At 37.0% G+C, this 144179-nt stretch overlaps 1 protein-coding gene across 1 annotated transcript; it reads left to right on the top strand.

The window, feature by feature from the left end:
• The first annotated feature begins 26319 nt into the window (after positions 1-26319).
• On the top strand, positions 26320-136913 carry ACYP2 (acylphosphatase 2). The gene is made up of 4 exons (XM_033124232.1): positions 26320-26642; positions 34726-34742; positions 36204-36313; positions 136111-136913. Exons 1-4 carry the CDS (start codon positions 26501-26503, stop codon positions 136223-136225), a joined length of 384 nt encoding a protein of 127 aa, XP_032980123.1. The 5' UTR covers positions 26320-26500; the 3' UTR covers positions 136226-136913.
• Positions 136914-144179: the final 7266 nt, after the last annotated feature.

Here is a 144179-nt window from a genome sequence, read left to right as displayed (position 1 = left end):
ATCCCAGGACCTCAGCCCCAATCCCAGGACCTCAGCCCCAATCACAGGACCTCAGCCCCAATCCCAGGACCTCAGCCCCAATCCCAGGACCTCAGCCCCAATCCCAGGACTTCAGCCCCAATCCCAGGACCTCAGCCCCAATCCCAGGACCTCAGCCCCAATCCTAGGACCTCAGCCCCAATCCTAGGACCTCAGCCCCCTCACCACAGGGGGGGATTGTGATTTAATCTGGAAAACTGGTTTTGCCAGTCCTGAGCAGAGGCAAATGGAGACAAAGGATGCTGATGGTGCTGAGTTTTCTTATTGGTGACTTCTAGAGGGATTGTCTATGATTATACCAGGCTGGGTCCTTTGTTGGACATAATAGAAACCACTCTGATTAGCTTCAGCAGGAAAGGGATTTATTGGGACCATATTTATTGGGAATTCATGAAATGTATGAGAAGATTTTAGACTCAGGCTCAGAAAATAGCCAGTTACCAAGTGTATTAGTTTCCTACTGTTGCTGTAACAAATTACCACAAAGGTAGTGGTTTAAAACAAAACACATTTATTTTCTTACAGTTCTGGATGTTAGAAGTGTAAAATCAAGATCAGTGCTTTCTGGCAGCTTCAGGGAAAAATCTGTTTCCTTGCCTTTTTTCAGTTTCTAGAAGTTGCCCCATTCCTCTCAGTCTTCCAACCTCTTGCTTTCATCGACGCCTCTTTCTCTCTGATCTCCTCCCTCCCTTTTATGAGGACTCATGTGATGACCTTAGGCCCATCTGGATAATCCTGGATAATCTCTCCATCTCAGAGTCTTAATTTGATCACAACTTCAAAATTCCTTTTACCATGTAAGGTAACGCATTCACAGGTTCCAGGGATTGGGACACTGTTCAGCCCAGCACTCCAAGGAAGGCCAGCCAAGGGCATGCTGATTACCACACAGCACACTCCGAAACCCTCCATGGCACCAACATTGAAAGTGCACAAACCATGCTGTCAGCTGAGACCCCTGAGCTGCCCTGGTTTTCCCACATCCCAAGTGAGGCATTGATTATCAGTGTGTCATCCAATACCCATTCTCTTCTCTAGTAACAGAATTCTCAGCTCATCACATGATCACCCAGAATAACCACCTCCCCAGCCTTCCTGTAGCTCAACAGGAACATGTAACTAAGCTTTGGATGATGACGTATGAGTGGAATTGTTGCGTGTCAGCTTCCGAGAATCTTCTCTTAGAGGATATGGAGATTTGCCTGGTTTTTGTCCTTTTTTGTATTCTGCTCCCTATTTGGGCCACGAGGACCAGGCCGCACCCTAAGTAAGGTGTTTGCAGTGAGCAGAATGAGCCTGGGTCCTGGGGGATTTCGTGGAGCAGAACTGCTACACCAACTCTAGACTTCTTGCTTCCAGGCTGTTTATGTGAGAGAGAATTCAAATTCTCTCATAAACTTTTTTCCCCTTAAGTTAGAAGGATTTTGTTTCTGGGACTGCTGGAAAGAATTGTGACAGCCAAAAGAAGGTTTAGAATGTCACATACTGATAGCATCACAATAATGCTATCATAGTCAGAAAATGGATTACTGAGTCCTCCAGCCCAGCAGTTCTCAACAGAGGAGATACCAGATATCCCTGGCTTCCTTTGAAAAGAGTCATTTTTGGCTTGTCCAAATGAATGGCGATGCTCCGGCATTTAGTGGGCTGGGGCTAGCGATGCTAGATGTTTTGTAATGTACAAGACAAACCCATAGATCGAAACATTGTCTTGTGAATTGAATGCGACTCTTGAATGTCCCACAGGACTTTCATGTAGGTATAAAACTTATTTACAATTATCTGTGTCTAGAACCCAGCTCCGTTTTCTATACAGTTCTAAGTAGTTTTTATATATTTTAAAGATCACTACACTTTCTAGGAATGTAGCTACTATGTGCGCTGAGAGGTTATACATTGTTTGCTGGGGCACATTACCAAGAAGCATTCACTATTTTGAAGACTCATGACCCCGACAACAGCACTGTTCGTGGTGTGTATGTCTCCAGTACATGATCAAATTTGTGGTTGTTGGATTCACACTGATTCTACCCACAGGGCTGAGCCTCTGAGTGCCTAAGAGTTTGCATTCTGGTATATATTACTTTATTATAAGTGCATTTTATTTATTCTTTATTTTATAGTTAGATCACTATATTGGTTTAAAAAATATTTGGGGTAAATTATATTACCTCTGAATTTCATTTCAGGATAGCGGAGGAGGCATTGCAAAATGTTTTCTGTGAAAACGGGGCATTAGGCCTGATAGAGCTCTGGCCAGCAAAAACAAATACAATCCACTAGTGGAAACAACATCTGGGGGATGCTGAATCTGTCTCCCACAAGTCAGCATGAGTTCTTGGGACCTGCGATAGAGCTCAGCCTGAAGGACTCCCTTGATAAGGCTCAGGGGCTTCTCTAAATGTTTCTTATCAGCCCTCAACATTACCTTCACTCTGACCAGCCAGGTCATGGGTTACTCCTGTTTTCCTCTGGTGGATTATTTTGTAACTGACCTTGCACACCAGCCATCTCTATTCAGCCTCCATCCATAGCATTCCCTCTGTGACATTGGAAATCAGTACTTTTAGATGCTGAAACCAGATAAACCTATATAGAACAAATAAATCTGGTTCCACTTTTACTTCCTGTACAGGATATCATTAGCATATTTTCCATATGAATAAGGACTGTTGGGTACCATATGTTATTCACCACATGGCGTTATGCCTATGTCAAGGTATATTTTAACATAACAGAAAGGCGAAAGATTTAAACTGAAATGTTTGCTGTGCATTGTGGTTTAAACTTTCTGGTTATCATGAACACTGAGAACATTAGCTTTCTCTCTATATATATACCCTAAAATGAGCTCTCAATAAATTACCTAGAAAAAATTAACAAAGCAAGAGAAACTTTGGGCAAAATAAAAGTAAGTTATTAGATTTTAGTTCAATCTAGGCAGGGCCTTATATTTTTGGTGATTAGAGGCCATTTTACTAGGTGGACAAAGAAGAAACTAGGAAAGACCCTGTCTGACAAGAAAGTAAGAAGGCATAATTTTTCTATTTTAGTTATTAAATGCTCAGGAATTCGACTATTTAAAGCACAATATTCCATACTAAAGATTCTTTCAATAATTCAAGAAATATTCATTGAGTCCCTTCTTTGTGTCAGTTACTATGCTAGCTCCCATGGAAACAATGGTGAGCAAAGACAGATAACAATCCCTGACCTTAAGAAATGTATAATTTGTGACCTCGAGGAATTTAAAACTATTAATAATACCTTTTAATAACAATGTTAAAAACAACTTACTGTTGTATAGTAAAAATAGAGATAAGTACTGTTAAGGAAAGGAACCTAAAACAAAGGACCTGGACTACACTGGATTTTTTTCATTAGCTTTTCCAGACCCACCCTCCATCTTTCTCGATCTTATGATGTGCTCCGGCAGATTACCTGGGAGACAGGCAACCTGTCCCTCTGTCCTCAGGTTGGGTTTGGCAAATAAGAGGCAGCATCAGGAGGTTAGAGGGTGGGAGCAGAGTGAAATCAGGCCCTTTACTCTCCCCTCTCCCTGCCAGTATAAACTGACTTCTTTGATAAAGTCCACAGCTGTTCTCTCTCAGTTCCAGGAATCCCCAATCCCTAACCTTTGTAGGTAAGAAGTGATAAGGGTTTCTTGCTGTTGCTATCCCAGGATGCTTCACTACAGCTGGTCAGCTTCCTTTAACAGGGCACACATCTTTATAAATGGTCTCCTCATTGATCTTACCCATGAGTGTGCCGTCCTTTTTCTAACAGTACCTGGACTGATATACTAGCCTCGATCAGAGGGTGGACGGGCTGCTGGTGGAGAAGGGAGCATTCTAGGTGAGAGATGAGAGCCCTATAGGGGAAATGTTTGAAGAAAAGACATGTAGTAGGTGGGACATTGAGAGGGAGAGGGTGGCAAAGGCCAAATCATAGGTCACTGGCTATAGTGGATGTTCTCCTTCTTTCTCTTTATTTTGGCTGCTAAACATTTGAAACTGTTTCTTGTTTTGGGGGAATTCCCCACCTTAGGAGTGTTGGTTGGCCTCCCATTATAGAAGCTCAGCTCCAGGTGGCTAGGTGTGGTCATGTGACCGAGCCTCAGTCCATCATGTACCCACCCAGTATGTGGATCTGGAGCCAAAAGAAGAACAGTGACAAATTCTCTTCTCCCCTTGGCAGGTGTGGTAGTGGCTTCTACAGTGGTTTCCAGGGTGCTGGCAGTGCAAGCTGTGACATCCATTTCCTCAGTTTTGCACCCTCTGGGTGGCTCACATCCTTTTAGAAATTTCATTCTTGTCTGAATGGGCCCGAGTCAATTTCTTCCTAGTGGTAGTATCCTTTTAATGAATTTCTTTGCTCTTTAAATCAGCCAGCATCAGTTTTTGTTGTTGGAAACTAAGTACCTTAATAGCTAAATATACCGTGGTCACTAAGAACATTGTGCCTTAATGAGCACACTAAGTGTTTGACCTTTATCATAGGAGCCCAGGGAAGCCATTTAAGGCTTTTAAGCAGCAGGAATGGAGTGGTGGCAGTGGCAGGGTGACGTTACATTTTTGGAGAAATCTCTCAAACTGCATTGAGAGAGGTTAAATGTAGAGAGACCAAGACATAGGTGATGTTGGCTTAGACCAAGAGACAGAGAGAAGTGCTTGGATGTAGGGGCTGTTGAGCAAGTGGGTGACTGGGGCTGGCTAAGGAAAAGAGAGACAGCAAGGCGAGGCCTCAGTTTTCTGCTTCCTGAACTGGGTTGACTACATAAATTCAACTACTTCATTTAAAGCCTTGATTGCTACCAAGGACTTTATGGCTGATCAAAATGATTTTTCCATTCTTCGGTGCGTTATATACATGTATAACCTTGATGGACTTGGATCACAAATTGCACATAAATTGTCTTCAGGTCCAGACTCTGAATTCAGACCATGTTTCAATGCTTGGCTCTCACCAGTGACGTCAAACACAGTTGGTCTCTGGATCACACTGTGGAGCAGTATTCGGTGCTGAGGATTCATCTGCAACCCTCACGTCAACACATCCTTGGGTTCTTATGAGTGGGAGGAGAACCATTTTCGAGAAGCCAGATTTGGGCGGCCATCTGTTGTGCATGGGTTTTGCTTCTTACACGTAACTGGTGAAGAAAACATTGAACAAGCGGCAGCTAGAAAGTGATAGGCAGCCTCTCCATTCGTGAGAAAATTATAAATTTTGTTTTGTGTTTAAGGACATTGTTTTAATGTGCTTATGGGTTTGTTGTTGTAGCCTCCTTTGAATGAATTATCGCCTAACGTCCTCAGTATTTACAGTCCTCAGTATTTACACCATGACCTAATCTCTGACATTGTAACTAATATTTGTTGCTTACTGATGTTTACAGTTTCCTCAATGTGAGTCAAGCCATATTTATACCTTTTCCAAACTTGACTTATTTACAGCTTTCCTCAAAATCATAAAATTTCCATTTATTATGCACTTATTTTGTACTAATTATTTTGCCAACCAGTAATAAATATGTATATTTATACACCCTCACACACCATATATTTATTTAATTCTCACTCTAACCGTGTGAAATAGGTAGTGCTCACCCCCTTTTATGTGACTTGAGGGCCACATTTAGAAATCCTCATTTGAACCCAGATATGTGTTACTGGGCCCATGGTAAACCACCATGTTACAAAATCATCTGACTTATCATTTGTTCCTCTCCTTTATTCTGTGTTTCCTCAACTGGTATCAATCCAGAGTGTATTATACTGTTTTGAACATGAAGACACTGTATTCTGCATTCGCATAGAGAGAGAAGCATGGACAACTAAATTAATGACTAAGTAGTGTAAAGAGTTAAAGAAGTAGTTAAAGAATTGAAATTTTAAGTGGTTAAAAGAAGTCATTAGGATCTCTGATCCATCCAGGAAAAGCTGGTCGAACATTTTTCAAAGGACTCCTCCATATGACTCCTGTATTATAAGTCAGGAGGAGAAAGAGGATCAGAAGCTTTTTTGATTAAGCTCCACTACAATAAAGGGGAACACTAGACCTGGAGTCAAAAGACAGGGTTTAAATCCCAGCTTTGAATCCTAAATTTACTGCCAGTTATATGAATTTGGGCAAATCACTTGACATCTCAGAGCCTCTGTTGCCTCAAATGGTAACACCTTTATTATACATTTGTGAAGATTAAATGAACAACATTTGCAGAAATTATTTATAAATAATAAAACGTTACACAAATACAGATATTATTGTTAACTTACTTGAAGCCCTAATGGTTGAATTTCTGGAACTCAAGGCAAGAAATTGATGTCCGTGTTCCTTCCTATAACCAGAGCAATGTTACTAACAGCAGTACCAGCCATCGTGGAAATTTTTATATTTGCTCAATTTTCATGTTTTGTTTTCTTCTTACGACAGTGCTATAAGGCATCACCATTGTACAAAATTTACAGAACAAGAACCTGGAATAAGAAGTTCTCCAGCATCAGAGAAAGAATCAGAAATAAAATTAGAATTTAATTCCACCTTGCACTGTGCACTTCCCTTCTTTAGAATACTTTTGCTTAACACCATTTATGGAAAAAAAAAGTAACTTAAACATCTTTGGTTAAATTTAGCAGATAATGTTGAAAGATGGGACTAGGAGAATATATTTGGAGAGAACCTACTTACTGTGAATTGTTATCTGCTGGAAAAAGAACTGGATTTTGGGTATTCCTAGAACTCAGTCTAGCAATTATTCATCACTAAGGGGGAAAGTCTGTGAAACTGCACCTAAGATTCTGTTTTTAAACATCTCAAATTTGAATTTGTATCTGAAAGTGATTGATTTTTTTCCCATGCAAGGTGTCCCACACTTACTGATTTGTCCATATAGTGGACAAGCAAACCCTCAGGGGAAAATAAAACTTAACAAAACAACAGATAATTATCAGTTCAGTGATCTTTAAAGTTAACTTTAAATTGTTCGCCTTTCCAAATAGAGTCTGTAAGCACAAATTGATTTATTATTAGCCTAAGTGATTCAGTTGTCTTAAGCAATGAATATTTTTAGCACTGTTTGTATAACCCGGATTTAAGTAAAACACTGAGAAAGGGAGAGTGAACGCACATTGTTTAGTGTGACATTTCATTCGACAAGTATGTGTTGGCATGGAAGTTGTCCAGTTGAATGTGTCATTAAGCCAGTTTCACTTCTTCTTACCCTATAACTGATATTTCTAAGTGGAAGAACATTGATTTAACACTCTCGGGGTTTTCTTTGCTCCTTTAGTTCCTTCATTCCAGGAGAGGAGGGATGACGTATTGTTTTGTTGAATTTGAGAGAGGAACTGAATTTGCATAGTCCTATCCATTTGTAGTTGACACTATATGGTATGTGTTCCTAGCTTACAAAGAACCCCTTGAATACCTCCTTGCTCCCAGGAATGGGGTACAGGTAGCAGGATGACCACCTTGAGCCACAGGTGAAGGTGAGCCAATTCGGGCCAATGAGAGTCTCTCTAGAGATCTGAATAGAGAGAGTCAGTCTGGCCATGATATATATGGGAACTCAGGAGTTTGGGCATGGCCATTGCTTTCCTCCTATACGAACAGAGAAGAGAACTGTTCTGTAGAAAGAGAAGGAAAAACTAAGTTCAAAGAAGACAGTTGCCTAGGTTCTAATGGGTTTTTAGTTCTAACTTCCAATTCTTTCCTGGGGCCTGGTTGAATTCCTGCTTTGAGTGCAATGAGAGGCCCTTGTCCTTATAATAAATCCTGTCTTTTTGTTTTTGCTAAAGGTAGTACTAGTTGTTTTCTGTTACATGTGCCAAAGTATCGGAAGTAAAACATTATTTAGTTGCGATTAATAAAATCTGTAATCTTAAACACGCTGTTTGAAAAAGAGGCTGCTGGTATATGCATTAATTGGTACTGCCGTTTTAGGTGATGGAATGAAAAATTTATTTTAAATATTCTTGTTTGGTTTAATTTATAAAGCATTATTTATAATATGTAAAGAGAGCATAAACATGGCCATGTAGATGGAGCATATTTAAGTAAACTTGGCCAGTTTTGGTAAGTAGGAATATATTTCTAATTAAAAAGGGTGTTGTTATTTTGTTTTGTAGGAGAAAACAATTGAGTTAGTGAGAACAATTAACCAAATTTGATAGATGACATACACTGGGGATCAGGAGTAATCTGTTCAACCTTGTCAGAAATCACTATGAAATACTTAAAATAAGGAAAATAAAAATAAAGAAAGAAATGTTGTATTTAATAGTTTTTTTCCTTAATTATAGCTATGTAATTATGTAAAATTGAAATTCTTATTGAATCAATAATATAATTTCTTTTATGTTATAAACACATAGGTGAACTTAATTAACACAAGTTGTATCTGTCCCGGGAATATAGGAATTGCCAAGATGTAGTCCCTACTCCAGAATCACGTGGAGTTTCAGAATTTGGAAATCAGCTAAATTCTGCTTTGGGATTCCATTTTGCTATATTTGCCTTTGTCAGCCTATAGAATTTCTGATACTAAATGGTCAGCATCAAAATATGCCCAATGGCAGTAATCAGAAGGATGAGGTACACAAATAACCAAAGCGGGAGATAGTGTGATTCAGTTTTGTCATATATGGAAATAATTTTCCTGACATTCCCGACCTCCCCCTTCCCAAGAACTTAATATCTCCTACTGCCCAAATGAAGCAAAGTATGGGATAAATAGGAAGATTCATGTGTTGCTCTCATATTTAGGAGCACGGTTAAGGGTGACCAGTTGATGAATATGCAAGTGGGCTAATAAGTTTTTGAATCTAGCTACATATATGACTAGCATAATTGTAGTTAGCAAGTTATATGTGTTTAAAAACATTGGTCACTAAAACATGTAGATTTTAATAAAAGAGCAGATTGTATTAAGAACAATTAATTTAGAATACTTCTATGGGGTAAGTTAAAGTTCATGATGTTTTACTTCTTAAGGAAAAAAACCCACACATTTGGAATCTGTTTTGCAAGTGTCCAGTCATAACTGACAAAATGTCTTGTAATGAGGATTTCGAAATCCTAATTAAAGCTACATCATTGCAGTGCTTTAAATTGAAGTCAAACATGAGTTAAGTGGTTTCATGAGAATGAAGCTTACACTGAATCAGAGCACACTAGTTGCTGCTCATCTGCATTATACTTCATGCTTCTGAAAACAAGGATCCAATTTTACTTACTTAACTATTTTACGTATCCTCGACGCCAGCATAATTTAACATCTACTATTCCAAAACTGGTGAAGACTGCACCAATTAAGCCCTGTAGATGCCAGAGAAGCCCTTTTTTATAACTCTAGTTTTTATAACTCTAATTGGAAGTGATATTTAAGTGAAAGTAAAATATCAAAACTATAACGAGATACCATTCACACCCACTAGGATGCCTATAATAAAAATGATGGACGGTAACAATTGTTGGCATGGATGTGGAGAAATTGGAACCCTCATACATTGCTGGTGGAAATATGAAATGGTGCAGCCTTCTTCAGAAACAGCCTGGCAGTTCCTTGAAAGTTTAAACATAAAGTTACAATGTGACTCAGCAATTCCACTCCTAGGTATACAGAAGGTCCTCCTAAAAGGTCATTTTATTCAACATCATTTTCTTATAACATTGATAAGATGCTGTAGGAACTTAACTCTTATTTATATCAACTAGTCTATGGTACAATTGGTGTTCTATGTTGTTTTGCTTAAAACTGCAGTTAAGTGAGGACTTACTATATACCCTAAAGAAATGAAAACATATGTCTATACAGAACTTGTATACAAATATTTATAGCAGTGTTAGTCATAATAACCAAAAATTGGAAACAATCCAACTGTCTATCAACTAATGAATGGATAAATAAAATATGACATACCCATCCAATAGAGTATTATTTAGCAATTAAATTCCTTTCACATATCATGCAATATTGATATGTGTATCAACATAAATAAACCTTGAAAACATTATGAAGAGAGAAAGAAGCCAGTAACAAAAGACCACACATGTTGTATGATTCTATTTCGCTAGATTAGTGATTAGTGGTTGCCTAGGACTGGGGAAGGGGAGGGTAAATGGAAGGTGAATGCTAACAGGTAGAGTTTCTTTAAATTTCAAAATGTTCTTAAATTGATTATAGTGATGGTTGCAGAACTCTATGAATACACTAAAAATCATTAAGTTGTTTACTTTAAATGGGTGAATTGTATGATATGTTAATTATATATAAATAAAGCAGAATTTATATACATACATATATAGATATTTATATACATATATACACATGCTGTATATAGGTTTCTCCAAACAGCATGCTGTATTAGGTTTTTCTAAAGAAAGAGAACCAATAGGATTTATTTATTTATTTTAGTTCACATGATTATGGAGTCAGGCAAGTCCAAAATCTATGGAGGGAGGCAGCAGACTGGAGACTCAGGGATGAGCAGACACTGAGGTTCAAGTTTGAAGCCCTCTGCTGCATAATTCCCTCTTGCTAGGAGGAGGTTAGTCTTATTCTATCCAGGCTTTCAACTGATTGGTTGAGGCTCACCCACATTCTGGAGAGTAATCTGCTTTACTCAAAGTACACAGATTTAAATCTTAATCTCATCCAAAAACACCCTCACAGAAACATCCAGAATAATGTTTGACCAGAAGACACTGAGGCCCAGTCAAGTTGACACATAAAATTAACCATCACAAGACCTATTCTTCCCATTTTTTCATTGGTCCCAGAGATTGGATAACTTTAGGAAATGGCATTGTTAATTTGCCTACAGAACAGTTCTAGATATAGCTTTCTGTGCACAATAAAAGTTCAATGGGCAGTGTGTACCTGACAGACTAATTGGGCTATAATTGAGTTAATAATGGGGGTGATGAAAATAATTTCGCATAATAAAATGACGTAATGTCTACCTCTAGAAGTTTCTTTTCTCCTAAACCTTTTACACAACTAAAGGTTTTAAAATGTCATTCATGTTGACATTTCTGCTTTTCATTAACATTTATATTTTGTGTGTTTCTTATAGAAGATATTGTGAGTTTTGCATTTTAAAAAGTGTTTTGATTTTAGATTTAACATAGCTTCTTAAACATTCACTAGGGCCCAGAAATGAAAATGTTCCCATCTGGAAAATAATACATTTGAATGTAAGTTAAGCTCTTGTTACTTTACACAAAGGCTGCTTAGCTTTTTTATATGTAAAGTATGACACTTGGTAGGCAACTTAAGTAAATGCAAAGAAAGAGTTCTGGAGGAAGGTATACCAAGAGAATAATGGGGAGATAAAAAGGGCACTGGGATTGAGAAAACAGGGGAAGTTGAAAGGTGACTTCCAAGTTATCTGCATTATATTAAAAGTTGATATGAAGAATATATGCACTGATAGTTGTATAATTAGCAATGGAAAAATAACATATCTGGTCTGGTTCCCTTATTTTGCAGATTGCAGATTGCAGAATGGTGTCTTAAAGAGGTTGAGAGGTAGATCACACTGCTAGTTAGTGGTAGAGAAAGGACTAGAAGCCAGGTCTCCTGTTAGTCACATGCCCTCTCTAAATAATCTATCCAGGCAGTAATGTACTAAAAAGATCAAAAATGGCTTTTTTTTGCATATATTGAATATAGAACATATTAGCTCGTCTAGGAAGTTAGTAGATTTTTATATAGAAACTCAATTGGAATATCAAATTTTATTTTCCAGAACCAGCAAAAAAAAATTAAAAATACCAAAGTGCCTTGGAGAAGGGACTTTGAAGACCTGGTGGGACTGGAGATGGGTCAGGGAAGGAGAGAATGAGGGTACAGCAGGCCTCTGGCTAGGCCTGGAGTAGAGGTGGTATACAGACCAAGATCTTGTGTGAATTGTCAACTATGGGTCCCACAGAGTTGGAAAAAGATAGCACTTAGCAGTCGCCTATACTGAGTCCTGAATGTTGTCTTAGTAATTTTACCTCTGTGAGCATAAAGACTTAACTATATCTTTAAACTATTTTTATTTCACTCTGAACCTGAACCTAGGTTTTAAGGGTCTTCCAGATAATTGTTATTGGGAAATAAAACAGTATGTAATTTTACTAAGCACACACATACATATATAAATCAGATTTTTAATAATGTGCATTTCTTTATATACAAAGCTAATACAACCTATCCTTTTCGAGTTACTTTTGAATACACTTATATTCTGTATCTTGGTTTTCCTTCTTGTCAAAATTTAAGACACATTTTCACAAACTAGAACAAAGGCAAAGCAGAATAAGAGACTTTTAGAGTTGGAGGAAGTCCTAGATTCACCTAAGCTAACTTAACTCACCTGAGAATTTAAAAGGCGAAAGACCTGAGTTTATGACTCCCCTTTACCATTATAAGCTCCTCGGTGAATCTATCCACTGTTTACTCCACGAGGGCAAACATATTTTTTGCTCAACATTTTATCCCTAACTCTGTGCCTGGCACATAATAGGTGCAATCAATTAATCCAAAGGCTAAATGCAGAGCTAGTAGTGTTGGAGGTTAAACAATTCTTATTGCATGGAATATTGCAGCATGGCCACCAGAGGTGTGCAAATAGTTATTGTAAAGGGCAAAACCAGCCAGTACAAGGGAGAGAGGCTTCTGAGTGGAGGAAGTGGTAACTACACAGAGAAACGGCTTGTGAGGGGAGAGTGACAAGTATCCCAAGGTGTTGGGTAAATTAGTAGCAGGGTTGGGAATCAAAACCAAGTCTTCTGGCTCTGAGACTAATATTCTTTCCATTGTATCACTTTACTTTCTTTATAGACTAAGAGACAAGGTCATGAATGCTAGAGTAGGACAGCGTTCCACACAAATGCCCCTCAGCCTACTCAAGCAGTACCTCTTATGCTTTCTCTCATTTCTAACACGGGGAAGTATGTTGTCCTACAAGAGAACTGTGTCTGGAAAGTAACTACTGCATACTCTTGTCTGCTTCCTATTTATCACCCAGATTAGAAGTGTTCACTGATAACAAACCCTGGTTTAAAGTAAACGTTCAAGTATACACTTGAGGACAATGCCACCATTTACTTTCTTAGTAAGAAGTAATAGCTTCCTTAATATATATAATTACATATATATATATATGAAATTCTTTTAAACTTCTTTAGTTTTATTGTCTATACAACTCATCAGAAGCTATTATGAAATATCTTGCATCATCTCTTCTATTGCCTTCTTGAATAGATACTTGTTTTCGCTATTTAAAATTTTATTTTAATTTCTTACTTAAGACATCTCGACAAGCTTTTTAACCCCTGATGTCAGAAACGGCATTTTATGTCCCACTCCATGACGAAGATGCAGTAGGCGTATGTTAACAAACCCTTCCCAACAATTGACCCCTGCTCTGCCCCCGCCTGAAGCTATTCTCCCTCGTTCCTAATTCTGATTCAACAGGTACATCACTGTCACTAGGTACAGAGATATGACTTGAAAGGATACCTAGTAATGGAGCTAAATTTTAACATGTAAATCTGTTTTCTTTATTCCTATTTTATGACAGAATAGATAATTGTAAACATACACAATTCTTTTTTAGTAAAAGTACTTTCTTATTAAAATAGGATGCTTCCCCCCCAGTCATCAAGTTTTAAACCTAACCTTCTACATTATCATGGCCTTTCATGTCTTTAAGCTTGTTTTATACAGTTTTCAGGCTGAATCTGGATGAAATTTTCTGGTACTGAGAAACTTTCAGTAATTGAGTGATGGGCTAACAATCCTCATCTTGTAGGCAAAACCCAAGTTCATATGTCAGACTGATGAGTAATCATTGTCTTCCCAGGGAAATTATGGAGGGAACTTGAAACTTGCATGCTGTGTTGTCAAGGCAACAACTGCCCATGGCTTCCCAGCAACGGGGTCTGTTCATACGGTTATTGAAGCTATCGCAAATGTTAGTCTGCCGCCACAAGCCAGGGATCAATTTGCGAACGATGTCTCTGTTGAGGACTAATCAATAAGTACATTAGCTTCCCAGACAGAGTCCACAGCAATGGCAAGCCGTGTGAAGCTGATGCATTATCATCCTTTTCCATTATGTTTGAAATTCTGATGGCAGCACACCTGTCTTCCTTTGTTCAGTCATATTTATTTGTGAGCCGTAAAGATTTTAAATCCCACAGCTGACCCAGAATGTTCAACTGGGACACGTCCCAATGGGTTGTTACTTGACTTAGGAGAAATCAAACTCCTAAGTTTACAGAGAACAGCCATTGGTGGAGTGGTCAGAAGTAAATAGAGTGGTAGGAAAGAATAGTGACTCTAGGAGGATGAAGAGAAGCAAACACATGTCATAGTGAATGACTTCCTCCACAAGCATATTAGAAGAGCCTGGCCTGCTGTGAAGAAGCTGACATGAGGCTCCAGGGTCCTGCTGATAATTGTAGACCCCCGACCCTTGCCAAAAAAAGGATACAATCTGAACAGAATATGCTTTCATGCTCTCCTAGATTCTGGGTAAAATCACCTTTAAAAAAAGCACCCCAAAACAAATTCTACATTCTAGTTGAAAGGTGGACCTGATAAATAAGGCTCCCCTACTGCAAAAATACAAGAATGGTTTATATGCCAGCATCCTTAGAGCCTGGAGCATCTATTCAGCAAGGACAGCCTGTCTAAGGTTTAGATCCAAAAATTAGTATTTGGTTTATCTCTTAACCTATAAATAATGCAGGTTTGATTTTCTTTTTATGGGTTTACAAAAAGGACAAGTAAAAATCACAATCATTTAAGCAAGAAGTTTGATTACTCTTAACCATTTAATAAGATTACTTATTAGGAAACGAATACTTTAAGGGTCAGCAAAAATGGGCTCCAGCTTCTAGGGGCTTCATCACAATCAGTTGCTTGCCTTGTGCTGCCCTCTTCCTGCCATCTGAGTCCAACCAGAGGAAGAAAGGACCCGGGAGGCTGGTGTTCAGAGAATCCCTCACTGGGAAAATTTAAATATAGACTCTATATTAGATGGCACTATTAAATTTATGTCAGTGTTCTTAGTTTTATGATTATGTGGATGATGTTCCTATTCTTAAATATGAGGCACGTGGAATTTTTAGGGGTGGAATTTTCTGATGTCTGCAACTTACTTTCATTAAAAACATACAAAGAGAGAGAGATGGGGAGGCAGAGATAAGCAAATGCAGCAAAGTTAATGATTTGATCTCAGTGGAGAATGTAAGTGTGTTAATTGTTCCATTCTTTTCATTTTTGGGAGGATTGGAAGATTTTCAAAATAACATGTTGAGAAAAACACAGATGAAGAAAAATGTAGTCCCTGACTTGTGGTGACTGTAGAAGTTTCTTTGAATCACTTACATATTTTCTGCAAAACTGAAAGGCTGACACACATGAAGGCCTGTGTACCAGGCATCTGGTGGTTCAGGCGTTGTTCCTCTAGAAACTAGAAAGTAAAGGTGCAGGAGAGTCAGCTATGGGAAGGACTTCGGGTTGCAGAGGGAGAACCTGAGAGGACTGTACCATTGGCTCCCTGGTCTCACGGGTGGATTTGGGAGGTGGATGGCTAAGCACAAAGTATTATCCAGAGAACATAAGGGGTTTAGGAGATTAATATATTTGTCTTTTCTATATTTTGCTGAATCACTATCACTTTTGTTTGAGAAACAGATCTGTTTCCTTGTTTCAAAGAGCAAGGAGCAAGAAGTGCCATCCAAGGAGTTTTTGATTGGAGAGACAAGTTGTGCGCTCTCATAAGCAGGCAAATGTATTTGCTAGGCATTTCAAACAGCTGCAGACTGCTACAGAGGAATGGACGAAATCAGTGTTTCCTAAACTGTGCTCTAATTTTTAAAAAATTGAATTTATTGGGGTAACATTGGTTAATAACATTATATAATTTTCAGGTGTACAAGATTATAATCTGACATCTGTATACTCGGTTTTGTGCTCCCTACCTGAAGTTTGGTTTCCATCTGTAACCATATATCTGATCCCCTTTTCCCACTTTGTCTTCCCCTCACCCACGTTCCCCTCTGCTAACCACCATTGTGTGGTCTGTTATCTATGAGTCTGTTTTTGTTTGTTTTGTTAGTTTGTTACTTTTTGTTTTATATTCAACATATGAGTGACATTATATGGTTTTTGTCCTTTTTCATCTGGCTTATTTCACTTGGCATAATAGTCTCAAGATATTTTAAAATCTAACCTCCATGCCATTATTATACCTAATAAAATTAACAGTTTTGTATATCATCTTCTAACAAATTCATCATCAAAATTTCCTGAATGTTTCAAAATTGTTCTAATAAGGATGCCAAACGAAGTCTCCACATTGAATTCAATTGTTTTTTTTTCTCCTAAGTGTCATTGATTCTGTAACTCACTGCCATTGCCATTGAATTGTTAGAGAAACCAGGTCAGTCATCTTGCTGAAAGTCACATATTCTGGATGTGACTGATTGCTTCCTCTTGGTCCTTTTAACTTATTTTTCAGAGGTAATTGCTTTTAACAATTTCTGTTTTCTATATCTGATAACAGCAATACCTGGATTACCTGTGGGTCTGTTTCTATTGTCCATTTTTCTCTTGCTCTTCTGTCTTTCGGTACTATTCCCTGGAATGCCTGGTATTATTTTTAATTCCCCCAAAAGTGTAAACACTCTGGTTGATGTTATCTTCCTGTGAAAAGACTTAACTTTTTTTTTTGTCAGCAATTAGAATGGGACCAGATCATATTGACGTATTCAGGGTGTGAGATAATTTTAGACTGTTATGGGCTTTGTGAGAGTTGGTCTATTTCCATTTGTCCTTACTCCTAGAGTGTCTTAAAGAGTACCCACAGAAGTCTTCAGAGTTTATCAGAGTCCTTCTTCCTTGGTGGGATCCGAACTATAATTTTTCTCTACCCAGAACTATAAATTGCCAAAAGCTCTGCTTATATTTTTTAGCAGACAATTTCTGCTTGGTTTCTTGCCTTCTCACCATTGCAGTTTAGGACTTGGTAAATGTCCGAAGGGCAAATGCCACATCAAATGTGGGCTAGCTCCCTTCTCAAATGCTAGCTGCATTTGTTTTCTTTCTTTCTTTCTTTCTTTCTTTCTTTCTTTCTTTCTTTCTTTCTTTCTTTCTTTCTTTCTTTCTTTTTTATTCTCAAATTTTTAATTTTTATTGGGGAATATGGGGGAACAGTGTTTTTTTTTTCCAGGATCCATCAGCTCCATATCAAGTTGTTGTTTTCAATCTAGTTATGGAGGGAGCAGCTCAGCTCCAGGTCACGCTGTTGCTTTCAATCTAGTTGTGGAGGGTGCAGCTCACTGGCCCATGTGGGAATCGAACCAGTGACCTTAGTGTTATGAGCACTGCGTTCTAACCACTGAGCAAACCGGCCATCCCTGAATTTGTTTTCTTGAAATCCAGTTTTTGTTTTCCTGGATCCAGGGACTGCTCTATTCTACCAATCTGCTACAAGTTAGCAGTAGGTTTTGTGGATTTATTTTCTCCTTGAAGCATTAGTGAAGGTCATCAGTTGAGAGAATAAAGGATATAAAAGAGGTGAGAGAGCTGAGGTGACTGAAGATGTAATAAAACAGTCTTCAGAGAAAGTCAGAGAAGAGCCTTGCTTCAGGTTAGCTTATATCAGACAAACCACCAGCTCAGGACAACTATTAAAACTCGATAAAAACCAAACCAAAACAATACTCTAGGTATCTGAAGACAATGGAAAAGAACTAAAGCAGCCGAAACTTTATGTGCCAACATCTGGGAGAGAAGGGAAATGCACTGAAATGAGCTGAACAGTGTATGCTGATGCCCTCTTTCCCTCTTGCTCCCCCCACCCCGCCGGAAATTTTCTGATATGCAGCACGGAGCATAGAGCCTGAGCATCCTTCACTGGCTTCCCACTGTACCTAGAACCAGGCTCTTTACCACGGCTCACATATCCTGGCACACATGGTTCCTTCTTGCCTGGACTGACAGCCATGTTCAATGCCAGTCACCTTCCCCATTTTTTAATAATGCTTTACACTGGCGTTCTTTCAATTTCTCCTACTTGGAAAGCCCAGGTATTTTCCATGGTATTCTCTTAGCCTGGATTAAATTCTCCCATCTTTCTCTCTGGCTCATTCCTATACATCCTTCAGATATCACTTCCTCAGAGGTCTTCCATGACAATCTATTTCCTATCACACCCCCGTCTCTAAATTAGACACCACCTTCTCCCTAGAACCTACACAAAGGACACAGTAAGCACTCAAGTGATACTTATTGAATGAGTGAATGAAAGACTTCTTGAAGGTAGTGTGGCACAGTGGAAAGAACTCTGAATTTTACATCGGAAGGCCAGGTTCCAGATGGGGTTTGATTCCTGAGTGATCTTGGGCAGTCCCTTAAATGTTTTGAGGCAATTTCCTTGTTCCTAAAACAGAGATGGCACCTGCCCTACTTAGTTCACAGGGTTACTGTAAACATCAAGTGGGAGCTGGTATATAAAAGTGTCTTAATAATCGTAAAATGCTACTGCAGATATAAGTTAGTGTACTATTCATCGACTCCAAAGGAAGTTATATATATATATGTATACATATATATATATGTATATATATATATATGTACACATATATATATAATTCAGTCAGCAAAATATGTTTTAAGTGCTGAATTATTGACACTTTACTACATTCATCATCATCAAACATTTTTACTATCAACCTTTTAAGACAAGATTTTATAAATTGTAGTGAAAATAATTCTAGATGAAGTCTTTCCATTTTGCAAAGTTTTCTATACCGGTAATCATCATCTTATTTATTTAACAGATGACCTTTAAAGAAGGCTAATTTTAAAGAATATAGTGGATGAGTATACTGTAAATTATAATACCTACTATGTAGTAAGAGTTCAACCAACATTTACAGAATGAATTTTCTTTAAGTTTTGCATTTTCTTTTTTTTCTTTTAAGTTTAATGTATTTTAATAGCAAACTTACAGGAACAGCACAGAAGACAGACAACATTAAAAACATGTACTTGCATGTAGGACAACTCAGAAAAGTATAGCGAATGGATGGAATCTACTGTATGATAAAAATGCTACAAACACCATTTAGTTGCCATCAATAAGAAATTTACTTGTGCATTTTCTATAATATCCCTGCCTAATAGGAATTCATGATCGAGGTAATTTCATATTTAATTAATCTGTTGAATGAAGAGCCCTAACAACACTTAAACTGCTTATTATTTAAGGGTTTAGCAGGCACCTAAAAGTATTTTTGAAGTGTGACACTGAAATGAGAGAAAACTTAGGTGGTGCTAACATTCCTGAAAAATTGGGATAGTAATCATATTCACATGACCTGCTGTACCTTGATTATTTGGTAGGGGGCAGCAATAGACAAGAAATTATGGTTCATTTAAACAGGACAATAGAAGGGTTATTTTTAATGCTATTATTTCATCCCCCCCCCAATAAAACACACAGCTTCAAAGCAAGTAAACAATAAAAATAAATAAGAAGGATGTAAGTGATTTACAGAATGTATGTTACCTAAGCCTTTATGTTGTAATCTCTTGACAGCAACTTATTTTTCAAAGCTCTAGACTTAGTTTTATTATAATTTTTAGCTTGTTTTTTCTTACAATCTTTATTTTTTCTCTCTGGAAGCACTGAAAATTTTACTGACAGAAAGGGATAGCATGTGTGAACTTTCATTCTGTTTAAACTTTGATTTACTCTGATTGTGAAAATTTTGACCCCAGGCATGGCCTTGGCTAAGCTTTAGTTACAGAAAAAATAATCCATTCTAGACAGTTTAAACAGAAATGGACACAACATTGGGTATTAAATGGCTTATGGAGATGTTGGGGGGGCTAATGAAAGAGTCTCTGGGTCAGTGGTTCTCAACCTTAGCTTTGTATCCCAGGCATCTGGGTTGCTTTTAAGAATATTGATTCTGGAACCCACTGCAGACATATTGAATCCAAACCTTTAGGTATGTATATGTGTACAGTTAATAAGCTCCCCTGGTAATTCTAATGCGCAGCCAAGGTTGAGAAACACTTCGAGGCTAATGTTTCAGGATCCACTCTCACTGCACACTGGGCCACCAAGGGAGCTACTGATTCTTCTGCAATCAGGAAACTATGTGTTAAAGCTGCTGGCTTTAAATTATGCCTCCCCTGCCACCATCAGGAAGCTGCCATGGTCTGGAAACTGCCACCTCCAGGAAGTCCAAAACTCATCGTACTTGCTGGTATTAACATATTAACTAGTAAAAACGATGTCCTGCATCCTGCCTCTTGGTGCCCAAAAAGCTGCAGTCACTGTGACCTCAATTAACAACGCCACAGGAAAATTAAGCTCCTCTATAACTGAGCTGATCACAAAACCAGCAGCAGATAGCCTCTGCCTTATGCCCTCCCTCCACCTGCACCCGTAGCATGGTACTTCTGATGGTAGAATCTCCGTCACATAAGGAATCCTAATTGCAAGAATGTCTGGGGGGATGTAGCTTTAAACTTTTCAGCCCTGCAGAAGAGGAAAGCAGCTAGAAAGAGATTGGAATGGATGTGTTGTACCAATCCAGTGTTCCACTAAAGGCATCATGAAATGGACACTTTTTTTCCCCTTCCTTATTTTTCAGGGACCAGTGATTGAGCTGAAAACCATTCTTTATAAACATTTAGACTCCCCTAACCAATCAAACCAATCAAGCTTTTTATTTCACCTTCTTCTTCTCTTTTCAGAGGAAGCCTGCTAGTAATTCAGAAGTCACTTTGGTTACAACTCAGCTAATTTAGAATGATTTAACTTTATTCCATTGTACGGCTTCTGCTTTTGCTGTTATCATTCTGGTATTCTACAAGCTAAGTCTTTTTTTTTTTTTTTAAGGAGGGCGCAGCTCACAGTGGCCCCTGCGAGGATGTCACACTAGCCCAGATCTGAGGTGATTCATACCTTTGTGTGTGTGTGTGTGTGTGTGTGTGTGTGTGTGTACGCGCGCGCTAAGAAGGAATCAAAGGGATATCTTCCCCAGAGAAGCTCCTTACTTCCATAGGAAAAGCAAACCTGAGACTAGCTGAAGTCTATGTTTCCGGGGTGTTAGAAAGGGAAAGGCCTGTGTTGCCTACTTTTTGTCTGAGTTGGTGTCTGGCCCTTTTTCCCCTTCTCTATCTTGATGCTACAGTTCAGAGCCTGGGTACACCCTGTTCAAAACATTAATTAAAAAAAATGACTTTGCTATTTGTTGCCTCTATGATGTGTAAAGCAGTGGTATCTGTGGTTGTCCCCTCTTTATTTAATTTTAACTTTATCCTTGCCTTATGACTTACAGATGTCATATTTCATGTTTTCTGAAGCAGTCAGTCCTAAGCATAATGATATTTTTCCATGCTGTTTCCTCACCTCTAGAGTATGGAATATGTTCTCACGCATTTTATATAGTTTCTTCTTCTGGAAATGAACTATGTTTCAGTAACACATTATTTTCATTAAATGAGGTATTATTATATATAATGATCTATTTGTGCTTCTTTATACCAGTTAAGATCTTCTGTAGTGCTTTGGAAGTCAACTCTTTAGTACTTTCTGTGCCTGAGCATGACTACTTAGGAGTCCATTAAAAATGTAAATCATGTGCCCATATACTGAAATAGTTTGAAAATATTGTAAAACTGCTAATGCTGCTCATGCACTGTAGTATGAAGTTATTTTGAAATTTTATAATGAAAATATGTAACACGATATTCAAGTGGACTTTAGAAAAGTAAACTTTATTTTAGAATAGTTTTAGATTAATAAACTTATTATGAAGATTGCACAGCTCCCCCATTATTAATATCTTACATTAGTATGGTGCATTTGTCACAATGAACCAATATTGATACTGTACTATTAACTAAAATCCATAATTTATTTAGATTGCCTCAGTTTTTTCCTAAAGTCCTTTTTCTGTTCCCGAAACCCCATCTAGAAGACACATTACGTTTAGTTATCATGTCTCCTTAGGGCAGCTCTTGGTTATTTCTCTGTTTTACTTTGTTTTTCATGACCATGACAATTTTGATGATTATTCATAACATATTTTTTTAAATTAAAGTTTATTGTGGTGACAATTGTTTATAACATATTTTATAAAATGAAAACGGACTCTTTTAATTTTAAAAATTTACTTGAAAATTTCAAACATGCACCAAATTAGACAATAGTATAAAGAATCCTCATGTATCCAGGACTAAGCTTAGTAACTATCACCAAATCAGAATGTTTATTCTACCTAAACTGTCCTGCCCAAACAACAAGGATTTTAAAGCAAGTCCCAAATATCATATTATAGCACCCTTATAAATTTCAGTATGTAACTCTAACAGATAAGGCCTTTTCAAAAAATACACCCATAATTCTATTATCACATGTAACAAAGTTAAAGATAATTCTGTAATGTTTAACAGTCAACCTGTGTTCAAATTTCCCCAATTGTCTCAAAAATGTCTCCTCAATTTACATATTCAAATCAGGATCCAAACAAGATTTATGCAATATATATTGAATTATGTTGATTTGAAAAATCAGACTTTTGTTTCAGTTTTAGCTGAGACTGAAAACAAAAAAATAATTATACCCAGATTTCAAGTTGAGGTGCTAGTCTACTGATGTCATGCAAAAGGTGTATTTAAAACTGGTTTTAAGATCTTTAGCCCAACACGCACTTCAGGCTGGAGAGGATTTCTTTGGGGAAAGTTATTGGAGATTTGTGGCTTTTCCCTCTTTGCCTGTTTCCCACCATGGGAGAGAGAAACGAGGTGTTTCCCCTTCACTGCATGCCCGGTAATAGGGTCTTTCAAAGAACCACTTTGAGAGCTTGGCATTTACTCCTTGGAGCTGGAAGAGACTGGTATTTGACTCATACCTGTGGAAAGTAGAGAGGCTGTGACTGGAGATACGTGAACACTGCCTGCCAATTCAGAGCAAACTGCGACTTCTATGACTGGTTTAAGGCAGAGACATGAGTCCCCAAAATTAGATGTGACAGGAGGGTGGGATCTGGTCCTGTGGTCATTTTAAAAGGGATCCCATCCACGCATGCTTCTTGCTACAGAAAGAGGTTGGCAGTGTAGCATTCAATTCAGAAGCTGGGAGTGGGGTGTGCGTAAAGGCATTAGCTATCAAGGAAGCAGCAGTCAGGAATTCTTGGTAGGGAAAAGCTGAGTCTACTCCCAAAAAAGGATCCTGCACAAGAACTGATCAGCTTTCAGTATTTGCCAATCCCAGAGAGCCCAACCTGGATTCCAAAAGTAGCTGTTCCTTCCAATTCTCATTCAGGAGAGGGAAACTAAGGCAAAGGGGAGAATCAATCATGCCCTCTCCCCACCCTAGCCTAGGAGTATCAAATTGGGGGAAGGAATAAGCATTAATGTTAATGTACTTATGAGTTTTGAGTATCAAATTGGACTGTGATAAAGAAAAATTAGTTCAAACCTGGGACAGAATCTCCTGGGAAGAAATACGCTTTCCTGATAAAATGCTTAAGCAATTTTCTGATAAACTGTAATAAGATTAAAGCCTCTTCTGGGAAACTAGCTTACTTCCCCAGCTGACTAACAATGGTGCCTAATGATCTTGGATCCAGTTTAGTAATGATTATCTAACCATTTCTTTACCTATAAAGCAGTCTTTCTATGAGGAAATCATTGAATTGGTTTGTTTAGGCTTCTTCAGTTGTGGAAGATAACTATTTGCTCTTTCAACATAATGATTACAAAAATATTTCAGGGGTGAAAATATGTTGATGAATAAAGTAATTTTGGTTGTTTCTGAAATCAGTTATACATTAATATCAAATTTCTAAGGAATCACTTCAGGAATAACTCTCAACTGACACTTTGTAGTGACAAATTAGATTTACAGGTGGTACCTCTTCATTTCAATATGATTTGGACACAGAGACTGTATTGTCTGTACCTGTTTCCTGGGTTCTGGGTCCTGGTCATTTTGTGCATCCATATGATATGGGCAAGATTTTCTTCTCCTGTGTATTTATTATCTTAAACATGGCCTACATAACACACAAGTTATTTTAAAGGGGTTCAAGGAAGGGAATGATTTGACTAAGTTTTAATTTCAACCAGTAGTAACACAAAGCTTAGTTATTTCAAAGCTGTTACTCAGGTTGCAAAATGAAAACTTTTCATCTAATTTAATCATGTATTGTATGTGAAGAGCTTGCTTACATTTGTTTGCATCAGAAGCCAAATAATCATACACTCATACAGTGTTGGTATATTTAAATTAGTACAGCCCTTTGAAAAACAATTTGGCAATATATATCAAGAACAATTCACGCTTATACCCTCTAATTTGGTGTTTCAACTTCTATCCCAAATAATTAAAAAATACGGGAAGGAAGCTACATGCACGAATATTCACATTTTTTTTATGGTGGTTAAAAATTAGAAGCAATCTGAATGTATAACAATGGGCACTTAGTAGGTACATGTATGGTTATACTTACTTAATAGAATATGATGAAATTACTAAAATATTCATTGGAAAGACTAAAGCATGGAAAAAGAATAAAAATTTATACTATGATTTTATTAATAACTACTTAAAATATACATGAAGAGAATACACAAAAATGATAAAGGTTGTGCGAGGGTTATGAATGATTCCTTTCTCTATATTTTTAAAAATTGCTCTAAATTAGTCATGGATGTTTTTGTTATTTAAAAGTAGATTAAATATTAGCAACATTTGCTTACAATTTCTAAAGTCTTAAAATCACATTATTGGCAATCCATGATGAAATGGTACATAAAAATTTCTGTTCACTAATGTTCTGCTATTGGCAGACAGTAAAATTTTCAGCTAAGCAAATGTCAACTGTCTCCATAGCATTTCTAAAATTACAATAAAGCTACATAATAATTGGCATGGGTACTCTTGGGTAAATGTGGAGAAAAGTCAAAGATTAAGAAAAGGAAGATGTCAATCTTGCCAGTCAGTGACAGGATCAGGAGGCACAGTACTAGTGGGTAAGACACTAAATAAGGTGAAATCTGGTAAATACTTGCACAGGTGACTGAACAGGACAGGGCTTCCCCTTTGAGAGTAGGAGGAAGTATTCTAGATAAAGTAGATCCAAGAGCAAAGATTTTTATTTTTATTTTTAAAAGGTCAGGCTGTGTTCACAGAGCAGAATAATTGAAAGTGTCTTGACTGTAGGTTACCTATAACCTATAGGATGTGGATAAACGGGTAATCAGAGGTTACTGGAGGCTGAAGACCTTCAGTTTTATTTAGAATGCAGTGTAGAGACTGAAGACATGTCATTGAAAAGAATGACATAAGAATTATGTTAATTCTAGAGTCTGGAATGAACTGGAAGGGAGATGAGAGGAAGACATAAATTGTGAGGTCTCTGTATTAAAACAGGATCCTCATTACATAAAATTATCTAATTAGTACTTCTAAAATATTTTACTTCAAAATGACTTAACCGCATTCTGAGTTTTAGATGATTTTTGGTGTTCCCTAATAGAATTGGCACATAATATTGAATCAGATTGCAGAGGATTATTTTAACTCTGTGGCCAGATGCAGAGACATATGTAAAGGTATCGAAGCCAACAGATTTGTTGAGAGATGCAAATTCTCACAAGTGAAAGGATTTAGAAGTCTAGAGTGCAGCCAAGTATCAATAGCTGTATCCAGATTCTTTGGAGTAGTGGATTGCTTTAAATTAAGAATTCGTATTAGCTCACCAGGAAGTAAAATTTTCTAAGCATAAACTGCTTTAATCTTCTAGGTAATTGGAATGTTTTTGAATAATAAAAAAACAAAAAAAGCTGTATGAGTGAACAGAAAATAACTTATTTTTTTTGTTTGTTTTCACTAAGAGTTTAGGTTTTAAAAGTTTCTTGACCCAGGATACATCACAATCCACTTACAATATGGACTCAGGCGCAAAGCCTTTCTGACTCAATAAAGAAGAGGATGCAGATAGCACCTTAAGAATTGGCTCAAAATCGCCTGCTAGATTTGGCAGTCGCCTAAGCATTGAATAAAAATTAACTAACAAAATACTCTAACCTCCAAGCTAGCAGGTCTTTCATTTCAAAAGCATTTTTGGGTACCAAACTACTGACTTCTGGGCACAGCATTCAGCTTTTATTTACCAATACTGAGAAATGAGCACTGAGATTTATTAAATCCTAGGGAGCGCATCCTTCCCGGGAAGCCGGTCAGCTTCCACTAGAGAGGAGGGGCAGGGGAGGGAGGCCCGGGGCACCAGGTGCCCAGCGGCCACTGTTTCTGGTGTCCCGGGCTGCCCTTGCTCCCAAGCCCCGCAGTCTCATTTGCCGTCTTCCAACGCGTGACCCCAGCGCGTTCGCGTCCCCGGCCGTTGACAGGCGCGGGGTGCGCCAAGCAGTGCCATGTGCCGCCTTTTTCTCGCGGCCGCTGCAGTCGCCGCGCCCGGAACCCCGCTCCAGCTCCTCCGCAGAGGACTCGCCGCCGCCATGTCTCACGCAGGGCCCCTCAAATCCGTGGACTACGAGGTGTTCGGGAGAGTGCAGGGTAGGGGAGCCCCCACGACGGCGGGAGACCACAGAAGCGTTAGGGGAGGAAAGGGAGAAGGCTGAGAGGAGGGCCTCGCATCTCAAGGAACGCCTCCCCGGTGCGGCCCGACTTCCGCTGGGCCATGACACAGCAGCCGCGGGCGGGAAGGAGGCGAAACGCGCAGGCGCCGGAGAGCTGGAAGGGGCGGGGGCGGGGGCGGGGGCGGGGGCGGGGGCGGGGGCGGGGGCGGGGGCGGGGCGGGGGCGGGGGCGGGGGCGGGGGCGGGGGCGGGGGCGGGGGCGGGGGCGGGGGCGGTAAGAGCGGAGAAGCGGGAGGGAGAAGGGGAGGGGAGGGGACAGAGGGAGAAAGGAGACCGGAGTGCTCTAAGCTGTACGGGGGGGGAAAAGCGAGAGGGAAAAAGGAAGTTGAGTAGGAAAACAGGAGAGGGCCTTTGAACTACTGATCTCTTACTTTCCGCTGAAACTACTGGGCTTGGCACGGGTTTCAGGAAGGACATCTAGATGACATTTGAGGGTTCACTTGTTTGAGATTATACATTTTTTTTTCTTGTGGAGCTCTTAAAATAATTATTGAGTTGCTATCTAATTTTTGTTTCATTATAAGTTTAAATAGTTGCAATAGGTGTAATGTCTGGTTTATTTTAATTATTGTTATTTCTAAATTAATGTTAAATCACTGTGAAATTTATCCAAGGGAATATAAATATGGTAGTGATTTAATATTTGCCATCATTCATTTAAAATAAAGCTTTTTAATAGTGGGAAACTTTACATTATACCTTTTTCTTTTTGAATTTGATTTCCATTCCTCGTCCTCCCGGAGAATTTTATCCCATTGTGTTCCTTGAGTTTCTGATTGATCACCTATTTTCTGCAATATGTATGTACAGTGTGTGTGTGTGTGTGTGTGTGTGTGTATACACACCTATACCTGTAAATGTATTTTCTTGATATCCTTTGACCATAAAGTTCTATTAATCTTTTTTCTTCTGGCTTGAGTTACTATTGGAATTATTATTAGAACAAAATTGACGAAAAGAATATAAATACAGTTAGAACTATGATAAGTATTTAATTAAAAAGATAAATTTGTATTGGAAATTTACTTCATAAGGAGAAAGTTGGTTAAAGAAAGAGTTGAATTATCCTTTATTTTACACTTTGGGGCAATGTACCAGGGTAAGATTAAGGATGGGTGAGACCATGCCTTTTGGGCCTTCCTTTCAAGGAGTGATTTTGAAAAGGGAGGTAGGACAGGAGAAACACAGCAAACCACAGGTGGCTTCTGAGAGGGTTTTAGAAAAGAATACATATGAAAGTTGAGGATCTGGAAATCTATTCCCTTAAAATTATCCATGGCTTTGCACCCTGTAGAAAGTCTTTGGGTACATCCGGGGTACGGTAACTCTGGATTGAAAACTCCCACAGTAAATCACTGAAACACATTACATATAATATGAAATTGGTGGCAAAGATCACCTAACAAAATATTTTGTTTACTAGACAGTGATGGTGGTAGTTGAGTGTGTGTGCGTGCATGTGTGCGCATGCACACACGTGTGACATTTACTGGGGGGGGTGTTCTAATGTCACACACGTGTGACATTTACTGGGGGGGGTGTTCCACGTGCCAAGCATCTATTATTTACTTAATCCTCACAATTTTGTGGCATATATATCTTATTCCTATTTTAACAATGAGAAAACAGGTACAGAGAGGTTCAGTAACTTGGACAAGCACTAAGTTGCCAAATGGGATTTGATTCTGCATCTCTCTGACTCTAAAACCTGTGCTTGTCCTTTATACAATGTTTTCTGTTAATGCATAATGTATTTCTGTTGATTATAACTGTGTCATTGCGTGTTTTGTATATATGATGATCACATGGTACGTGATCTCTCACTTGCTCACACTGTCACTATTTCTGCATATCAGACTGTATATCTCTCTGGGTCTCACGGTTTTCTCTAGGATTACCTAAGAAATAAATACAAATAGACTTTTATCCAATTCATAATGATTATGTAGAAATAATTGACCATAAATAATCAAAAATAAATTTAATTTTAATATAATAAAATGGACAATAATTAAAGGGAACATTGTAAAATTAACTTTTACTTTAAAAGTATGGCATAATAAAATCTTAGTGAAATCGGTGGGTAGAAATAATGGCTGTGGCAGTACATTTACAGTGGAGAAAGCTATAATTGGCAATATTTAATGGACAAAATATTGAGTGATAAAGTTATCATAAAAATATTTAAATGGAAATATCCCCAATGAAAATGGTTTTAATGACATAAAAATGAACATGGACAAAATGGAAAATGACTCAACTGTCCTGTCCTAGAAAATTGATCAATGAATTAAATTGGCTTCATGAAGTTTATGACAAAATATTTTCCAACCAAAAACAAGGTGTGGTGTTGTATTTCCATTTAGAATGCTTGAGTTTAAAACATCCTTGGTGACAGAATGGCACTCAACATGTTCTAAGGGTCAAATGTAACCTGCCTTGTTCTCAAATATACATAGCCAATTTTACAAACAGATTGTATACCAAGAATTAGTTTATAAATTGGTTGTTTGAAATTCAGGAAAATACATTTATAGAAATAATATTACAAATAGTGGATTTGCTTCTCAGGCCCATTTGCAAAGCCTACATATAGAGCCTTAGGTTGCTGCTATTTTCCATTGCTGCTTTTCTTCCTCTACTTTAAAAAAAAAATAAAAAAAATATATAAATATAAATGTATAAATATATATTTATATATTTATAAATATATATAAATATAAATATATTTTAATATATATTAATATGTATTTAATATATTAATATATATTTAATATATTTAATCATATATTATATAAATATATATATATTTATATAATATATAAGTATATATATTTATAAAATATATATATATAAATATAAATATATAAATATATATTTTTTGTATTGGAATAGTTTTAGATTTGTAGAAAAGTTGGAAAGATATTATAGAGAGTTCCTGTATACCCCACATCCAGTTTCCCCAATTGTTAACATCTTATATGAGTATGGTGCGTTTTTCACAATTGATGAGCCAATATTGATACATTATTATTAACTAAAGTGTATACTTTGTTTAGATTTCCTTAGTTTTTACCTAAAGTTCATTTTCTGGCCCAGGATTCTTCCAGGATATCATATTTCATTTAGTCATCTTGTTGCCTTAGGCTGTGATGTTCTCAGACGTGCCTTGTTTCCCATGACCTTGGCAGTTTTGAGAAGTACTTTGAGCTTCAGTACCTTGTAGAATGCTTCCCAATTGGGAGTTGTCTGATATTTTTCTCATGCTAAGACTGGGGTTATGGGTTATTGGGAGGAAGACCACAGAGGTAAAGTGCCACTCTCATCAGACCATATCAAGGGTATGTATTATCAATCTGACTAATGTTGACCTTGATTACCTAAGTGAGATCAAGTTTGTCAGCCTTCTGTACTGTTAAGTTACCCTTTTCTCCCTTCTGTTATATCCTCTACTTGTTAGTCTCCACATTCTCAAGAAGCTCCATGTCTTTTCCTATCAACTTCTGTTGCATTGGGGCCTTTGGGATAAGGGATAGGGGAGCAGGGGACTGGCCTATGTTTTTAGAGCATTTATAACTACGGCATGGCTTAGAATGTTCCTATACATGTTCCATTACAGTTATATCTAGAATAATATAACCTGAAATTTTGAAAGGGAAATTGGGTAAGCTGTGTATAGATTCTTTGATACTTTACCAGCTCTCAGGTAAACACGAATGACACCCATGGAAGTGGATTGTGGCCATCTGCTGGTTTACCTGTGCTTTATAAATTCAGCAGTTTGTTTTTGACAGTTCTAAATTAGTTTTAGAATAGGAGTAGCTTATGGGACTATCAAAATAAATAGCAGTTTTCTTTAAGATTGCTCAAAATGAAAATTGGGATGACTTATTAAATAGATTTTTCAGACACCACATGATTTAGGTGTCTACATTTTTCCTTTTCAGGTCAATGGGAAAAGCTGTTTCAGAGGTTGAAAATTTTAGTACGTTACAGTCCAGAAACATAAATAGGGTTAACTCTAATTCCCTTTCTCATCTTTGTTCCTAAGCATTTCATTTACAGTTCTGTTTTAATCTTTATTTTTACTTTTCTTTAATCCATTCTGCTTTCAGCTAAGTTATTTGTATACTTATATCTGTGTCTCTTATTAGACAATAAGATATTATTTTGAAGGTCAAGCTGGAAGCTTGTTTTTATATCCTTTACAAGCTGTACTTCTAGTGGCTACTTCAAAAGCGTCTCAAAATAAATTAAAATGCTTAGGGATAGTTGGCTTGGAGAGTCAGTTGTGTGATGGGTGTTTCAACTATCTGAAAGATGCCATGGTGTGTGGCTGCAGGGGACAGACCTGGATAGATGGAGAAAAGTGAGTCAGAATTTTATTCCATATAAAGAAGGATTTTCAAACAATTAAAGATGTTTAAAATCATTAAGGACTGCTTTGTAAGGTGGTGACTAGATGACTTCCTGCATTCAGAATTGACACATGCAGTCAGACCCAAGGATGAAGGGGTATATTACAAAAGGAAAATTTGATTTTACATGAAAGGATGGTGCTGTTTAAAATTCATCATATGATTAAATATCAATATTTCGTTGTAGATTTACAGTGTGATTTCCTTTGCAATATCTACCTCAGAGTTTCTCACTGACACATCTTTCCACCAAGTGAGGTACAGTTGCAGCTTATTGAGTCTTGACTGAGCAGTGTATTATGCTTAAGTCTTTCATAACTGAAGGGGCTGATGTCTGTCCCAGTTTCCAGAGCAGTGTGTCTATAAAAAAACCTGCCCGTGTCACATCAGCTTCCCTTCTCTTTAGCAGGCAAAGTGGATGCAGTGTGGAGAGACCACGAAAGCCCATCAAAGCATCTTCTCCAACACAGGCCCTGTCCCATGAGTATTCTGTTCCAGCCAGTGCTGATAAGCTGCAGAAAATCTGTCTCCACATTCACTCTTTTTCTCTATATGTACCTCTGTCTGTTGCACAATGTGCTTCAAACTAGGGATCAGGAGTCTCAGAAAGATTCTGAGAAAATTCCAAGTGGATTATGGGGTTTTGAACGGTTGATTCCTGCATGGTTCACTGCTTCACAAAGTTAATAGGCGGAGGACCTGACACCTCTTGATGCACATTCCTCCTAAGGCTTTAAAATGGGGGTTGTGTTTGAGGGGCTGAATAAATAACACCCCTCTTCATTGTGTGGGTTATTGATTGACAAGTTAAACAAAGAGTAAAGCAGGGTTTTGGGGATGTGGTGTGTATCTTCAGGTAAGTGGACTTGATAATAATCTGTACTGCGGATTAAACACACCCACCCAAGCACAGGCAGGCCTCCCTCGTGGGCAGAGCAGAAGGTATGATCTCTGCGGGTAACTCACTCCCAGGAGAAGGAGGAAGAGGAAGCACTTGGGTATGCACGTTTCTTCTTACAGACTTACGTACATTAGATAAGTCACTGCTTGTCTCAGGTGGTCAGGAACAGGTTATAGAGGGTAGAGAGTGGCCAGGGGTGTCACACTAATGGATATTCCTCCTCAAAGAAGGAACTATCAGGAGAGAGAAGAAGCTTTCTCCTACAGAAATGAGTTGTAAAATCTAGAGGGAGCTCAACTATTTGGTTCTGGATGCAGTACTTCAAGATGATCTTTACTGCAGTCTTTTGGTGTGGAGTGATAGGAAAAGTGAGGGAGGTTGTATGGTGACCAAAATTGGAGAATGACTGCCCTTGTTTCACATGCTGAGGTGGGAAGGACTGTATCAGGCAAGTCATTGATTGAGGCTTTTAGGAAAGCTCTTTGACAGGGGCTGACTCAGCCAGGGATTTTTCCCTGTACCCTTTCTCTTCCTCAGTGTAGGGTGAATATAATGATTGGAGCTACAGTTGCCATCTTGAAACCTTGAGGGAAAGGCCAAGAAAATCAGAGGGCTTGGCCCAACTTCCCTAAGGGACGGGGGAAGTAAGGAGTGGGGAATGACTGCTAAAGGGAAATGTGAGGGAGAGTTTCTTTTTGTGTTGATGGAAATGTTCTGGAATTAGTGGTGATGGTTGCAAAACATTGTTAATATACTAAATAAAACTCACTGTGTATTTAGTATACTTTGAACACTTTAAAAGGGTGAGTTTCATGTTATGTGAATTGTACTTCAATTTTTAAATGTCACCGAAGGGGAAAAAAAGGAAAGGAGAGCAAACACTCTCAGGTGCAGCTGGTGCTGCTGGTCCATGGATCACTCTGAGTAGGAAAGAGCTGACTTTTGAATGGGAAAGAGATGTTGCTAGTTTCTGTTTACTTGAGCTGCATGTGCTTCCTTTTCATAATGTGAACATACAGAGCTGTTCACTGTTTAGGAACTCAGAGGGGAATATGCACAGTGCAGCCTTCACCAAAACCTTCAATTCTGTTTGGTCAGCGTCTTCTGGGATCTCCTCACTCTTAGGATAAAACGACTACACACTTTCCCACCGTTCTGTCTGTTTTCTCTCCTATTTTGTCTTCCTTCTACATGATCTGGTTTAACTGAAGTTTCTTTTGAATTTTCTGCCAATTCCTTGTATATCTGCTAACTGATGTCTTTCCCGCATCTATAGAACAGATTGCCTTTCTGGTCCCCCTTCAGATCAATATTTCCCCCTCATCATTCCTCTACATTTTGTGTGTATCTTTTAAAATATTTCTATAGCCCTACAAAAATTCCATTTGTGATATTATCCTGTCTTTATTGCTTGACTACTCTTTATCTTCATAGTCATTTGGCACCACAATATACTATGATCAGAAAACAAATGTTATCTCTTATTATAAATCCACTTAAAAAATTACATAAAATTAACCTAAGCCACTGGTTCCTTCTTCTGTATTTTCTTAACCAGGCTCAATTGCTGTAGAAAAAATCTCTTTTGACCTCTCTGGAGATTGGTTTGATCTATCCCCCGTGATTTCCCTTTTTTTTTTTTTTTTTCAATTGAGGCATAATTTAAATTCAGTAACATTCATCATTTTTAGTATACAGTTAAATGAATTTTGAAAGCTGCGTAAAGTCATGTAACCAGCACCACAGTTGAGATGTAGAATAGTCTCATCCCCAAAAGTTCCCTCATGCTCCTTTGCGACACTCCCTCCCCCACCTCCCAGCCCTTGGCAACCACTGATTACTTTCCTGTCCCTGTAGTTTTGCCTCTCCAGAATGTGGAATTAAAATAGAAATGTTTTATTACATTTAAACTTAGATTTAGTCCTTGTACTTAAAGAAGAAATTCTAAAAGCCAAGGATAGGTAAATTTTATGCCAAATATAATCAACTGTCCTTGTAATAAGCATTTTTGTCTTATTTAGCATTGTAAAATAGAATAAAAATACAGTTTGGCATTTCATTATGCTTTGAATAAAATATTCAAATGAAATGAAATGAAATATTCAGATTACTTTTTTCCTCCAAAAGTAATGTTTCTTTCTCTTTTTATTTTAAAAGAAAATAATTTAAAAAAATAACTGAATACATTCAGACAAAAGATGAAATACTGCCGATTGCAACAACATGGATGGATCTTGAGCTAATCATGCTAAATAAAATAAGTCAGAAAAAATCGAGAGCCATATGACTCATATGTGGCATATAAAACTGAAAACAATAAATGACCAAGACAAACAAACAAAAACCCATAGACACAGACAACAATTTAGTGGTTACCAGAGGTTAAGGCGTGGGGTGGGGTGGTAGAGGAGATTAAAAGGGTCAAATATATGGTGACAAGAAGGAGAATTGACTTTGGGTGGTGAACACACAATGCAATATATAGATGATGTATTATAGAATTGTACACCTGAAACCTATATAATTTTATTAATAATGACACCACAATAAATTCAACTTAAAAAAAGCTTTGTTCATTTCGTTTACTTAGTATTTAATAAAATAGATGAATGTTGTTAGGAAATACATAATTTTTTTAAAGGTAGACAAACTGACGTTTCTTTTTATTTTTCTTTTATACAGGTGTCTGCTTCAGAATGGTAAGTCAATACAATCTGTTTATTATTTTCCCCTCATGGTTATTTCTGATCACAAGCAGTTTCCCACTTAGTGCTACTCTGCTGCTTATTTCCTGTCCTTGACAGAAAATGAAGATGTATTTGCATTTCTTCAAGTACAAATTACTGGTTGAGATTTTTATTAAAACTGTCTTTAAAACGTAGTCTCTTAGAAACATTAGCTTTCTTAGCTTTAAGTTAATGTTTTCTATGAATTTCAAAAGTAAGTCTCTTTGGGTGATCAAATTAAACACTTTGATTAGGTGTATTAAATACAGAGTATGGGCTCTTCCACTTGTTCTGGATGGAAGAAACCCTCGTATATCTTGAATTGCAAAACGAAAAGTGCTCATGTTGCGTAAGGGAGTGTTTCACAGGTTTTTAGAAGTTAAACCTGCCTTTAGTTTTTTAATTTTGTTAATATACTCCTTGTCTAAAAGTTAAATATGGCTTGTATTTTCACCTACTCTCTGAGCTGGCAGTCACTAGATCAGGTCTCTGTTCCTAACCCACTCTGAGTGTTCTAACACACTCCCACCTGTGTGTTAGATGTCTACGTTTTCATACAGTTTCATCCCCTACAGTTAGTTGAGATTGTCTCCTTTTTCATTATTGCCTGCGAGAGCTTGACTTATGTTCAGAACCAACTCCTACGTCAGCCCTATCTGTAACCATCTTAGCTCTAACCATGTCCGTTTGTGTTGCTTCCTTTAGTTGGGGATGTGGAGTATGGCTATCTTCGTCATCCTGACTTCCAAACAGAAGAGCATTTTAAAAAAGTGTTCTAGTAGACTGGATCCACAAGAATTTTAGTATGATGTAGTTAAAATAATTCAAAATCAAAACGATGCAAGGTTTTCATTTGCTAATAGCATAACTGAATTTGGAACCAGGAAAAGGAATTTTAAAAAATCCTATTAAAAATAATTGGAGAAATACATTTACCAATAGAGAATTATAGCATTTGTGTGACAAGTCCAGAGCCAACAGTAACCATCAGAATGTTTTAATCCAGAACTTTCTATTGATCATAACTGAATATTTTTCCTCAGTGATTGAGAATCTCAGAGTGATCATCATTTGGAACCCAAATTAACGATATAATTTAGCGTCTGCAGGCATGAGGGCAAGGCAGCTAAATTTTATGGATCCCAAACACATTGTGGATACTGTTTTCTGAAGTAATTCCCACTATCAGTTTATTTTCTCATAACTTGCTTGTCATTACTGAAAGTGGGATTTAACAAAAAATTGCATTTGAGTGAAGGCTTTTGTAAATAGAGGTATTACTGCAGTAGATCGCCTACACCATTTTTTGGCATAGACTACATTTTAGGGAAAAAATGATCAGCTTAGTTACATTTTGAATGTTAGAGTCAAGTATGTTATGAATTCAGACTTTTGATGATGGACTTCCTTTCTCTTGTTTTCTCCTAAAACCAGTACACAGAAGGTGAGGCCAAGAAAATAGGAGTGGTTGGCTGGGTGAAGAATACCAGCACAGGCACTGTAACAGGCCAAGTGCAAGGCCCCGAAGAGAAAGTCGATTCCATGTAAGTAGCAAGACTAATAACACACTCATGCAATTTATGAACTTGTTTGAATGTTTCATTGAACAATAAGAGTAGTGTTGATGGACCAAATTCAGTTTATAGATTATTACTAAGCTAACATGCTTTTAGGAAATTCTCAGAATTGGGACTGGAATTTCTGCATTTAAGAATGGATTTCCCCTTGGACAGGCCCTCAGAAAGATCAACAGCACCACTCTCCACTCTGTAGGAATTGTATTCTAAGTCTCCTCTAACAAGGGGGATAATCCAGGGCCAGCATATCTCTCATCTGAAATGGTGGTGACAGAAGTATAGTTCTTTAGGATGGCACTGAAGTTCTTAAAGTAGCCTTCAAGGCAAAAAGACTGCCATCTTCTTTTTATTATTTAAGTAGCTTATTTATCTAATTGTAATTTTATTTTTACTATCAATGAAAGTGTATTTAGTGAGCTATATGGTTATCATAATATGAGTCCTTGTCTTCCAAAGGAAAACAGATTCAGTAATAACAAAACAGGGCCCTATCATTTTCAAAGGCCTTATCTTTTTAGCTTCGTAAATTCCAACAATCTCTGTAGTCTTTTTTTAAAAAAATAAAAGGTAGCTAACATTTATTGAGCATTTGCAAGATGTTAAGCGATATGCTAAACACTTTATATAGGTTATCTCATTTAATCTTTACAACAGGTCTTAAAGGTAGGTACTAATTAATACCCCATTTATTTTATCTTATTGTTTGCAATTAATCTTTGTTTTCACTACTTAATGTTTCCAGATTTCAAAAGCAGTACTTTTCTGTTTATTGTAATAAGTAACTAATAAGATGCAGAAGTATAAAATCAAAGCTAGTAATCTGTCCCTTCCCCTTTACTTTATGTAACCTATGCCATTGGCCTTGTGAATACTTTCCGAAGCTTTCTCTTTTACTTCAAAGTATTTAAGCATATATTTATAATTAGGATTTTGCTTGTTTTGACTGAAATAGAATGCTTTATGACTATTTTTCTATAACTAGTTTTTTCATCTGATGGACGTTCAACAATCAGTAAATATGTAACTTCCAACTCCTTATTTTTTCTAATTTCTTTATGTATAGGTACTTGCAGTTGTGTGTAAAACTGCACTCCAACTTGAAAAGTGTGGTCCCAAAATTCAATTTTATAAATGGTTAATGGAAAACAGTAATTTTCAGTAGGATTGTGACAAAATGCACAAAAGAAAGATTATGATTTATGTTATGTGTGACTAATACTAGCTCAATGGATGAGAAAATGCCAAGTGACTATGAGGTAGATCGAGAATGGAGAATGTGGAGGAGGGACGCTCCTGCCAATCACATATATCCGAATCCATGTTGTAGCAGGCTTTTGATTAATTTCCTTAACATCAATCTAATCATATCATACATTCGGCCCATTTTTTCTTTCCAACCCATGCACACCCTTCTTCCCCCTTATCCCACTGGTAATCTATGTTAGCAACCTGGTGGGTTTCCTTTTGTGTCGCCATGTTCACCTTTCACACAGACACACACACACACACACACACGCACTTGGGTGCACATACAGTTTTGGGTTGTGATCAATGTTCATTTTTTAAAAAATGGGATTATGGTGAACGCACTTCTCTGTATCTCACTTTTATCATTCAAAACTATATCCAGGCAAATTCCTCCACATCAAATGGTTTAGCTCTAATTTATTCTTTTCAATGGCTGCTTAATATTCCAAGTATAGATATACAATGATTTATTACCATATTGCTGGGGACTCGTTTTGTTTCCTGTTTTTGCAATAAGAGCAATGCTGTAATAAATGTTTTATTGATTTTATTTTTATAGGGTAGATTCCCAGGAGTGTAATTTGTTGGTTGAAGTATCTGTGTACTATTAATTTAAAAATATTTGTCACACTGCTTTGAAAGCAGTTGTAAACAATTTACATTTTTTCTCTTTATCCTGTTAGCATTTGGTATTGTTGCTCTCTAATTTTTCTTTTATCTGATTGGGTGTAGAATGATATATGATTTTTTTTAACTGTAATTTTCATTTCTCGAATTACTAGTTAGTTTGAACATCTTCATGATTGTAGCTATGTGGATTAATTTTTGTGAACTCCCTTTTCACATCCTTTCACATCCCATTTTTTCATCGGGTTGCTTGTCTCCTGCCAATTTCTCTTTGTATACTGGTGATAAGTACTAACTCATTATCTATTATCTCTTTTGCAAGTATTTTCCTACCTGTCATTTGCCTATTAATTACTTTTGTTTATGATAGCTTCTGCAACATAATTTTTTTTTTTTTATATACTCAAGTATGGTTACCTTTTCTTTCTGGTTAAGAAATAGATTGTAAGTGTTATTTCCTACTAACTTTTTGATGCTTTATTTATTACATTACATATTTATTCCATCTGGAATTTGTTTTTTATTTTATTATATGAGACTGGGGACTGACTATATTCTACCAGATGGATAGCTAGTTGTGTCAGCACCATTTATTAAATAATCACTTTCCCATTGAATTGAAATACATTTTTATCATATATTAAAATCTCATATACACGGGATTTTATTTGTGGATTCTCTGTTCTACTGATTGATCTACTAATATACTTCTAGACAAATACTCCATATTGATTTAATTAAAGTGGCTTTATAGTATATCTCCTTTCACTGTTCTTTTTCATTCATTTATTTGTTTTCTTGGGTATTGATCTTCTCTTTAAAGGTACTTTTATCCTTTTAATTAAATTATATTTGTTTTTTAAATTTACCTGATTGACTTACACATATGCTTTTAAAAATAAACTTTATTTTTTAGAAGTTTTAGATTTACAGAAAAGTTTGAAGCTAGTACAGAGAATTTCAATATACTCTTCACCCAGTTTTCCCTATTAGGATTTTACACTAGTATGATACATATGTTACAGTGAAGGAACCAGTATTAATGCATGAGTATTATCTAACGTCCGTAGTTCATTCAGATTTCCTCAGCTTTTACCTAATGTCCCTTTTCTCTTTAGGAACCCATGCTTTCCTTGCTTTTTAATTCCACATTTTTGTCATATTGAGGGACTTGATATTAAATCCTCCCATCTAAGAATATGTCTTCATTTGCTCAGATTCTAAAATTTATCCTTCAATATGATTTTATGGTTGTCATAGAGGTTTTGTGCTTTTCTTGCTTAGTATACTCTTAAGTATTTGCCTTAGTCAATTTGGGCTGCTATAACAAAGTACCATATGTTGGGTGGTTTATAAACAACAGATATTTATTTCTCACAGTTCTGGAGGCTAGAAGTCTGAGATCAGGGTGCCAGCCCGGTCAGGTTCTGGTGAGAGGCCTGTGCTGGTTGCAGACTGCTGACTTCTCATTGTATCCTCACATGGTGGAAAGAGAACTAGCTATGTCTCTGGCCTCTTATAAGGGCACTAACCCATTACATTCATGAGGGTTCCACTTTCATGACTTAATTACCTCTACAGCACAGTTTTACCTGTATCTCATAAGATTTTATATATACTTTTAAAATATTTTATTCAAAATATTTTCTAATTTTTAGTATAATTTTATCTTTGATCCATGAATTATTTAGAAATATATTAGTTTCTGAATATATCCAAATTCTCTAGATATCTTTTTGTTATTGATTTCTACCTAATTATCTTATAATCAGAAACCATCCAAGTATATATGATTTCAATCCTTTAAATTTGTTGGGATTGTTTTTATGGCCCTTGTGATCATTTTTATAAAAGTTCTCTATGCTTTGCAAATAATGTATATTCTTTTGATATAGTATTCTATATATGTCCATTAGATCAAACATGCTGTATCATTTTGTCCAAACAATTATTATTATTATTTTTAATTTTTATAAGACTTTTATCTGAGCCAAACTGACATATGCCAGGGAACAAGATCTCAAATACTCCCCTGTTCAAAACCCTTATTGATTTTATTTTGACTGCTTGTACAAGTATGAGATCATGACATCAAATCTCTCAACAGCAACACGAGAAGTTATCAACTATGCCTTCAAAATTCTGAGTAGGAGATTATTTTTGGCATAGAATTTTACAACTTAAACAATCAATCAAGTATGATGGTAAATGAAGGCATGCAAAAATACAAAACGTTCTGTCTCTCATGCACCTTTCCTTGGGAAGTTTATAGAGAATTACGTTTCAACAAAGCAAAGGAATAAATCAAAGAAGATGAAAACATATGATTGAGGAAACGGGAACCCACTCCAGGAGAGGGGCAAAAGGAATGACAGCTGTGCAGCAGGCTTAGACTCAGGGAGGAAGACAAGCTTCCAGGGAAAGTGTAACTGATATGGGACGGACCAACATTTGGAGGTAGATCTGCTATGGGGTTCAGACAAATATATTGATAGGTACATGGAGTTTCTGTTAGAGAAAAATAGTAAAGTATTATATGAAACAATGTGAAATTGCTGTTTTGTAGGTCAAAATTTTGTCAAATATTTGCCGTTTCACATTGTTTAAGATAATTTACCAGTGAATAAATAATGAGATGCAGAAAATTCACTTTAAATACTCGTAACCTAAAAACAACAAAAAAGTTGGAGGAATATGTGAAACGACAGCCAGAAATTGTTACTGAAACTGGGTACTATCACGTGGGGTTCATTGTGCGGTTCTCTCTCCTCATGTATATGTTGGAACATCCCATAATACAAAACTAAAAAGAGAAAATCGTGACAACTCCAAAATATGCAAAATTTCAATACCTTTCAGATACCAGGAGGAATTTACACTTCTCAGGGCTCTAATGAAGTTCACTTACAGAACCACTGGGCAGAGCAGGGGAAAAGTCAACGAAAGAGCCCATCCACACCGGACCCTCACTCACAGTGGAGCAGGAAACATCAGGGATGTTTCACATCCCTCATTCCAGCCCTTCTTTTCTGCATTGACTCCACTTATTCTTGGACCACATTATGCAATAAAACAGTACTCCTGAGAGTTGTTACAAATCTTCAGATCCAAAATCCAGTAAGGCAACCATATCTCACCGCCCATCAATTTCTTCCCAGTTCATTTCTCTTCTTGTCCAAACAAGATTCCAAGATTTATCATTATATTCACACTTTTGTAAATACTCTGAAGTCCCTGCTCTCACCTCTGCTCTTTGTAGTTAGCAATAACCAGCCCTGGATGAACCCTACTTCCTGCCTTCTCTGCATACTCGTGTGTACCTAGAGAATTAAACATTACTGGAGAAAATTAACCTAAACCAAAGGACAGGCTTCATGTTATATTTTCTAGTGCAAATTGTAAATGGGCAATTTTACTATCGTTGCTGTCTTAAATGCAGCTAAATTACTTTAAAGAAGCAACATGTAAAACTGACAGTCCACTTCAAAACAAAACAATAGATGCCAGAACACTGATGGTACCCTTAGAATACTGAAAAAAACAAAACAAAACAAAACCCTGTTATGTTACAATTCTATACCCAGCAGAGAAATTTGTATTAAACTTACTTTTTTTTTTCAAAATTAAACAAAAATGTTTTCTATTTTTTGGCAATCATTTTAAATCGATATATAAAGTTACGAAACTGAGCATAAACCTTTAACTAAATCTACACAAAATATATATATTTAAAAAAAAATGGTAATTTTGTTAAAAAAAAAAAAAAAAGACCCTAAAAACGAAAATCATTCGTATTTGGAGACAGTGAGCCAAATTCTAAAATTAAAATTCCATCTTGATTGCTACATATTTTTAAAACCATATGTCATATATCTGTACTCTGTACTTCAAAACATTATTCACAGACTACTGTATGTGTACAAGAGTCTGGTCACATGGTTACACGGTCTGGAAAACTATGTCCTAATAAAAGGAATACTTGGAGGCATTGTGGATATTTAGACTGGAGAAAAGAATATTTGAGGGAATGATGATAGTTTACTTCAAGTATTTGAAGGGCTGTTACATGGAAAAGGATAGATATTCTCTGTTGTTCCAGAGGCGATGATTTTGGTTGTATCAATGAGTGAATTTGCTTATTTCAGTTCACCCGGATAAATGATTTTCCTGTAAAGGCATCTAATGTAGCTAATGGTGGAATTTTATCAATCACTAGGAGTGGTCTGTATCATGGGTTGGCAAACTGTAGCCTTCAGGCCAGATCTGGCCTACTGCCTGTTTTGTTAAAGATTGATTGGAGCATAGCCACACCCACTCATAATTTGTCTGCTGTTGCCTTTGTGTTACAATGGCAGAGTTGAGTGGTTGCAAAGAGACTGGATTGCCACAAAGCCTAAATGTTTATTGTCTGACCCTTTACAGAAAAAGTTTTCTGACCCGAGATGTAGATATCAGACAAGTCAAGGGTGTTATAGAAGATGTAACTCATTGGATGATGGAAAGTTAGCATAAGTGACCTCTAAGGTCCTGTCCAACTAAGATGCTGGGGTTCTATACGGAGTTGACAATATACATGTATGTACTTAAAATGTATTCACAGCTTAAGAGTCAGAAGTAGAACAGACATTCACCAATGTAGGTGTATTTATCTCTTCTACAGATATGAGTATTTAGCACTTGTGTGAAATGTGAAATTTTAACAGCATTCTGCTTTAACTGTGAAATGCCAGTCTTTTTAATTTCCAGCTGTTAAAGTAGTGGATTGGAATGAGGCAATGGATTTTGTGAAAACTTCAGTAGTCAGATTCAAAGTTACTTAATATTTTTAAAAATAACTTTTCTCTGGCAGACCATTAGTGGCATGAGTTTCTATGTAACCAGAGTTGCTAGTATTCTTTTTCATTGGAGAATCTCAAAGCTCTTTGCTAATATTTTGATACCTTATTCATCAGGGTCCTTCTTACACAAATAGATGGGGTTATTAGGAAAGTTTTCATTGGTTGTTCTGTGTGTGTGTGTGTGTGTGTGTGTGTGTGTGTTTTCCATTGGATGTTCCATTGAAATATAGAAGACTTGGACATTTTTCAGAACAAAAATTCATTGAGGACTATAACTTTAGAAAAATATGTTAGTGTAAACTAATCGATATAAATGATTCTAATGGGAAACTAGAAACATGAAAAATATCTATAGTGGAGTTGGAGTTCTAACATCAGGTTTTAGACCTCAAATACTAAATATCAAATACACAAAATATACTATTTTGTGTATAAGGTTTTATACCTTTGCAATATAACATCTTTATTAAAATTATTTAAATGCATGGTTTTTGTTTTAAAGTTTATATTTTATATATGTGAATGTAGTAACAATCATATTTAATAAATGAAAGGCATAATGCAGCAGTAATTACTTTAAAAATTAATAGAATTTGTTTTTTAGAGAAGTTTTAGGCTTACAGAAAAATTGAGAGGCCAGTGGAGAGCTGGCATACATCCCTGTCCTCCACCAAGGATTCCTGTTATTAACGTCTTGCATTAGTGTGGTGCAGTTGTTACAATCGATGAGCCAATATTGATATACTATTATTAATTAAAGTCTATAGTTTTCACCAGGGTTCATTCTTTGTGTTGTATATTCTATGGATTTTGACGGATATATAATGATTTGTATCCACCATTACAGTGTCATGCAGAACGGTTCCACTGTCCTCAAAATCTTCTGTGCTCCACCTATTCAGCCCACCCTCCCTCCCTCCCCTCCAATCCTTGGCAAACACTAATGTTTTCTACTGTCTCCATAGTTTTGCTTTCTCCAGAATGTCACATATTTGGACTGATACAGTGTGTATGTAGCCTTCTCAGATGGGCTTCTTTCACCTAGAAATATGCCTTTAGATTCCTCCATGCCTTTTTGTGACTTGATAGCTCTTTTTTTGGTGTGTGGTTTTGGAATTTATTTCAAGAAACAGATTTTGATTAGATGATTATTGTGTAGCTTTCGTTTTTCACATTTAAAAACAAAGATTCAGCTTTTTAAGAGCAGTTTCAGGTTTACAGTAAAATTGAGAGGAAGGCCCTGAGATTTCTCATGTACCCTGTGCCTCCCACATGCTCAGCCTCCTCCATTATCAATACCCCCCACCAGAGTGACACATTTGTTACCCAGGATGAACCTACAGTGACACAGCATCATCACCCAAAGTCCATAGCTTACATTAGGGGTCACTCATGGTGCTGTACATTCTGTGAGTTTGGTTTATTTCTTTTTATTGCTGAATAATATTCCATTGTATGGATGTACGGTAGTTAGTTGATCCATTCATCTACTGAAGGACACCTTTGTTGTTTCCAAGCTGCAGCAGTTATGAAACTAATTACTTTTTAAAAATAACTGTTTAGATTTTATTTTATTTTATTTATTTATTTTTTTAAGGAGGGTGCAGCTCACAGTGGCCCATGCGGGGAATCAAACCAGCAATCTTGGTGTTCTCAGCACCTCACTCTAACCAACTGAGCCAACCGGCCACCCCTGAAACTAATTACTTTTTAAGAAATTGATACTGTAAATAAAATATACTTTTTAGTATTTATTTTTATGTGTCTTAAAGCTAACCTACAGTGCACAAATGAGAGCACAAAATGTAGTTTTAAAAGCTATCTCACTTTTCCAAAAGCTTGAATCCTGTTTCAGTTTACCCACTATAAAATAAATGTGATAATTCTTTTCAAATTTACAAATGGTTTACATGGTTGTTCCAAAAATTCAAATGCTATAGAACTACATGGAATAAAAGATGTAAGCCCTGCTTGTGCTCCTAATACCAGAGTCCTACACTTTTTTCCTATGAGTATGAAAACATGTTTATATTAAAATACATATAGTATAGTCCTGTTATTGTAAAAAAACACAATTGTATCTACTTATATAGTTACATTTATGTCTGTATTATGTACAAAGATGGGATCATGTTACACGTATTATTCTGTAACTTCAAGAATTTCACAGTACTGTATACTGTGGATATCTTTTCATGGTAGTAAATGTTCTTTTAAGTCAGTGCAGAGTATTCCATTGTATGAATAAATCATAATATAATCATTCACATATTACTGAACATTCAAGTTGTTGCAGTTTTTGCTGTGAGGAAGCTTATTGTGACTGATCATCCTTGTACACATAGGCATATGTATCTTTTTCGTTTATTCCACAATGATTTATTTGGTACCCGTTATGTGTACCAGGCAGTTCTTCTAAGTGCTGGGATTCAATAGTGAGGTAGAGATAAGGTCGGTTTCTTGTGTGGGGAGACCGACCATAAACAAGCAATAAGTAAACTGGATATTTTCAGATAGTGGTAAATGCTGTGAAGGGAGTGGTGGTTTTTCTGCTTTAGATGGGATGTTCAGGGAAGGGCTTTTCAGGGAGGTGACATCTGAGCTGAGACCTGCGTGGTGAAGAGGAGGCTGCCAAGGCATTGAGTTTAGGCGGTGGGAGAATCTGCCCAGCACAGGCGAGAAGGGTACATGAGTGTGGGAACCTGAAAACAACAAGAAAATCAACTCAAATCAGCCCACTTTCTATTGCCACCACATGCCAGCAAATCCTAACTAATGATATAGTGCTCCCTGCAGCTCTCCCCTTCCCAGGATGCTAACCTCGTGTCCTTTGCCCGCTATTTCTGAAGTGCTAATTCCTGGACACGGGTCAAAGACTATGGGCATTTTACATTTAAACTTGGTGTTTTCACTTTTAAAAAAAAAGTCATGAAGGGTTTTTCAAATAAATACTGAATAAACTAAGGACTCATGGATGAGGAAGTTTTGTTCCATGTACTTTTTAAAATAAATAATTGTATCAATTTAGGCTATTTAAATGACTCAAGCCAATCACAAAAAATTAAAAAGTGGAAATTAAATAAAACCACCCATTTACCCACTGTTGAAACAAATACAGATAATATTTTGATACATAATAGAACTTTCTATTTCTCCTTCTCCCCTCTTTCTCTTGCTGGAGTATTAAGTCAAGCTCCTGGAGATTTTTAAAAAATACTCAAAATCATGAAATTATAGAGCTTTCAGGCTCATCAAAGGTCACCTAATGTTTTAACCCCAATAAAGTTCTATTGGAACAGGCATCTTATTCAATCATGTGAAGATGGCATACCTGGGTGGGTGGTGGGTCTCAGTTGCAGAATTGGGCGTCAGGAGTCATAAATCAGCCCCCTTACTGGATTATGACTTTTGGGGATAATTTTTACTAGTTAAAATATCTTCTCACGATAATTTCTTCATTCAGTAAATGTTTAGTATGTGTCTTTCCATGTCCCTCTGCTAGGTGTAGGGGCTACCAAGATGATTAAAGGTATTGCGAAAAGTTCAGTCTATCTGGGGAAAAAGAGGTAAACAGGTGAATTCAGCACAGGATGGAAAGTACAGAGGTGGAGGCCAGGAATGGGGTGTGTGTGTGTGTGTGTTAGAAGGGTGCTCCCTCCTGCCTTGGGGAGCAGGGCAGGCCTTGCCTCTCTTTCGGCCTCTTCTGCCTTGTAGTCGCTCCACCACCCTGTTCTGTTCCTCCCTTAGGACTTTTGCAGAAGCGGCACCCTCTACCTGGACCTGGAATGGAGGCCTGTTTCTATTTCCAAACCTCACTGATTGTCCCCCACTCACCCTGTTATACCTTCCCACTGCATGCTTCATGGTTCGCTTCTGCCCCACTTAGCACAGCTGTTAGGAAGAATTACTTAATCGACCCCACCTCCACCCCAGGAGAATGCCTTCAGCTGTAAATAATGGAAAACCTGATAAACAAGTGGCTCAAGCGGATGAGTAGTTGTTCTTCTCAGATATAAAGGGGGCTGGAGGGCAGCGGAGGTTGCTCTCAGTCAGGTAATCGTCAATGTTAGGGTCTGGGTCTGTAGGCGCTTCTTGTCCTTTCCCTCATGGCTGTAAAATGACTGTTCCAGGTCCCAGCATCACACCCACACTCAAGGCTGGAGGAAGGGATGGCTTGGTCTGCTCCCTTTTATCTGGAGAGCAAACTTGCCCAGAAACCTGCAGTACACTTCCATATCTGTGCCTTTGGCCATCTCTATATAAGCAGCTTTTCCAGCCACTGGTGAGGAAGGTGAGTGTTTTGTGTTGTTTTATCAGATGGTCAGCTGCAGCTGCAAGAGGAGACAGAGAGGCTCAGAGCAAACAAAAGTTTGTTATACTCACAGGTCCTAGAGACAGAAGGCATAGCACGCCGGGTCACGGGAAAACTCTAGGGTAGTCAGGAGGGGTCCAGGAGGAAGGTTTAGGCCACCGCACTTGTTGGGGTTTCCAAGGAAAGGCAAGGCAGGGCAGGGTAAGCAATTTAGGACTGGCTAGTTGGAATAATTCTGGAGTCCTTTGGGCTACAGGAGTGATCCCTAGTTGCCTGGGACCTGGCCCTGGGATGTTGAAGAGAGAGGAATGATGCCTTCTGGGATGCACGGACCTGATACAGGAGGTCTGGATTTCTTATTTGAGCGTTAAAGTTACTCTCAGGGCTGCACTCTTTGCTGTCTTTAAGAATTTGCCAGCCCCCAGAAGGGGCAGTCTCTCCCTATACAGAAAGGTTTTCTAAGATATCAACGTAATATACACAAAGTAAAACACATAAAGAATACGGTGAGGGAGAAGGCTGCATAATTAAGCCGCGTCTTGGGTTCACCACTTAACATCTACCACCTCTCAAGGCTCCTTAAAGAAAGGGATCATCTATCCTGTTCTTCCTTAAGGAGTCTTGAGAGGTGTGGTAGACCTTGTTGAGTGGTGAACCCAAGACGCGGCTTAATTACGCAGCCTTCTCCCTCACCGTATTGTATATGTGTTTTATTTTCTGTATATTACGTTGATATCTTAGAAAACCTTTCTGTATAGGGAGGGACTGCTCCTTCTGGGGGCTGGCACATTCTTAAAGACAGCAAAGAGCGCAGCCCTGAGCTTGACTTTAACACTCAAATAACAAATCCAGACCTCCTGGCACAGAGAATGAATGGTGATGTGTATATCAGAAAGAGAAGGCAGAATAAGGACACACGGGGGAAGGGAATATCAGGTACAAAGACACTGAGCTGAAAGAGCCTCTGTTGTATGTTTGGGGCCAAGTGACTGGAGCATAGGCAGATGACGGATTGTTGGAAATTGAGGCTAGAAAAGTAGTTTGGGGTCAAACTGAAAAGCCTTGCATATCACCTTAGTTTGTCCTTTTTTTCTGTCAGCATTGGGGAGGCATTGAAAAGTTTCAGGCCAGGGACTGACAAGATTTGTGTGTTAGAATGTTAACTATTGGAGTGTGGGCTAGGAACTGGAGGAAGAGATATTGGAATCAGGGAGACTAATAAACAATATCAGACTGTGGTTTGATAAAGTAGAGTAAGAAAAATTGGGGGAATTAGGAAAATGTAATTTTGAAGTTATCATCTAGAACAGTTATTCTCCAAGTTTGACTCTAAACCAGCAGCATCTGCATTATGGCAATTTGTTAGAAATACAAATTCTTGGGACCCATCTCAGACCTTTAACAAGCCCTCCAGGAGACTCTGAAGTACCTGAAGCTTGAGAATCACTAACTAGAGCAATAGACACTTGGGGTAGAAGAGAGTTTGGCGGTCACCTGATCTGATGCACTCAATCTGCATATTAGAATCACCTGGGGAGCTTTTTCATGGCAACTGGGTTGGGCCCCACAGCAGAACAACTAAATCAGAGTCTCTGGGAGTGGGATCCAAGCATCAATTTATTTCTGTTGCTCCCAGCTGATTCCAATGTGCAGCCAGGTCTAAGGACCACTGATCTTGTCTAACCCCATTGATGAGAAAACTCAGGGCGGGAAGATGAGTTCCTCACGGTCATACAGCAAGTTCAGGTAAGAATCAATTTTTTGAGCTGTCCTATGGTGCTTTAAATACTATCCTAACTTTTTAATAATCTACCTTACAATAATGGCTTCTAAATCATTCACAGTGATGAATATAACTTCCCAATTTTTAGAAGAAAAATAGATTACAGTGTTATAAAAAATTCAGCTCTAGTTTAGTTAATAGTATTTCACACTTTAGAAACTTATTCTTCTAAAGATTATGAAAAGTAAATATTTTTTTATGTAACATAAGCTATGGATAAATAATGCTTTGTTATTTGTGTGTAAGTAATAAGAACCCTATTTTTCAAACTGTAGGTGGAGCTCTTTGGTTTATATATATGTATTGTTTGTATAATTTTGAGAGTCTCTTTTTAAAAAAGGACTATTTTGGATTTAAAAAAAACATTAAAATGTATAAGTATTTTCAACATTGCTCAGCTCTCCTTTTCTTAGAGTCATGTAGTTAGAAACTCCTATTTTTGTTTCATTGCTTGACCAAACAATTCAAATCCAGACCTCAGAAAGTCACTTTCAACTCCATCTTAAACCTGTATTATTATCTCACAGTGTTTAACAAATTGGATATGTTTCCCACGGTTTTTTGTTTGTTTGTTTCTGATTAAGTCTCAATGTTGAAATAGAATTTCTATAAGATGGGTTTCCTTTCCTGAATAATGTCAGTAGAGAAAGACCTTGTGGATAACACAGTTGTTGCTATAGTAATTTCTTCAGCTATTTTTACCCCATTGTGTACAAAGGAGTATTAACAGCTGCCTTCCTGTAACATAAATGTAACATTTTGCTGCCACTTCCTTTTCTCTTCTCTCTTTACTAGCCCAGTATTCTCCTTTCTGCTGGGCGTGCACTTGAGGCAACATGTGCCGCTTGTTGTTATTAATATTATATGGTGTAAGCCAGTGGTTGTGGTTCCTGGACCAGCAGCATCACCTGAAATGCAGATTGTTAGAAATGCAGATTCTCAGGGCCCTCCCCAGACCTACTGAACCAGAAACCCTGGGAGAAGAGTCCAGCAATCTTCATTTAACCACGTGTAGTAGGCTATTTTGAAAGTATAAAAATCCTATACTTAACGGGACCTATGTAAAAAATATTCCTTTGGTGAAACCAGCTATGGCCATTTTCGGGGTTGTCCAGGGCTTTTTAAAATCACCTAGGGATTTAGTTCAAAGGCAGAATTCTCATTCAATAAGTTTGAGGTAGAGCCTGATACTCTGTATTTTTAACAAGATCCCAAGTGATGTGGATTTTGCTTGTCGGTGGATCACATTTTGAGTAGGGAGGATATTGACCAGCCACGTAGCACATGTTAAGACTATACCCATGCCCACATATGAGAAGGGTCGATGAGTCATTTGTATGTATATACTTTTGGTTTAGTATGCTTGAAGTCAACAAGGTTTTCCTTTTTAATCACAGTGGAAAGACACAATTTCTGGAATATAATGCTCTCTTGTTTAGTTTAGAATGACTCATCCTCATTAAATGCTACATGAGAGTATTGTTTGCCAGGATCTGTCTTTGAGACCCTGTCTTTTAATCCGCAGAGGGTACACTTGAGGATTACATTATTCTTTTTTTAATTGAGAAACTAACTCATTCATGGTATGTTGAAACTAGAGAGAAAATTCTGAAGTTTGGTGGTGTTTTCAGACAAAATGAAGTGCTTCATAAATGTTTAGAATTATTCCTTGAGTGTTCAATATTTATCGAGCATCTGCCATGTAAGGCATTGTGCTAGGCACTTCGGGAAATTTAAAAAAAAATGTTGAAGTCCTTGACCTTGAGATTACAATCTACCTGAGGAAATAAAATGCCTGTGAAAGTTAATTACCAAAACAGGGAGTGTTCCATCAAATGGTAAAGAAGTGTGGTAGAACCTCAAAAGATCAAAAGATAGAAAAAAATTAAAAACAAAAAAAAGATAGCTCTTGGCTGAGGAGGTTAAAACTATGGAGTCTGACTTGGGTTTTGGGGGTGGGTAGAATTTGGATATTGAGTGGACAGTGAAGGAGGGAGGCTCTGATAAAGACAAGGTGGCATGGGCCAAAGTGCAGCTTCGAAAAGTGAACCACAGGTGCCCATGGAAACAAGGGAATAGAACAGTTACAACTACATAGAGCTTGGACTTCTTCAGGAAAAGTTATGCAAATGAGCCATTTAATTGTCAGGCATGTGAGTTTTGATTTAATTCCTTGTGTACCAAGGAGCCACTGAGGAAGGCTTTGAGCTGCAGGCGTGAATGACCCAATCATAATGATGATTTAGGAAGAGCTATTAATGGAATGTGCAGGATGAATTGAAATGGCAAAGACCAGAGGCAGAAACACGTGTTGGAGGGCCGTTGCATTGTGTAGCCTTGGCAGTAGGCAAGAGAGAAAACTGCAGAAAATACAGTAAGGAAGATACTCGTATATGTATGATAATCATTGAATTTAAGAAATTCAGTGAATTTAATAAAGAGCAAGAGCTGTGAAAGTGAATACAAAGTATTTCTTGGGAAAATGTAAAACGGATAAGACACTAGTACTGCAGAGGATGATTATTATAGATAATACATTAATTGTAGTCTGGCTATGTAACTATTAGAAATAAAATTTTAAGTATTGCCATTTTCTGGATGGCTGAGGATTACAAAGGCATGAGCTCACTTAAATGTCATATAAAATGGGCAACCAAGGCAAAACACTGGTAAGATTAGCCAAAGCTTTACTTTTGGCACCAGTTTCCATTCCTATACACTTGTAGGGATTTGTAAAATTTGGTTTTGCTGCCTAGAGCCAATTAGAAATGTTACAGAAGTTTTTTCACCTAAACTATTTTAGATGGTATTTTTTGTAAAGTATGTTACACTCATTCCTTATTTTTGCCCCCTACATTAGAAGCTACTGTGTTTCCCCAAAAATAAGACCTCGCCGGACCATCAGCTCTAATGTGTCTTTTGGAGCAAAAATTAATATAAGACTCAGTCTTATATTATCTTATACCTGGTATTATATTTATTATATTATATTATACCCAGTCTTATATAAGACCCGGTCTTATATCATATTAAAATAAGACCGGGTCTTATATTAATTTTTGCTTCAAAAGACGCATTAGAGCTGATGGTCTGGCTAGGTCTTATTTTCAGGGAAACAGGGTATTAGCAAAGGTGAACCTTTTCTTGATGACTCCAGACTATGATTTCAGCAATGACTCTTCCATGGCCAATTAACATGTGTAGCGCTATGTCAAATCAAGTGGCCACTGTGTCCTTAAGTTCTTGTGTCCCTGTATGTTATTCTTCTCCACTTTGTCGGGTCTGCCTGGTTTTCATTCGTTTCTTTGAATTTTGGGGCCTACCCGTGAAAGCCTTCCCCTCTCCCCGCTCACTTCAATTTCTAATCTATGGACGTTACTGACATACCTACACATACTCACCTTTAATTGGCCCCCACATTAGAATACTCAAGAAACAATCTTCAACCTGTAGGAATTTAAGATTAACTATGATCTACCAGCTATATCCTATTATTCTAGACATTTTGACAAATAGCATACAGGAAAGAGCCACAAAAGTTACTATGTTTTTGCTAAAGAAAAATATCACCTTTGTTTTTATAAGTTAATTTTGTTTTTAATAAAATAATACCTACAGATGTTTTAAAAAGTCAAACAGTGCTAAAAATATAAAAAAAACCCAGCAGCCGCCCCTCTCTAACCCATCCCATCAGTCAACAACTATTTTAGTGATTTCTTTGGCCATTCCTCCCAATTTCAAAATAATAATGCTTAAACTGGTATATCTCGTAAATCATTGTTTTAGACATTATCTGTTGACGTTCTATTGTGACAGATGAACCCTGTGTCATAAGATGTAACTCTGTGGTACTACTAATACTCTCTGTATGAGATGTAACTCTCTTACACTCCTTATACCACGCTTGCCTGTCCTCATTTTCCAGTATCGTTACACCTGACTTTTGGTTAAATGAATCAGCAGTCAGTTTTCACAGTCTTAGAACTATACTGTTTCCCCGAAAATAAGACCGGCTCTTACATTAACTTTTGCTCCAAAAGATGCATTAGGGCTTATGTTCAGGGGATGTCGTCCTGAAAAATCATGCCAGGGCTTATTTTCCAGTTAGGGCTTATTTTCGGGGAAACACGGTATGTTCACTGCTAAATAAGTGAGGTGTAGTATATTCCCCAAGAACACGGAGCTTGCAAGGCGGCCCTGGCCTCCCCTTCTCGTGTTCTTTTAAAGCCTGGAGGTGGGTGCACATGCCCATCATCCCCCTAAGAGGTCCCCAAGGAGGAAACGGGCTCCAGTTGTTCATTTTTTCTTTTCGAGTTTGGTGATAGTTAATGATACTTGGTTGTCAGATACTTGGCAATAGGAAAACTTTTACCCACAAATGCTGTTATATTTTATTAAAACACGTTTTATCACAGAATAGACATGATTTCTTAGATGGTTGGAAGAATGTTCACATCTCTGGCTGGACTGTGAAGAGTCTTGAGGGCAGGGATTGTGAATGTGGCTTTATAAAGAATAGGGAATTTGAGAAGGACATGTTAAGGTTGGATAGGCAAAAGAAGGAGGGTATATTTTACACACTTGTTCTCTGGACCTTTTTATCTGAAGCCCTGGAACTCCTGGAGTGGAATATAGCTCTGCAGTCAAAGGTGGGAGGAAGGTTCTGGTTCGTGGTTACCCTTTCACTGCCCCTCTTCCTGTAGCTTCCCAGTTGGGGATTGGAAGGGGGAGTGGGAGGGTGAACACGTGGCTTTGAGGCTCATGGGTGGATCTCATATTCCCAAAGTTTCACGGTACCTTTTTTTCATGTCTGCTCCATCCGGCCCCAACTATGGATTCTCTCATCTCATAAAACTACTTAGAAAAGCTTTCAAAATAAAGAAGTACATGAGCTCAGTTTTCAGTCAGATTTCCTCCCTGCACTGAAGGTATCGATTTGAATAAGGTAATGTTATAGAAGAATGAGTTCACTGTTGCCTCTCTTACTAAGAGTTGTAATTCCTGATGACTGCATTTACGTCTTTTTTCATTAAGTAAATTTAGCTGCCAGAAAGTTATTTGCACAAATTTAGCAGCCTTTGGTGGCATTTGCAGTTCTGTAAGAGTTACAGTCTGGTGTGGGTTGCTACTTAAATACATTATTAACCTGTTTGACCTGGCATCCCTGGCAATTTTTGTTCATGAAGGTCCATTTTCACTAGCAGAAGGATTACAAACAAAATTACCTGGGGGACTTAATTTTGTTACCACGTAAGCACTTTTCTCACACCTTAAATTAGTGATTCTAAAAATTTTGAGCTGGAAAATTTAATAATAGAGTAAGTAGATGGATCTAAGCTTCTTTGGAAGTTGTACTTTTCAGTTCTATTTTTGGTTTCTTAGGAAACAAGTGAAAAACAGCTTTTTAGACCTTCATACATTTCTAATTACATTTCTTTCTCTTTTGAGAGGCTTGTTTTTCTTTTAAAAAGTGCTGGTTCTTTGCTTGTACCAATAGGAATACTGGTTTTAAAAATTCATATGCCCTCCAACCATAGTCATTAATTAAAAAAAATATGTATCTTTGCAAAGGAATGACACAAAAGTCAGGTGCTTTAAGCAAAGCTTTTGAAATTGAAGTTGTTTAGTGTGGTCTCTTGCTTTTATTTGTGAACACATTTGTAGCAACTGAAGTGATGGTCTGGGTTGAATTTCTTTCATCTCCGCAAATAATCAGCCACACTGACTGTGTGACAACAGTGTGTGTAGCCCATGGTGGTGAATGGGTGTGCAGACCAAGTTGGCTTCCACACCTGGAGAAGATGAGAGCAGCGTGGACTAGAGGTGGGGGAAATTGAACTACAGTAATCTCTCACCTCCTTTTCTATAGTTTCTAGCTTGTGGACCTTGCACATTGCAGGATTTACTTGTTTCCTCAACTAATTTCCACTCAGTTACATCTTTTCCCAGATACTTGAGAGATGAAAAGTGGGAGGAGAGAGGGGAATTTTGCAGATTGGTTGCTAACTCCTGTGGTGGTGTGAAGCAACGGAAATGGTCCAGTCTCTCTTCCTGTCTGATATTATCTTTTACATGGACCACATGTCTATTAATCACTCTTCAGCTAATGTCACCAACTTCCAAGGAGATTCTTACTGTCCCTGACAATCTGTAGAGGCACGGTGAGCACATGGACTCCTCTGTCACCCTCTTGCCACTGGCCATGAACCTGCCCCCTCGGCCACCTTCTTCCTCCCTGATATTCTCAACTTGAAGAGTCCCATCTTCATGTGGCTGTCTCTTGGTCATTCAGTTCTCCACTCAAGTATCACTTCCTCAGACAGGACTTTGCTGGCCACTCCATCTCAGTGGCCTGGTGTCGCTCCCTAGCATATCACCCTTATGTTTACAATAGCATTTACTGCCATTGGATATTTTTATGTTTATTTGTTTATTCTCTATCTCCTTCCAAAATCTAAACCCCATGAGAATTGGGCCTATCTCCTGACTGGTTCAATGGTATATCCCACCATCAAGAGAAGGGCTTCAGCAATTTCCTTTTTCTATAAAAGACCAGATAGCAAATAGTTTAGGCTTCATGGGCCCGATAGTCTCTGTCACTACCGCTCTACCCTACTGGCTTAGTACAAGTGCAGCCATAGATGATATGTAAACAAATGAACGAAGCTGTGTGCCAATAAAACTTTATTTATGGACACTGAAATCTGAATTTCACATAATCTTTACATGTCATGGATATTATTCTTTTCATTTTTCCTAACCATCACAATACATTCATAGCTTGCGGGCTATACAAAAACAGCAGGCCAGATTTGTCCTGTGGGCTGTAGTTTGCTGATGAAAAGCATTGATTGGCTGGCACTTACTACAGTTTATTTTTATGAATGAATTAAAAAAGTAGAGTGATTGAGAGGAACTGGAACCTAAAGAAATCAATATATTTACTCCTAAAAATAAAATGGGAAAATATTCCTGTAAATTAATTCTGAATACATAGGTTGTTCTGGAAGGATAAGAATACTATCTTCTTTTGATATCCTCTGGATTTGGCCTGGATAGCAGAGTGTGTGTTGCAAATTGAGCCTAAGCCAGTTTATTTTATTTATTCATTCATTTTTAAAGTGGTGAAAGAGTAATTTATTAGAAGAGATTGTATACTTCAAAGAAATAAAAGCACACCCAAGCAGTAGAGAATGGCTCAAGCGCCCAAGGTGGCATTATCAGGAGAAAAAGTACACTCCAAAGGGTTTGGAGCTAGCCAAGCAAAAGAAGAGACTCAAAAGGCCGAGCCTAAGCCAATTTAGACATGCATGACTCTTAGGTTCTTTTTGGTGAGTAAAACTAGTTATCAAAGAGGTCTCAGGTGGTGTGGTTAGCTACTCGCTCACAAACTTGTGACCAGGTAATAATAAAAGCAGGTTTCAAGCAAAATTCAGGCATACATATGGGCATTAATTAATCAAGCATTCATTGGCAAGTAGCCCAAATCAGTTCATTCAAGCTTTCTGCAAACCCTGTGGACTCTCAGTGCTCTGTTAAAGTGCTTCATCTTCATCATGTATGCAAAACTCATTAAAGACAGACATGGCATTCTCAGGGCAAGAAAGGTCATGTAGTCAGAACTCTCTGAAACCAGTAGCTGATATGGGACCAATTAGAGAATCAAACCTCTGATGTCATCCCTAATAGTATACGTTACAATTCACCGAACTCTTATACTACATATGTTTGTACAAGGATTGGAGAAACTCTAAACTATTTGAGCCATCCCTATATTTTGCATACCTTTGATTTCACCAGTGATAATCCATTTTGAACATTTATCATGCCGATTAACATGTCACTTAATTCACCAATAAAGACTTATTTTGGTAAAATCGTTTGCCAGGAGTCATCTATTGATCTGAATGGCAGAAGGATTTGTAGAAGCTGCCTCTGGAATGTTGCCTTTTTTATATAATGCCAACTTACTGTTTTGGGGTATGATTTCTTGATAGCAAGTTACCTGACTACTTCCAGCATTAAAAATTAAACTAACTGGCACCCACTTAATATGACACTGATGATATGGAAGTATTAATAGATGTGGTTAACAGTAGCCTATGACTTCAGTCCTTATACCAGTCTATGGAACGTATAACAAGGGCACCGACCTTCTGTCACATTTATCTGCCTCCCAGTGAGAATTACAAGAATTATAAGGGAAGAGAAAAATTTGTTCTAAGTTTTCTGTGAGTATGCATATTACCAAACAGTTCTTATTTCCTTTTTTTATGGTAAATTTACTGATTATCAAACTCATTGTGATACAGATTGCCAGTTGTCTTCTAATATACACTGTTCCCTTCTTTCTTTAGTGATAAAAGCACTGAATTTAAGCTGTACACATGGCCACCTTTCATCAGACTGTATTTGTCAGTCCCCTTGAAGTTTAATAGGTCCATAAAAATAAACCTGCCCAGTGCGATATGCATGAAGAGAGCATATGCAGTGTCTGGGTTAAGGGAAAGGCCATGCCCTCCACTGCCTGGAATGTGATTGTGAAGGCAGGAGCTGGAGCAGCCGTCTTGGACCAAGAGATGGAAGCCATACGAGTATGTTTAGGGAAGCAGAGCAACCAAGTAGAAGAACCAGGTGCCCCAGATGGTTGTTGAGTGGTCATATCCAGATATTTGCAGGACAGAGAAATAAAGTCCAACTCTTTTTAGCCAATGTTTAAATCTCTCTGATAAGTATCTCAGTTACTTTGTATCCTAATTAATGCAGTACTCATTTTAGAACATTTGGAACAACAGAAAAATATTTTTTTTAAAAGGAAAAAAACTCGACCAAAATTCTGTCACCCAGAGTCAGCCACTGTTTACTGACGTGTTAGGGGATATTGTGGCATGTCCTCCCCCACCCCTCTGGGAAATGAAGCACCCCATTTCTCCTTGGTTTCCTTTATTCCTGCCTAATCCTTTGTAAATAGTCACTCTTCTCAATCACCCCATTTGAGTGTGCCATTTATTTCCTAGAAGGACCATGACGGATACAAAGATGAGCTAAAAGCATGTCCTACTTCTTAAGTATTCTTCTAAAACATGGTTTTATTGTATTCTTCTAAAACATGTAAAATTCTATCATGTAGACTTACCAGTGTTTCTTTAACTAATTCTCTATTGTTGTAGTGTTTATATAATTTTTATACTGATTTTTATCATGACACATCAAAACATTTATGCCTTTAAAAACTCTCAATAAACACCTTTGTAAATAACGGCTATATTATGAGTAGAACATGTACCTTGAGTTGTTTATTCAATTGTGACAAGAGATTTGTTCTCATCAATCTGATTTATTCCATGTAGTCTTTATAATGATAAAGGAAATGTATTTTCAGGGTGTTTGGCTGGCTGTACTCTTAGCTACTATAGAAAAAAGCAAGGTTGTAGTCCAAACTCACACCTTTAAAGTCTTTAGTTCTGGGCTTTTAAAACATTTGAACTAACTGGTGTAAACAACACATTTACCTGAATCTGAGATCTTTTCTGTTTTCTGGGCCAGGCTTTGCTTTGTTGATGGATAATGGACTGGGTGACTCTTATAAAAGAGTGCTTTTAATTCTAGAAAAACTACAAAGCATTTAGTGGAAAGGAATTGAAAGAGAATACAGGTTGATCACCATGTAGCTTGCATAATAAGACTAGCACCATAATTGAAGACAATAAGAGTAGGGATTTTAATCAAGGAATGTGAGACTGGAACAAAGTAACCGTGAGCTCTTAAATTCTGGGCTGATAGTTCTCTTCATTACTTGGTGACTGTGTGAGTTCACTTTACTTAGGTTAACCTTCCTCTACTATTATAAAAAGCACTTGAGTCCATTCATTCATTCAGTGCATTCAATAAATATTTATTGAGCACCTACTATGTTCTAGGCCCCAGTATATGGCTATGAACAAGTTGGATGAATTACTTACTCTCATAGTACTAACTGTCACGGGAGTCAGATAATAAAAAATGAGATAATCATGAATACTCACAAATCCTAAAAGGAAATAAATAGGATGATGAAAGAGAGTAAATGAGGCAGGGCACTTTAGATTGGATGATCAGGGATTAATACAAGCCTCATTTTATGTGTTATGGGAGGTAGGCTGTAAGAGTGGAGTGAGAGACAAGTAGATTTGAAGCCCAGCTTCATGACCTTGTGCTGGTTACTCAACCTCTTTGGACACCTTGACAGGCTGAACATAGATAGTAATACCGACTACTTACAGTAGTTGTGGAATTAAATCAGAGAAAATTCCTAGCACCGTAATTATTACTTTCTGCCAGGCAAATAAATACTAATTTCTCTCTTAAAATTATATATAATCAGAATTCCGTAATACCCATTTTCCAATGACCTAACTTCAAGAAACTGTTCTATATATCTTTGAACCAATTTAATTCATCAAATATTTACTGAGCACTTACTATGTGCCAGTCTGTGGTGATATATAATGGTGAATGAAATAGACCACCTTGCCATAGCTGAGTTCATTCACTCAGTGATATTATTTGGCTGCGACTCACAAAGCCATTTCTTGCCACTGGTTCTCCTGACTAGTAGTAACAACTTTTCACCCCATAGATAAGCACATTTTATGTTAATTTGTGTGTGTGTGTGAAATAAAATAAACATGCACAAAAAGTGCATAAAACATAGGCCATAAATCTTAAAATCCGATGGGCGCTCTCTCACAAAGCCATAATTGCTTACTCATGTGCCTGTTATAAACTTCTATAGTTCTCCCCTAAAAATAACAAAGGAAACAGAAAAATAGAAGATGAAATTTATGGCCGCCATTTGGTGCCTGGACAGCCTTGTTTCTTGATTGCCTCGGGCTTAGAAGAGTAGAGCAGGGATTCTTTCATGCAAAGTCACATGACTGGCAGTGACTGAATTTAGAGCAATTTGTTTATGCAACTAGAAGTTTTGTGTGTTTTTTTCCCCTTGGTTTATCATTTGTGTATGGTGGCAGTGCCCACATTGGAGCAGGCCCAGGTTGCCTAAAACTTGCAAGGACAAACTGGCCATGTAGTTCTGGAAAAGACCTCACATAGAAATGACTGAATATCTATATTAAGCCAGAATCAACATGATATTTAATGATGAGATGCTCAAGGTAAATCCAGTTTGAGCTAGGAACAAGATGGGGCTGTCTGCCGTTACCACCACTGAATACTTGTTTGAGAGAGTGGTCTAGGCAATAGAATAAGAAAAGCAAAAGAAATACTAATAAATTTGTGACACAGAAGACAGGATTGTCATTATTTGCATTTTATAGCATAGTCCACCTAGAAAACCCACAAAACCCAAGAAAAACTATTAGAATTAATCAGATTTCAGTAAGAGGGATTATACAAAATAAATTTGCAAAATATATATATTATATGTGTGTGTGTGTATATATATATATGTATATATATACACAAATTTAAAAAAAAATTTTTTGGGTGACAATGGTTAGTAAAATTACATAGGTTTCAAGTGTACAATTCTAAAATACATCATCTATGTATTACATTGGGTGCTCACCACCCAGAGTCAGTTCTCCTTCTATCACCATACATTTGATCCCTTTTACTCTCTTCTCCCGCCCCTCTCCCCCCTTACCTTCTGGTAACCACTAAACTGTTGTCTGTGTCTATGAGTTTTTATTTCTTTGTTTTGTTCCTGTTGCTTTTAATGTATTCCATATATGAGTGAAGTCATATGGTTCTCAACTTTTTCTGTTTGACTTATTTCGTTTAGCATAATAATCTCAAGATCCATCCATGTCGTCGCAAATTGTAGTATTTCATCTTTTCTTATGGTAGAATAGTTTTCCATTGTGTTTATATATATATATATATATATATATATATCACGTCTTCTTTATCTAGTCATCTATCGAAGGACACTTTGGTTGTTTCCATGTCTTGGCCACTGTAAATAATGCTGCGATGAACATCAGAGTACATATATCTTTACGGATAAATGTTTTCAGATTTTTGGGGTAGATACCCAGGAGAGGGATTGCTGGGTCATATGGTAATTCTATTCTTAATTTTTTGAGGAACCTTCACACTGCCTTCCACAGCAGCTGCACCAATCTGCATTCCCACCAACAGTGTATGAGGGTTCCTTTTTCTTCACTGTCTCTCCAACGCTTGTTATTACTTGTCTTGTTGATGACAGCCATTCTAATAGATGTGAGGTGTTATCTCATTGTGGTTTTGATTTGCATTTCCCTAATAGCTAGTGAAGTTGAGCATTTTTTCATGTATCTGTTGGCCGTTTGTATGTCTTCTTGGGAGAAGTTTCTGTTCCTATCCTCTGCCCAGTTTTTAATTGATTGTTTCTTTTTGTTGTTGAGTTGTATGAGTTCCTTATATATTGTGGATATTAGTGCCTTATCAGAGGTATTATTTGCAAATATCCTCTCCCATTCGGTTGGTTGCCTCTTTATTTTGTTGATGGTTTCTTTTGCTGTGCAGAAGATTTTTAGTTTGATATAGTCCCACTCATTTATTTTAGCTTTTACTTCCCTCACCTTTGAGGTCAAATTCGTAAAATCGTCTCTGAACCCAAGGTTCATAAGTTTAGTACCTATGCTTTCTTCTATGCAGTTTGTTTCAAGTCTTACGTTTTAAAAAAATCCTAAATCATGTTAGCAAAAATTATCTAGAATTAAATACACTTATGGAATAAATAGATACAAGTACAGAATATATGTGACGGAAACTACATGCCCTTACTAAAATACATGTTAGAAAAGCAGAAAGCTTGTATAAATTGGGGGAGATGCTATGTCTTTGGATAAAAGGACTCAATAAAAAGACTCAATGAGAGATATCAATTCATTTCAAATTAATTAGTGCATTTAAAGCAATTCTAATTGTAGCAAAAATTGTGCTTGTGTCCCAACAATCTATTCCATGCCAGGTCTAGGGGTACCTCTGATTAATACAAGTAAATCATTTTGATCCTATCCTTCTTCCTTCTTTGTTGTGATTGATTAAAAGAAAATTGGTAGGTGACAGAATTCAGGCTAATAACACACAATTTTCTGGTGGCTTCCAGTCATCTGTTAGATGTGAATGAGGATGCAATGGTCTGGGTTGCTTTTGGCAGCCATCCTACACCCATGAGAAGACTTAGCTGCAGGGTGAACTTGACATACTGGATAGCAGCTGGAAGATGGGAGATGGAAATACGTGCATTATTAATGACGTCGATGGGCCATTGTTTCAAACAACCCTGAGATTTGCTCTACCTTTGGATTCGTGGTTATGAAAGGCAATTGATGTCTTTATTGTTTATGCCTCTTTTACTTGGGCTTTCAGGGTTTCGCAGTACAGAGTATCTTAACTAATGTGGTAATCATTATCAACGAGGGATTTTTTTTTTTTTAGAGAAATGACAACATGCTTTTAAAACTTATCTAGAGAATGAAAAATTTAGAATCCTACAGTAATTTTAGCAGTGTGATAGTAAGAGGCCAATTAGGTTATGAAGTAAGATAGCTCCGAAACAGACCCTAATACATGCATTTACTATATGATAAAGATGGATTATTTAATAACAATGCTGAGACCATTGGTAGCTAATGTTAGTTTCTTCCCTTCTACCAAATAAATCCTATTTAGATTAAAAGTTAAAAGTAGAAGATTAAACCATTAATGAACTAGAAAAATATAGATACCAAATCTTGGAGTTAGTGAGGACGTTATAAGCTGAAAGAAAGTCAAATAAAATGTGAAGGAAATGTAGGACAGTCTTGAAATATTTACACCTTTATATGCCAAGGGATACCATAAACAAAATTTATGGTCAAAAGGTAAATTGTTAAAATACAGAGTAAAATATTCCATTCATTTGATTTTATTTGTACTGTGTTCAAAAGATTCAAACCAGAGTTTTTAATAGGCATGATATATGAAACCTCAAGACTGATCGTCTTTCACTCCATCAGCATTTTCTTTTGGGAGAACTACATAATGGGTTTTAGTCAATTCTATAGGAAATAAAACATCAATAATTGGACATGAAAAAATTAACTACACACCTTTATTGAGTTAAAGCTTTTGTTCAACCCAGCTTTTTCATCCATGAATCATGCTATTCAAAATTTCAATGCACTAATTGATATTTTTCTTCTATCAGGAAGTCCATATTATTACAATATAATATCATGTAAACATATAGTACAAATCTTGTCTTCAGGATAGTAAGTACTATCAACATCAAAGAGTCTTACTTCTCAATATCCAATTTCATTTCTTTTTCTATAGCCTATTTGCAAGTTCTACTAACATTTTTTTTCTGTTGTTTTGTAATGTTACAGTCAGTTTCTTTCTAAGTGTAATGTTTGATATCCCTAACTAGATATAAAAACTATTTAGGTTAGGAATAAATTATCTTTTTATAAACCTTTGCTAAACTTTACTAAAATGCTATCCACACAGTGGATGGTCACTCAACTGTGATATTACTTAAAGTATGAATATTGAGAGTTGGTATCAATAGTGGAAACTCTAGGAGCTATTTTAGGATGTTTGATTTTCTGATAATGATTATTCAAGTGGAAGTAGGAAAAGAGAGAACCATATGCCTTTGCTCGTTTTTGAGACCTTAGAACTCAGTGACTAAATTGTATCACTCTCTTTCTAGTTAAGTTTTCAGTGGCAGATTTTGACCTTCACAGAACATTGGGTGCATCTACCTACAGGTTGGCGTTTCTCTTCTGTTAGCCTTATATGGCTCCTTTGGAAATGTTGCTGTTATCAGGGTGAAGTTTTAGGTTCCTGCAGTGCTTCCAACATGGAGGGCATTGCCGGCCACAGACCAATTCAGTCAGCCTCATGTATCTCAACAGACCTCAAATTTCTAGACTCCTTTGTTTGTCATGCTAATTAACTGAGAGATGATATTTTAGATATATCTCCTTTTACATTCAGTATTCTTTCATGACTATGGTTTGTAGATTTAATCACTTGAGTCAGTGTTAGGAATAGGTTTAGCTGCATGTCACAGAAAACTCAAGTAATATTGGCTGAAAGAGAATAGAGGTTTGTTTTCTCTTAAGTAAGAAAAGTCTTGAGATACACAGTTCAAGGCTCACATGGTGTTTCCATGGTTACAGAGATCCCAGACTCCATCCTCCAGGTCGCTTCTCAGTTGCAAGATGGCCTCCATAGCTCCACTTCTAATACCCACAGCCCAGACAGCCAGAAAGAAGAAGGGGCCAAGGCAAAACTGCCTTTCTTGCTGGGTCAACTGCCTTTAAAGTGTTTTCTTATGAGCCCCATTCAGTGACTTGTGCTTCATCAGTCGCAAGAAAGGATTAGCTGGGCATGTTGCCGTATCAATTAAGATTGATGTTCTCTTACTAAGGAAGAAGGGCTAAATGCACATTATATGGACATCTAGAAACTTCTGCCACACCGTGATATTTAACCCATTTTATTTTTAAGGTTTGTCCTTTTTCCCCCGAAATGAGCCATGGAGGTATGTTTCATATGGTCCTGTTTCTGAGGTCAACATAACGTTATGTCAAGACTTAATTTTCTCCTTTTGATGTGATTACTTCAAAAAAATTTTAAAGTTTTGATGAATTACATTAAATATTTATTAGGGTCCTAGTGAAATCAGGATATTGTGCCAGACAGTGTTTTCTCAACCTTGGCACTATTGACATTCTGGCTGGATAATTCTTTATTGTGGGGGCCCTCCTGTGTGGCAGGATGTTTAACAGCATCTCTGGCTTTTGTCCACTAGATGCCAATAGCAACTCCCAGTTGTGACAACCAAAATTGTCTCCACACATTGTTACATGTCGCTTGGGGAGGAGGAGGAGAGGCGAGCAAAATTGTCCCCATTAAGAACCACTGTGCTAGAGGATAACCCACATTTATTTGGATTGCCTGTTTAGTTTCTTGTAAAAATATCCCTCTGTAGATTTTTACTTGAAGTGTTACTCACTGTTGGTGTTTTGAACAAAGGAGTATTTGTTGAATTTTTACCATGATGAGAACTTTTCATATATTACCTGACTTATACCTAATAACAGCACTGACTTAGTAGACGGTACTAATGATATTAGATAGTATTATTACCTCCATGTTGCAGATGAGAAAAATGAGGCTTAGTAGTTATTTTAGCTTGGAATTCCCTGAGAAAGTGTGAGACCCAGGTTTGGGTCTGGGTGGTGTATTTGGGAGGTGATAGTAGGAAGCAGAGTGATGGAGGAGGAAGAGTGAGACAGGGAAAGAAGGAGAGCCAATAAGCTATTGATGTTGACTGTCCCATACTGTGCCTCTGGGTAGCCATGAAGAACACAACTCAGAATTATTCCCTCTCCTCACAGCCTTGACTTGATTACCCACAGAGGCATTAACCCCTCTTCACGTCGCTGATAGAAATGGTGAACAACATTCACAGAGATCCAGCTGTTCCTCCCTTAGGGAGTGTGATAGTTTTCTATTGGGTTGGTGGAAAAGTAATTGCGGTTCAAAAGGTTAAAAATAATTGCAAAAACGACAATTACTTTTGCACCAACCTAGTACCACTGTGTAACAAATTAGTACAAATTTAGTGTCTTAAAATAGCACCTATTTATTAGCTCACAGTTTCGTAGGTCAGATATCTGACATAGCATTGCTGGGTTCTCTGCTCAAGGTATCACAAGACTAGAAACAAGGAATTGACTGGGCTGAGTTCTCATCTGGCGCCACTGGGGAGAAAAATCCACCTCCAATTGCTTTCAGGTTGTTCGCAGAATCTAGTTCCTTGTGGTTGCAGGACTGGGGTCCTTGCTTTCTTGCTGGCTGTTTTCTGGGGTCACTTTCAGCTCCTAGGAGCCACATGACCCCCTCCGTCTCCAAGCCAGCAACCACGCATTAAGTCATTTTCGTGTTTCAAATCTCTGACTTCCTCTTCTATCATTTAAAGAGAACAATTTAATGGTTTTTTGTATATTCACAAGATTGTGCAACCATTATGATGATCTAATTCCAGAATATTTCATTACCCCAAAATGAAACCTTACATCCATTAGTGGTCACTCCTCCCTCCCCCATACCCTCAGCTCCCAGCAATCACTAAACCTACTTTCTGTCTCTATGATTTGCCTATTCTGAACATTTTATATAAAGGATATCATACAGTATATGCCCTTTGATGTCTGGCTTCTTTCACTTAGTATGTTTTCAAGGTTCATTCATGTTGTAGTATGTATCAGTACTTCATTTCTTTTTATGGTGAATAATATTCCAGTGCGTGGATGTAGAACATTTTGTTTATCCATTTATTAGTTGATGCCCATTTGGGTTGTATCCATTTTGGGTTATTATGTTTCCATTTTGGGTTATTACGATTATGAGTAATGATGCCATGAATATTCGTGTACAGTTTTGTGTTGACATGTATTTTATATTCCTTGGATTGGAGATTTGCTGGGTCATTTGGTAGCTCTATGTTGAACATTTCGAGGAGCAGCCAGACTGTTTCCCAAAGTGCACCATTTAATGAAGCAGTGTATGAGAATTGTGATTTCTCCACAACCTCACCAACCCTTGTTATTGTCATTTTAATTATAGCTATCTTAGTGGATGAGAAGAGTTATCTCATTGTGCTTTTGATATTCATTTATCTGATGGCTGATGAGTAGAAAAGTTTTTTCACTTGTATATACTCTTTGGAGAAATGTCTGTCCAAATCCTGTGCCCAATTTTTTAAAAAATTGGGTTATTTATCATTTTATTATTGAGTTGTAAGAGTTCTTTATATGCTGGAAACTAGACCCCTATCAGATATAGGATTTGCAAATATTTTCTCCCTTTCTGTAGGTTTCCCTTTGAAACACAAAATTTTTTAATTTGATGAGGTCCATGTTTCTCTTGTTGCTCATGTTTCTCATGTTATATATAAGAAACCTTGTTTAATTTAAAGTTATAAAGATTTACACCTATTTTTTCCTTCTTAGCGTTTTATATTTTAAGCTCTTACATTCAGGTCTTTGATCCACTTTGAGTTAATTTTTACTAATGGTGTAACATTAGGAGTTCAACTTCAATCTTTTGCAGTTAGACATCCAATTGTCTCAGCACCATTTAAAGAGACTATTTTTTATTGAATAATCTTGGCACCAATTGACCATAGATACAGAGACGTATTTCTGAATTTTCAATTCTATTCCACTGATTTATATGTCTATACGTATGCCAGTGCCACACAGTCTTGATTACTATAGAATTGTAATAAGTTTTAAAGTTGGAAAATGTGAGTCCTTAACTTCAATCTTCTTTTTCAAGATTCTTTTTGGGCTATTAGCTTGTCCCTTTCTGCAAAAAAAGGAAGTTGGAATTTTAATAAGGGTTTCATAGAAACTGTAGATCAATTTTGAGAGTACTGACATCCCAACAGTATTGCCTTCCAATCCATGAAGATGGGATGTCTTTCCATTTATTTAGGTCCTTTTTAATTCCTTTCAACAATGTTTGTAGATTCTAGTGCATAGTCTTGCACTTTTTTTATTAGGTTGGTGCAAAAGTAATTGCGGTTTTTGCAATGATTAACTTTTTAAACCACAATTACTTTTGCACCAAGCTAATATTAAATTTATTCCTAAATATTTTATTCTTTTCTATTCTATTGTGAATAGAATTATTTTCTTAATTTCATTTCAGATTTTTCACTGCCAGTGTGTAGAAATACAATTGATTTTGTATTTGATCTTGCATCCTACAACCTTGCTGAACCTGTTTATTAGTTCTAATAGTTTTATAGTCGATTCCTTAGGATTGTCTGTATACAAGATCATGCCATCTTGAAATAGAGATAGTTTCACTCTTTCTTTTCCAATCTAGATGTCTTTTATTTCTTTTTCTTGCCTAATTGCTCTGGCTAGAACCTCTGGTACAATGTTGACTAGAAGTGTTGAGAGTAGATATCCTTGTTTTGTTCCTAATCTTAAAAGGAAATCTTTCACTCTTTCACCGCTAAGTTTGATGTTAGTTGTGGGTTTCTTGTAGAGGACCTTTCATAGGTTGAGGAAGTTCCTTTCTGTTCCTAGTTTGAGTGGTTTTAAATCATGAAAGGATGCTAGAATTTGTCAAATGTTTTTTTCTGTATCTGTTTAATTGGTCTGATAGTTTGTATTTTCTTCTTTCTATCAATATGGTAAATTATGTTGATTGATTTTTTTAATATGTTGAACCTTGAGGACTTGTCTAACACTCCTCTTTCCTTCAAAAAAGGGTAAATGAGTGATTCATTTTCTGAATCCTTATAAATCTGAAATTTCTTTCAAGTTATGGATTATATCTTCTCTGGAGACAGGATTCTTGGAATGCAGTCCTTTTATGTTTAAAGTCTGTATACATCTTTTAGGTTCCAGTATGGTATGTGGAATATCCATTGGCAGTCTAATTATTTTACCTTTGTAAGTATCCTGTTTGTGCTCTCTTGAAGTCTGTGAGACTTTATCTTTATTCCTGGAGATCAAAAACATCACCATACGAGTAATATGTCAATTGTGGGTTTATTTGTTTTTTTTCCCATTATCACTGATTGGCATTTGGTGAACTCCTTCGATGTGAAAAGTCAATTCTTTCTTCAGCTCAGAGAAGTTTTCCTGTTTGATCATTGCTTTTTTCTTTCTGGAAATCCTAGTATGTATTTGCCTATTAGGCCTTCTGTATCTTTCCTCCATCCCTTTTATATTTTCACCATTACTTTACATTTCTTTGTAATTTTTGCTTTGTGATGTGATAGGTTTTTTTCCTTTACCTTCCAGTTTACTAGTTTGGTGTTAATACTAGCCATTTTATTTCCTTTATTGGAATTTTAACCCCAGATTTCATGTTTCCTTTAGCCCCTTCCCAGAAATTTTTGTATTCTCTGTGTATCCTCTTAAATATTCTTGCTACATTTTGTTTGTTCTATTAATTTCACTTTGGTAGAAGCTGCCTATTCTGTCCATTCTAGTTTCCCTAGTTTGAATTGCTAAGTCCCTTAGATGTCTATGAAGTTTCTTTGCTTTCTTAGGTCAGGGAGTGTGTTCTCCCAAGCACCTGTATAGGTGTGGTGGGTGAAGTCTGTTGGGCTATGATGGATATTGCCAGTAACCTGTGGGAGCTGAGCTCAAAAATTGTGAGACAGCATCTGGGCCTAGAGAGGCCATTTTAGTCAAAGGCAAGATGAAGAACCAGAGGAAACTAATCAACACTGAAGAAACAACACCCAGAGAGAAGCGGATAGGCCATCTGTTAGGAAGAGAAAGCTCAGTTCTTAACAGGGAGACCTGTTACTGTTCTTGGTTCTCACAAAACCTTTGTGTATCCTCTTCTATATCGCCTCTTCCCACCCAATCTTATCACATACCTATCCCTCCATCCCTTTCTTGAGGTGGCTTGAGTTGATCTCTCTTCCCAGATCAGGCAGCCATCACACCATTGTTGCTGTGGGATGCTTTCATCTCCACACAGGGCTCAGGAGATGGTGGGGACCCATCTCTTCAATATTCTTTCTGTCGTGACTTAGATTTACCTCACCAGATATCTCCTTCTTAGTAATCCCTTCCAAATAATTTCATTTCTTTCCTAAATCCTTTTTTCTGAAAGTCTCCTTCATTCCTCCAAGTTTAACTCTCATAGAGACTTTAATCTGTACAGATTTATCAAAGTGTTTCACATAATTGGGTCAGGAATACTCATCTGCAGCTAATTTTGCACTTTTTATGTGATACAGGCTTTGCTTTAGGGTTAAATATGTATCAATAATTATGAGTAACATACTTATCAAACACAAACCCCTTTTTAGAGTATATATTTTCTAAATATTTATGGCTATATTCTCTTTTACTGATTCATGTAATTACTGTTCTAATTTACTTTTATTGCCTAGTTCAAGGATCACAAACTGGCAGCTGTTTGTTTAATTCAACATGGAGCTGATGTATTCTGTTGGGAAGGAATAAAGTTGTGTTGTTTTAATGTAAACTCATCTTCTGATGGGGTACGCATGCCCTGCCTCTCTGCCCCTCTCTTATCCTGACACTTCCCACATTTTTGTTAATTCCCCTATTTTTGAAGACATTTGGGTTTTAAATTGGGGACTTTCGGCTAAAGATGGCATTGTAATTTACTTGCGAATAGTTTTCTTAAATATTTATAATGGATGATGTTGTGAATGAGAGGCACATGTCGTGAATTACAATTTAGAGCTGTTATTTACTGTCATTGTTGGCTGTGCCTAGAGAATGACTTTGTTTTCCTATCCCATTAAAAAGTTTTTTGTCAAGTTCTATGCTGTTTCTAAAAATGTTTCCATCCAAAATATGTTATTATATGTTTTCAATTAATTAGGTTGCCTGTCGCTTTGCTAAAGGTATAATTAGTAAGTGACATCTCTATTGTGTTTGATTCAAAACTAATGCACTAAAAGGCACTTTGAAAACAAGGTAAATTATCCTTTATGCTCTGACAGTCCTAAGAGGCTCATAGTTTTCACAGATGACATCCTTTATTTATGCCAGGTGCCTATTAGCATTATATAAATTCTTCATGGTATTGATGTCTCTTCTTTGTTTCCCTGAAACAGGTGTACCAACTTATTTCATTTTAGTTCAATTAAATCCTCTTTGTGATCTTTTCCATAATTATAGAGTAAATGAAATTCACTGCTCCAAAATATAATTTAGAAATGCAAAGTAAATGTTCCCCTGTAGGGGGAGCAATCTGTTTTAAACTCTTAAAATATGTAATAAAAGCTATAAACCATAGAACGAACATTTGTAGACTCTGTATTAACACAGGTTCTTTAAGTGATTTGAAAACCATGTAAATTTGATGATAGCCAATGTTTTCCTCAAGTTATAAAATTTGAATAATGTTGAGATAAGTACAATAAGTTTATTTTTTGTTATGGTTTTGGGCGTTATGTTAATCAAGTTTCTCCCAAGAAGCAGAGCCAGTAGTGTGTATACATAGTACAGAGGGTACCCCCCCAAAAATGCATACACATTTTAAGAAAGAAAACTCTGTATTAAAATTATACTAATGGTAACCACTTTGAGTACCTCTTATAATTGCAGAAATCAAATGTGACTTGTATTCATCTTTTGTTATCGGTATATGTTGAGTATTACAATTTTAATACAGTTTTTTCCTTTCTTAAAATGTGTATTCCTTTTTTTGACATCCTCTGTATGCTCTAATTTATATGTGTATACATTTAAATTTGTATATGTTACATATATACATATATATGTATACACACACACACACACACACATACATACAAACACATACTACATATAGCTAGTGATGATAGAGAGATTGATTTATCATTGTAGTAGCTGGCAAGTTCGAAATTTGTAGGAGAGGCTACCAGGCTGGAGATTCAGATAACATTTGATGTTGCAGTCTGAGCCTGAAGGCCGGAAACTCAGGCAGAATTTCTAAGTTGCAGTCTGCAGGCAGAATTGCTTCTTTTCTTGGAAACCTAAGTCTGTGTTCCTAAGATCTTTACCTGATTGGATAAGGCCCACCCACATTATGGAGGATAATCTGTTTGCTTAAAGTAAATTTTACTCGCATCTTTAAAATACTTTTACAGCAACATGTAGACTAGTATTTGACCAAACAACTGAGCACTGTAGCCTAGCCAAGTTGACACATAAAATTAATCATCACTGACATCTTGCATACATTTTTATCACCGTAGGCATGAACCTAAATTATATTATATTATATTATATTATATTATATTATATTATATTATATTATATTATACCCGGTCTTACATTATAGTGAAATAAGACCGGGTCTTATATTAATTTTTGCTCCAAAAGATGCATTAGAGCTGATTGTCCGGCTAGGTCTTATTTTTGGGGAAACACGGTACCACTCTCCAGTAATAAATATGTTACTCTGTATCATAGTACTCCAAAACTGAGTGGGTTCAGGGCATAGAACGTATAAACCATACTTCTTATCAGTTTGTGTTTTTTCAATAATGTTTTTTGGGTCCGTCTCCTATAATAGTATTGTTTCAGTTTGTTCTTTGAAGCTTAGCTTTCAAGTTCTTTGTGTGCGTCCGATATTGGGCAATCTTGAACACATATATAGAATAGGGGCCAAAACGTGGATTAAGGAGAGGTGGAAGGCTCATCAACTTGCTATCCTGTGGAATTTTGAAAATCCTAAAATTGTTATGAAGCAGACTGTTCCAGGACTTCACACAGATCCATAAAATGTATCTTCTGGGTTATGTTCCTCATATGGTTTGTGTGTGCTTCAGTTCAAGGAGATGTCAAGCTTGCTTGTACTTTGAGCTCACATGATCCATTTGGAGGTCTTCAAGTTGCTCCTACCCCGTAACTTTTTTTTTTCCTTTTTTTGTCTCCAAGTTAAAAAAAAAAAAAAAGGTTTTTTAGTTACTTTCCCTCTGCAGTCCTGAAGTGGTTCTCCCACTCACCCTCTGTCTGTCCTCCCTCTCTTCTCTCTCTCATTTTTGATCCTGATGTTAATAACATACTGTCCTTAATTTGGATTTCTTATTCTCAATTTACGTGACTGTCTTCATCTATATTTTTCTCGTAAGGTTATTAAAACTTACTTTTTACATCTGAGAGTGGCGAATGGAAGCTGGGTGTGTGTGTGTGCACCCGCGAACGTGCGAGTGTTCGTATGCCTTTGCGCATATGTGTGTCTTTAATTGTTGAAGCTTGATCTCTACGTGACTTTCCATTAGCTTGACATCATCATGTGACCCCTAGGGTTGAGCAGGAAATTACTTTTTGTCCAGAATAGCAGGATACAACAGAAATGATTTTCTTAGCTCTAAAGCCACTTTGCTGCAGGAGCACAAATTGAAATAGTGGCTTAGTGATTGACTTAACTCATTAGACAGCCTGCTGATAAGAATTTATGTTTAGACTTTGAAAGGAAAGGGAGATTTTTTCCCTCCAGGGCTCTGTATAGGTCCCAGTTACTTAAAAAAAAAAAAAAAAAAAAGTAAGAAGAAAAACTGTGTCCTGCATACGGTATTGAGCAATATTCTGCCATAAATCAAACTTTATAGGATTAAAACTATTTGTGAGATTGTGTTCTCACATGCTATTGTGTGATTGTGTGTGTGTGTGTGGGGGGCATATGTGTTCAATCTCTAATAAAAAGTATATTAGCTTATACTTTGATTTCTCCTTTACTAAAGAAAAGGATTGAGGAAATGACATACTTTTTTGATTTTTTTTTTTTTTTGGCAAGATCAGCTTTTTCAAGCTGTTTATTTTTGCAGATGTCTTTCATCAGTTTTTAAGAAAGAAGCTAAGAATGTTTGCTGGCTTCTAGGTTGGTACCACCCAGAAATTTTTTTAAAACTGTGTTTTCTTAAAATATGATATTTGGGGGAGGTAGGGAATCTTTTTCATTTTTGTGAACTAAAATGAAGTTCATAAAACTTCATTTAACTCTTGTGGACTAGAGTTAAAATATGTTTAAAAAATGCATTTTTAATACTGCTTTATAATATACAACATATTTTAATTCCATAGTGGCTTTTTGATTCTTGTTTTGGGTTGATGTATTTATTATTTTATAGTTAATGATTTTTATGAAAAGGAGATAAAAGTTGCTCATGTTTATCTTCTTTGGTAAATTTGAGTCTATTGTTAATATCATCTTTGAATTAATTATTTATCATTCAGAGAGCCTCCTACAGAAGCTAGTCTCCAAGGATATTGATGATTACTAATCAATTGTGACTGATCAGTCAACATCAAATACTTCTTGTAGAGTATTTACTATATTGTTAAAATATCTACATTAAGACATTGTTCAGACGCATTTTCGTTAAACCAGACTTGAGTAAGATGAGTTGAGAAAATGACTAGGAATGGTTCATTCCTTTATCTGGCAAACATTTATTAAGCCTCCCAGTTGTGACAGGCTTTGATGTTGTCCTGTCTCTACAGAAACTGACAGTTGAGACAAAAATGAAAGCAATTAAAATTCAGTATAGTGACTGTTACAAAAGGGGCTCCTTTTCCTGATTGTATCCTACCATTTTGGGCAATCTCCAGATGGCCTTCCAATCTGAGCTTTGAAGTTGGGGAACAAAGCAGAAACAAGGACACAGAGAAACTTTCAGATCAAGAAGTAAAATTTAAGCTGCCAACAGAGAACTGTGTTAATATGCTTCCTATTCTAATAAATCCTGGATAAAACTAATATATGCCATAAAGCAGAGTTCCTCAAGTTGCGGGATGTACCCACTCTCTTGAAGAAAAATAAAATCCTCGTGGACTTCCAGGGTTGACTGGAATTGTTATATTACTTAAATAACTTATTTTACCCATATTGCTTATTATGCACAAACATTAAGCTATATATATATATTATGCTTATCACTCTTTAAGTAAATAAAACCAAAACAAATTTATGAATTAAATATCAATAGGACTACGAAACCATTACAATTCAAGTGAACATTACAATTCAGATCAACATGGATTTAATGGGATGGGTGACACTGCTTTGTTGAAATAGCTGTTGATTTGGGGAACTATAGTAGAACGATGTCACAAGTCTAGTTTTATGGTTCATCTGTTTCTGTTTTTGGATTTTGATAATACTCAACAAATGCCTGCTTACTAAGTATGTCATTCAAGCAGTAATTCCTTTCTCACCTTTAGTGAAACTCTACTAGTGAGTAGTCTTGAAACAGCACATTAAAGATGTATAAGTTGGCAACTTTGTAAAGCTTCATTATTTGAAGATAAAGTTTGCCTAATTGATGTCTTCATTAAATAGGTATCTGATGCAATTATTACTAGGATCAGGTATCGAAAAAATTTTTTTTGCGTTTTTATTTATGACCATACTTATTTCCAATAATTTTATGAGTTGGCATAGTCAAAGATGATACTGGGCTCTCCCACCACTCTGCTTATTTGGACCACAGGGCCTTCCAGTGGTCCTGTCACTCGTACAACTGACATAAGCTGAGTTGTACGAGTATATACAAACTACTGCATAAAAAGCATGTGGCAGTACACAGTTGCATGTGGTCATCCAAAAGATGCAGACTGTCTTTAAATTTCTTTTTAAACGATTATTATAAAAATTTTAAAAAATATTTTTAAAAACATCATCAAGAATTTGAAGACCTTTAATAATATCTCCATAGACCTTTGTTTGAGAAATACTGCTATAGAGTACGCAAGTTTCCTGAGGGTGGGAAAAAAAAGAGACTTTGGGCTCTAAATCCAAACTTCAATCTATTTAAATAAATGTGTAAATAGTTTCTTAATTCTAGATGCACTATTAACATGTGGCATTATAGTGATATTTCAGTCTGATGTCCAGGACCTGATATGACATATGTGTTATAAAGAATTTTAGATATGTCTCAGGTTTTAGGAGACCAACCTGCCTCTTGCTCTGCTGAGGCTATGAGCAGCTTGATCTACTGAGCTGGGCCGAAAGACTGACCACAAAGCCCTACTTTGGTGTCTTCTGTATCCAGTTCTGGCTACAGGCAGTGTTTGAGGTCATCATGTTTAATTTATTTTACTTTTAGAATTATGTTCAAATTTTCATGCATTACTGGTTATATTTAATTTCTAAATATTAGAAGTGATTCATTTACTAACCAAAGAATAAATTTCACTCTAGTCTCATCAGTTTTCTTCCCTACTCAATGTGTTTCCAATATCGGAACATCTACCATTTCTCTATGTATTGCATTACAGTGCACTCTTTCTTCTACGACTTTTAATACTCATTGTATCCTCTAATTGACCAGAGGGTAGGACATAATCAGTGCTTGAAAATTCAGAGTAAACTTGTATCCTTCATGCTGCCAGGAACTCTGCTTTATTCCTTTTATTTTTTTTTTTTCCTAATTCATTTTTAGCTAATTTATATCTGGCAGGATTTCGATCAGGGGCATAACATGTTTACATTTGATAAGGGGCTGATTGGAAGCTCCACTCACCACCTGCCATAGTGCTTGGCAAATAGTAGGTATTCATTGTAGGTCAATGAAGGAATAAATGAAGAATGAATGAATGAATTTGGTGTGGTAGTAGTGGTGATGGTGTGGCCGTGTTAGATTTTTAGCAGAGGCACATTTTGGATTGTTTTCCATTTGAAGCTGGTGGAGACATTGTCTTACTGATTTTCATATTGCCTGAGCTTTTATTTATTTTGGGAGACGCAGGAATCTTTTGGAAAATTTGTTGATTCCTCTGGCTAATGCATTTAGGGGGAGCATGATCTTTGGATAACCAATGGATGGATTGTCTTTCACGTTACAAGAAATAGTTGTTATAGGTCACACATCAAATTGCACATAGAATTTCTCCTTTGTTTTGCTTTTTAGTTTTAGTTTGAGTTCACCTGTCATGCTGAAACCTCAGATGTAACCTCCTTCCCCCTGCACTGCTGACAAAGAACGCATTTCCCTATGCAGTGCTGGGGTTGGAATAACCCAGTTATGATTATATTAGTACTGTTCTGTCTCAGGCCTTTATGATCTGCTTCCCTGATCCCAGCATCAAAATAGGAGAGAAAACACTAAAAAGCACCCAAAGAAAATGGCTTTATTTCTGACATTGCACACATAGTTTATTACATGTGACCCAGGCAATAAAAGTGTGCATTCCTCATTAGTCAATTCAACTATTGGGTCAGCACATTTCCTTTTATAAGGTAGTTGTGTAATTTGTTGCTGCACAGTAGCCAGATGCATTTGGTTAATCAAGTTTGTTTCACATTGACTAAAGGAGTAAATATATTCCTGTACAAAAATATTTTAAAAGTTTATGTAAAAAGAAAATTTAAATCACCTGTAATCCTACCACTTAGAAATAACTGCATTTTAATAGAAGCTACCTTTAACTTTTTGTTAATGTCTTGGTTTTTTTCACAAGAACTTCAAAATGCTTATTTATTACCCACATAATACATTTTATTTCTAGAAAAATTAGAAGATATAGATCAAATAAAAAGAATAATACCCATTATAATACCATTTAGAGATACTTGATATTATGATTTTGATGTGTATTCTTTCAGACTTTTAATTGCATAATAAATTATGCAAATTTACAAGTAAGTATGTAATCTTTTTAATTCTGTTTTTCAATTGTTTATTGCTTGTATATAGATATACAAGTGTTGTGGGTTTTTTGTATAGTATTTACTTTGTGTTCTGTGACATTGTTAAACTACTGTGTTTCCCCAAAAGTAAGACCTAGAGGGACAATCAGCTGTAATGGGTCTTTTGGAGCAAAACTTAATGTAAAACCCGGTCTTATATAAGACCTGGTCTTTTTATGTTAATTTTTTTTAGTTTCATGTGTACAAAACACTGTAATAGTTAGACATTTATCATTTATACCCCTCACAAGGTGCTACCCCTCTCCCCTAATCTACTACCCCTCTGACATCATATACAGCCATTACATTTCCACTGTCTCTACTTATGCTGTAAGTATATAATTTTTAATAAAACTGGAAGCACACCATACATACTGAGGTATAGTCTTTTTTGTGAATATCTTTCCATGTCAATAAATATACCTATATCCCCATGATCATTACTAATGGCTATGTGATGTTTCAGTGCATTGATGTATAAAATAAATAAATTTATTCAACAAAGCTTATGATGAAAATTAAGGTCATTTAAAAAATTCTTTTATAATTGTTTATTATGAGGTTTGTATCACACATAAATTTTACATTTTTATGAGTCCAGTCAGTCTTATTATGCTTTCTGCCTTTGGGATCATGCTTAGGAATTCTTTCCCAGTACAAATATTTTTATTATTCAGCTCTGTTTTCTTCTGGTGCTTTGATGGTTTCTGTTTTAACACTGTAAACAGAAACCAATATAGAATTTACCTTATGCATTATGAGACAGGAATCTAACTTAATTCTTTTCTAAAACCCATGGTTATTCATCCGTCCACTATTTTCAAATGCTAGTTTTATCATAAACAATAAGCCATATAAATAATTGGATCTGTTCCTAGGCTTTTAAATTTTGTTTCATTAATCTGTTCTATTCTTGTGCAAGATCCAGACTGTTCTAATTATTGAGTATATATAACATGCTTCATATGATGTCTGGTTGAGCAAACCCTCTTCTCAAAGTTTTTTTGGCTAGTCTAAGACTTGGTCATTTTCCAGATAAATTAGAGAATAATTTGTTGAACTGAAAAAAATTTTTGCAACTTGAATTTTTTTATTGGAATTATGTTAAATGTAAAGATTAGTTTGGGGAGATTGACATATTTATGTTTCCATTAAATATAAAATATGGTGATTATAGTTAACGATACTGTATTGTATACTTGAAAGTTGCTAAGAGAGTAGATCTTAAATGTTCTTACCACAACAAAAATGGTAGTTATGTGAGATGATGGATGTGTTAACTAACCTTAGTGGTAATCAATTCACAATATATACATATATTAAATCACCATGTTGTACACCTTAAACTTACACAATGTTACATGTCAATTTCTCAATAAATCTGGAAAAAAATGATATAAAATATATCTTCATTTTTTTCTTACCTTTTTTTAAAGTTTTATTCATATAAGCTATCAGACATTCTTATTAAGTTTATTTCAAAATATTTTATCCTTTGTTGCTCTTGTGAATTGGAACTTTTTATTACATTTCTGATGATTGCTAATGCAAATATAAGTGAATTTGATTAGATTTGGTTTGTATACTAATTTTTAATCATTTTTCTAATAGATTTTTATTTTATTTGCCATAGAGACAATCATTCCTTTCCATTTCTTAGATCTCATTTCCCGTTCTTAACCCGTTGTATAGGTTCAAAGCTAGTTTAGAAAAGTGTTGAAATTTCATTGTGATGATAAAAGGGCTTCCTTTGCCTTATCCCTGGTATTCAAAGAGAAAGACTAGGTCGTCACTGTTCACTACAACTTTATGCAATTATGGGAGTATTCTTCCATTATCCAATCCATGTGGCCATTGAGCATTTAAAATGCGGCTGATGAAATTGAAAACTGAATTTTAATTTTATTTGATTTTAATTAAATTTAAGCAGCCATCAGGTTAGAGGCTGCCATATTGTACAGCACAGCTCTAGGTTTTCATTGTTAATTATGTCACGTAGTATTTATTTCAGATGGATCTTTAACATGTTAAAGCCAATTTAGAAAAAGATGATGGATAAAAGTGAGATTATCATGTAAGTAATTGTTATACATATGCCTTCAGCAGGATGTGAATGAGAGTAGAGGACAGAATGATAACTGGAGTGAGATGAAGGTTGAAGGAAAGCTTGCTTTCATCTGTTTGTTTTCTTGTTAAAACTCAGTATGGTCTCAAATCCAACCCTTTATTTATCTTCCCAAATATGTACCTTCTTCGATGCTCCTTATTTCTGTTAATATAATCACTATTATTCTAGCCCCAAACTGTACTACTTGTTTTAGTTTTCTCTCTTCCTTCCCCTAATACTCAAATGCTCCTTCTCCCACCTGCCATTTTCACAAGCCTGCATTTTACCCACTCTTCAGTGTCCTTCAAAAGTATACCTTCTGAATGAAAGAACTTTTTTTGATTTCTTCAGTTAGAATCAGTTTTCTCTTCATTAACACTAGTATTTAACTTGTGCTTTCTTTTTGTAGTGCTTAGTCCTGTGCATTGTCTTACAGTTATCTATGAACATATATATCAGATACATATCTGTATCTATTGTACAGATAGGTTTTACAATAGATATTATAAATATATAATAGATATACTACTTATTTTAAGTTCTTTGAGGAAATAATTCTTGACTGATTTGCCTTTCTATCCTGTTTGGGTCCCTCTGCTGCTGTGCTGCATATACGAGATATACATGCACTCAGTAAATATTTGTTAAATGAACCATAATCCAACTTGTAGTAATCATTTATGTTTTGTATTTTGCTTTAATTGATAACATTTGGAGCATTTATTTTTGTATTTTTTGCATACTAGCACAATGCTAAGCATTAAATAATTGTTTGGTAATTTGAAACTTTATATTCATAAAAATAGTGTTAAGACATATCACTTAGGATTGTCATTTTTCTGTATGTAATGGAAACCCAATTAAAGTAGCTTAATCAAACAGGAGTTATTTTTCTCAAAAAACAAGAAGTCTAGAGGTAGACAGTCTAGGGCTGGTACAGAGGTGTCATGATATCATCATGTCCCAGGTCCCTTAACATATGGCTTTTGTCCTTGTGATCATACGATGTTCTTCCACCTCCAACCATCATATTTATCTTTCTGTTCCTTTCTATCAGGAAGACGGTAGCTTTTTTGGAGGTCTCTACAAATCGACTTCTGCTCTTATCTCTTTAGTCAGAAAACTAGGGTCACATGGGCATTTCTATTTGCCAGGGAATTTTGGAAGGTGAATATATTTAACTGGGTACATTGCCATCTAAGTAAAATTCGGATTCTGTTCATAAGGAAAAAAAGGAGAGTGAAACTTGGTTGGGCAACCCAGGAGTATGTATCTTGGATATGGAATTTATACGTAAAGCCATTACAAGGGGGATGATAAGATACATGTGAAAAGTTCAATAGTTTAAGACAACTATGTGATAAATTCCATATACACAGTCAGACAATACATGCTTTCAAAGATTAGAGGTAGAAGAGCTCCCTGGAAGATGGAATGAAATTGGAAATCTTCAACGTAAGAAGTGGGACTTAAGTAGAGCCTTAAAAGATGGGTCAAATATTTTACAGAGGCACTGGATGCCTGTTTTGCAAGTGAGGAATAACAGGCTTAAGATAGGTTTTTAAATCACTAGACCAGCTTAGCAAGAGTAATGTACTCATAGGAAAACAGAAAGTAAGTTGGGACAACACAATGGAGAGTTTTGAATGCCACTGCAGTAGGTTTGGATTTGGTACTTGTTCAGATCAGCAGATCTATTGAAAATGTCTGAGAAGAGGCATAATACGAGGAAGTAGAATAGAAATGATAATATGTTTGAGTTTAAAAGAATATATTAATTCACAGATTAGTTCATTAGAATTAATTAATATCTAATGTGGTACCTCCTACCCAGTAGTTAAGATAGTTCATAACACTTTTACCAAAGCAGTTGGTCCTAAGGGGTCTCCAATACCTAAAACATATTTGATATTGTTATAATTGAATTCCTGAGTTAAGAAAAATGGAGCTCTAGAAATTAAACTTATTTTTTTACATTGCCAAGGATTTCTTTGTTTCTGTTATCCCCACATAGATTTTAAATATTATGTCAGCATATTTTATCATATTAATACTCAAGTGTAATCTTTCTTAATTAAAATCATTTCTCTAAGCTTGCACTGAATAATTTATAAAATGATTGAAAACAGACTGGTGCTCTTTTGACTAACTGTACTTTTGTTGTCTGTTATTTTTCTCAACCTAGAATTTAAAATTTGTTGAAAATGCTTCAACTTCAAAGCATTTATATTGGCCTAATGTTTTATTTTCCTTTTAAAATCAATCTTAATACATTTTCCAAAGTTTCTTTTAAATATGGGACGTTTGGTAGAGCTTTCCCCAGATACACTTATGGACTTTTTTAAATGACATATTTATTCAACAGTAAATCTCACAAAACAGCGCATATTTATTATCTTCTATTTTAATAATGATAGCAATTACTTGTGATGGTTTGACATAGCAGTTTGAGTAAAGAGACAGTCTGATTCAATTGGAACACATAAAACATACTTAAAATTATTTCCTATATAATTATAAATGAATATCTGAACACTGAGTTACCTCATTTATTTACTAATTGGAATATCAGAATTTTCATCTCCATTAGTGCCTCATCTCTTCAGAATATCCTCCTTTAAATAGCATAAGATCTTCCCTTTCAGAGTCTCATTAATGTGAATTTAACTCTATGTAAAAATAACTGATATATAATGTAATTACATCTAACTAGTTACAATCGTAGTTTTCATTGTTGGGTAGTTTTTGATTATTGTTCAGCCCCCATCCCACTGATGTTGCGTTTGACCCTGAGACTGCTTTGGTCAATGGGATGTTAGTGGATGTGACATAAAGCCTTAAATAGACTTGCACGGTTTGCCTTTGGTTTTCACTTTGGTAATTTACCATGAGAAGAACTTTCCCTGGGCAGCTGCTGCCCCTTCAGCTTGGGTTCTAGAATGAATACAGGTGGAATGTACCTGAGCCCACGCTGTAGCCTATAGCCTGAAGCAGAGCCACCCAAGCCAAACTCCAGTTAACATACAGACCCATGAGCATAAGAATAAATGGGTAAACCCTTGAGTTTGGGATTCTTTGTTGTATAAGATTATTGTGGCAATAGCTGGCTAATACAGTCTAAAATATAGGTCTCTATATTTTCATTAAGAAAAAGCATAATTATACATTGCTAAACTATCAACTCGCTGCTTTATTAGATGAAAATAGCACAATACACTAATTAATTGAGAGTTTCTTTTGGCTAGTGGGCATTGCCAGTTTTATTGAGTAAAATGCCTGAAACGAAATTTGAAGAATAAGTTGTTGAAGTGCTTGTTTTTCTTTCTTTTGTTTTAAATAAACCTGGCTGGTACATTAAGTAATCACAAAATGGAATGACACAGGAACTATGGCTAACATTTGAGGGCCTGGCTACACATGTGCTTGGCATCATGTCACATCTTCTCATGGCAAACCTGTTACTTAACACATATTTATTGAACAGGTACAATATGCCAGCTATTGCAAGGGGTGTATTATCCCATTTGTGTTGAAAGAAGAAATTGAGGCTCCAAAATGTTAACTGACTATTTCAAGTCTCACAGCTAGGAAAGGGCAGAGCTAGGATTAGACTTGGGGTTCCTTCTGATTTTGAATGTCATACTATTGTTGTCATTGTGTTTTTCATGTTTGGAAGGGTGGCAGAAGGAGGAGAAAAGATAAAATTTATAATCTGATTTACCTAATATTTGTGTTGGTGTGCTATCCCTAATTATTTGCCATATAACCCCGATGTCATCTGGAATTGCCTCAGCATTCAGAAATCTATGTGTAGTTAGTTTGCTTAGACCTTAATGGTTTTACAGCCCATGGAAGTGTGAAACTCTCCCCACAATTTCTAATTCTCAGGCCATACACTTTTGTGGTCCCCCTCTTGAGTCCCTGGAGGCCACCTTGATTTGCCATGTCAGTCTGGGTGTAAAGCTCCAACCTTTCTGGTTTCTACAGCGTTTGAGTTTTTGTAAGGATCCCCTTGCAAAACACAAGGGCTTCACTATTTTTTCCCTCTTAGTCTTGCAATGCCCCAAATTCTTCTGTTTTGCAGAATAGCTTTCCCCTTCCTTTGAAGTATCAATGGCCCAGGCAACCCAACCTGGGGAGTCACATCTCAACCCCCAAGCTGGAGTATCAGTGTGTGCCCTCCTGTCTTTTTCATTGAAAGTAAAATAATCAGAATCTCTTGGGAAAACAGCAAGAGTCGGAATTAGCCCCATTAGTCTGACAGCCCCCATTTAGCTCAACTTTAATTTTTTAAATTGAATTTCATTGAATTTTTAACATCAACAATTTTGTTCAACTAACCTTAAATGGTGAGAACTGGAAACATCTAATAATATAAGAGCTACTTTTTTATTCTTAGATTAGAAATAAAATACTTTACATAACTAAGAAAAAGCCTATCTTTAGAATTTTACTTACTTCCTACCTCTTTCCAAAAATGTAATTTACAAAAATTGCAGAATAAATCTGGGTATAAGCTTTTTCTGGGCTTTTTCCAGACCACTTTTCCTATTACTAGCTATTCAGACCGAATTTCAAGAGTTTGAGAGCTTGGTTTGTTTATGAGCCTAGAATTTAGATGCTGGTATAAATTTAAATAGTCTGAAGTGCTTGCTTCTACAACACCGTTGTAAATGATTGCAGAACTGCTTTCTGCTTTTGGTTAAGCCCAGGATACTGACTTGTCTTGCATGCTTTGCCACTAAAATTGTAATTCCTGTCAAAATTATTTTTAATGGGAGAAAGCTGAAAACCAGTTGACCAGAACAACTTTAGTTCTCACTCATTTCTAATATAATTTTAATTGGTTCATCTTTAGGAAGCAATTTTCCTAGTAATTTGGCAGATGTTAGTTCTTTTAAATAAAACCTTGCCAAAACTCTGCCTTAATGGTTTTTTGAGAAGCTCATGTTTTCTTACATTTCATGATTATAGTAGTACTGTTTTTTTATTTAACAAACATTATTTTCTTTATTAAACAAAGCATTGCATTGGGGTGTGTTTCAAACATGTGAGCAAATAATAAAAGAGAGTGAGTGAAAGGCAAAGCAGATCCTGAAAGTGAGATGCATTTGGGAGTGGAATGTCTCAAGATTCCACATTGGAACTTTGGTATTAAGATTCTGTTACTATTAGTCTGGTCTTAATACTAAGACTGCAACAGGAGCCTTTTATCTTTTGTGTGACCTTGACCAAATTCTTTAACCTTCCTGAACCTCTCATTCCTTATGTGTGAAATGAGGAGTATATCTGCCTTACCCACCTCCAAAGGTTGTTGTGAGGGTCAGATAAAAAACAATATCTGTGAAAGTACTTTGTATTGTACAGTACCTAGAGACATTAGTGATTATCTTCGTGGGGCAAAAGAGTAAGCAGGATGGAGGTGGAGAAGCAAGTTTACTCTTTAATTCATTCCTGTACTGTGGTTGAAATGACTAGTCCTCCAATCCTAAATGGTTGAAAGATGACCAGGGAAGGGACTACCAGCCTGGGGGCACAGCAGTGTCAATTCCAATCATTTAAGGTATATTTGAGTGTCTGCAGTGTGCTGGACACCTTGTTAGTTACTGGGGGTACACACAATGACAAGACGGGGTGCTTTCCCTCCAGCAGTTCCCAGTCCAGCTGTGGAAAACACAGCTGTGGTCTCTAGCAGGAGGGAGCTGGGAGGAGGGCTGGGCAGAGGGACTGGAGCAGAAAAGAAGCTGGTTATTGTGACTGGGTCTTGCGTGTTTTTTCCATGATTAAATAGGATGATTTAAAAAGAACCCACCATATTTTTGACCATTGAAATCACAGAGAAAAGAAAAATATTAAGGGTATTTTAAAAGGTTGGTTACAAACAAACAACTGTAATAACACTTTTTTTTTTCTTTTAATAGATGAGGCATGACAGGACTAGCATCTTCTTTACAGTTGTGTCATGTTTCAGGTTTCTTATATGTTATTTTTAGGTTCCTGGGATATTGTTATCACAATGAGGTTCTATTCTATTGCTTGTTTGTGTTTTTGTTATGGGACACCAAATTGTTGGGTATCATTTTAAACTTCATGTTTGTATTCAAAAGTTAAATTTCTAGTAATCTTTATCTTTGATAGTTTTTAAAGGAATTAAGAGAATATTATTTCATACTAATGAGGACCCAGTAACAAAGATTACCCCCAATTAGTGATAATCATTTTTGGCTCTGGAATGCCTTAAGGATTTCTTTTCTATTTCTTTCTGTCTTAGACAAATAATAAAATAAGCATTCCTTTTCTGAATATACAACAAGAAGGGGAGAAATTCTAGAAGATGCCAAGAAATACAAGGAAGCTAATCTAGGACTAAAAAGTCTCTGCAGAAAATATGGGGTGGGTGGGGGCGTAATCTGGTGTTGAATTAAATTTTCTACTGTATTAACTAATGTTTTACTCCAATAGAGTTGCTACTTTGGTACCTATTTTAACTTAAATATTTAGACAAAATATGGGAAAGCTTGTGAGGAAATGAAGTCTTGTGTAAACATGCTGGTCTTAATTGTTTATGTTTACTGCACAAATCCCAGAGTGGCACCAGTGTAGCCCAAGTACTCACTGTTACGTACATTCACATGATGTACCGGATGCTTTGGGGGATGGTAGCCAACCCCACATTCAAAATTCAAAACAAAAAAATATTTAAATACCCAAGTGAGTAAAAGGATTCTCCTGGATTAGTCTGGACCCCTTTTAAAGATGTCGAGCATCTAGAATTTTTGTGTGCATTTGTGAGGCCGCACTTTCTCTGACAGACAATTCGCTGTGATTACTTTGCAGTAAGAAAGAGCAAAGTAAGGAAGGACAAAGAATTTACAGTACAGAACTTTCAATAATGTGTTGATGTCAGGAAGAGAGTGGAGCCATTTCTGATAAGAAAGAAGTGTTCATTTTGAACAGCTGTGAATGTACTTTCTGTGATCTACTCCTGAAAAGTAACAGCAGGGTAATTCATAGGCTGTGGGTCACAAGATGAGTTTGAGTAATCAATCCCTAAATGAAACCAAAGAGAGGAAAAGTAAATACTGGAAGAGGTGACAGAGTTCGGCCCCAGGAGTGGGACACAGAGTCTTGTACAATTTGATTTCCTTGCCCCAGGTTTAGATTTGGCAGTAGCTACTCCCCTCCTTGAAGCCCTCACCTCTCCTTTACAGTGAATCTACGCTTATCAGTAACTATGAAAGCACAGTATAAAAATCATTTTCCTAAATTAGAGTTTCGGAAATGACATTGAAAACTATATAGCACTCCTCTACCCAAGCTAACTTTTGGTAGCACATTCATTTTGATGCTTAAAGAAATGTGATGAAATTTTTCTGAGCCTATTTAGAATTTTTATCAGTACGTTTGGATGGAATAATAAAAAGCTGCCCGAGTCTATGGGATTGGGTAAAGAGCTTGTTGTTTTGGTGAAGGTACATATTTTCTGAAGATCTGCCCGCAAGCCATTAGATACAAATGTTGAATTTGGAAGTTGACTGCTTCGGGTTCCAGACTGAACATTAGTGTTAGGATATATTCAGTCTTAAATCCAGCCTTAATGCTTGTGTGTGTTTAAAGTATCTTTTTTCAAATAATGAGTAACAAATTTTTCTTTTTCCAAAGACAGTTTAGCTAAGTATTAGGTGTTTAGGGATTGGGGTTCTTGTTTAACTTTACTTTGTAAGAGTTTGGAGTAAATTACTCTTTTTCTATCTCTCACCTCTTTTACTTATAAAATGTGCACACTAATTCTGACACCCCTGCCTCCGAAGGTGTCACACATGTTATATACTCTTCGTGAGAAAGCGTAAAATATCAGAAATAAGTGGTGATATTTTAAGACTTTATCATCCCAAAGTATTGTTAGGTGTATGGATAATGGTACCAACATAGCATAGAATAAGAGCAAAATCATGTAAATGAATGCTATATAATTTTATCTTTATTCTTATTCATATTTAATAAATATTCATATTTATTCATATTTTATAAAAATTCCATAAATATTTGAAACTATGAAAAGGGAACCAAAGGTCCATACATGTCTATTTTCAGATTCCACCTCTCAGGTTACAGCTTAAAATTTTTTTTTTTTTAATTTATTTTTAATTTATTGGGGTGACAATTGTTAGTATAATTACATAGATTTCAGGTGTGCAATTCTGTATCACATCATCCATAAGTCACACTGTGTGTTCACCACCCAGAGTCAGCTCCCCTTCCATCACCATACATTTGATCCCCCTCACCCTCATCCCCCCCCAACCCCGTTACGCTCTGGTAACCACCAAATTACGTTCCCCAGATTAATTTTCAAACCCCGTGGCCATCCTGTGGTCACCGACTGCCCTCCAATCCCCTCAACAGCTTAAAATTTTCAGGGTTGAGGATCTAAATGACTTTGTAGGAATGAACCAGGGCGGTACTCAAAATTACCACCATTTTGGCTTGATTTTGCGAAACTTTCAAATCATCTGCTCAGAGAGCTAAACCCCAGCTGCTCTTAAAGATAAGCCATGATGACAGAATGGCTATAAAAGTAGCATCTCACAGACATAGAGAAATATGAACAGGTTCAGGTTGGTTGAACAATAGCCTGCCCGTTCCTCTTTGAAAGGAAAGGAAGACAGATGCAAGTAATGAATTTCAATCCTTTATTACTTTCTTTCGGGAAAGTGATCGCATTTACTATAAATTAGGGAGGAAGACTTGTTGTACAGGTATGGAAGCAAATCAGAAATGCATAGACATGCAGTGTGGGGAATAGAATCAGTAATGTTGTAAAGATTCTGTAGGGTGTCAGATGGGTACTGGAGTTATCAGGGGGCTCACAACATAGATTGTGTAGATAGATGCCTGACCACTGTGCTGTATACCCGAAGCTGATGTAGAATAATATTTAATGTCAACTATAATTAAATGTATAGTCACGGGATATAAAGTACAGCATAAGGAATATAGTTAACGGCATTGTGACAGCTATATACGATGTCAGAGGGGTAGTAGACTGGCAGGGGGTTATCACTTTGTGAGGGGTGTGAACATCTAATCATTATGTTGTTTTATACACTTGAAACTAATAAAACAAAAAAGAAAAAAAATGCACGGACATGGGATCAGCCAGATCTTCAGCATTAAGCAAGGTCTAAAGATAGTAATGCAGCCTATTATTCTATAGATGGGTAGATAGGAATCATAATAATAGCAACAGTGAACATTTATGGAGTGTTCATTATTTACTAGACATAGTATTATGTATTACCTGGAGATTGTTTGTAAGGCAGGTGCTGTGTTTCTCTATTTTGGAGATGAAGAAATCACGGTATACAGAGATTAAGAATCTTACTTAAAGTCATACATAGCTGTGCTACCTTTCAGACACAGGGAATCTGAATGCAGAAACCACCACTCTTACCCAGTATTTCATACCTTCTTCCACGAATTTGAAAAGTAGATTCATAGTTTACTTGATATTAATGGGGGAGGGGATGGTATGGACTTGTGGAATGTGGTGCTAACAGAGGCCAAGTTCTAAATTATTTAGGAAGTTGCCCAAATAGCAAGGTAATTCTTAAAAAAGAAAAAAAGTGTCCAACAGGAATTGGGTATTGGGTATTGTTGGAATCTGCCATTAAGTATTAGGGACCCATGGCAAGGAAATTGAGACAGTAAGAAACCCAACCACTGGAAATGTATACAAGGCAAGCAACCCAATCACAGTGGACTAGAATAAAATCAGAGGAACAATGATTCAGGGCAGAGGCAGGAAGATCTTGGCAAAGGATTTCTTACGTTATGTCCCCTGCTGAGGGCTGGTGTTGGCCCCAGAGTCAGTTGCATAGCTGTAAGTCAGGGTTAATTTAATAGATTCAGCTCAGAGAGAAAGAGAAGCAAGGGCACTGAGCCAGGTAGGCCATTACAAATTAACCCAACTGGGTTAGAGTTCCAGTCAAGAGGCTAATTTTACTATTTTTACTAACATTTTTCCACCATGGCAGCCCCTGCTTCTATGGGAGATGGCATCATGTAACAGTGACATTAGATATCCAAAGACTGTGGAATAGGGAGATGACTTTTCATACCATAATTACAAAACTCAATAGCATCTTTTCACATATATCGTGTGGCCTAATGTAAGTTGTTATTTTATTTTTAAAAAAAACATAGTATGTTATATAATGTATTGATTATGGAGTTCATTAAGCCTTTTGGAATGTTATTAAGGAAGAATAATTAGATATGAAATTGTTTAATTATTCATATCACTTGTTCTGTGTTTTAATAGCTTTTAGAGAATATGTATGATTTGGGGAGTTCTTGATTTGTATCCTTAAAAGATAAAACATTCAAGGTAGCTGTACTTAGAATCATTTAAATAGTTTTCATTTGCTAGTCCCACCCTCTCTTCATACAGTGTTTATCCAGTTGCCTCCATTATTTTATCTTATAATAGCTTTAAAGACTATACAGTTATCTCTTCTTTCTAAAGCTCATGATTTCCTAAATCTAGTTGTAAGTGCTGTTAAAAATCTCCCCAAAATGTTTTTAAGAACCCAGATTAGTTTCATTCATGCTAGGAAGCTGTTTTCTAGATGACTGACATAATATAGGGTGGTTTCTATCCCAAAATATTTCTCTTGCTTAATCTGTGCATTTGTCATGTTCTGTCCAGTAAGTAGCTTTGTTATTATGAAATGGGTCTCAGATAGAAAAATGCTAACATATAAAAGCACCCAGGACTTGCAATTAGTTTCTGTTACGTAAATTCTCTAAATGGATATAATTTGTGTTCATCTTTGAGTCTCATCTCACTTTAGCGAGTCAACCTGAGATGGAGAATGAGCACAGGTTTGAGGGTGGGACCTGTGAAGGTGTCACCATTTAAATGCTGCTCTGTAGGTTTACCTCTCTAAATTTTTTTCCTGATGTGTCAGTTGGGAATAATACCTATCTTGCAGGGTCCTTATGAAAACCACAAATGTATATGAAGTTGCAAATGAGGTTTTCAGTAAAAGCTAATTGTTATCACTCATTGGCACCTGAATTTTAAGACTATCCACTGAAGAGAATGATATCATTTCAAATTACAAGAAAATGCTTTTGATATAAAAGGCTGTTTCCTGCCTTTCTGGGCACTCACGTAGCTTGATGCACCATTAGCTGTTGCTATCTGCAGTTGATGGTATTATAGCTGCTCTGCCTCCGGCTCTGTGCTAAAAGTGATTTACATACAGTATTTCATTTAATTATAACAGCAATCCTTTCAGGAAATTTTGGGTTTCTGACTTCCTACCACAACTTTGAACTATGTGTATTGTCTTTTAGAATATATATTCTTGACTTTTGTCTGCCTTAATCTATCCACTGTTTGCACTAATTATGATACTTTATGCAGCCAAACTATATTAGTTAGGAGGCTTTGGGATGCAGATATCAGATAATCAGAACCAATATGGCTCAAAAAATAAAGGGAACATTTTTTTTTTTTTTTACACTCACTACTGAATAACTCTTCACTAGGCTCTACTTCTCTGTGATTGTTTTCACTCTTCTTCCATCGCTCCCTTCATTGATTAGAAATGGCTGTAGCAGTTCCCGACATGACATCTTTATCCACACTCTCCATAGGAATGGAGAGCTATTCTCCCAGATATAGCACTTACCAAATAAGAGGCATTATTTTCCAGTGAATTAATAAATATGTACACTTGAGTGTTTTTCATAGTGTGAAATTACTGTGATCACACATAAAATTTTATTAAATGAGTTTTGCAAAACATTGTGAATGCTTACAAGTACAAAGGCTACATTGCCCAGAACCTGGGTACTCCCTGGTCTATTTTATTTGTGGTTTGAATGGATATCTATTGTGTAGCTACTTAGGGACTCCCATGAATACATCCATTTTATGGGCAAAAAGCCTAACTCTGATCTTCTAAATGTCCTTAGTAAATTTCTTTCCCTAAATAAATCATAAATCTACTCGTAATGCCTCGACCTTCACATGTAAACATGTAAAACATGCAGTCATTACAGCTACTCCAAGAATCTGTAGTGTAAGTCAAAGCTATTTGGCTGCAGAGACTTGCCTTCCCTTATGGTAAGGTTTGTGCATCTCGGGTACCACGGTATTTGGCCTGAGGTTGGCAGGCCTCCCTGACGTTCATGGACAGTGCTGCTTTTCCAGGAATAACTCAAAGGGATGCTGCCTGAAAGAAAAGATGCCTCACTGTAACAGTTCACTGCCTATACAGAACAAGAATGGCCTCTGTCTTGTTCTTTTAGCCAGCTTAAAAACAGACCTAGAACTGATGAAGTCTTCACCTCAGAGCCTCCCCTACTGCCCGTGGACTTTCCGGTCTAGAATGAAGGCGATGACGGAAATAACTGCTTCCTAGAAAGGTGAAGGAGGACAGCATCGAGCAGCCCACTGCTCTTCCCGTTCCTCAGCCCTGAAATAGGATTGTTAGCATCTGGTATGAACGGGAGACATGTTTGAGGTTGTGCCGTATGTCCCTCTTAGCTCACTGAGCTCATAATGATACAAACTCCAAGGGGTTGTCTAAGCTACCAAAGTTATAAAGGGCACAGCGTTATCGCAGCTGAACTAAAATTTAATATGATTCTTACTCTACCACCCATGGTGACCTAAGAAGGGCATGGCAGACAAACTAAATAGAGGGGCTCCGTCATGGCTCACCAAAGAGCCAAACGTGCTGTTTTCATGGTGGAATAGGGAAGAAGTCACTGGTAAATATTTCTAAATGTCATATTTACATACGAACTTACTCATTTCTTTGTTTTTAGAACTCATCTCTTGTGAGAACAAAGTACTTTATAAATAATGCCTAAATTTAAAGGATTTGTAATGAAAGTTGTACATATACTCACCAATTAAAAAACGCAGAGTGTTCCCTAGAAGGAAGTGTGACTCCAGTGGTCCAGGGGCTGAGAGTTCCATCCTTAGAGATGGAAATTTCCTCTCAGAATGAAGTTAAAGGTGTGTTCCTCCCTATGTGACCAAGTGGGTGGCTGAGAGCGATCTGGGGTCACTGTAAGGAAGGTGGGTAGGACGAATGTGTCCACAGGGGTGGCCGGGGAGCGGGAAGGGAACGTCATTATGATCTCAGTGTTGCATTTAGAAACCAAATTTTGGATGAGGATTAAAGTCACAGTCTCTTAACTAAGGAGTGAATGGTAAATAAACTAGATATCAGTTCATTAATTTAGAGTGGCAAATGCACCACCATTCAGGAATCAAGCTGCGTGTGTACTGAAACCTTGGCAAGCAGAGAATCAGAAAAGAAAATTGCCCTTTTCCAAAAGGTAACACATCAAACTTTTGTGGCCTGGAGAACTCATTCTTCTTTTTCTGACTAATAACTTGAAAAGGTTGTCTCTGACCAGAAATCTATCACACCTAAAGACATCAATAACTTTTTCTCCAAGTTTTCATTTTCCCATTTTGATTGGTCCTCAGAACTTTGTCATTGCAGCATCTCCTGCTTCAGTATACCCATGACAAAATTCCCAAGACTGAGGCTTATATTACAAAGGGTGCAATTTGGAAGAGCAGCTCTCTGATGAGATGAGCAGCTCTGCAGCAGATGAGGTGAAGACAACAGTGATGGAGGAGTCAGAAAATCTGGGGGCTAGACCTAGGGCTTCTATTACCTGACAGTCTGACCTTGACTATGTTTTTCTGGTTTCAGTGGCTTATACTGCAAAATAAGATCCCTTTCACCTTTGACATGTGACCGAGATTTAGCACTTTATTTTAGTAATTCTAGAAAGAGTTTAGGATGAGGGGATGAATCTCTGTTCTCATCAAGGTTTTTGTACCATTTTATTTTTCTTAGTAACGTCTTCGCTCTTGCATTCTCTGTTTGTGCTCTTTTTCTCTTCATTTGTCTAGCTGGAGCTTAAGTGCCATTGACATGGTCCAAAGAGTATATTTTTTTCATCTTTGGAGCCAGGAGTTCCAGAGTGAAGCACCGCATCCTGTCCCCAAATGCCTGTGAATAACAAGCTAGGAAAAACACTTTTAAAATTAAGTCCATTCAACTATTAGAAATCCAACTAATCTCTAATTTAGGCATAGCATTGCAAACTATAATATATGCCAGCTGAACCTTATCCAAATTTCCATGGAAATAACAATCTTATAACAAAGTATATTCTTGGACTATTCTAAAATTTCCCACTGCTTTAAGTGTGATATTAGCCTAAAAAAGAAATCTAATAGTATTTGAAGTATATACTCAGGTGCTCAGGAGGTAGGCTGAACTTGAAAAAATTCACTGGAAAGATTCAAGGTGCAATAACACTGGGCTTTCCCTCAAACTTCTTTAGTTGAAACCTTTGATACTGTTGTCTTAGTCTGAAGTCAAACAGTGGAAGAGATTGCTAAGAAGTTTTATTTTTTTCTCTCTATGTGGTAGAGATTTATCTATGTCTGGAGAAGCAGAGGTAGTCATATTCTTCTCTGGAATGATCAAATAAAGTTCTTGTTCAAGAGATCAGCCATATCCCAATAGTACTAGATTTATTCATCAAATTTGTTACTGTGAAGAGTAAGAAAATGTTTCAGATGAACTAATAGTACACGGGAGAAATTAGCTATGTATCTATAACAGGCCTAAAAGTGCAGACGTCCTGACTGCGTTGCGTGCATGGTGAAGGTAACAGTAGGTTTGCTCTATTCATAACATTCAAGTTAATCTGTGCAAACCACTACAGAAATGACTCTCATAGTGCCGTCTGCAGCCGTTACAACATGGCATCAAACAAGATGGAAACAACCAGGCTTGTAAATAGAATTAGTGATCCTGACGTGACCTTGACCATTCTGACATCCTGAGATAAATGGCAGGCTTGTCTTACTCATTTTGCCCTGGTGGCATGGTGGTTATTGGTTCCCCCATTAAAACAGAAAAATAGGATTATAAATGACAAAATTAACATATATTTGGCACTGTAGGTAAAATAATCTGAAGTTAACATCCTTTTTTGGCAAATCCCTGGATCAGTGATTTGTAGCCCTTAAGTATACTTCCTTTCTCACCATTCTAAGAATTTACTTGATATGAATTTATGTATTCCCAGTTTGACATTTTCTTAGGGAATTTTTTTAACATGTATATTTAAAAGAATTTTTATGTGGTTGTATTTATCAGTCTCTTCATTTATACTTCCAGATTTTAAATAGAAAGTACTCCCCACTCCAAGTTAATAAAAAAATTCTTCCTTGTGTTCTTCTAGTATTTTTATGATTTCATTTTTTAAAATTTAAATCTTTGCTCCTTTGGAATTCACCTGGTGTACAACATGAGGCATGAATCCAACTTAATTTTATTAAAAACGTCTCTCTAGTTATCTAAAGACAGTTTTTTGAATTGTCCGTCTTTCCCTCACTGATTTCAGATGCCATGTTTATCATACACCAAATTCTGTATATATTGGGGTCTATTTCTAGACTTCCTGTTCTGTTCCATTTATTCATCTGTCGATTCTGTCATGACACTTTGATTATTGTTGCTTTCTTTTATTTTATAATTAGCATTAGGAATAGTCCCCTCATTTCTATTCTTTTTTTGGAGGCCTTCTTGAAATTCTTGTTTTGTATGTTTTTTTAATATGCACTTTAGAATTTGCTTGTCTAATTCTCTCCCCCACTCCTTCCTCCAATTTTAGGCTTTGTTATTGTAATTACAATAAGTTTCTAACTTAGGTAGAACTGACACCTTGCTGAGGTTGAGACTTCCTACCTAAGAACTTGGTATGCCATTTTCTTTGTAGAAGTCTTTGTATCCTTCACGAATGCTTTAAAATTGTATTCCTAAATCTCACATATTTCTAATATTTTTTCTTAGATATTTCATCTTTGACTATTGCTATTGTAAATGGAATCTTCCCCCATTTCATCTTCTAACTTGCTTTGTTTGTTCACCTGAAATTAATTGATAAATTTTCTTGTTTATAGTACATTTTCAGTTGAATATCTCAGGTTTTCCATAATAATTACAAATTGTGATAGTTTTATTTCCTTCTCTAAATTTTTGTATCTCTAGTTTCTTTCTCTTATGAATTGTATTGTTTAACATCCAATACTCTTAAACCATAGTTGTGATGAGTGAGAATGCTTCTTTCTTCCTGATTTTAGTGGGAATGTAGCCTACCATTGCCCCAGTAAGCACGACAGTTACTTTAGGGCCAAGGTGTATTTAATCAAGTTAAGAAGGTATCCATCTATTTTTACTTGTTGAGTTTAACCATATTTCTAAATAATAGTAAAGCTCCAGGGGTATGTTTCTGCAGCCGTCCTAGAATGGTAGGATCAAAGCTCTAAAAGGAAACTTTAGACTTTCTAGTCTACCTCCCTCCCATCAGGAATAATAAATTCCAGCCACAGGAAGATTGCAGTTCCACCCATAAGGCCCAAAATTATTTTAGAAAACAAGCTGAAAATAAAAAAAAATCACTGTCTCTTAGGTCTCACATCAGTGTTCTTTTGGGTATACAAAACTAACATTGAAAATTTCTTTTACGACTATTTTTCTCTTCCACTTCCTTGAGATTTTCCCATTTTATCCTTCTCTTTCTATCACATTTCTGGGACCTCACATGTGCTGCCTGGCTATGCATTCTTCCCCCAGCTGGCCATTGTTGAGGAGCCAAGTTTATCAAAGATTTCTAGACAGTGACATAATCCCTTTTCCACTCCAAAAGACCTCGACCATTTGGGCTTCCTGGACCAAGTGTGATGTCTTCTGCTCGTTATTTCTGGAATTAGAGCAGTTGGAGGCACTGAACACCTGAAAATATGCGTCAGCTGTGATGGTGCCTGTAGCAAAGCGATGTGAACGACTAGTAGGAGTGTCCTAAGTACCACTGTATCTTATGTTCAATTGTGGGTGGTATTCAGATCGCAAAATAAATTAGGTCATAATATGTTTACAATATTTAAAGGAAAAATATAAGCAATTACATATTGTTAGTACTGTGCTTCTGATTTTGTACTTACCCTGTGTGTCATAACTCTCATTAATAAACATCAAAATTAGTGTTTTATATGCTAAAAAACTTTGTATGCAAATGGGAAAAAAATCTAAGCCATTTAGCAAATTATTTTGAATCATAATTTCCCACTGCACCATAAAAGATCATTTTTCTATCCATATATAGTTAACAGATTTTGGAGTCAGACTTGAATCCTGGCTTTACCACTGCCTGGCTGAGTGACTAGACACAAGTATCATAATTTCAGCATAGTCTCACTTTCCTCACCTGTAAAATGAGGACAGAAATACCTTGTAGAGTTGTATGAGAGTTAAGAGAATATTGCATATAAAGTGCTTCGCACAGTGGTAACATGTTTGGCCTTAATAAATCAGAGCTATTATTAGTATAGCCTATTGTTACGGGCTGTAATAAAGCCTGTTGTTTCGTTTAATTTATATGAATTTTGAGATTAAGGAGCGAATATCACAGTTTTGATGCAATTTGGATATATAATCGCACAACAGCTCATTTATCCAATATTCTCTTTTCTGAGAGTTAGAACCAAGGTACTAGTAAGGTTTTGGCTGAAGTCTCTGCATTGGCGCTTCTTTCTTAGGAATTATTTGGGCAGCCATGCCAGCTAACACTTGTCTAAAAGCTCACGCCTAAAAATATGTTATTAACTTTTTAATTAGATTTTTATCAGACAATTATTATTTATTGACCATCTGATAAGTAGAATAAAAAGGACTACAAAAGACTAATATGATTTATACTCTACACATGTAGAGCTATAAAGAACTTGGGCATCTTTTATTTACACATTCACTAAATAATTTTGGAGTATCTATTTTGTGCTAGAGTTGATTTGGTGTAAGATACAGTGCTATGCCCTAGAGATGCATAGATGAAAAGATAGAGCCCTCTTCTGAAGAAGATTACAGCTTCATATGGTGTCCAGAAAGGAACTTAAAAGCCACCTCTTACAATAGTATAAGCCTTCCCTGATACCTCTAACCCTCAGGTGAGGGAAGTAGTCCTCCTATGTGGTCCCACAACACCTTAGGCTTCCACCGATTACAGCATTTTTCACACTGTACATTGTCTCCTGTGCTAGATTATAGGTTAGTTGAGGACAGGGACGGTGTCATTGGTCACAGAAAAGAGAACTAAAACCTGATCTCAGCTCTTAACCTAAAATTGAGTGCCAAAGACATGTATAAACTACTAACATATAGAAAGAACTTCAATATAGATTTGCATGATATAAATGCTACCAACCATGCTACAGAAGATAGGAAGTTTTACAGGTTGTTTAGAGGAGATGGCATGGGAATTGAGAAGGAATAATAGGATTTCCATAGGTAAGGAGGCGGGGAAGAGAATCCAAGATGAACGAACATCATGAGTCAAGACAGGACACTCCGTGGGTTGGTTGAGGAATAAACAGCAAGGAGTGCCAGGAGTGGACTCCAGCAGGGATGTTAGGCGGGGGCTTGCTGTAGCTGACCTTGAATGCAATGAGGGTGTTTGGATTTTCTTCTGCAGGCAGTGGTGCGTTGACAGTGATATTTGTGTAAAAAGGACTTGCAGTTTGTGAACGTTGTAAATCATGGGAACAGAAGTATCCAATTCAGGAAGGGCAGTATGGAAATTTCCATAGCGTAAACAAGAGGTGTGGAGGTGAAAATAGATGTGGAAGAGAGTAATTCTGGAAACATTGTGCAAATGACATGTCAGACCCTGCTCTCAGGTAAGGATCAGAGATTCCAGTTTAAGAGTCTTTATCCCTAAGGTGATGGCAGAAGCTCTGGCAGTGGCTAAGATCACCCAGAAAGAGTACAGGGAAAGCAAGCCAGTGGAGGCCACAGAACCTGGTGGGAAGCTTATATTTAAGGGGTAGGTGAATCTTCAAATTTAGAAGAAGTGATGTTTCAAACCCATTATTAAACAGATGAAGAAACTGTCTATGGAATTAAGTGGTTTGCCTACAACTTATGGCACAGCCCCCTTAAAACCCAGTGCCCCAATTCGTAACTCACTGCATTATTGGTTTAGTGCTCTAGACTCTTGTTTAATGCTAAATTTGAAAATCCCACCTACCACTTTTCCTATCCTCATCTATCTTGGTAGGGCAGACTAAACTTGAATATTGGACCCCTTTACATAAATCAAAATATCCTGTATCTCTTATGCTTCTAGCTACCAATAGCAAAGAGAGAATTTTGCCATTGGAAAATACAGGGCAAGCCATCTATACGGACACCATTTAAAATTATAATGTGCATTTAGAATTGATAGTAGGAATTGTAAAAACCCCAGGTAATTAAATGTACCTTATGTTTCAAAGGCAATAAGTTAACCTTATACATTAATTGTTTTTATATCCTTTATGTAAAAAACAAAACAAAAAAAAACACCCTGCATTTTCAACACTGAATTATCCTTATTATCCCCAAATAGCTTGTTATATACGGAAATAGAAATATTCTGCTCAAATAAGCCAAACCTAATGATTTCATTACAGTTTTAGAGAAGATTTGTTGTTGTTAGTACTGCAACCTTCAATGGCATGTGGCAAAGGTGTGGTTTGAAATTCTGTTTTAAAATCTTAATTATCAAGTAAAATATTTATATATCAATGAGGGAGGCCTGAAAAGAAAAGATATGAAATTTTGATAGACATATTAAAAAGCAAGTACATATATCATGGGGCCCATCCTCAGAATAGCATTATCCTTGCTGAACAACAGAACTAAATCATGTGTGGATATTATAATTTATTTGGCTGGAAGAACTGAGCTTTGAAAGTGAACCCTCACAAGCCATGATTAATGAACTGTTTATAACTGAAAAGGTCTGATAAAGGTCAGTTGATAAGATGAGCACGAACACTATGTACTAAAAGTTGATGGCCCATACCTAGATAACTGAACATTTTTTTTATTCTTAGAAAATGGATTTTGGCCATTTGAATGTGGCATAGTAAATGATCCTATTAGAATTCTCATGTATGGGCTCATGGCTACCCAAAAAAGATCTGAAACGTACTTGAAATTGGTTAATCATTTTCTAGCTTAGAGGTTCCAGAAAAATGATGGGTTTTTTGTTTTTAAGTTTTGCTTTACTTACTTTGGGTTTCTTTTTAATTTTTGTTTTCCTTAAGCAAGCATATTTTAGTAACATATAATATACATGTTGAAGTGTTTCACACTTCACTCATTCGAGTTTCACAAATTGAATATCCCCATGTATCCAGCATCCAGATCAAGACACAGAACATATTCATATTCCCTCTCTAGTAAATAGGTCCCCATCTCCGCCCCCAAACTGTTGGGAGACAATTTTCATGGGTCTCTGATGTTTCTGCACAACTAACCAGCAGAGACACTTCCTTTGTTCAAAATATCTTTTCAAGGATATCTGTGAGTAGCCTTGGAAGACAGAAATAGTGTTTCCCTCCAGAGCACAGAGCAGGTTTGTTTATCGCCTTGAGAAAAAGATTGTGTCTCTTATGGAGCAAAGTAAAGGTTTACTTACTGTTTAGTATAATAATGTCTCCTTTCAAAGCAAAGGACAGGCATGCTTGCTTCCCATTATAAAAGATTCAGGTTCCCCAAACTCTGGGTTCCTCTGCTATAATGCCACCCACTGTGTGTGCAGGTGTCACCTAGCTCTCTTCATGTTGTGGAATTAGGGCTCAAGAAGCTGGTGCAAATACTGACACTGGCTGTTGTGTTGTAAGGTCCTTTGTCTCTGACTCAGAATCCATGAAGTAGACAAGCTAACTTGTTAGTTCGTAAGTAGGGTAAAATCTCACATCCTTCACTGTGTTTGGTAGTAATCACTATTCTGACTTCTACCACCATAGATTAGTTTTAGCTGTTCCTAAACTTCACATATAAATAGAATTATAAAGCATGTACTCTTTCATCAGACTTCTTTCATCCAACATCATGTTTGTGAGATTCATTCATATTACCACATGTAGGCGTAGGATTTCTCATAGTATTCCAATGTGTGAATAATTAAAAACTTGTTCATGTTTTCTACTAGTGATGGATAGTGGGGCAGTTCCCAATGTTACATATTAGAATTGTGCTGTTATGAATACTTTTATGCATGTCTTTGTGAATATATGTATGCATTTATAGTGGGTATATTCCCAGAGCTGGATCAGAGAGTGTGCACAGACACTGCCAAACAATTTTCTAAAGTATTTGTACCAAGCGACTCTCTCACCAGTGCACGAACATTCTGGTTTCTCTGTGTACTTTTCCACTCTTGTTATTTTCTGTCTTTTTAGTTTTGTTTTTTTCAGGCTGACATCCTTTTATTTTACCACCATGCATATAAGGAAAGATATATGCCAGTGGTACACTTCCAGTTTTACAGATCAATGTCACAAGTATTTTTCTGTTTAGGAAAAGAGATATATCAATTACTAAGTTGTTACCAGGATAAATTGTCAAGAAAATCAGAGCCACATATTTTTTGTAGGTTATTTTTCCATGAAGACAACAAATTCCAAAGTCTTCAGAGTCTAACAAAACCAGGTTATTCAAATTACGTTTCTAAAGGTACAGTTTTAAAAGAAACAAGTTGAAAACTGTTATGAATGCGTGCTAAAGTCTATATTGTATGGAAAAAAGACTTGATATTCTTCCAAATATTCCTGATTGGAAGCAAAAGAAAATCTATACAGCAGAATCTTCCCATTAAGCGGGAACAGAGACGGTAACAGGATTTTACCAAACACTAGTGAAATTAAGGGCCTGGTGTCAATCTTCCATATAATTAAGGTCATATGAAAACAAGAGAGAAAACATCCAAAGCTGCCTTATTTCTGTAAAGAACCCTTCTCTAGGTAATATAGTTAACATTTCAATCACCTTCAGTTCTCCCATCCCAATCCTGAGAAAAGTATTTCTCCTCCCTTACCGCTGACAAAGTATCCCTTCCCTGCAGGCTCTCAGTTGACCCATAAGGCTTCCTGAGTGACTGTGGTAATAGCGGTGGTGAGGAGTTGAGGTCTTTTATGGGAAGCATAGAAAGGTCTTTTATGTGCTGGCAGGAAACCTGGGTCCATCCCCAGTTCCGGACATCCTTGTTTATCAAAAACCAGAAAATGGAGCTGACAGTGGACTGGAAAAGATTCATTCGGCAGGCATTAGTTTAAAGGTGGGGGTGGGGGTGGGGACGCCAGTCGCAGGCAGCAACAGGAGACCAGAGGAGCAGGAAGAGCAGTGGAGTTGCATACATCACACACCTAGTGGCCCCCTGCGGTCTCCCTTCACTTTATTAACACCCAGCAGTTGTCCACAGGCCATGTGCAGAGTGGGGTGTGTAAAACAGCTCGTAAATGTAGCTAGAAATCCAGGTGGTAGTAACCAGAGGCCCTGGGAACAAACAGCGTCCAAGCAGGGCAGATAAAGGCAGTGTAATATGCAGCATCATTTGTTTGGCTCTGAAGAGTGTGAATCAAGTCCATGCATCATGTGATGTCCAGGCAGAACGACATGAAGACCATGTGGAAATGGGCGGAGTAGCATGGCCACAAAAGTCTTAATCTTGAAGTTGAGTGAACAGAAAGGTTTGGAGGGAGGGAGGGTGCAGAAACAGCACAGAAAAACTCGAAGGTATACCCAGTGCTGTTGCCAAAGTACAGGTCCCACAGGAGGTGGGAGGGGACCTTGTGGGGGAGTATTCCCAAGGGCACACATTAACCAGACTGAAACCCAAAGGGCCTGGGGATCTCCACTGGCTTCCTTATCTGGCGAGGGCCCCTTCACGCAGTAGGTCAACAAATATGTATCATGTGCCTGTAGCATGCCTGGCACTGTTCTAGGCACTTAGGATATACTGGTGGGCAGAACAAAGATTTTTTCCCTCTTGGAGTTTCTAGCAGAGGAGAAAGACAATAAACAATAACAATAACAAGTAAACATTAAAACATATTAGAAAGTGATAAGTGCTATGGAAAAAACAAGGTAGGGTTCAGTAAGTAGATTGAGAGTTCTGGGGGTAAGGAGTAGGGAACAGATTGTAGTTTTAAATAGAATGATCAGAGGAAGCCTTATTAAAAAGGTAAGTTTTGGGCTAAGGTTCACAGAAGATGAAGGAGTTAGCTAGATATTCTAGAGAAGAACATTCTAGGAAGAGGGAAGAGCTAAGCAGAGGTCCTATGACGGGGCATGCCGAACGTGTTCCGGGAATAACAAGGAGATCGGTGGTACTGGAGCAGGGTGAATGAGAGTGGCCAAATCAGTAGGGTCTTATGTGGTATTGTGAGAAGTTTGGCTTTTATTTGTAGTGAAATGGGAAACCATGACAGGATTTTGGTCAGAGGATTCAAAATCTGACATGTTTTACGTGGATCACCCTGGCTCCTGGGTGAAGAACAGGTGGTGGGGGAGGGAGGAGACAGGGCAAAGGTAGATTTAGGGAGATCTTTAGGAGGCTGTCAAAGTAATCCTGGTGAAAGATGCTATTTCTCAGACCCGGTGGTACCAATGATGGATATAATATGATGGTAGAGCCAGCATGATTTCACGATGGATTAGATATGTGGTAAAAGAGGAAGCCAGAAGTCAAGGAGGGCTCCATGGATTTTGACCTGAGCAGCTGGTAGGATGGAGTTGCCAGAAACAAATGGGAAGGTTGTGATGGAGCATAGCTTTGCAGGAAAACCAGAAGTTTGCTTTTGGACATGTTAAGTTCGAGATAACTGTTGGACAACAGAGTTGAGATACTAAAGAGGCGTGATGAGTTTTGAACGCAGGAGAGGCCTGGGGTGGGGATACGTACTGGGGGAGAATCAGTGTACATGACATTTAAAGCCCAAGGGTTGGATGAAATCACCAAGGGTGTAGGTATTGATAGACTGAGCCCTGGGGCCTCCAAAGTTATAAGGTCAGGCAGAAGAGGAATAGCCAGCAAAGGAGACTAAGGAGAGCCCAGTTCGGGAGGAGCGAATCTGAGGGAGTGCAATGTGCTGGGAGCCAAATGTATACAGGAAAGTGTTCAACTGTGTGACATGGTGCCGATGGGTCACGTAAAATGAGGTCTGAGAATTGACTATTGGATTTGACAATAAAAGAGTCGCAGGTAACTCAATAAGAGCACTTTCAGTGGGGTGGTGGGGGTTGGAACAGGTTGTAAAGGGAATGGGAAGAAAGAAATTGGACACAGTGAGTATTAACAATTCTTTTCAAGAATTTGCTCCAAGAGGAAATAAAGAAGTGGGGTCATCACTTGACAAGGACCATTTTGGAGGTGTAGTAGGGTGACAGTTTGGCTGTAATGGGTTTAAGAGAAGGTGGGAAGTGAAAATAGCAAATATACATGACCTTTGAGTTTTGCTTTGACAAAAGGGGATGATGGCTTATGGAGAAAGTGGTCAAGAAAATGTTTTAAAATATTTTTAAAAGAAATATGTGTGCATGCTGATGTGAATGATTCAGTAGGGAACAAAACTTAAAGAGAATCATTAAAGGGATGCCCTTAAATAGGTGAGAGCAGATACCGCATTTCCCCGAAAATAAGACCTAGCCGGACACTCAGCTCTAATGCGAAAATGAATATGAGACCCAGTATTTTATATCATATCATATCATATCATATCATATCATATCATATCATACCCAGTCTTACAGTATAGTAAAATAAGACTTGGTCTTATATTAATTTTTGCTCCAAAAGATGCATTAGAGCTGATTGTCTGGCTAGGTCTTATTTTTGAAGAAACACGGCATATATATATATATATATATATATATATATATATATATATATATATATACACACACACACACACACACATACACACATATACATATATACACACATATATATATATAAAAAACTGATCAAAAATAAGGAACATATGTTTTTTAAAATTGGAAAATAAGTAGTGATAATATCTGAGTTCGGTGAGAAATGTTATTTTTTTGGGGGGATCTGCCATTCTGATTGTGTCCTAGAGTATGGACTAGAAACTACTGAAAAGAGCAAAATGCGATTTTAACCTTGGGCTTGAAACAATCTGGCTATTTAAAAAAAAATTTTTTTTAATGGAAAATAAAGAGAGCTAATATAAAATCTCTCAAATACCTAGTCAACCAGAGGCAGAAACAGAGACTTTTGAAAAGAGAGACAAGGAAGGGGGAGGCAGAGAAAGAGAAATAAAAAGGAAAGAAAGAAAAAAAAAAGTACTCTTTTGAGGAAGAGTACAATTTAGCCACAAATCTGCATATCATAAAATTGTGAAGTGTTTAAATTAGCTGGGAACCAGAAATAGCATAGTGTTTTAAAAGATAAAGTTAATAAAAGGTAAATAAAGACAGCCTGTGAATTGTATAGTCTTATTTTCCTTTGACTCCTCAGATGTTACTCAGTTCTTACTTGTTTCAAAAGGCATCTCTAACTCTAGACTTAAGTTCTTAAAACAAGTGTGTTTGTTTAGTGATTTAGCACACAGAGCTATTGTTCATCAGACCAGGCCACCTCATTTAGAAAGCTGAGGGCCTTAATGAAATGTTACTTTCTTAAGTCTGGAAAGAATGTTGGTAGACAGGAGAAGGAGATGTATACTTTGTTAACTTCCTCTGTTTCCCATAGAAAGCCCATTAAACTGTTTGGAAAGGGAATGGTAAAAAAAAAAAAAAAAAAAAAGAGAGAGAGAGAGAGAGAAAGAAAAGAAAAAAAAAGGCTTTGAGGATTTAACCAAGTAGCTTTACAGCTGCAGTCATCTCTATTGCCTCTTAGAAATAGCATATAAATATAGCGAAGTGGGGAGAAAATATTTGAGTTACCATGGTGTGAGTAATGATTTACCCTGGGAAAGTTAGTAACTACGATTTATTCATTTTCTGCTAGTCTAGCACTCATAACAAACACACATGATGGTCCTAATGAAACCAAGAGGCTAAAGATCTGGGTAGGGTGCTGGCAGGGCAGACTGGCCCCGAGGTGGTAGAGCCAGAATGCAGGGGTGACCCAGATCATCCAGGGGTACACAGAGCTGTTATATAAAAATATAGTATAAAACATGTAAAATATATTTATAATATCTAAATGATATACATAATCCTAGTGTAATTGAGATAAAATTATTAAAAATAATGAAATTGATACTATATCAAATGAATAAAATTTAATTAGTCATGAAAAATTGAAATAGTGTTGGATATTTTAAAAAATAGTATGCTCTTAAAAAAGAAAGTGCATTGATTGTATCATCATTGCAATAAGAGCGTATTTTTTGCAAATGTTTACAGCTGCTTTAAAAACTTTTTCAAACTCTATATAGTAGTGGCAGAATGGTGAACAGAGTTTTGCCCTAATTTCTAGTATTTTCTTCTCCGCTGTCACTTTAAAATAATCTCTTTTTGATAATTTGTTTTTCTTTAGAAACAGCAATATTCTTACGTTTGGCACATTACATCCTCATTACACACTATGAACTAGGTACTATCATTAGCCCCATTTTCCAGATTTGAAAACTGAGGCACAGAGATAGTAAGTAACTTGCTCATGAGCCATATACTAAATGGCAAAGTCAAGAAATGAACTCCGGCAGGCAGACCCCAAAGCCCTTCATCATAAACACTGCAGGGCACACTAAGCTTTTCTCAGGCTCAATTTTCTTACCTATAAAATAGGGTCAATAATTCTTATCTCTTGTGGTGGTTGACAAATAAGATATGGAGTTCGGACTGGGAAGGCATGGATGTTGTCTTTATCTGTTTCTGTATTATTTGATTTGTTATAATGTACATGAATTATTCATGCACTTTTTAATCAACAAAAAAAATTAAGGCCCATAAGATTGCCTGGCAGAAAGAAGCACCTAATAAAGATGTTATTATGTCTGAAAGCAATGTCAGAGTTTCCATTTGACGCACTAAGGATTTGTCAGCTCCAGAAACTTGGGTGTGAAGAGAAGAAATAAGACAGGGCAATAACTAGAGGTAAATTCAGGTTAGAGGTTTTTACTTTCCAATGAGGGGAGCTTGTACATCCCAATGTGAAGGGTGGAAACCAGTGGGAGGGAGAATGAATGGTTTAGGCAAGTGGGAATTAACCAATGGAACACAGTCCCAAGAAATTGGCCAGGGGGGTTGGAGGGGATGCGGGTGGGAGGGGTGCCTGGGAGGGGCACGGGGGATGGTGCTAGAACCGTGAATGAATGACTTATTTTGGAGAAGGTTAATAGTGACTTAATTGTTCATGTATAAGCCCCATTTTATAAGCTCACTGAGGTAATAAAATATTAAAATCATTTTGGAAAATGAGAAAGGAGTTAAAAGAACTCCATGGTTATCTTTACCTTCTTCTAGGGGATGTGAGAATAGGTTTTCTGAAGAGCTCAGTTTATTTTTCCATTTATGGGTTACAATGGTAAGATGATTGTTTGCAAAAGAACATCTTTTTAAGCAGCTTCTCTTGGTGTAGGTCAGAGGGGTACCAAGAGGAGTTATTTCTGCAGCTGCGAAAAAGGTTCAGAGCTGTCTTCCTGGAATCGGCTCTCATTTCAGAGTCTAAAATAGATTTGAAACACTGTGGTGTTTGGAATCAGGGCCCTATTCATCCTGAGCACATCTGTGGGTAGCTGTTGAAATTCAGATAAATTCAAATAAAGTCCAAGTAATGCTCATATTACACTTATGGCTTTCAAGGCGTGTTTAAAAAACACAAATACAGAAAACTCCAGTCACTGACAGTGCCTAAGACACAATATAGAAAGCATTAGCTTTCTGCCAACCATAGTTGCTTTGAACCACAACGTTTAATTCTTTTTAAATGCCTTCCTCCCTACCTGAACTTTTCAACTAAGATTCATTTTCATTTCAAAAGTTTACATATGAACTATATCAAATAGTTGTATATTTTGATTTTAATCATTCTGCAGCCTTCAGTAATTGAAATGAGATTGTTGGACTAGTAAAGTCATAAAGCCAGGATTGAATCAATGTGTTTTCCTTTGTCTTTTCTCCAATTTCAGTGAATGAAAAATTTCATTGAGGTGCTGCAGTTAAGGACTTTGGTCTATTTACACACAATACCATTCTACATAGGGTTCAAGGCATCTTTAAAAAGGCAAACGCAGGACAGAAAAAGAAGGGGACTTTCCTTTTATTAATGTATCACTTTTTTACTTCAGTATAGTTGGTATACAATATTAGCTATATAAGTTTACGTGTACAATAGGGTGATTCAACATTTTTATACCTTACAATGTGATCACTCCACTAATTCTAGTAATTATCTGTCGCCATGCAAACTTATCACAATATTATTGACTATATTCCCCTTCAACCCCCTTATCTCCCCACGCTTTCTGGAACCATCCATTTGGTCTGTTTCTATGTGTCTGTTTTTGTTTTGTTTGTTTTGCTTTTTTTAGATTCCACATATGTGAGATCATGTGGTATTTGTCTTTCTCTGACTTATTTCACTTAACATAACACTCTAGGTCTATCCGTGTTGTGGCAAATGGCAAGATTTCATTCTTTTTTTTTATTGCTGTGTGATAATTCTATTGCATATATGTACACCAAATCTTTATCCATTCATCTCTCATTGGGCTTGGTTCCATATCTTGACTATTGTAAATAATACTGCAATAAATATAGGGGTGCATATATCTTTTCCCATCCAAGTACTAACCAGGCCTGACCCATATATCTTTTCAAGTTAGGGTTTTCACATACTTTGGATAACCCAGAAGTGGAATTGTGGGGTCTCATGGTAGATCTTTTTTAATTTTCTTGAGGAACCTCCATACTGTTCTCTGTAGTGGCTGCAACAATTTGCAATCCCACCAACAATGCATGAAGGTTCTCTTTTTTCCACATTCTGGCTAACACTTGCCATTTGTTGACTTCTTGATAATAGCCATTCTGACAGGTGTGAGGTGATATCTCATTGTGGTTTTGATTTGCATTTCCCTGGTGATTAGTGATGTTGAGCAACTTTTCATATATCTGTTGGCTATCTGTATGTCCTCTTTGAAGAAATGTCTTTTCATGTCCTCTGCCCATTTTTTGATCAGATTGCTAATTTTCTTTTATTGAGTTGTATGAGTTTTTAAAATATATTTTGGATATTAACGCTTTATGGGATATATCATTTGTGAATATATTCTCTTACTCTGTGGGTGATCTCTTTGTTTTGTTGATGGTTTCCTTCAGTGTGGAGAAGCTTTTTAGTGTGATGAAGTCCCATTTGTTAATTTTTGCTATTGTTTCCCTTGCTCAAGGGGACATGTCCAAAGATATGTTACTCAGACTGATGTCAAATAGTTTACTACCTGTGTTTTCTTCTAGGAGTTTTATGGTTTCAGGCCTTACATTTAAGTCTTTATCTCATTTTGAGTTTAAGAGTGGTCCACTTTCATTTTTTTGCATACATCTGTCCAGTTTTCCCAGCACCATTTGTTGAAGAGACTGTCATTATGCCATTGTATAGTCTTTCCTCCTTTGTTGTAGATTAGCTGACCATACAGGCGTGGGTTTATTTCTGGGCTTTGTGTTCTCATCCATTGATCAATGTGTTCATTTTTGTGCCAGAACCATGCTTTTTTGATTACTGCAGTCTTGTAGTATAAATTGATATCAGGTAGTGTGGTACCTCCAACTTTGTTCTTTCTCAAATTTGCTTTGACTATTCAGGGCCTTTTGTGGGTCCATATACATTATTATTTGTTCTAATTCTTTGAAAAATGCCATTGGCATTTTGGTAGGGATTGCATAAAATCTGTAGATTGTTTTGGGTAGTATGGACATTTTAATGATGTTAATTCTTCCTCTCTATGAGCATAGTATATGCTTCCACTTACTTGTGCCATCTTCAATTTCTCCAATGTCTTACAGTTTCTGGATTACAGGTTCTTTCACCTCCTTGGTTAAATTTATTCCTAGGTATTTTATTCTTTTAAATGCGATAGTAAACAGGATTTTCCTTAATTTCTCCTTCTGATTGTTATTAGTGTGTATAGAAATGTGATAGGTTTCTGTATATTGATTTTGTATCCTGCTACTTTACTGAATTCTTTTATTCTATTAAGTTTTTGGTGGATTCTTCTGGGTAATCTAAATTATGCCTTTTATATGGGAAGCAGTCAAGGAGAAGAAAAAGGATACCAAAAGAAATTGAAACACATTGGGAGTTACAAGAAGGAAACTCACATATGAAAAAATGAAGACATTTGTCTAACCCTAGGCAAACTTTTAAAACAAGTATTATGGTAAAAAAAAAAATGGAACATCAGGAAGGAGGAAGACAAACATGGTATCAACAGCCCTGAACAAGGCTCTGTAGAAAAACAGTGTCGCAAACATCATATACACTTGCTTCTCAAGGTGTGTTCTTGCATTCTCCAGCTTCTTTGGTAAACGTGTGCTTTCTGTAAAGTTCTGGTGCAATAAAAGATCCTTACTCTAGGAAACCTAATAACTGACCATTTGACACTAATATTCCTGGTTTCTTCTAATTCTTTGGTTTCATCTAAATGTTGGGGAAAAAACAACACTAGGTTTTAGAATCTATAATGTTTAACAACTAGTATTTTTCAACTACTAGTATAACTGTTTCCTGCTTCCTTCCCAATTTTATTTACAGAAAAAATATTATCAATGATTCCACCATTCTATCTCAATAGTGATTTTCATTTTTGTGTTTTTCAATGTGCACAATAAGTGGATTTATTATTGGGCTCCCCTCCACCATTAAATAAAAACATTTTTTCCAGTATTCATAATTCTAATGGCTATATAATAGTCTATTGAGTTGATATAGTGTAGTTTTATATTGGACCTTTTGTTTGTTTCCAGTTTTTTGCTAGTATAAATATCCTTCGAAGAACTTATTAATGTATATAATTTACTTGCATTTCTTCGTAGGTGAATTTTATGTTTATATCCTTTGAGCATTTATCTTTTGAGGTTTTAATATTTTTGAAGACTTGAATAAGTTTTTTAATATATATACTAAATTTTCAATAATGATAATAAAAATGTTTCCCAATGGTGTTTCTCATCTTTTAGTTTTGTTAGTTTATAATTTTTCCCTTGATGTATTTGAGCCATTTGTATTTTCCTTTGTGATTTCCATTATTGCCAAAAGCTTTTCAAAGATACTGTCCCTCTAAAGATTTCAAAAATATTTGATTCTTTTTTTCTCCAAGCTTGCTAAGAATTAAAGCATATATTTAATTCTTTAATCTACTAAGAGCTTACTCTGGTATGTGGAATAAGAACTGACCTAAATCATTTTCTGTTATGTTTGTTAGGCAGTTATCCTGGCAATTATTGAAGTATAATTAGGCAATTATTAAATAATTATTATTTTCCCCTAACTTTATGAATCTTATATAATACCTTAATTTCTGTATGTCCCACATTGCTTTATTCTAACAATTTAATTAATATACTTTATATTTTAGGCTATCCTAGGAACTGCAGCAGCATGATTTCTTTGTTAGTGTAGAATTGTAACAAACAGTAAATAAGCTCAGTTGGTGAAATTTGTCCTCCTATAAAATAACATGGTATGTACCTGAATTTGTTCATCTTGTTTTATATTCCAATACAGTTTTGTAGTTTTCTTATATACGGCTCACAAAATTCTTCATAATTTTCTTTATAAATATCATAGACAATTCTGTTAAGTTTATTCCACCCCCTTTTTTGTTTTGTTTTTTGCTATTTCGAATGGAATTTCTTCTCTTTTTCTTGTATTAGTGAGCTGGTAGTTACCACGATAAAGGAAGCCCCTAATTATGGTAAATTCATTATAAACCCGGTCACTCTGGTAAACTAATGTAGACTAATAATTTAAACAGGTTTGTTAAGATTTCTAGACATGCAGTGCTTTCTGCAAACTACCATAGTTTTCTCTCACCCTTGAATGTGTCATTCCATGGCACAAAGGGAATACATACCAAGTGGCAGGTGCCATTATTTGTGTATTAAAAAGGGCGTTAGGCTGGAGAGTCAGGAAACTTGCATCCTTCTTTCAGTTCCTCAGCTAAGAAAGCCATCTATGAAATACCTTCTCTGGGTGAGGTACCATGCTAGGCACTGAACACAGGCCATCTTGCCAGGGCTTAGAATAAGCCCTGAGTATATATATTATTAAAGAGCGTAGGTGAGGAAACTGAGTCCAGCAAGTATGGTGGGGCGCGGCTGGCCCATGCAGCTTCTGAAGCAGCAGCAACAAATGGACACCCAAAGTGCTTCCCTGTGGCAGTCTGGGTATGAAAGACCGTGGAACTGTGGCTCTGGAGTCCTGGCCCTGGCGGGTTTGTCACTCCCTGAGAGCTGCACTGACCACTGGACTTTGTCCAAGGGCCTGTGAGGACCTAGGGAGGCATGGAGAAGCTGCGTCAGATCACTTTCATCCTTATCTTGTACGCATGCTTTATACTTCCTGCTTCTGGATCACAGTAAATCTAGTGAAAGCAGACCTGAAGGGAGTCGGCTTTCATTCTCTGAGCCTTTTAACCCAGATCAGTCCTTTGACGTCTGGTTTAGCTCAGTGGGTTAAATAATTTGTCCAAGATCATATAAATAGTGAGTGATGGAGTAAGCGGCTTGCTCGACAGCCAGTGGTCTTTCCATTCTCTCAGTGACGTCTGCGCCAGCGCTGTGGTTTGGGCAGGTCGGTTCACCTCTCTGTGCTGTAATTCCTTCATCTGTTCAACGAAAAAATAGATAAATGATCCAATTTTGACAGGCTGACTCTTTGTTGAATACACGTTATACAGTTCTTTTTTTTCCTTCAAGATTGAAAATTCCTTAAAGACAGAGAGTGTGCTTTCCACAATCTTGAATTACTCATTGCTTTGCACATTAACAAGTACTCAATAAATATTTGTTCATACAGAATGAATGAATGAATGAATGAATGAATGAATGAATGAATGAATGAATGAGTGAAGCAAAGAAAATAGTCTTAATGCTTTTTCACAAGAGATTTTCAATGCTAGAACACAAGTTCCTGTGGGGGCCCCTAAAATCTCACCCGTTCACATTTCAACTGTGGAATCTTTTATAAAGACTGCATTTGTCTATGAGCCTTTTCACAAGAAGATACTTAGCAAGGGTCAGCTTGTTTTCATCTGAAAAGAACAAAGAATTGAGGTTAGGAAAGCAGGAAGCCTAGAAAGGATCAAGGAGGGAGCTGTGGTAGGTAGACTTCTAAGAAAGCTGTTGGGGCTATTTTTTTTCTTTGTGCTGCTGTTACAGCAACAAAATGACAAAACTGACTATTCAAATTTAATAAAACTAGAGCCTGTCCAAACCCAATTTTGAACAAATGAGGAACTATGGGGAACATGCCTTAACATCTCTATTTGAGTATACAACAACTAAACTACTACATTTTATGTTCCTGTCTACAATTTAAATGTTTTAAATGCACCCTTAGAAGATATAATACAATTACTTGTGCATTATTTGAGTGTTCTCTTTTTATGCCAAAATAATCCAAAAGAAAGTACACAGTCCTTGGGATGCATAGAATCTATGGATTTTGTAATTGCTGATTTTTAAACTTAAAATCTCATTGAAATCCTTAGTTAACATTTCTAAACCCTTATGCCTGAAAACTTCTGAGCACATATGGTAACAACCTCCCTGCCCTCTCTGCCATGCCCAGCCAGAGTGGCGAGGGAAGGAAGACCTCTACTGCCAATAGTTACAAAGATTATTTTTGGACTAAAAACAGGAATTTGCAGCATGCACAAGTGTCTGGTTTTTTATCTCTTCAGCTTCACAAAGACCAGCATCATATTAAGACTATAAAATTATTGTTCTCTGAAACTAAAAGAAAAATCTGGAGAAGTGAAACATTTTTTATTGAAAATTACATACAATGTCAAATTTTTTAAACTACCTTTTCATATAAAAAAGAAGCTTGGGTAAGGGAAGCCATAAGGATTCAAACTGTTTTTATAAGCCACAGTATTTGCAGGTACAGAAAACATTACATAAACCAAAACCAGCATCTCTAACATGGATACAAAGGAGAATGATGTAACCGCAGCAGCAGGTTTGTGCTGCCGCAGTAAAGATCACCAGTGATGCTTTCCATATCCTTTAATGAAACCGAAGACCGCATTCAGTTTCAACTGGAGAAACAGGCAATAAAGTCACAAAATGTCTTTACTTTCAATTTTTTTATTACTCCTTTGTGATAGCATTTAGCTTTATTGTCCCAGAACAGGAAAAGGAAAACACCATGTTAATTAAATGTTGGTAATGACTTATAGTGGGGATGAGTTTTACCTTCTCAATGTTATTTGGGTTTGCAATGGAAGGTACAGGGCTCACTTACAGAAAATGCCATGGCAACCTGAACTGAGATGGTCCTGAATTCTCTAGAATTATTTTAAAGTTCTGTACAAGGTAAGATATGAAAGATGAAGGAAAAAAACCTCCTCACTTAAATGACCTTGGTCTTCGTAAATGCTCCAAGAAAGTTTATTTTGACCCTGAGTTAAAATGATCCAGCTCTACTGGATGACTGTACTGGGCTGCTCTTCTGTGTTTACCCAAGGTAAATTTTTTAAAAAGCCCTTAAATGGGATGAGTTCAACTACACTCTCTAAAAGAGAGCCACACCAGTGTGAAGTAAATGCAAGTGCACTTTTCAGTAACATCTGATTACCTGGATTTCATTATTTGTCGTTTGTCTCATTATGTCCCTCCCACCACAGGAAACTAAGGACTAGCTCTGTGGGACTATCTGACAGAGGTGAAAAATCTGTCAACTCAATATGTTTTCAACAGTTTTTAATTTTGAAAGGAAACGAGTACCGCTTAACTGTTTATAGCTTCTAATATTAGATCAGGAAAGAAAACATTTAAAAATATTTCCCCTAAAATCTTGGAATACGAGAGGAACAGGGAGAACTTCTGGTGCTTTATTTCTGCAACCCCAGGAATGCGCTTCCCGGGGTCCTTCAGGGAGAGACTGATTGCTGCTCTCAGAGTGCGGGCCGGCCTTGTACGGAACAGTCTCCTTTCTGAGAAATATCAGATTGACCAATGACAAACGTCAATGATTAGATTTATAGAATCTAACATAGTAAGCGAATTCCATTTCGGTGAATGTGTGGAATGCCAGCATGTATTGTTTTATAATGAACATCCAAGCCCTGCTTGATTTGCCTAATAAGAGTATTTAATAAGGACAAAATAAGTTCCAATTTAATATAATTTCTTATGAGTTACTATGTAGTCAAATAATAAAATGCAACATTAAGCATATCCCTAACTATATATATTATAATAGTTCGCATAGCAGTTGTTATGGGTTTTATATTTATATATCATCTATCCTTTTTTGGGAAAACAAATCGAAGCTGAAACTTAAATAGCTTACATGTTCACCCCTTCTTCCTTGTTAGGAAAAATTCCTTTAAAGAAATTACAGCGATAAATACCCCAGGTACACCCTGTTTTTAATTTTTGCTTCCTCTAATTTATCCATTATAGGCACCTTAGATTTTCATTCTGAAATACAACTCATCTGTGTCTTTACAGAAAAAGTCCAAATCCTTAGCAAGTTCTACAAGATCCTTCACCATCCAGCCCTGGCCCCAGTAACCTATTTTAATCCATAAGAGTCTCCCACACGAAATGTCTTGTGTGTCTATGTTGTTAGTTTAGCTATTTCAGCCACCCTTCTCCTTTGTTAATTATGCATCATAAATATGTTAGTCTAACAGTTTTTAATATTATAAAACTTATCCACAGAGGGGGGAAAAGTCACTCATTGCATCACCATGTTGCAGTTGCTAAACCCATTGAAAGACTTGGTACCGCTGGTAAAATAGTAGGTAGTAGTTACCTCTGGATGTCATTACCTCCCAGCAAAAGATGTTAGTAAAATTTTGTCATTCATCGTAAGGACTTTGATCACAAAAGCCAAATTTTATATTTCTCTGTGTTCAGATTGCTTCAAACTCACTGAAAAGTAGAGAGAAGAATATAATGAAGCCCCAAGTACCCAACTAGTATGCACTAGCAAGGCTTTTAATTATAAATGCCAAGTTTTTCTCTATACAAAGTTTTTACACCTATTTGCTATGTATGAGATTTATCCTATCTTCATTTTTGTATTGTTGAATTTTATAGCTGCTGCACCCAATGTTATTATGTATGTCTTCTTTAACGAGTAACTTGGTGGGAGGACGGGCAAATGATAGCAAAAATAAGGCATCGTAACTTTTGTTGCAATACGACAATAGCTTTACTCTAGCACGGTAATGCCAATCAACTTGGTGTAGCTCCTGGTTCAATGTGTTTGGAAGAACTGTGAGAACACACCCCGGCTCCGTGGGGAAAGTGATCGGATTGATTAGCAATGTCCAGCACAGGAAAAGGAGGATTGTTGGCATCCGCGCTGTAGCTTTGCATGATTCTGCTTTTGCTTACATACATAACAGTATGCTTTTGCAACACTCTGTTACTTAGTAGCCATAAAAACCAATTTGGTTTATTAAAAGGTGATGAGACATTGCTATTTACCTATAGAGTCCCAGTGCCTGCCATTATATTGACCACTTTCCTTAAAAATAAGTTGCTCTTCTGAAATGAATGAAAGGTATTGGTACATATGTAAAGAGGGTGCTGCTGCCCCGTCACAGGGGAGCATGTGTGGGGGTTGTGTTCTTAGAAGCAGGAGGGGATGGCATTTGCCTGGTTACAGCTCTGTGTAGCTCCAAGCAGGACTGTGAGTTTGTTGGTCTATAGTGCTGTTTGTGGTTATGGAACAGATGTCCCAACCGACCCACAATAAATCAATTCCCCAATCTTACCTATTTTAAGGCCACATTTAAACTTACTGAGCTAACCAGGCACAACAAAAGTATATTAAAAACTAACATAAAGTATATCCAGCATTTGAGAACTGCTGTTTCATGACCCAATGGAATGGTAAATCTGAAAGGTATCTTGGAGATCAGTTAGACCAGGGAATGGTAAACTACTTCCCACGGGCCAAATCCAGCCCATGGCCTGTTTTCTAAAGTTGTATTGGCATACAGCCAGGTCCACCTGCTTATATATTATTTGTGGCTGCGTTTGCACTGCAGCAGAGTTGAGTACTTGTGACAGACTGTATGGACCACAAAACCGAAAACAGTTACTATCTAGACTTTTATAGAAAAAGTTTGCCAACCTCTGATTTAAACCAAACTTTGCATTCTAGAGATGTGGAGATTGGGAATTACATAGGTTGTACAATTTGAGAAAACAGGTGGCAGAATTCCTTAATCCCCCAATGTCAGGATCTAGAGCTACACTCCTTTAAGGTTTCTGTAAGACAGAGAGCATTTGCACATCTTCTGGAAGCCCCATCCTACCTCCCAAGGCAGGGCGTCCCTCCTCCAACTACCTTACATGCTTTCCACGGTGGGGACAGAATGAAAACTCTCTCCTGTACTCATATAACATTCGTATATCCCTTCATCATTGCATTTATCATGCTGAATTGTAATCATTTGTTTTCCCTCTAGCCTGTGAGTTCATTGGACAGGAACCATGCCATATTTGTCAAACTTAGCTGCCTAGCACAGATTACAGAATAGGTCTCTAATAACTACTCGTATTTGTTCAATGGTTCGCATTTGTCACCTCATCTTTTTTCTGTGGCTATTTTAAGATAAACTTCAAGTATCGTGAAGATAAAATACAAACGTTGTGGTCTGTAATTTTCCATTCCTGACCAAGACCCCCCACTGGGATCCAACAGTAGGAGATGTCCAGAGGTGCACACTCTGACCGGAAAGTAACAGAACTCAGATCTTTTCACCACACCTGCCACGTAATGGCCCCAAGCCTCAGAGCCAATCTTGACCTGTATTCCTGACAAACAGACAAGAGCCTGATGTAAGTCAAGGGTATACGGATGTTGAGAGTGTGACTCCCCAGATTCTGTCAGATTTCAGAATGCAGAGGCAGATGACGGACGAGGGAGGTGGGGGTGGGCAGGGAGTGCAGAGGTGGATGGAGGTGGTTATGGTACAGCCAAGTGAGGAGACTCAGTAGGCAGTGGAGTATATGAATCTAGAGCTTTCCTGCTAAATCTGGGTTTAGATGAAATTAGTGGGGGATCTCAGAGTGTATCCCCTGCATATAAGGGGGACTACTGTACTTTGTTCAATTCTTACTTTTGATGACCTAGGCATCTGCTCCTAATCCCCTACACATGTAATGCCTTTTTCATCTCAACTAAGCACTTAACATGCACTGTGGCCATAACTTTTTCAGTTTGAGGTGTGACAGCCAAACTAACATGAATTTCTTTTTCCTGCTTCACAGTTTCATGGAGAGAAGGTTCGTTCTTACCGTAGATCTTAGCAACCTCAGCATACAAATCTTTTCCTTATTGAGAACTTTCACCTTTTCACTTAGATGAAGCACTTGACGGCTTCTCTTTGGCATATCCAAATTGCCAGCATCACTAATTTTGCACTTTGGGGCCCCTATTAAGTAAAATAAGGGTTATTTGAACATAAGCTCTACAATACTGCTACAGTCAGTCTAATAACCAAGGTGGCTAGTAAGTGACCCTGTGGTGGATTGCATATATAGTGTGGACATGCTGGACAAAAGGATTCACATCCCAGATGAGATGGAGCAAGATTTCATACTCTACTCAGAACTGTGTGCAATTTAAAACTTGTGACTTATTTCTAGAATTTTTTATTTAATATTTTCAGCTGCAGTTGACCAAGGGTAACTGAAACCGAGGAAAGTGAAACCATGAATAAGGAGGGACTACTGTATAGGTAAAGTGTTGTACAGCAGATCTCAGAATATATTCATCTTGCTTAACTGAAACTTTATGCCAGTTGGTTAGTAACTCTCCATTTCCTCCTTTCTTCAGTTCCTGACAACAACCTGTCCATTCTTTCCTTCTCTGAATTTGACTGTATTTTAGATGCCTCATATAAGTGGAATCATGCAGTATTAGTCTTTCTGTGATTGACTTATTTCACTTAGCATTATGTCCTCAAGATTTATTCATGTTGTTACATATGGCAGAATTTACTTCTTTTTAAGGCTGAATAATATTTGTGTGTGTGTGTGTACATAATCACATTTTCTTATCTATTCATCTGTCAACAGATCTTGGCTACTGTGAGTAGTGCTATAATGAACATGGGAGTGCAGATATCTCTTTGACATGTTGATTTCAATCCTTTTAGAGAAATACCCAGAAATGAGATTGCTGGATCATATCTAGATAACTTATTTAATTCACTTTATCAAATTATGTACCATGTACAGAGTAAATCAAGGGGGCTACCACAGCACATGTACTGGGCACCATCATTAGATGTTATGTGGATATCAGCATCTTAATCAATAGGTGAAGAAGTGCAAGTGATTAGCCTAATGATGCCCCGGAAATGTCAGGAAGGGCTGATGTCGGGGGCTAGACCACACTTCAGTTGGATAAAATTCCCCATCTTCTGTAATTAGTGTAGTAAAGACATCATATGACAGAAATCAGCAGAGCTAGAGTTTGCTGAAACCCTTGTGCTCAGTGTTTTGTGATGTGGAAGTTAATTCTAGGTTCTGGTATTATGAAGTAAAATTAAAAAGCCAAAATCAGAACCATATTCTTATAAATGAGAGGGCTATAACTCCTAGTGAGAGAACCAGGAAGGAGCTTGATTGTGGGATCATTTTTTAAGGAGTTAAACAGATTGAAGTGACATAGAACGTAGATAATTATAGAAAATGCTTTACTAAGTTCCTCTTGTTTCCCATTACACAAATTCAAGTAAATCTGTTTAAATAAGAAAAAGTTATAAAAATAGTAATTATACCCTACCAACTAATTATTGTCTTCTTTAGAATGAATGAGTTATAACAGAAGCAAGCAACACAATTAGCAAGCTTCATTATTGTTTATTTTTTCATTTATACATTTACTTATTTATATTGTTATATCCTTCCACACAGCATCTGAAGTGACTATTGCTATTCATTTTATATGGTTTTATTCATAATTCATTACCCAAGAGACGCCAGTTCTCTTGGAAATAAAACTCATGTTAATTTGAGTATTTTTGCCTCTAAAATTTGACTTAAACAGTAAATCAAAATCTCTTATGAAAGAGCAACAGAGGAATATCCATGTTTTCCAAATTCTTCACAGGCGACAACTCTAAATTTAAAGATGAGTTACACTCCCATATCTGCTGGGGGGAGAGGCTTTAAATAAACAACTAAAACAATGAATGACCAGCAAATCCTACCACCAGGGATGATGGGAAACTGAAAATCAGCCTTTGCATTTTCAGACAATTCCCAAGTCCTACCCCGGTTCTACTTTGTGTTCTCTGCTTGCTCCAGCCTTTGTTTTGCTGTACGGAAAGCAGGTCACCCTATTTGTGGTCAACTTTCAAGAAAATTCTGAGCTGGAGGCACAATTCTGCCTGATTTGGTCTTAGTTCAGGTAACATGTTTTCCCCCATACATTCCTATGACTGTTTTTTTAAAAAGCACAGGATACTGACCCACTTCCTTAGTAACAGACCAAAACATTTGCGTTGCTTTGAGGTGATTAACCAACTACACTGAGCTAATCATTCCCAGAGAGACCACTGGAAACAAGCATTTGATGGGAAAGAAAATCAGACTGGTGACAATCATTTTTTTTAATAATTAAAAATTGTTTTCAGTTATAGTTGACATACAATATCATATTAAGTTTCAGGTGTATAACATGGTGATTAGACATTTATATAACTTAAGAAGTGATCACCAGACGTGATCACCGATAAGTCTAGTACCCATCTGACACCATACACAGTTATTGTAATACATAGTTATTGACTATATTCCCTATGCTGTACATTACATCCCTGTAACTATTTTTATAACTGACAACATGTACTTTTTAAAATATTTTATTTTATTTAATTGGGAAACAGTGTGATTCTCCAGGGCCCTTAAGCTCGAAGTCATTGTCCTTCTATCTAGTTGTGGAGGGCGCAGCTCAGCTCCAAGTCCAGTCGCTGTTTTCAATCCAAGTTGCAGGGGGTGTAGCCCACCATCCCATGGGGGAATTGCACCGGCAATCTTGTTGTTGAGAGCTCACGCTCTAACCAACTGAGCCATCAGGCCGCCCACAATTTATACTTCTTAATCCATTCACTTTTTTTTTACCTATTTCTCCCATCTGGCAACCACCAATTTCTCTGTATCTATGAGTTTGTTTTTGTTTTGTTTGTTCATTTATTTTTCTTTTTAGATTCTACATATATAAGTGAAATAATATAGTATTTGTCTTTCTCTGTCTAACTTACTTCACTTAGCATAATACCCTCTAGATCCATCCATGTTGTCACAAATGGCAAGATTTGATTCTCTTTTATGGCTGAAGAATATTCCATTATATGTATATACGACATCTTTGTCGATAGCACTTAGGTGGCTTCCATATCTTGGCTGTTATAAATAATGCTGCAGTGAACATAGGGCTGCATATGTCTTGTTGAATTAATGTTTTGGATTCTTTTTGATAAATATCCAGAAGTGGAATTGCTGGGTCATAAAGTAGTTCTATTTTTAATTTTTTGAGAAACCTCTGTACTGTTCTCCATACTGGCCGCACTAATTTGCAATCCCACTAACAGTGACTGGGACCCCTTGCTCTTCAGGGGGACCTCTACAGCTGAGATATCCCTCCCAATTCTTAATCAGCACAGTGTGGGGACCTGCCTGTCCTGCATCTCTGTCCCTTCTACCAGTCTCAACATGGCTTCTTCTTTGTATCTTTAGTTATAGGATTTGTGTTCAGCTAGTCTTCAGGTGGTTCTTCATGATGGATGTTCTGTAATTTAGTTGTAATGTTGATGTGGTCATTGGATGAGGCGAGCACAGTGTTTACTTACTCTGCCATTTTGAAGGGGGCAATCTTGCAGTTACCTACTACTACTGTGGCCACTGATTAGGAAGGGCTTAAGTTCCTTCACCTTTTCTGAATCTAGGGAAAATATCAGAAATGTTTCCTTCCAAAATTGAAACAACAACAAAAAAATCACCTCTTTCCAAGCACACTGCCTTAAGATGTCGTTTGTAATATGGCACAATAAGTGATGGGTTTTTATGTGTCTTTGTCCTATAAACAAGAACAGATTGGAACGTTTCACTATAATCCCGTGACCAGAGAGTCTCCTCAAGGACAGGAACAAAGTAACTCTAAAGAAAACCATAGCCTCATTAACCTGTTTGAAGCAATGGGGTGTTAAGTGAAAAGCAGTGAGTGATAACAGAGCTCGTAAAAAGGCAATCCATATTACCACTTCTTCAATGTTTTCTAAGGAAGAAGTTACTATCAGTATATATTTTCTAGGTCAAATATGTGTAGACTGGAGAGAGAGCAATCTAATGTAATCCAGCATGCTTCCTCAACGGGAACATGCTTGTATAAATGGAAGATATTTTCATAAATGAATACTATTTTATATATTGATCTCCTGTGAACTTCATTAGCATGCCTTTGTTCCCCTAAAGTTGATCATTTCAGAGAAAGCTTTTAAGATCACTTTCCTAGACCACAGAAGACCTTTGGTGTTTCCATCAATGTAATGCTGCCTCATGGGATTCTATAGGAAGCTGCTAACTCGTTTCTTTCTTTCTTTGATGCAAGTTTAGCTCTAGCAGGTAAATCGTATGTAATTAGAAGAGGCTTCTAAACATTAGTCCTCATCTGGATGATTGTCAGGTCCAAACAGCATTTTCTAGACCCAATGTCAGGGAGTCCAGGTTCTTCCACAATAGGAACCATTTTCTGCCTTTAACATCCTGGTTGTAACTTCTGAGACCTCAGACTTTTAATTATACTTAGATGCAAGCAGATCACACTGGTGAATTGGATTCATATGCCTAATATGAGCAAAAGTCATTTGGAAAACTAAACATGAAAGCCATCTACTTGCTGTATAAATAGCTTTTAATTCAAAAGAGGGAGATGTAATATAATTAATTAAATGGCATTTTGATTCTGGTGACTAGACATTCTTTGATCATCTTATTAATGGTATCAGAAATTGAGCACATCTTAGAATGCAATATTAAAATTATGAAGAATTTTATCTTAGAGGGAGATGGTTACATGTCTCTCAATCTCTTCCATTAAATCTTTTTCTCTCTTTTCCTTTTTAGCCTCTAATCCTTCTTTCTTTCACTTTGTCCTCTCCCACTTGATAGGCAATTTGAACATATGGATGATGTCTATTTGAGATTCATCAAGCTGTTAATAAATTTGATTTCTTTATGAAAAATACAATAGTTTTAAGTCATTCAACGAGCACATACTATTTAAATTTTTTGTTATTAGAGTGACAACAGTACACTCAATTTTAGTTTTCAAAGTGTATGCACAATCACATGTATTGGGATTTACCAATGACTTTTTTTAACCACCTGCAAAATATCATCAGTATTAGGAAGATACATAACTCTTTCTTCACCTTCTGTCATGTTCTTTTATAAAAGAAGGGAATAAGCTGGCATGTATTTTTTTGTGTTCAAAAAGGAAAGGTCTATTTTTTGAATCTCTATACAACAGACCAAAATTTATGAGCATTTAACATATTAGTGCGGAAAAAATATTCAGAGAATAATATTCAAGTACCAATTGCAGGTGGCCACTTATGACTGAAACATTACCTCCTAACTTGAGCTTCCGTATGAAATGAGTCACTATTTGGATTTAAAGATAAAACATCCTCCCTAGGGGAAAACGAGAATCTAAAAGAAGGATCATTTTTTTAAAACCCTGGGAGGTTCAAAAGATAAGCCATTTCCCTAATTAGGAGACAGACACATCCATGAAAAAGATTTTCACTCTTTTGATTTTCATCTAATATTTAAAGGCATTCTGAAAGCCCCTATCTGCAAGGTTAACAACATGTAGGGCAATATGCTCTGTCACAAACGATCCCTTTAAAACACAGCCTAACAGTCTTTTATACATTAAAATTTAATTTTTTTGTTTCTGATTTTCCACCTAGTGAATCTTTCATTTTTCTAGTGGTTCTTGTGTCATTAGCTGCTTCTCCATTCTGCCTTCAAACTCGTCTTTTGATTTAATTCTGTACAAATTATTTTCAAAGTGGTTGTCAGATGCTTCATGAATCTGTCTGTAAAGCCTGTGTGCATACACCTTTCTGCGGGGCTTCCACAAGACTGGCCTGGCGGCTATGCTCCTTCTCGACGTGCAGCCTCAGGAAAGTGCTGCGTGGGGCCTTCCCTGAGCAGCCACAGTGCAGCCGGGCTACGTGGTCCAGCCTGAAGCAGCCCTTGTCCAGGGGCTGCGGCTGAGAGCTTTTATTCCCAAAGTTCAAGGCCATCGACAGTGTGGTGGCCCTGAAAATGCATGTATCACTTTAACTGAAAAGGTGTCTAGGAAAGTCAGTTGTAAAGCAAAGCTCCATAAACAAATAAAATCCTCCCAATAATTTCAGTTATAAAATCAAAGAAACAGTTATCAGCAAGAAGAGAAAAATAACCTCACAGCTTTGTGTTTATAGCTTTTTTGTTACCAATAGCATTTAAAGTGATTTGTAAGGAGATGTAAAACTGTAACAAAAGAGCATACATTTAAAAGTGAAAACGGATTTAAAAAACAAGGGTGGGGACATAAAACAGAGCCAGGAACAGGGCTTTTAAAAGAGTCTAAAATATGATCTCTGCTCTGGGTGGGTCACACTTTGGCTCTAAACTATCTGGTAGCCCTATCTCAGTTAATGGAATCACCCCAAAAACTCAATTTGCTTATAAGCATTTTGGGAGGAGGTAGAGAGGTCACAGTGAGGGGAGGAAAATACAGGGGAGTCTGGCCAACTCCTTTTCAAATGGCTTCATGTAGGAGCAGATTTGAACGTATCTGGAATGCAAAAGGTCTTAGACTGTGTGTCCTTAAAGCAGTCTTTCTCAGATATTGTTCTTCTGAGACAAGGTGCTCATAAATACTGGAAGGCACTGAATTCAGAATCGAGGCAGGCTTGGCTTGCCAAGAACAGAAACTAAAAGCTGTCAATTAAATTTTAAGGAGATTCTTATCTAAAAAAAAACAAAGATGTATAAAGCTAATTAGTGTCTCTCCTCTCCTTCACAGTCAGACAGCTAAAAAGATTGATCTATTCTTGCTGTCTCCATTTGTTCACTTCCCCCTCACTCCTAAAACCATTCTCATCTGGCTTCCACCCCCATCACTTCACTGAAGCTGATCCTGCTAAGGTCCCCAAAGCACTTTTCAGTTCATATTTTACTTGGGTCTCTCAGCAGCATTTGGAAGTTGACTGCTCTCTCCTTAAAACACTCAGTGCCCTTAGTTTTTCTGACACCACACTTTATGGTCATCTCCCTCACCCCTGGTCATTCTTTCCACCTGTCCTCTGTCTGCTTCTCCTTTTCCACCGGACCCTTCAATGTAGGTTTTCCTTGGGATTTCTGTTCTAGTGCTGAAGAGAACTGCAGATCTGACAGAGTGCATAAAAGTGTTGCTGATACAGACCAGCAAAAACTATTTCTAATCTGTGTCTCATGGAGTAAAATTTCAGCAAGTTCTTGTTAAGTGAATAATAACAGTGGTAGATATGGTATATTGCCTTGCTCAACCTCTGTTCCAAGCTCTTTCTGGTGCCTTTCCTTTCCTGTAGACTCTGGAGAGCTAGGAACTGTTTCTCTGATTCCCTTGCAGCTAGTTTCAAATATAATTTAGGTTTCACCAAGCAGAAGTCCTCCTGTGAAATTTCAATTTGGAACTGAGGTGGAGAGAGAAACAGCAGTGCCTGGGTCATCCATTTAGCTGGCATAAGGATCTAGCAGAAATTATGTGGCTCTGGAGCCAACTATTCTGGTGGGGGCTTTCTGATACCTGGACTGCAGTTAGGGTAGTATGGTCCTAAATGCAGTGATTTCAGTGGCAGCGTCCTAATTCCCAGCAGTCCCTCTAATAATCCTGTCAGAAAAATATTGTCCAAGGTTTGGAAATGGAAGTTAGGGGGTGTCTCTGAGGGACGTTCTGGGTATTATTGTCTAGTAGAATGTTCAGGAACTTTCTGATTTATACAAATATGCTGCATCTATTAGAAAGCTGAGTTCAGCATTCCTGATTGTATGTATGTATATACACGTGAGTGTATCTAAATTCCTCTTTCAACCAGACATAGCTATATCTCCTAAGACCCCTCATTAATGTTTTGAATAGAAATTTTCGACATATATCAGGCAATATTTGCATGAGATTCACAGTTTTAACATTTTCTACTTTAGCAGCCAATTCTACAGAGTTGCTCCAACAGGCCCATCTAAATCTGTTCTTCCAGCCTCAGTGATTTCTGTGACGACCTAATTCCCTTTATTAAATTCCATTCTAAAATAGCTAGGGTGGTTTTAATTACCTGCTAATGTACCCTGACTGATTCAATAGCTAAAAATTGAGTGTTTACTATTTTCTAGATACTGTGTTAAACACTTTACACAGATTATCTCATTCAATCTTCATAACAACTCTTTGAGGTAGGCAACGTACTCTCCCCTTTACAGACAAGGCACTGAGAGGTTAAGAAACCTGCCCACGATGACCAGTTAGGAAGTGGTAGCTGGATTCACACCCCAGCAAAGGATCCCAAAGTTCACTTCCACTTCCAGTGTGCCTAATTTCTTTCCTCTAAATAAAGCATAAAGAAGAATGTATCTGTCACTGTATCTGGAGACTGTGGTGTGGCAGAGAAGCGAGAGGTTTCAGTTATGCCTTCACTTCTTCTGTCTTCTCTGCTCCCAAGCTGTTTGACTCAGTTGACTGGTTCTCATAATCCTGAGCATAACTCATGCCAGACTCTCTCCCAACTGAGGAGAATAAGTGACATGCAGCCTAGAAGTTAACTCTGCCAAGACCAAGAGGTTTTACTAGTGGAAATGCACTACAAGTGTGTGACTTTAAGGGTCACAGAGCTTTAGAAACAGGCTGATCACCAACTTTGGCAGAGAACAATTACCGTATTTTGCTGTGTATAATGCGCACTGTTTTGCCCAAATTTGTGAGGAAAAAATAAGGATGCACATTATACGTGGGTAGCACTAATTCTGTATCTTCAGAGGGTGCCAAAAAAATGTACACACGTTTTAAGAAAGGAAAAAAAACTATTGTATACTCAATATATACTGATAACAAAAGATGAATACAAGTCACGTTTGACTTCTGCTAGTACAAGAGGGGCTCAAAGGGGTTACCACCGTGCTTCCCCAAAAACAAGACCTAGCCGGACAATCAGCTCTAATATGTCTTTTAGAGCAAAAATTAATATAAGACCCGGTCTTATTTTACTATAAGACTGGGTATAATATAATATAATATAATATAATATAATATAATATAATATAATACTGGGTATAATATAATATCAGGTCTTACATTAATTTTTGCTCCAAAAGATGCATTACAGCTGATTGTCTGGCTAGGTCTATGTTCAGGGAAACACTGAATCAGCACCCAGACACTTCTGATTATGGTGAACTACTGCTTGAGCAACATTGACCAAAATGTCCACTTGTATACATTTTTTTGGCACCCCAGGTATATACATGTTACTAATTCTGTATCTATATAAATGTTTTTAATTCTTTTATTTATGCTTATGAGTTAAAAGTGTAATAATAAATAAATGCTAAAATTCCTTTACAATACAAAAAATAAGTACCTAAATAAAACAAATAAGAAATTTGAATTAAAAAAATTAAAATGAAAGATTTTTTCCCCCCTGAGAGTCTGGGCTAAAAACATGGGTGTGCGTTATACATGGCAAAATATGGTACACTGTAATAACTGCTATTGAGGGCCTACTGTGTGATGTTGCATTAGGGAATTTACATACATTCTCTTTAATCCTTTCAATAACTCAGTGAGGAATGACTCCCGTTTTATAAATGAGGAATCTGGTCTCAGGTTAATTATGGATGTTCTGGGATTCGCTTGATAATCTCTGAACTCCACTAAACTTGGGCTATCTGACAGAAATTTTAGACATTATATCCAAAAACCACTAAAATATTTATCTTGATAATAAAGAAATATATGGTATTTCTTATCCACAAGGAAACTTGCTAAAGAAAGGACAACAGCAAAAATATTTGTTATACACTATCCTTCCATTATTAATGCTAGTTTGAAAGCTTGAAATGGGCAGGCAACTCAATATTTTCCGGCATGCACCACGTTAGCTTTTAATTCATTAGCTGTCTTTTCCTACTGTCTGCTTTCTTGCTATGCTCTACATTTTATACTTATGCTGCAGAGATATTCGAAAGGATTATGCTGTCCCACTTTAGTCCCAGGAAATAGAACTGCTATGAATTATTAATAGTATTAGCTTTCCAGTGCTTTAATTTCACCTCTTTATTTCAGAAAAGGATATTAGTTAAATGGAATTTTTTACATCACCTCAGGCGCTTACTATATTTTGTAGGAAACACCGACTTGAATTATAGAAAAGACAGTCGTTATGTTGATTTGCACTTCTACATGTGATGGATTCTCCATGTATTCCACTCACTGATATCCTTGCTTATTGATAGCTTAATAGGGCAGTTTTCCAACTGAGCAGTTCAAGCTCCTGGGATTCCCCAGAGGTGCTCGAGGTACAGCTGAGGGAGATTCTGAACCCCACCCCCAACCATTCCCTTGCTTCAGAGAAGCACTTGACTTCCGCTGGAAGCATTAAGCTTTTGGACAAAATTATGTTGGAAGAAAGGATTCTTTAAAAAGCTTTAAAATCCTGAATTCATACAACAAACATAATAGTAGGTATTTGTACATCTTTGGGATAGTAAGAAACGTGTCTAAGGATTTTTATTCAATAATCACAATATGTCTGAGCATATACAACCAACCGTGCACTGAACTTGACTGAGTTGGCGGCATGTCATGTGACTAGGTTTGCAGGATGAACTTGGCCCTCCTCTAGTGTTGTTGTAATACTCCCCCTGAACTCTACGTGAAGTCAGTTACCAAGCTTGTTTATATAATGAGTAAACTGAGAATCACAAGCAATATGCTAAAATTTGGAGGCTGGCAAAAATAAATGAACTGATTCTATGAATAAACTTGGTTCACATGGTTATATTCAGGTTATTAGGTCATATCTATAGGCCTCCAACTTCCTTTAAGGGGATGAATGTAGTCATTACTTGTGTTATTTCATAGGGGACTGTCATGACTAAAATATTTTATCATTTTCTGTAATAATAGAAACTATTTCTTTACCTTTCAAAGAGTGTAAAAACAAAAAAACCTGAATGGCTTTGTTTCATATGAGGTAAAATCAGAGTTAAAAGGTCGTGCTCCGCGTTTCTTTCTGTGTGTGGACTGTGTAGGACCCTAGAAATGCTCCCGCATCCCATGCCTGGAAACTATAGACCAGAAGAAAGCAGGCTGTGACAAAGTGTCATTCATTCAGTATATATTTATTGAATGATCACTTTCACCAGGCATCATGCTAGATGTTGGGGATATAGCAGTGAGTAAGTCTCTACGCTTTCTTAGAATTTGTATTCTAACATAGAGTAGGTACGTAATGAACACACAAACAATCACATAATTCCCTTGATGCACACAGCATCATGGAGTGGGGGAGCTTTTTAGACAGGGGCAGTCTCAGAAGGGCCTCTGGCAGGGAAGAAACCTAAGTGCATTTTAGAAGGTCACAGCTGGCTTTTTTGCTAGTTGCCAAGGCCATAAATGAGTGGCACTTACTGTACTTGATGGCTAAATGTGTGCCATCTGCACCAAAGAATTAGAATGCTGTGGAAACCCCGAGGGGACCAATATAGTTGGTGACTGCCTGAATAGGAGCAGAAAAACACAGCACGGTTAATTTATTAAATGCATAGATTTTTTTCCTTGGTCATTTAACATTTATCAGCACTGTGTTTTATTCATTTCTTTAATGCAAAGATGGCCTGAAGAATATTTAAAAGTAATGCCTGTAAGATCATTGTCCTTTGGCATGCCTTAAAAAATTGTTTTCACAACTGTGTAGACTCCTCATAATAGTTGTGCTGAGGAAAATGTCTAATCATTCAAAATTAAGAAATGCATCCATAATGAAATCCCTTCTTATATTATTACTGGGTAATTGTTAAAGGCAAGATGCTTTTGGTAAAGGAATAAAATAGACTTTATAAAAATTGGTTGCATTTTCAAAACCTCATTATATAAGACATTTAAAATACATTAAAAGGAGATCATGGCTATTAAATAACATGACTGCTATCAATAGAATTTTCCAATTTACATTCTTATTCTTTCATTTTTATTAGTTGAACTTTCTTATTTTTTTTAAAGCCTCTCAGTGGATATCTCTTAAATAAAAATACCTGAAAGATATATGCACACAAAGCAGATTGAGATTTACAGTCAAAATACTAGACTTCAGTCTCTTTCAAGCAAATATAATTCACCCATCTATCCAACCATCCGCTCAATATTTATTGAGTCTACTAAACTAATAGATAAAACATGCTGGAACTAGAGTGGTGTATTACGGTCCTGCTGGCCCACTGGCTGGGAGAACACTGTTCATGATTCTTTCTTTGTCTGCATAGTTACTGTAGCAATTTTCTTACAGTCATGTAAGTAGCCAACATGTGGTTACATAGGCTAAAATAAAGAGCAATGCAATTATCCAGTCAATGTGATAACAATTGACTGCCAGGATGAATTCAGGAAAAATACATGGGATGGTTTACGTAGAAAGCCCAAAGAAAGCAAAACTGTTATACTACTGAGGAAGTTCAGTGAGGCATCTGTTTACAATATAGGGGATCACTAGTTTCTCTATATACCAGGTAAAGAACATGATGATTAAAAAACATGTTGTTCAAAATAGCAAGGAAAATAGAACATACTTAAGTATAAACTACCAAGAAATAAACAGGACCTGAATTAAGCAAACTACAAAATTTTTATGAGGAGCATAAAGATGAACAAAAGTAGAGATACTTGTTACTCTTGATGATAAGATTAAATGTCAGTTCCCTCTGAATTATTTTAAAATTTAAAAGGGGATTTGAAGGGATTGGACAAAATTATGCTATTATCTAGTAGACTATATGAGACAAACAAGGACATTTAGAAGTAGAAGACTAAAGGGGGGGCAGTGAAGGGACTGCTGGACATTAAAATGTATTCTAAGGCTGAAATAATTAAAATAGTTTAGTACTGGTTTATGGATTAACCAAAGATACCACTGGAGCCAAACAGAATGTCTAGAAAAAGATACACAGATTTAGTATATGGTAATAGTTGTGCTGAGGAAAATGTCTAATCATTCAAAATTCAAATATCTTTTTCATAAATGCAATCACATAATTCCAGATGGATGAAAGATTTAAATCTAAAGAGGAAAGCCATGCTTTCAGTTAAAGATGTTACTATTTTGAACATACGTATTTATCTCTGTTTCCTCCAGAAGCCCACTTAAATATGGGTAAAATAGATTTTATTAAAAAGGTTTAAACCCACAAGAACAAAGAATGGGAGATAAAGCTACAGCAACACAACTTTGGAAATGAGAAAGCAGCTATGCTGGTGGTAACGCAGAACTGGATTGTAAGCCTGCAGTGGGAGAAGCAGAGACATTGCTCATTTTACACAGTGGAAACCCCACAGGGCACAAGCCAAAGGAAGTGGGCAGCAAGGTGGGATTAAAAATAGGAGGACTGATTCAGAATCTGTTAAATAAGCAGTTATCCCTCATGGCCAGATGGAAGCCTGAGTTTCATGCTCTGGAGAGGCTTTACAGGCACAGTTGAAAACAGACACAGTGCTGAAAACAGGGACTCAGTGAAAGTTACGCACTGAATGTTGAGGCCTATCCTTCTTCCCGGAGTCCCAGAACATGCACAGCCAGATTTCTACACTCTAGGCAGGATATTTGATGCATCTTTCCTGGAGGATCTGACCGGTCCAAGAGAAAAGATATAAAGATACCCAAATCGGAAGCTGCCCAGTGAAATGGGTTATTCAGCTCACCCTAGTAAACCCAAGACCACAGCTGTGCAGCTGGCCAAAGAAAAGTCCATTCCAGCTGGGAGAAGGGGAGTCCCACATTCCATCACTCCCTCCAGGAAACGTGATTGAATTGTTCAGTATGCTCCTCAGGTGGACTCTCCCTACTGGGAAGCCTTTGTCCCAGGCACTGCTTTCTGGCCCCACTGATTTTGACCATCCTTGCGGGACAGGCATCTCAGGAAGCACCGGGCTCTGCCATCGGTCAGGTTCGCAGCCCCCAGCCACCGAGTCTAACCGTAAGGGCCCGCGTGGCTTGTCAGCAGTTTTTTCATTTCAGGCAACATTTGTTAACTCCTATAGCAATTAACACCTTTTTTACTTTCTTAATATCTCAATTCTAGTACCTTTACCTCCCTTATTCTCAGTAAATTACCTTGCCTCTTATTTTACTGAGGGAATGGCGTCTATCTCATATGAGTGCCTCGCCTCTTCAATATCCAATTGCTTTCCAGTTTTTTGACCCCTTGTCTTCTCTTCTGTACAGAAAGGTGTGTCCTCTTTCTTTTCTAAACCTGATGAGTCTACCTATGTCACGATCCTGGTTTTTCCAGCCTGCCCTGGGGCCCTGTCCCACCGATTCCCACGCCTTTGTCATGCATCTTCAATTGACTCCCCTGGCCAACTTGTGAGAACGTGTGTAGTGGATACTGTGATGTGTTACTCAGCTTCCCCCTCAGGACTGAAGGATTTCTTCCCCAGACGCTGGCAGTGCTGCTGGAAGGTGGCCCTCAGTTTGGAATTGCCTCAGCAGAAGGAAGGCACCTCACTAAAGACCACACCTCCTTCTCCGGGCTTTTCTCTGCTGACTGGTTCATGTGGGGGATAGGCAGACCCTGCCTTTTCACCTCAACTTGGGACAACTCGGAAGGGTCTTCCAGGTTCAGAGCTCCTCTGTATTTTCTGATACTGCGTCTGTGTCCAATCCTGCCTCCTTTCCTTGCCCCCCACTCCTCATAGTTATACCCGAGAGGGCTTCCTGCATGCTAATCTCTGTCTGAGAGTCTGTATCCCTGGGTACCTTCTCTATGACAGTATGTCTGTAAGTTATAGACATTTTAAACTTATGGACATTTAAAATTTTAAAGTGGTTCCTCTAAAAAGTTCTACAAATTTGCATTCCCACCAACAATGTAGAAAAGTTTCTCTTTTTCCACACCCTGCCTGCTGCTACTAGATATTATCAAACTTTCAAATCGTTGCCATTTCATAAGTAACAGATGGTGTGTCCTTCTTACTTTATTCATAGTTTTAAAATTATGAATAAGAGTGAGAATATTGTCACATATTTATTGGCCATTTCTATTTCTTTCCCTTTCATCTGCTGATGTTGTTTTGTCCATTTTTTCCTCTTAGATGGCCATCTTTTATGTATTGGTTTAAGTGCTATTTGTATAGTAAGGAAATTGCAAATAAGTTTTCCAGTTTGCTGTTTGTTTTGGCTTTGCTTAAGACATTTTTTTGACCATTTCAAAAGTTTTACATTTTAAATTAATGTTATCAATATTTTCCCTATGCTTCTTGGTTTCCTGTCATGCTTAAATTAGCATTCCCCATTCTAATATTTGATAAATTCGATAGTATTTTCTTTAAAACCTCACCCACCGGCTATTGCCATCACAAAGGTGTCCCCGAATACCTTGACGACAGTTAGCCCCCTCATTCCTGCATCCCTTTATATAAAACTCACATTGCACATCATATCCTGCCTTATATTAGAGTTATTTTTACTATACTCCAAACTCAGCTATTAGACTGTAAGTTACTGAGGGAAGAAACTGCATTTTAAGTATCTATGTATGTATGCCAGTATCTAGATTATGACCTGTATACAGTGCTACTTAAATATTTACTTGAATGAACTGGTATTGTTTGATTGTGTGGTTCTTTTTCACACTAACGGGGTGATTATATATATACCGGGGGTGCCAAAAAAAATGTATACACATGACTTGTATTCTTTTATTATCAGTATATGTTGAGCATTACAACTTTAATACAGTTTTTTCCCTTCTTAAAATGTGTAAACTTTTTTTTTTTTTGGCACCCTCTTCTATATCCCATCCTCACTAATCTGTGACTAGTTCTTTTGTGGCTAGGAGAGCTGTTAGTTCTGCCATTTCCAGACCTGAGCCACACCCATAAAGGACTGACTATAAGAGCAGCACGTGAGGAGTAAGGTCTTAGGTGACCAGAATGCTCCTAGGTGAGTTGGCAGGTCAGGCAAGATGGTTCTTAGCAACACGAGTATCATGTGTGGAGCCATGGCACAAAGTGGCCCTGCCCCGGACACACACACACAGTAAATGAAGCTGAATCACCTAACAGCAGGACCATTCTGTCCCTACCAGTGGCATAGCTCTGGCCGGTGTGGAAGACCAGCTGCAGGTAGGTAGTCAAGGCTCTCGACTAGTTAAACATAGTAAGCTGTCAGCTCAGGTGGACTAGTCCATTGCAGCTCCTGTTCCCACCAGTCCTACTCCTGGATCCACTGGTTACATTTCCTCTCTTCTCATTCTCTCCTGAGCATATTCAATTATGGCTTTCATTCCACCAAAACTGCTCTGTCAAGGTCATCAGTCACCTCTGTGTTGCTGAATGCAGTGGTCACTTCTCAGTCCTCACCTTACTTGACCTGCAAGCTGCATTGACCCACTGGATGCTCTGTTCCCGGAGGGCTTCATTTGACTCTCAGGTCACGATGCTCTCCCAGTATTTCTCCTACCTCCCTGGCTGCTTTCTTCTCCTCCTCTGCTGGTTCTTCCTCTGCTTCCTGAGCTCTTTACGCTGGGGTGCGCCCTCAGGTATAGTGCTGGGACCTCTTTCCTTTTCTATCTATATTCATTTTTAACGTGATCCCATCCAGTCTTATGTCTTTCAATACTGTCTGTCTGCAGAGAGAGTCCAAATTTGATCTCCTCCAGCCAGACTCAGATCCAACTGTATACTCAACATCTCATTTAGAAGTCTAATAGACATCTCTAACTTAACACTCCAAAACTGAATTTCTGATCTTTCCCCAAATCTGTTCTTCTCACAGCCTCTCCATTTCAGTAAATGACAACACTGTCACAGTAGGTTTTTCAACCCAATAACCCTGGTGTCATCCTTCAGTCCTCTTTTCTCACACCCACATCCAATCTGTCAGCAAATCTTTTGACCGTACCTTCAGAATATATCCAGAATCTGATCACTTGTCACTACCACCACTGTGGCTATCCAGGGCAAGTTCCCTCATCAATAATTTAGGAGCAATAATAGACTGTAACTTATAGGATGGACTGAAGGAAATAGTATACGTAAGGAATTTAGCACACAGTGCACAATAAATGTTTGCTTCTCTTTCTGGCCTTTGTTTTTAGAAGATGTCAAGGAGATTGACTTATAAAATTGAAGCCATCAGCTCCTTTTCATAATAATTAAATTTTATTCTTCAACACATCCAATTTCCATTTTTAAGATTTCAACTAAATGAGTTGAAGAAAATGTGCTACTTCGCTCATGGCATAGTTTCTGGAAAAGAACAGTGAAAATTCACCTTTCCCAGTAAAACTGTCACAAATAAGAACCAAAGGAAGTGTTGCATAGCACAATGGCAATTTGAATCATTAGAATCCTTCTCTAGCCTAGGAGTAATTTTCAGATAATCAGACAACTTTAGCCTAGCAAATATTTTTAATTCAAAGTTTTATAAGATTGTTATATATAATAATGTGCAGCTGTACACAGCACAAGTGGCACAGCTTGAAAGAACTTCAGGAATATGAGATAAGTCATGGAATGTTTCCACAGAAACAGCTAGGATAACTGCCATCACTTGTATAAAATGGACTCATATGATTTACCTGTAATCCCACTTAATCTGTCATTGCAACTAATCATTAATGGGCAGAAAGATTCTGTAAAATCCTTAACAGTACTATCTGAGCTGTCCACTATATTATACTAACCCTGAATTATACAGGAAGCATCTCAGGTAAGTACCCAAATGCATAAATTAGACATGTGGATAAATAAGAAAAACCATTGCACTATGTAATCAGAAAGTTTCAGAACATTTAACTTGTCCCTTTAATGTAGATACTTTGCTGATATATATGGTAAGAAATGGTTTTTGAATAAAAGTGTTCATCTAATTTTAATCTTTATAGAAAATCACATTCTCTATTCTTTCATCCATTCTCTCTCTCTCACACACACACACACACACCATGTTCTGGGTAATGAAAGAAAACAATGATGAATTATTTCTATGACTTTTAAGAGAGGGGAAATAACCCCAATATGAAATCATCAGTAGTTGACTGTGCTTAATTTGTTATTAGCTTTTCTTTATCCATATTTAATTAAACTGTTCTATTCTCATACATACCTCATATATATACAGAATGTAAAAATTGATATTTCACGTTACATGCAAAAGTTAGTAAAAAGTAAATTCCCATTGTTACCTATTTGGGATCATTTTAGCTAGAGCTAGTCTATGTATAGTTTACATGCTAATTTTTATTTATTTTTTTGTAGGAAGTCCTGGCTGAGCAAGGTCGGAAGTCCTAGTTCTCGCATTGACCGCACAAACTTTTCTAATGAAAAAACCATCTCTAAACTTGAATATTCTAATTTTAGTATTCGCTACTAATAGAAATAAAAATTGTTCATACTGCACAATAGACACTATATATTCTTAAGTCTATATACTAGGATAATAGTAGCAGAGTAGGGTAGAAAAAGTAACTGTTTTGAAATCCACAACATTATATATATTACTAAAAATATGTGACACTGAAACAGTTTTACTCAACTATGTTTTTAACAAGCAAAAGATTAGTATCCTAAAGTAAAAAATTTAATTACAAAATATTTGAATTGTAATTCAAAAATTGAAACTTGTGTTATGGAAACTTTAATTCTAATGAATATTATAGCATACGTATTATATAGCTAGACATAAAATAATGAAGTTAACCATTTAAATATTATTTTTAGTTCCTGTTGTCTGGATTGAATTCTATAACCTTCCAAATAATAATCTGTTATTAAAGTCAAGCAATTTGTTTAATAACAACAAAAACAACCTGTAGATATAAATGTATGTGATGATCATTATAATCATGAAATATCAATAAAGAGTTAATTTTTAAAATTCTGGTTAATTGAGAAAATAATTCAGTACTTGGGTTGGAGCTATGGAATGCTTTCTATGAACTGTATTGTTCTGTATAGTGAACAGATGAGTGTATAGCAAGCAGCAAGATTTGTATCGACAACCATCCACAATGGTTATTCTATCAATCAGAAAAGGAACTGAGTCTAAATAAATTATACTATCCCCCAAACTTGGCCTATTGTTTGGGAATTTTCACATGCATAAGCAACAGAGTATTTTAAGGGGAAGGTTCATTTTCATACCATAGAATTACACTATTAAAAAAGGAAGACCTTTAACTCAAAATACTGGGGAATTTCAAATGCTGTAGTTATATACTTGAATATAACCTTCAATGACCTCCAAAATTTTACAACAATGGTATCTTTCATTAAAACAAAATTTCATGTGGAATTACAGAAAGCAAGTGAAAAGGGACAAGTAGTATGATTGAAATGGGGATGGGTGGAGGGGGTCCCGGCAACCCCGCATACTTGGTCTCACTTTTCTTCCTGCATCCTGTCTTCCTTGGACAATTTCAAGTCCATTGGGAATTCAGTTTAGAATTCTATCAATGGAACAAATCTCCATTGCTATACTCACTCCATGGCATGGAGAAAGAATTCAGGACTCTCTCCTCTAACTGCTACAAGATTAGAATTGAGAGAAGGAGATGAAGGGGTAGGCTTTGTTCACTGGAAAGGTTAACTCTATAGATGATGATAATATTGATATCAAATATATATAGAAGACAACGCAACATTAGGGAATGACAAAGATATTTTTTAAAACTTTCCAAACACACTTAAAGGAATAAAGAACTTTCCTACTATTTTAATACCGTCAAGTATTATATATGTCAAATATTATGCAAGTGAATCTATTGTGATACCCATTTGAGTTTTGCTGTCCTTCAATTTCCCCACTCCTGGTTCAAGGAAGATAGACAGGTCTTTGTGTTCCCTTACCTCAGGGGAGGTTTTGGCGCCAGATCCCCTGAAGACAACTTTCCTTGCACGGTTTCCTTTTAAAGAGGGCATTATATTCTGAATTGAGGAGAAAGACAAAACTAGGCTGTTTAGTGGGTAAAAGTGAAGTGGAAGTGACAGATTATCCAAGACTTTAGAAAGGGACCAAAGGCTGTGGATTTCCCAAGAGATGAACACCTGCACCTTTCTCCCCAGTGGCACCTCTGGGGGATAAACCTGAGAAGGAAGCAGCTGTGGTACATCCAGAGAAGCTGGATCCCAGCTCCAGGGGCTCCAGACCTAGCAAGATTCCTGTCCCAAAAGTGCTACACTGCATCCTCACTACAAGGAACCATAGTGGTAAGGACGGACTGGAGACCAGAGAAGTCTTTCCTGAGTGTTCTTTCTACATAAGACCCTGTAAGGCCCGTCTGAGAGAGGATGCAAAGTGTCAGGATGACAAAGATTTAACTTCCCACCTCCCAGACAGGATGGGGCTTGAAGCAGATTCAACTTGATTTAGAGAAAATAAAAGACATTTCTTGCACACACACGTTTGAAAAAAACCTGTATCTCTTTACACATAGAAAGGCTAAATGATTTTAGAAAAACATGATCTCAGATGTGACACCAATATGTCACTTTTTATTACCCTGATATCCTCTGATATTTCCCTTCCCAGCTCTTTACAAGGAAATCGCACTTTGCTGGTACAATCTTCTAACTGCACAAAGTGAATCACATTAGTCAAGGTTGCTTAATGATTAATACATAACTATATTCTATTACTGGATGGAAAATGTAGATAATGATTAAAAGTAGGTGTTTATGCATGGGTAAAGAGAAAGCAAGAAAGGTAAAGCAATTTTTAAAATGTGGTAGAGACCAGATACATCTTAACATTAAACTTAATGGCTCAAAATTCATTTGGAACTTACATAGGGAATTTTTAATTTACATATATTTTAGTTAATAAACCTTGACAGGTTTAGTTTTGTTAGAATTAGACATTTTTAAAAACCAAGAAAAAAATTAGGCGAAAGATGGGTATCCACTTCAGTGACTGTCCACCTTGAGTCTCAACATTCCACATGCCCACCCTCCTCTGGAAGCAACATATCAGAATTATGGGGTATGACTTGTTAAAGCATACTTATTATTTTTCATATTTATATAAAAATGCGTCTTTTTTATTGGCGTAAAAACAGACCCATAGATCAATGGAACAGAATAGAGAGCCCAGAAATAAACCCACACCTCTATGGTTAATCTATGACAAAGGAGGCAAGAATATACAATGGGGCAAAGACAGTCACTTTAATAAATGATGCTGGGAAAAGTGAAAGACACGTAAAAAAAAATGGATCAGTTCCTTACACTATACACAAAAATAAACTCAGAATGGTTTAAAGGCTTAGATGTAAGACCTGAAACCATAAAAAGCCTAGAACAAAATACAGGCAGAGAACTCTTTGACATCACTTTGTAATACCTTTTTGGATATGTCTTCTCTGGCAAGGGAAACCAAAGAAAAAATTCAGAAATGGGACTACATCAAACTAAAAAGTTCTTGCACAGTGAAGGAAACCATCAACAAAACAAAATAACCTACTGAATGGGAGAAGATACTCGCCAATGATACATCCAATAAGGAGTTAATATCCAAAACATATAAGGAATTCATTTAACTTAACACTAAAAAACCCCAAACAATCCAATTAAAAAATGGGCAGAGGAACTGAACAGGCATTTCTCCAAAGAGGACATTCAGAGGACCAACAGATATATGAAAAGATGCTCAATATCACTAATCATCAGGGAAATGCAAATTAAAACCCCAATGAGATACCACCTCACACCTGTCAGAATGACTAGCATCAATAAATTAAAAAACAACAAGTATTGGCAATGCCATGGAGAAAAGGGAACCCTCCTGCATTGTTGGTGGGGTGGTAAATTGGTACAGCCATTATGAAAAACAGTATGGAGATGCCACAAAAAATTAAAAATAGAACTACCATATGATCCAGTAATTCCACTTCTGGGTATTTATCCAACAAAAAATCCAAAACACTAATTTGAAAAGACATAGGTACCCCTATGTTCACTGCAGCATTATTTACAATAGCCAAAATATGGAGGTAACTTAAGTGTCCATCAATAGACTGATAAAGAAGTGGTATATATGAGTGTATATATATTTAATTACAGTTGACATTCAGTATTATTCTACTTCAGCTTCAGATGTATAGCATATTGGTCAGGCATCCACAGAGTCTCCAAGGAAGTGATCCCCCTGATAAGTCCAGTGCCCATCTGGAACCCTACATAGTTTTTACAATATTATTGATTTCCACCACTGTATTTCATATCCCCATGACTATATTATGACTACTAATTTGCACTTTCTAATCCCTTCACCTTCTTCCCCATCCCCACCCTCCTCCTATCTAACAACTATCAGTTTTTTTCTCTGTATCTCTGAGTCTATTTCTGTTTAGTTTGCTTGTTTATTATGTTCTTTAGACCCTCATACAAGTGAGACCATATGGTATTTGTCTTTCTCAGTCTGACTTATTTCCCTTAGCATAATATTCTCTAGGTCTAGCCATGTTGTTACAAATGGTAAGATTTCATTCTTTTTTATGGCTGAATAATACTTCATTGTATAAAATGTACCACGGTTTCTTTTGTCTATTGATGGGCATTTCTGTTGTTTCCATGTCTTGGCTATTGTGAACAGTGCCACAGTCAACATAGCGGTGCATATATTTTTTCGAATTAGTGTTTTGGATTCCTTTGGATAGATACCCAGGAGTGGCACTGCTGGGTTATAAGGTAGTTCCATTTTCAATTTTTTGAGGTACCTCCATACTGTTTTGGCTGCTTATTTCTATTTTCATGTTATCAAAATGAAAAACATGCAAGAGGAAACACAAATATATAACTAGTGGCTTAATTAAGAAGTATTTTATGAGCATATCTTGCAGATTTTAACCTAACATTTAGAATTATGTGTAACAGGTAATTTTCATTTTTCTTAACTGGTTCAAATGATTTTGAATAAAACTGAAGTCTGATAAGAATTTTAAAATTTAGAATTAAAAGTCTAGTTATTGTGTAATCTCATTAGCAGGTTTTTCTATAAAAAGTAGGGTTTCCGCCCTTTTCACGAGCATGAATTGTGCTCTGTTTTTCTTGTATTAGTTTTATTTTCTAGGTGGGCACAATGGATGCTATGAGTAGCAGTGGATACAAGCCTCCAATATGGCCTTTTTTTTTTTTAATCTTTTCTCATTTTTTAATGAATATTAGAAGAGGCACAGAGAAAGAGAAGATTCAGGAGATTGTATGGGAGAAGGAATTTCTATTTCAAAACATGTAAATTGTCAAACACTCACTCCCCAAACTCCTTATCTACTTTTCTCCTTTATTTTCTAAAAGGTGCTTATCACCATCTAACTAATATTCTATATTTTACTGACATCTATTGTCTCTCATCCCAATGAAAGCTATAGTACGGCAGGAATTTATGTAAGTTTGTATCCTGCTATATCTGTAGCACCCAGAATAGTGCATGGCAATGGTAAGTGCTCAATAGTATCTGTTGAATTAAATATAGGAAAAAAATATTCCCTCAAAGATTTAAGCTGACAGGCTTAAGTCTACACATCCATAATATATAAAAAATGGCTTAAACTCCACTATAAAAATTCCTCACATAATTTAAGCATATGCTGATTATAAGAGACACATGAAATGTGACTTTTAACCTTCCATGGGAAGCAGCTAGAACACTGGACAAAATATATGGAACTGTTTTCAGATATTGGACAATAGGCAGTGTAGGACCCTGATCGCTGAGAAAAAGGAAACAAACGAAACGAGCGCTACAATTGCTAAAAGCAATTTCCAGACTGCAGGAGCAGGAAGGGGGAACCCAAACAGCATCTGGAGAGCTTTCTGAAGAGAAGAGACAGAGAATGGGTATTAGGGAGCTAAATTACACTGGCTAGAGGCTACCATATTGGACAGCACAGCTCTAGATTCTGGGGGGAAAGTGGGAATAAATCCACTGAAACTGAATGGTGGTTGTCTGTATCTAGCTGGTAAAATTTTGCTTTGTTTGTATCTATGTTCACCAAATTTTTCTATAATAAGCATGTATTCCTTTTATATTATTAAAAAAACATTGAAAACATGTATACATTAAATTCCTAATACCTACTTTGGAATGATAAGTGGTAATTTCACCAGAAAATTTTTAGAAGTCAAATCCAATAGTATAGAAATTGAATTAGCACTTAATCCTAAAAAGTAGTGTTTTTCTCTGGATAGAAATTTCTATGCTAGTAAAGAGTTTAGCAATGGAAAACCTCATTTTAATTTAAGGAAATCAGCTTTACGTTTCATCTTAAAGTGAAACCGACAGTTTCTTTACAACAATAACATTTTGTCTGCACTGGAATGGATCTAGATAGGATTATTTGTAAGAAATTCAAGGAAAGATTCTATCACAGAGACACAATGGATTACTCTGAAAACACAAAAATCAGTTAAATGTTGAAACTTTCAGTCATTTGCCTAATTGTATATCATAATTTTAAAAGGGAAAGAGCTCTACATTTTGGATTGCATACAATTTAACAAATATTTTAACAAAGTAGAAAATAAAATTAGTTTAATGGACCTAATTTGAGATGAATAAAAGATTTAATATTAGATTTTTAGAAAATTGAGAGGATATACACTAAATTCTTCCAACCTGTCTATGACCTCCTCACCATCCCTTCTTTGTACCAATTTGCCTCAATTTAGCAACAATAAAACCTCTTAGTGGGCTCCATTAGTGCCTACAGTATGCAGTGTGAACAATACATTTGAGACATCAGCATTCTGGTATTTAGGCTGTAGCTTAACTCTGATTTTAAAAAGAATGCCAATGACCCATTCATTTTATTGTTTCATCAACTGTTTGAAAACAGAGTGGGGCGGGGGAAACATTAGCTATTTCCAACTGTCAGCAAACATGGGTAACTCTAAATGTGTAGAGCCGTCCATCCACGGCACATTACAGGGTGTTAATTCAGCAGTACGTGTATACGTGGGCCTCATTGCTAGCCATGAGTTCAAATTCCTTACTAATACAAGTAGAAACTCTACCAGCACATACTTTAGTACTAAAGGCTTTACTAAATTAAGAAAAATAACATTATCCAAAGACAAAACGTGGGGCTGTTAAATGGTATTTGTACTTTTACATTGGACAATAATCACTTGGGGACATGATAGATCATTTTAATGAAAATCATGTTTTTCCAAACCACAATGTGCACTGTTTTTTTAAGTGCTGGCTGTCCCCAAGTAGCCCACAATTTGACTAGGAAACAAGATGTTCACAAACACAAATCTAGAGTAAAATTCCAAGGTAATAAACAAATGATATGATGGTACAGTGTTAGTCCTAAAATTCAGGCCTGATTCTGTGTGCCGCTTTGACATCTGATGAAATTGGGAGGACCCCACATGGCCCATTCTCTCCCCCATTCTGCTCCCATGGAAAAGGTCCCCTAGGCAAACAACCCTCTTTATAAGGGGCCAGATGCACTTCCTGCTTATCCTTGAGAGGCAAGTTTCAGTTTCCCACCAGCCCGCAGAATTGTTCAGAGAAGCCAATCACATCTTCCAGTGGAAACCTGGGGTGACCTCATTCTCTTGACACTGGAAGCCTGCCTCCCACAGCCTCTGGTTGTTCATTCTGTTCTTAAGTGCCACCCCGTATGGCCCTGCATAGTGTGGTGTCCTCCCCTTGGCTGTGAGTAAAAGTGGCTAATAAAACTGCTGTCAGTCCAGTGTCAGGTGTCCTGTGTTCAGCCATCCCCACAACCCTAGGGCAGGGATCGCTCCCTCATCAGTGGAGTGACTAGGAGGTGATTAGAACTGAATATAGCTCTTAATACTATAAAAGGTCCAGTTTTAGAAAAAGATCCTTATGGTGGCTGTCTAAAAAGATTTTGTGAAGTAGGTTGGTCTGGATGGAGAACAGTGTGAAGGATTTGGTTTTGCATGTGAAAAACATGCAAAAAACAGTGTGAAGGATTTGGTTTTGCATTTTGGTCTCATTCTGGGATTCTTTGCTGAAGGAGCATATAGACAAGAGATGATAGCAAAATAACAAAGAAAGTTCTGATCTCATTAACTGGACAAGGACCTGGTTCAACAATAGAGAACTCAAGTAAAAGCTCGGTTACAGAAACTGAGTTAGGGTAGGAGGCCAGTGTGAGCCTCTTAATTCCTGTACCCTAACCCTTACATTCTACACCCTCTTTCCAAATAGCTGTATGATCACACATGACTCCATCCAGCTCCATCCAGCTGCAGGTAGAATAGAGAGGACTGAGATGACCAGGTCAGCTGAGAGAGACCCTATCTGGTTTGTCCCCTCCTGGAGACAGGAAGTGCAAGAGAAGGCAAGGGGG

This window comes from Rhinolophus ferrumequinum, chromosome 13 (genome assembly GCF_004115265.2).
Source record: "Rhinolophus ferrumequinum isolate MPI-CBG mRhiFer1 chromosome 13, mRhiFer1_v1.p, whole genome shotgun sequence".
Classification (NCBI taxonomy): Eukaryota; Metazoa; Chordata; class Mammalia; order Chiroptera; family Rhinolophidae; genus Rhinolophus; species Rhinolophus ferrumequinum.
Note: the sequence above shows the minus strand (reverse complement) of the source record. Positions and strands in the feature narration are given on the sequence as shown.

Excerpts from the sequence above, each read along its gene's own strand:
- ACYP2 (XM_033124232.1), top strand. The coding sequence starts at position 26,501 with ATGTGCCGCCTTTTTCTCGCGGCCGCTGCAGTCGCCGCGCCCGGAACC. Across the intron at positions 36,314-136,110 it reads GAAGAGAAAGTCGATTCCAT|GAAGTCCTGGCTGAGCAAGG; the intron begins GTAAGTAGCAAG and ends ATTTTTTTGTAG.